The following is a 144,179-nucleotide window of genomic DNA, read 5'->3' as shown; positions in this document are numbered from 1 at the left end:
GAAACGTACGTGTTTATCCCTGTGCTATAGTGGCTTCTTCCTCTCTCTGGCCAGGAGTTTGTTTTAGCATTAAGATTACCTTTATGTCGTAGGTGCTAAGCAGTACAGAGAGCATAGCATGCTACTGTTGAGCCTGTGAGTTCAGTTAGCTTCATCCAAATTTCCCTTCTTGGCCCAAACACAATGGAATTTGAACAACCAAAGATGCATACCTAGGCTCACAATAAAAATTTCCCGTAATTTCCCTGTGCTCTTTAGCGTAGAAAATTCAGCTGTTTTGAAGTTTAAAGGCAACAATGACGTTCTGCCCACCCATACCTAAAATGACCTGCGTCAGGCTCTACTTCATCTACAACATTAAGCCAGTTTTTTCCCATGTAGTTCAGGGTCAGCAGCCTGAGAGCTGGAGAGTCTATGTCTGCTCAAAATTGATGCTTGTTAAAAATACTTGTCTTTGCTGAGGTCAGTGCCATTGACTTTTGCATCTTAAGCTTTTGCAACCCAAACTTCTGTGGTTTGCTTGCCGGACCCTGACCGTTCTGCATTTCTGAGGCTTCCATATGGCCAACTTTTGACTAGTTCCACGGTCTTTGCCTTGGCTGTCTTCCTCAGTTCTTTCACTGTTGCCCAGAAGCAAACACTGTGTGGGGGGTTGGTGCCCTTAATCTGCCCTGCATGTTGTTCAAGGGTCAATTGTGTGTGTGTGTGTGTGCATATATATATATATATATATATATATATATATATATTCTTATTTTATATAAGAATTATATATAAGAATATCTATTCTTATTTTACTGATGAAAATGTAAAACTCTAGATGTTCAGTCGTGTCCTCAATATCCACAGTGGTAACTGGAGAAACTTGCAGCTTAAATCTATGTCTCTTTTATTCCAAAGGTCACGATCTTTCCACTCTCCAACTTTTGATCAGAAAATCCGGAAATAGGGGTGTCAATACTCATAATCTAGAAAATGTTAGACCAGGTATATTTAAAGTGAGAAATAAGGATTAGTATAACAAACTCACATTTAACCATCATCGCCTTTCTAAAATTAGGAACATACTGTCAGTCTTATTTGCTATCTAACTCAATCCTTCAATCTAGATTTTAAAGAAAATCAAAGATGTCATATTATTTTTACCCAGTGACCTTTCTTAGATATCCCTAAAAGAACTAATGCTTTAATATAACCATGATAGTATTATAAAACAGAGAAGTAATTAACAACAATCTCCTAATATTTAGCCAGGGATAAAATTTCCTTGATTATTATATAACCATTTCTTAGTATGTTATTTGTCAACAATTCCTTTGTTAATTAGGTTTGGGATGTCAGAGTTCCTCTATACTCTGTTGTACTTTCTCTCTTTGAGTTTCCTTTCATTCTTGTAGCTTGAATAGTCACATAAACTAAATTTATTTTATTACTTCCATATTGATGAAGAAAAATATAGAGGTGTTATAAAGAATTACCACTTCTACTTTTCTTTTATCCAGTATTCCATTTTATATGATCTATTATTCATGAAAGATTATTTTTATCATAAGATAGATAAAAATGCATCTTTATGCAGTCATTGATTCCCAATATATTCTTATGGTTATACCTATTTTTACATTTAATTGTTGAAATAGTAGTATATCAAGAGATTCAACATCTTACAGATTATGATATAAGAACAACAAAAAGAGTTACTAAAATGGTAGTCTCAGAGACTTTTTTATCTTGGTACTGTTTAGTATTGCAACTAAAATGTCGATAGATGTTCACAGTCACATTTGAAATTGTCCTACTAGTGTAAAAATGTATATTTTAAATGGCCATAGTGTTGCTAGAAATGTTAGAGTAAAAAAAACATTAGTCAGCTTCCATGTAATATTTTAGGAATAAGAAAGAATGAAATAAAATAGAAATATGGATTAAAATCATAAGTGTTAAAGATAACTGAATTTATCTGTGTGACTAGATGAAAATACCAACTTGAGACATAGAACTAGATAAGAAAGATGAAAAAAATAATCCCAGCTGCACTGTAACCATCAAGATTGAGCAGTATTCTACCTTATAATTGAGTCTCAGTGGCACAATTCTTACATAGTTCACTATGACTGTTCCAATAAGCCCCTGTTAAAGTTAACAGACTTGAACTGCACTGAAAATTCATCACCTAAAGGTGAGCATTGGCTTAGTAGAATGGAACAAAAGAAATTTTTCTGTAGAAAGGGGATACTCAATTCTAAAAATTACACTTAATCAGGATTTTAATGTCAGTATATAGCCTAGAATGTGTTCTAAAGAAAATTAGTGTGTCAGTAAAACTAAAATATAGTCCCAAGTATCCAGATATTCAGAAGTCATTTGGAGCTCTATATTTATAATACAAAAATCATACAACGTAAGCCTATATAAAGGAGTATTTAAATGTAAGTATGTGTACATACATACATTTAATTCATTATCCAGTAGATCATGCACTTTGAGGCATTTGTCATAGTGTTGATAAATTTGTGTTTCTTTGATAACATTTTTTTAACCCAATATTCTCTCAACTAAAGTTAGTACTTGAAATTGAGCAGAACTAAACATTAGAATAAAATCTCCTGGAACCTGAAAGTTTTAACTATACTCAAAACATTGCAAACAAAACAAAACAAAACAAAACAAAAATAATCTATTGACTGTATTTGATTAAAGATAAAACTTATTAAAAAGATTTGGAAAATAGAGTTTAAATGAAGGTAACCTGAGAAGGTGCGGTGGTCACCAGACACATGAGAAGATGCTCACCATCACTCATCTTCAAGGAAATGCAAATCAGAACCACAATGAGGTATCACTTCACACTTGTCAGGGTGGCTAAAATCAGAAAGACAAGAAATAAGTGCTGGGGAGGGTGTGGAGAAAAGGAAGCCCTCATGCACTGTTGGTGGGAGTGTAAAATGGTGTAGCCACTCTGGAAAACAGTATGGAGTCTTTTCAAAAAATTAAAAATAGAAATGTCATATGATCCAGCAATTCCACTGCTGGGTATTTACCTGAAGAAAATGAAAACACTAATTGGAAGGGATATATGCACTCTTATGTTCATTACAGCATTATTTACAATAGCAAAGATATGGAAGCAACCTAGATGTCCATCAATAGGAGGATGCATGTATATACATGCATGTACTTGGCCATAAAAAAGAATGAAATATTGCCATTTGTAACAATATGGATGGACCTAAAGTGTATAACTAAGTGAAAAAATTTAGTCGTAGAAAGACAAATGCTGTGTGACTTAACTTATATGCAGACACTAAACTAAACAAACAAAACTAAGAAAAATAGATTCACACTTATAAGTACAGAGAACCGGTGGTGGTTAGAGGAGAGGAACTGGGGGGGTTGGGTGAAAGAGGTGAAGGTGATTAAGCGGTACAAACTTTTAGTTATAAAATAAGTTAAGTCACAATATGTAAAGTATAGCATAGGGAATATAGTCAATAATATTGTAATAACTTTGTATGGTGGCAGATGGCAAACATTTATCATGGGGAGCATTTCATAATGTATATAAATGTCAGATCACTATGTCGTACACCTGAAATGAATATAATATTATATGTCAACTATATACTTCAATTTAGAAAAATAAAAATGAAAAATAAAAGCAAAAAAATCAAAGGAAAATGTGACTAGAAAAAGGAATAGATGAAACATGACCCAGAGTGTTTCTCTCTTCATGAGAATGACTGAAAATAATTTTAAAATCCTTAAGTACAACTAAAGTTCTTTCTCTTCCCACATTACAGCAGTATCCGTGCCCTGCATGTGTTAATAGCTGTGCAGTCAAGGAGTGCAGCAGGTAGTTATGGAGCTAAGAAAAGGTAACCCTAGGGTTGGAGGGTTGAATCTTCAGCTTAGACCCCAAAGAAAGGAAAGTTACTAATACCATCTAGAAAATGCATCTGGCTACTGAACGCCCCTTATTCTCATTGTAATTGCAAATAGGATTATGAGTTTCGAGGGCCAAAATCTCAGTTTTAATTGTCTCTCTAGAAATATTCAGTCTCTCAGAGGCCAAACAAACAAGGAATAATGTATATGAAAGAAAACCAATATATTGATATGCAGTAATAGAATGATGGTAAAATATTATATCCATTTTTCAAAAATCTCCTACACCTCATAGAATGTTTATAACAGGCTCTCAATCTTTTATTGGGGAATTAAAATAAACTATAATTGTCAAGCATACCACTTTTATATCTATGCCTATTGTCCCATAAATGTCCCATCTATTGTAACATTTGAATGGAGCTGAAATTATTGTTAGAATTGACAGGTGAGAATGAGCTCATAACTCAGAGAATCAGATGAAGTTCAAAATGATTGATATAATAAGACTAAAAGGAATCAAGTATATATGTAGATAAATGTAGCCTAGTGTTTTTTTTTAACTGAAGTATAATTAACATACAATGTTATCTTAATTTCAGGTATATAATGATTCAACAATTCTACACCTTACTCAGTGCTCATCAAGATTAGTGTGCTCTCAATCCCCTCTATTTTGCCCACCCTCCTGCTGTCCCTCTGATAACTACCAGTTTGTTCTCCGTAAGAGCCTATTTTTTTGTTTGTTCCTTTTTTTCTCTGTTCATTTGTCTTATTAAATTCCACAAATGAGTGAAATCATGTGGCATTTCTCTTTCTCTGACCAGCTTATTTCACTTAGCGTTATATCCTCTTGGTCCATCCATGATATGTTTTATTTGTTTTAATTTGAGTACAGATGACACATGATGTTACTTTAGTTTCAGGCGTACAACAGTGATTCAACTCCTCTGTATGTTATGCTATGTTCACAATATCATTGACTATATTCCCTATGCTGTTTTCTATGTTCCAAAATACTAAATTGCATGCAAAACCTACTTGTTCATTTTGTTTACAGATTATTTCTTTAAATATACTTTTAATATTTATTGGGCCAGAATCTTCCTCAACAACATTTCTCAAGTTGTTTTTTTTTTTAATCTATGAGTTGGGTCCTAATGAAAGAGAGATGGAAAGAGAGACTGAAAGGTAATATAGGCATCTAATAAAAAGTTTATTATTACTTTTTTAAACATTGTATTTATTATTTGAGAGAGAGAAAGAGTGAGAACAAGCAAGGGGAGGGACAGAGGGATAAGCAGACTCCCCGAGGAGCAGGAAGCCCGATGTGTGGCTCTATCCCAGGACTCTGAGAGCATGACCTGAGCCTAAGTTAGACACTTAACCAACTGAGCCACCCAGGCACCCAAAACTTTAATATTAATCTTAGGCTGGTAGGGCCTATGGGTAGATTAAAAAGCTTTCCATTTGGGGCCAAGTATTTCACCAGAAACAAAACCATGCCTTCTTTATTTGCCATAGAAGAGCTTGGCAGAAAGGCCAGAGGGAAAACAAAAAACAGATATGTCTGCGGGGTGGAAAAAAACATAGCCGACTTTCTTAGATGATTCAATTTATCCACTAGTGGGCAGAGAGCTTTTATAGGATGAAGAATAAAGGGTAAGGAAGTAACTAGACAGTATAGAGTTGGCTTGGCACTGGGACGTTCCTGGTCAAGTGGAGCACTTCCGGGGACAGGAATGTTAATCTGTTTGCTGATACGGCACCGGGGGCAGGAGCAGCTCCGTATTTGGCCTGCACATTATTTCAGCACGTGTCCGGTGTACTTTTCCTTTGGCAACAGCAGCAACAACTTTCTGATATTCCGAACCACAGCTGCAATGATGGCTTTTCTTAAAATTTAATCCTCCAGCCCATAAGACAATTTGATAAGTATCTAATTCCCTATGTTAAACCTATTTATTTTTGAAATAGGGTTCCTGTTTTCTGTCTGAACCCCAGTAAAATCAAGAACCAAAACAGTGCGAGGTCTTTCTGGAAAATACTATCCAACTTTATGGGAAGATAATAAATAATAGCTGAATGGAAATAAATACTCAATATTTCATCAGCAATCAGTAAGATACATAAAAACATCTATTCAGCTGGCAAAGAGTAAAAATCTGAAAATACTAAGTAAAGCAACAGAAAATCTATATTCTGGATGAGAGTAAAACAGTACTGTTTCAGAAAATAAGTTAACATAACCTGGGGCACTTGGGTGGCTCAGTCGGCTATGTGACCGACTCTTGGTTTTGGCTCAGGTTATGATCTCAGGGTCATGAGATCTAGCCCCCAGTGGGGCTGTGTGCTCAGCTCGGAGTCTGCTTGAGATTTTTTCCACCTCTGCTCCTCCCCCTGCTCACGCTCTCTCCCTCTCTCCAAAATAAATAAATAAAATCTAAAAAAAAAAAAAAGAAGTTAACATAACCTATTAAAATTGCAGTCTTTTTATCAATGCCTCAGCAGTTCTGCTGTTGCATATTTACTATAGAGAAAGATTGTACATGTGTGCCCCAGTAGACAAGTGATAAATGTCCAAAATGACTTGCCTATAATAGCCAAATATGGAAATAATATAAAATACCATCAACACTAAATGGAGTGAATAAATTGCAGCAGATTCACATCTTTTGTTCAACTGGTGGTTGTTTTTCTTTTCCTATAATAATAATCATTCAATCAAAACTCAATTATGTGGGCTGAGATAGTGAAAAAAAAGTTCACTAGTACAATGCAACTTGTAATTTGAAAGATATGATGGGTGGGAGTGGAGCAGATGGATAAGATAGGAGGAGCAAGGAGGAGACTTACCCTTTCAAGGAAGTTAGGGGAGAATATTATTTTACAGTTACTGCATCAAGATATTTACAAAACAATAACAATTATGTTAAATTATGTTTATGTAATATATTTTATTAAACTTATGTGTTTATTTTATATAAGCTATGTATTTGTCTTATCTCCAGCCAAACAGATTGTGTTTGAGGGCAGAAGCAGGCATGTATGTATACTTTGTACCATTGAAAACTGATTTATTCATGATTAACAAAGTAATATTTGTTAAATTTAAATAAGAAGGAGGAAGTCTAAATTTTCCAAAGTGGAGTCAACTTAAAATTTGTAAATGAAAACTACTTTAGTCTTAAAGTCATTTTTGAAAATTTCTCTTTTATCTAGACTTGGGATAATATCTGTAGTTTAGTATGGGCATTACTTAATTTAATAGGAAGTTCTTGAGCTGGTGAAGCATGGAGAGACAGAATGAGAGTTCTACCTTCATTTTCACATGTCCCAGTAAAAATCAGCATATTTAAACATAAAAAAAAAATCAGCTGGATAAAACCAATATTTCTCAGTCCAAGGCATGAAAAGCCTCAGTAATATCTTAGTGTATTTTCTTGATCAGAGAATACGAGAATAAAGATGTTCAGCTTAGGAAAGAGTACAATTCAGAGAAAATGCCTAGAAAGAATGGGCGAGAGTTATCTTTCTTATTTAAAACAGAAATTTCCTAATAAGTCTACTTTCCTCTTTATGTTAACATCTAAGAAACTTTCACAAATTTTTTTCCCCATTATACTAGGTGTTTTTGGAATAACTTCTTCTCGTGAAATGTTTACTTTATCCAATTTTTCTCAATAAAACACTGAGTATTTCATCATTAGGAAAGATGCAATAAACTCATAAAGTAAAACAAGACACATAGTACCAGTAGTCAATTGTAAGACTACTATTGTAAAAGATATATATATATGTATGTATTAACATATATGTATTATATATAAATACACACACATATAGAGTAAAAAGCTAAATACAATTTAATCTCCTTAATCCTGATTTAATATAGACTCAAATTTATTTGAGGCCCCAAATGATTAAATCATGGATTCTTCCTTACATAGAGTATTAATCTACACGATTGAAATGTCAGCTCTTATTTCATTTTTTTTTTTTGCTTTAAATGTCTTATTAAATGCAAATCTCCATAAGCAAACACAAAGCAATCTTTCATTCAGTAAGCAGGTGTTTACTATCACCCACGTGCCATCTTAGTAAGTCTTTTGCAGGATGTACAGAGATGTAAAACTAAATAGGGATAGTGGTTTTGTGTCCACTTCTTTTTGAGCCCGGCTTTGGAGACAGCAATTATAGAATGTTCAAAGGGCATCATATGGGATAAGCAGAAGGTAAAGCAAAAAACATTTAAAAAGAGGAGCAGTTTTATTTATTTTATTTTTTTATTTTAATATTTTTTATTATATTATGTTAGTCACCATAGGAACAGTTTTATTTTAGTACCACCAAATGATATTTACAATAGTAAAGGATGCATTAGAAATTAGTTTTCTTTTTTTTAAGATTTTATTTTATTTTATTTATTTGTCAGAGACAGAGAGAGAGCATAAGCAGGGGGAGCAGCAGGCAGAGGGAGAAGCAGGGTCCCCGGTGAGCAAGGAGCTGATGAGGGGCTCCAACCCAGGGCCCTGGGAACAGGGCCCTGAGCCAAAGGCAGATGCTTAACTGACTGAGCCATCCAGGTGCCCCAGAAATTAGTTTTCTGATGAAATAAGACTGAGTGAAAGCTTGTTGTCAATTAAGATCAAATTAAAGCAATTAATGAATATATATTATGTGTCAGACACTCTGCCAGATACTTTTGATTAGAGAATAGGAAAAACATTTCTTACCTCACAGAAAAGCATTCTAACCGCAGAGAAACAGTCATAAATAAATAACTATAATATAAAGTAATATAAATCATAACAGAGCTATTTATATATTGAGAATATTATTCAACCTTGGATTTCCAAAATGATATATTAAGAAGATAACATTGGGACGCCTGGGTGGCTCAGTCGGTTAAACGCATCTGCCTTCAGCTCAGGTCATGATCTCAGGGTCCTGGGGTCAAGCCCCAAGTTGGGAGGGAATCCTGGTCAGCAGGGAGTCTGCTTGTTTCCCTTCGCCTCTGCCTCTCGCCCCAACTCATGTTCTCTCTCTCAAATAAATAAATATCTTTTTTTTTTAAAGATAGCATTTAAACTGGGCTTTGGATATAAATAGAAAAACTAAAGAAAGTTGAAAGGTGATGTAAAGTGGAGGAAATGGAAAGTGGTAAATTTTTAAAATAAAGAAAATTACAATATTTGGTACAGCTTAAACTATAGTAGTTGAGACAGGTAAAACATAACTCACATAATTTTCTTACGTATTGGTAAAGCTGGTCTGATTTAATTCTGAAATTCATGTTATCCTTGGTGTATTTATAGATAGCACTTTCATAATCAAGGGATATTATTTCCATAATCAAGTTATATTAATCCTTTCCCTTTGTTTTGCTGAGAGCCCAGTATATACAGAACCCATTGGCTTCCTAGTCAATACATAGGGCCTCCATTCTTGTGTAAAAACTATAACTATTTAGGGGAAGAGATTAAATTTTCAGCAGAATTTGGAATGAGGAAAGACATTTAATTTGCGTTGAATAAGACCTTTTCATTTAGCAGAAATAACTTTGTAGGCTGGAGAAAGAAGGCATGTATGGAGACCTTTATGCAGACTATCCAACTAAACACAGAACTAGAGTCGGAGCCACATGAGGACTAGTTGAGAAATGTGCATCCTTGCAGCAATAAGGGTATGCTGGTCATATCCTTGACCTCTACTTTTACAGCCATGTCTCCAGTGCAATTATAAAACAGATTTGTCTTTGGAATTCTTATGTTTCATTTCTCTCATTCCCTGAGTAGCAAACTTTTCCATTTCCAAATATTCCAAACCCATTGTGAATCTTCCATTGAATAATTTGATGTTACTCTTCATTCTCCAGATTTGTCTCCCTTTTACACATTCCTTGGATCATTAAATAATTAAACAGCTACCCTCTTAATCAGAGCTAAGTCTGGACTGGTTTATCTTGCTAGACTATAGCTAAGTCCTCAGTCTGTCGTACAATGGGCTAGAATAATATTTTCAGTTTTACAGGTGAAACTCTGAGAAGTGAAGTGTGGTAAAAATTTTGACATCTGTGTAGAAAACGAGCTGCTTCTCTGTATCAGTAACTTTGATGAAATTGAATTAGTGCTCTATTGCATTAGTTCTCTTTCTCACTATTATAAGATGTGAGTTCTTAATAAGATAATTTTGTACTGTATTAGATAAATTTAATATTCATGTATTATGAAGAAACATTGCTAATATGATAGAAAACTGCTTGGAGGAGCAAACGATTTCATTAAGACTTAAATAAAGCTCACTTTGCATTTTTCCCCTCCTTGAATACCTGTCTATACTAATCAGATGGTAGGAAAGGCAGATTGGGCCCTAGAGACTAAATCGTACATAATCCATATTCTTGTCACAATCAGATGTCACCTTTCAGGCACAAAATCTTTCCACTGGATTGTAGTTGGAAATTTTTAGTACAGAAATATTTAGGATGTTTTAATTTAAAATGATCATGACTTGCTCTACTTTGTCCTGGCCTTGCTAATTTATGTCTGTCATAACTGCAGAAAGAAGACATTTGTGAGCAATACAATAACTCGCTGAATCTTCATAAGCTCTGAGTCAATAAAATGATGACACAAATTTCACATTCTTTTAATGTGACATCTGCTTCATCAGTTGAAAGAATTACACCCTTGCTTTGAAGGAGTCTTAATGACACAGACCAAATCTTAATGGAAAAGTAACTAAGATGAACACACTGCTTTCTTCCATGCATAAAGAGAACACTGTTTTAATTGGAACTGAATTAGAGTGTATGTTGGATTTTGTAGATCTTCAAATATTTTATTTAATTTAGGTTTAATAAGATCACACGTAATTCTAAAAGTGAAGAAAAATAAGGCAAGTTATTGGAAAATTAAAGTAAGTATATTAATTTGTTTCAGATTTTATTTTAGAAAAATCAAAGATTAAATCATTTTTCTATCCATAATATTTCAAAGGTTACTTAGCTTGTGTGATTCAGCTACCGCACAGTCAAAATGCAGAAAAATTTATCAAAAATAAGTTTTCGTTACTATGTTTCACACAGGCAGATATTAAGACAATAACACAATTGGGAGTACACCCAAATGACCAATTGGTCATTTGTCCTTTGGAATATAGAAAACTTTCGGTACGGAATAAATTAGGAAGTAGTAGACATGTGCTAATTCTGGGAACAGTGCCTAATAGACTTTGTGGAAAGTTGTTTTTTAATCTGTGTGTATATTTTATAAAACCATCAATGCATGGTGTTTTTCCAAAACTTAGAGCTATTCAACTTTATTTCTCAACTATAATTTTGTATAAACATGTAACCATGCTGCTGATGTTACCTATCAGTACACAACAGAGAAAATGATAGACTAACTATGTTGTGTTCACGATGGTTCTTACAATTCTTAGGTCTTTGGGAACTCATTCAAGATAGGTTTTACTACTCTTTAAGGCTTAGGCTCTCAAAACCATTGACCTAAAAAAAAAGAAAAGAAAAGAAAAGAAAAAAGGAAAAACAAGACAAGCACATAAGTATAACATTAGGCTTAGAAGTGCCAAATGCAAATATGTATATGTATTTCTTGCCTATTAAGTAGTGGTGCCAGATCTTTACCAATGACACATATACAATATATTCACAGTTGTTTGTATGTTGGTAGCCAAACACTCAAGTGAAAAAAAAAATCTGATAATGGAAATTAAAAACAACAACCACCACAACAAACATTTCTATTGCCATTTTACTGCTATTCAACTCAAGGATTTTTCTTCATGCATTCCAGCCACGGGAAAGTTAATCTCATTACGTTGAGAAACATAATTACATTTTTTAAAAGTTCTCAAATGGTATTTGAACTTTTTAGATTTCACATATTATTAGTCTAAGAGATTCTATTGGATTTAAACATATCAGGTATTATCTATATCCTAAATATTCTCAAACACTGTGTTTTTCTCACACACAAAAACTTAACTCATCATTGATGCGTGATATCCAAACTGCTTACTATCTTACTCCTAATGCCTTTGTGCTTCTAAACAAGCTGACAAGGTTATGTGAGCAAAGAAGACACAAAGTATTTATTTTAGGCTCTAGAAGAATTTACTAAACAAAATACAGGATCAATTTTATTTATCTGTTTCAATGTTGAGCTCAACAAAATAAAATTTGATTAATTTTTAGGAGTGCAAAATCAATACAAAAAAGAAATGTTTGTAGGAATAGAAGACAATACCATATACAAGAATAAGTTTAACATTTATTCAAAATAGGAACACAGAAAACCATTAAACTGTTGTGAAGTCAAATCATAAATTAGTCAGTTAGTCAGCTGACAATCATATAAAAGAGGTTGCTACACTTTCAGATCTGTCGTAATTTCATTGTTGGGATAAATTTGAAAAAAATAATGAGGTTCAGGAAAAAACCCCAGCCATCTCCCTATTTCTTAAAGAGTAAATGTGATAGGCATGGTATTTAGGTAATCATTTTGCATTTTTTTTTCAATCCAACCTTTAAAACTTGCATATTTTTATGCATATATTGTTATTTTGATTATTTATTTATTGTAAGCTGCTTCAATTAGAGCAAACTGTAGCATCTGTGGTTTCATTTATGGTGCCGAAGGAAAGTGATTACTGTATTATGAGGCAGCCATACTCCAGAGTATAACAAAACATGAAATACGACTAGGTTGAGCAAGTTCTTATTTTCCAGCGATGTGGTTTTCTCTGAGGAGCCACATCTTGTAGTTACCAGATGTTCCACAATAACAGTAACTCTGGAGTTTCTTCGTTGTTATAACAAGACGATTTTACTACATAGGAAAAGATTGGCATTTTCTCTGCTGGAAGAAAATGAAATTGGCAATTTGAAAGGCAGTTTTAACTGAGCTATGTGGTTTACATTGATTAATCTATCTCATTAGAATATTAGCCAGCCAATCAGAACCCATTTCTATCCGTTTTCTAATCTATACCATATGCTTAGGTCATAAAAAGGGATTGTCTTTAATTCCGGCTACTATGGAATCTGCAATAGAAAAGAAGCTGACCTTTTCTCTTAGCCACCAAAAGTTTGGAAAATGAGTTTTATTATTTTAGGAAAGGTTTTTGTTCTGATTTGAGGTGCTTAAGAAGACAGGAATAAAGACAATTGTGGAAAATCATGTGATTTCTCTATCTTGCTTCCACTATCATCTCTTCTCTTCCTTGGTGGCAGCTGAAGTGACAGAAGTTGTTTATCAACATCTGTGGTCTGTGAACATATACTCATCATACAAATCTAAGTGCCTGCCCCATGCAAAACTATGGGTAAAGGAGACTACGAATCAATTCATCTGGAGAAAAAATATGTCATGTGATTTACAGAATGGACAAATGTCATAGACACCAAAAGGAAGGGTTTCCACATTTCATTCTTGTAAATATAGTTTCTTTTAATGACGTTGAAGTATGACAGCATTAGGTGTCTTATTAGTCTGGGACTAAACAGACTAGAAAAGGCCAGTAAAGATTTTCCTTAAAGATGTTCAGGGATGGTTCTCCTACTGGTGAACACATGCCATGTCCCACCTCTTTTATAAAGGACATTGGCAATATCGATTTAAACCACAAAGACATATACACATGGATCCATCGAAAACCTCTGGGGAGGGGCACCTGGGTGGCTCAGTCAGTCAAGTGTCTGCCATGGCTCAGGTCAGGATCCAGGGTCCTGGGTCCAGCCTTGTGTTGGGCTCCCTGCTCAGTGGAGAGTCTGTTTTTCCTCTCCCTCTGCCGCTGTCCCTGCTCGTGTGCTCTCTTGCTCACTTTTTCTCAAATAAAAAAACAAAATCTTAAAAAAAAGAAACCCAAAGAACCAAAAACCTCTGCAGACAGATCTCAATAAAATAAAATTAAAACATTAATACATAAGCTTCATTATAAATATGTTTGATACACCAGTTTTTCTTATTCACAAAAACTGAAAGTTTGTGCCCATCAATAGAGAAATGATTGACATTTTTTTCATCCCATGGAATACTGCACGTTCATTAACTGCATGGGTTAGAATTGTGCCATTTAAGCTAGATACGTTTTTCCAAGTTATTTTTTAAACTAGATTTAGACTAGTGAAAATAATATGATAAATATTTTTTTAAAAGTAGTGATACAGGGGCTCCTGGGTGGCTCAGTTAAACATGTGACTTTTTTTTTTTTTTAAGATTTTACTTATTTGTCAGAGAGAGAGAACACAACCAGTGGGAGCAGCAGGCAGAGGGAGAAGCAGGCTCCCTACTGAGCAAGGAACCTGATGCAGGATTTGATCCCAGGACCCTGAGGTCATGACGTGAGCCAAAGGCAGATGCTTAACCAACAGCCACCAGGTATCCCACATGTGATTCTTGATTTCACCTTGGGTCATGATCTTAGGGTTGTGAGATTGAGCCCTGCAAAGGGCTCTGTGCTGGGCATGGAGTCTGCTTAAGATTTTGTCCTTCTCTCTCTGCCCCTCCGCCCATCTCTCTCTCCTTTGCAAAAAAAAAATAAATTCAATAAATAAAAGCAGTGATATATAAATGTAGATACTGTAAAAGCACAGACAAAAATGTGAAGGGATACACCGGGTCATAGATGAAGGGCGGATGATAACCAGAATGAAGGAAGTGGAAGAGAAAGGAAGAAACTAATAAAAACTAAACAACTTTAAAAGACTACATAAATATGGGAAGTCTGGGTGGTTGAGTCAATTAAGCATCAGACTCGACCTCCGCTCAGATCTTGATCTCAGAGTCACAAGTTCAAGCCCTGAGTTAGGCTCCAGGCTGGGCGTGGAGCCTACCTAAAATTCTCTTTCTTCCTCGCTCTCTGCCCTTCCGCCCCAACCCCCTGCCCCATATGCACACAATCTCTCTTTCAAATAAATAAATAAAATCTTAAAAAAAAAGACTACATAAATATTAAAAAACAAACCCAAAGGATATGATCAGTTAATGCATTGATTATGTCATAACTATAAATATCAGGGCATACGCATATAGAAATAAATAAATTAAGTAAAATATTGAATTAAATAATAACTTTAAAATTGAGTCCATCAATGACTCCTATGTAAAATTGTCCTTTTCAATTTATATCTTTCACAGCATCCAGATCTTCTCCTTTACAGCGGCCTTCACAATTTTTATCTATAAGTTTTATTGTTATTTGCCCTTCTCCCTCACTACACCCTCAGACTGAAAGGGGCAGTGACAATTTTGTTTAGTTCAGCACCTGGCGCAGCTTATAAATACTCGCTTCATGAATACTGTATGATGAATGAAAGGAAATGTAGCTGTTATATATTATGAATGGCAGATAAATAGTTAATAATTTTAATGTATGTCATGAGGAAACTCAAAGTTTGGAGATCAAGAAAAAGAGAAGCTATTGAAAAGTCTCAAAGGAAACTCAGAAGGGTGTGGTGTAATAGAGTTTGGAAGGCAGATACCTTCAAGACAGAGGGGACGGCCACTTGTGATACTATCATAAAGGAAAGTTAGATGGGGAAACAAAATGACCCATAAATTTGGTATCATGGACACAGCTGGTGACATGGATATAAGCCAAAATAACATTCAGCGTAATTAGCAACCAGACTAGCAATATTACCAGTCAATCAGCATAGATATTGTTCTAGTCCCAGAACAGGGTCAGCGAAACCCTCTCTTACGCCAAGTATTAACCATTTAAGTGCTAGATTTGGAAGAATCTGGTATCTTGAGAGAGGGGGTGGGACAACCAACCACACGGTGAGAGGGAACCCAGGGCAGCAAAAATGTACCCGTATGGAAGTGGCTTCATAGCCACTTAGCAAGTGGGAAGGACGCAGGTGTGCACAGCAACGGAGTAACAATCTGAAATGAAGCAAGCACAGCAGAGTGAAGGAGGCGGAGGACAGATGGACATCAGTTACAGAGTGAGTGTGGAACTCCCTGTTTGACATTGTAGCAGCCTAAATGGCATAAAGATTAATGGCAAAATGAATAACGTGTAACCGGTCTGCCAGATTAAGAAATAGAATATCACTAATAGTTTTAAAACTATCTGCTTGGCCATAAATATCTCACATTCCTTTCTCTTTCCAGTGCCCTTTATTAAATTTTGTGTTTCTTTGTTCTTTTTATTTTTTTTAAAGATTTCCTTAATTTGTTCAGATAGTTAAATAATAGGGCTTTTTTTTCTTTTTCCTAGGGGTGGAAGGAGTAGGGATTTTTTAACTTAATACAAATAGAATCATGGTATATAATTATTTTTTAATGTATTAATCAAATTAACTGATTCTTCGTTTCTCCAGAAGCTTTTGGAATTATCACTCTGTAACAGAATAGAGAGTGCATTTTCAGTGGGACAATATCATTTCCAAGGGGGTGAAAATTAGTTCTTGGCATAGGAAAAACATTACCATTATGATTAAGGCACGCTGTATCTGTAGTACTAAAATTCTGTATCAGAGGGAGATTAGGGGGAGAAACAGTGTAAAAAGATTTTTTAGGTGGGCAGTCATGAAACAGGTTAAAAAGTTCTTAAGTAGATGTGTAAGAATGGGTAAATCAATAATGAAAACCAAACAAAGCTTTCTTCGTGAAGGAAGGAATGAAGGAAGGAAGGGAGGGAGGGAGGACAGAAGGAGAAGGAGTAAGAAGAAAGAAAGACGAAGGAAGGGAGGAAGGAAGGAAGCAAAGAAAATAAGGAAAAACAGGGAATGAGAGCCACGCAGCAGGCCTAGAGGCCAGTCAGTTTGGATCGAGTGAGGTGAGCAGCCTCGGGACACCCATTGCTGAGAAAAATACCACCTGTTGCTGAGAAAAATTAAAAAAAAAAATGACTTCTTGATGGCAGAACATATTGCAAGAAGGGAGGTGGGAAAAATATGTGTGTTAACATGAAGTAAGACAGACTGAAGCACGTAAGAGTTGAGGAATTACAGCACCCAGAAAACTTTCTTGGAAGAAAACAAAACAAAACACAACACAATTCAGTGATGCTATCCAGACAAGAAAGTAATAATCAAAATGAAAAATTGCTTAATATACCAGCACTGGTAAAAAAAAAAAATCGATTGTGAACTCTGCATTTATTTAAATATACAACTGAGACTAAACAAAATTATGGACAAAAAACCCCAGAATGTGTATGTTGTTAAGCCAAAAAAGATATACAAATATATTTTTAACAAATATCCAATGTTGGAAAAAGCAAGATGGCAGGAAGTGTATTTTTACTATTTCCTAAATTTCTAATCAAGAAGGCAACTGATAAGATTCTGAAAGAAAAAAGAAACTAAAAGGTAAATCTTCCCTTATCTCTCTCTCCGTATTACAAGTTGTGGTGAGGGTTGGAAATCAAGATTCAGTATTCTCTCTTGCCTTGACATCTAAAAGCTGGAGAGCCTTGAATGGCAGAGCACGTTTCCCTCTCCCGTTGAACTCTTGTGGATAAGGACCCCTAGCCAAATAATCCCTCTCGTAAGGGGCATCGGGTGTGGGGCTTGCTTACTGCTGAACAGCAGGTTTCCGTTCCCAGCCAGCCTGCTCAATTATTCAGAGTCAACTGCAACTTCCCATGGGAACCAGGAATCACCTCACTTTTGGCTCCTGTAAAGGATGCTCCCTCAGCTCCTTCTTGTTCACTCTGTTCCGGAGTACGTGATAGGCGGTGTTCTGTACCCTGGGCTGTGAGAACATATGGCTAAATCAACTGCTGTCGGGGCACCTGCGTGGCTCAGTCGATTAAGCGGGTTAAGTGTCTGCCTTTGGCTCAGGTCATGATCCCAGGGTCCTGGGAAATCCTTGCTCACCGGGGGGCCTGCTTCTCCCTCTCCCTCTGCCCCTTCTCATGTTCTCTCTCTCTCTCTCTCTCTCTCTCTCTCTCCCTCTCTCAGATAAATAAATAAAGTCTTTAAAAAAATAAATCAACTGCTGTCAGTCTCCTCTCACCAGTGGTGGGTGTCATGTGTTTGGCCATCCCCTTATTCTAGGGCAGGAATCCATCCCTCATCAGCAGGGTGAAAAGGAGGTAATCAAAACACAAGTTCCAGCCAGTCAGATTGCCATGTTCATTTATGCTGTTGAGATATATATATTTTTTTAAAAAGGCCAAAAAAACCCCATCTGTTTTCTTTATTTGCAAGATTTAAGGTATATGTCATATAATTTTTCCATAAAAATTTGGGATATTGATTAATTTCTCTGAGAAAAAAAATTATTCTCTTTTAAGTATTGAATGTGAAAAGCTGAGTAACTAAAAATACGATCTCATAGTAACCATAGAGGACTTTTAAAATTTTTAGGTTTTTAGGGTATTAAGAAGTTGTTTCCATTTTGTATTTTCCATTTTGTTGAAAGAAGAATAGATATTTCATTTTACCCTTTAGAGAGAGCACGGAGGACAGGAGAGGGAGAGGGAAGGGAGAAGTGAGGAGAGGTAGGAGAAGGGGGAGGGGAGGGGGGGACAGGAGAGAAGATACTGAGACAGAAGGACAGAGCAAAGATTCCACCTATTGCAATTTTATTCATATTTTCAAAATAAAAAATAATGGGAAAGTCACAGTGATTTATTTCTAATAATAAGACTTTCTCTTTGTGAGAGTCACTAGAAAATACGCTTTCAATCCTAAGGGCATTTTACAAAGACTACGGAATTGATTTACTATTTCCCATTGATCTTGCTGTCAGTCGATCCTTGCACTAAACACAGAAGAAACAGGCCTTATGAGACAGGCCAGTGGCAACTAAATTGATAATTAAAGTGTGGTTGTACACGTATGACCTGAAAATGTAAGCAGAGTCACCAAGGGAACAATAGAGGGTGATTGATACGGTTTACATTAGCATGCAATTTGAAAGTAAGAGGTTTGAATTGGGGCATGCCCACAAGGATATGAGTAGACAGCTGTTAAAAAGGAGACACAAATCTCACAGAGCCCAAGCATGCAAGACTTCAGATGAAGGACAAATTCATGATATTGATGTAGAAACCACATTTTACAGGAAGAAATAAAATACTGTGGAAATCTAATCTGAACACAGCAGACAACTGGCATTATGCTTCATATCCAAAGCCACAGAATTCCCCTTACTACAATCAGCCAGTGAGTTGAGATTTGTCAGGGTACTTTTTTCTGGGATATTTCCATACATTTGCCATTGAATTTATGGGAAAGCAGGCACTCGTTCTGTCTATGTGGTCAGTGACATTCTAGTCCTAGAGTAAGTTGGGACATCCCAACATGCATGACACCACAGATAAAATTTGAGGACTGTCAAGAGAGAAGATATCTCGGACCATTAAAGTGTTCCATTAGTTTGTGTGTAGGTAGTCATACAGGAAAAAAAAATGTAATTTTTTTTACTCATTGATTACCACTGTTAAGGAAATGCGGATTTCTTTGATGCCTACTTTATAGTTGAAAGTTAACATTATTGCCTGAAAGATCCCAAAAAAGTTTGTAATTTAAGACTATATAGATTACTAAAAATCTCTTTCCCTGCTAAACGAGAAAGAAAGAAAGAAAAACCGTACTTGCCAATATTAGGAATGAAACAGAGGACATCGAATCACTACCACTTCCACAGACGTTAAAAGTCCTATGGGAATATGTTGCAAACAACTTTATATCCATAAATTCTACACGTCGAACAAATGGACCAGTTCCTTGAAAGTGACACACTAACAGAACTAACCCAAGAATGATTGAATGATCTGATTGTTCTACACTGATAAAAGAAATTACATTTGCAGTTAAAAAGCTTTCTGAAAAAGAAAATTTGTAGCCAAGATTCTTTTACTAGCAGATTTTACCAAACACTTAAGGAAGAAAAAATAGCACTTCCGTAGAAACACCTCCAGAAAACAGGAGAGGAAATACTTCCTAACTCATGCTATGAGGTCAACATTATCCTAATACCAAAACTACACACACACACACACACACACACACACACACACACACACACACGTTGATTCGTTCATAACCGTTGGAAGTGCTGATGCAATATTGGTGAATGGCCTAAGTGCCTGGGCTGCTTGTCCATACCGCTGGCAGGTGATACTTGCTGCTCAACGCCTGCTCTTGATAATGTCACTTCTACTTTCATATTGATTGCTGCTGGGTTAGTCCAACTTTATGACTCTAGAGTCTAAACAGCCCTGTTCATCACAGGCAGTGTGGGATGCATGAATATTGAATGTCCTCCTGTCAAGTTCACCCTCTCTACCAGAACCCAATATCAGGCCAACTAGTGTCTTTAAAAGGTGCTTAACTCTCTATTACTCAGATAGCATTGCCTAGTTTCACCATAGTTTCATCTTTTTGACAATGTCCTGTAAATGGAATCATACAGCATATAACCTTTTGAAATTGTCACCTTCAGTAATAAAACAAAGACACATTTATGGCCCTTATCATAGGAAATTCCAAGGGTTTTAGGAACTGTGAGACAGGAGCCATGGGCAAAGACCAAATACATATGAAAAATATATTTTGGTCCTCTGAATGACCAAATATATATTTCTTATAAGCTATAATATTGCATGTGGATATATCAGTTTGTTTATCCATTCACCAACTGAAGGACATTTGGGGAATTTCCAGTGGATTTTATGAAAGAGTTATTCAAAGTATTTGTGTATAGGTCTTTGTATAAATATGTATTTCCATTTCTCTAGAGTGAATACCCAGGAGTGAGAGTTCTGTGTCATTCAGGAAGCATACTTATCTTTATAAGAAACTTTAACCATTCTTCAGGGTGGTTGTACCAATTTGCATTCCCACCAACAATATATAATATTCCTAATTCTTTATCCTCACCAGCAGTGACTGCCTGGCATGACCTAAACTACTAACCTCTAAATACCTCACTGATAGGACATCATACTGAATCTTTTCATTTTTATTTCTTATCTATAGAGCACATGTGTTTTAACAAGGCTTCCAAGGCTACTTTTCACTTTTGCTTATTGCCAATTAACATGGTGCCATCAGAATATCCAGATGGTTTACATCCCTTTGGATGATAATTTGCAAAGGATGGGGCAGATAACATAGCCCTTGCGCAAGACTGTCAACGAATACTATTGTCTGTCTTTTGTTAATGAAAACTGCTCTTGTCCTTCCTTATGGAATATTAGAGAACATATTTGTTTGATTAATGACCTCTTACCTGCACCTGCAGCCATGTTATTCTGTTCTAGAAAAGACAATACATTTATCACTGTAACTGCAATTAGAATTACTACTTGGTTGACTTTCCTGAAATCCACTGTCATCTTCTAGTATCCATCTTGTTTTCTGGGGGAACAGACATTGACTAAATAAGGTCCTGATTGGGGAATATGAACCCTGGATCCAATAGGTATTCAAGGATGGCAATAATCACTGTCATTCCTCCTAGGATATATATTTTTTATTTTTTTGTTAAATATTCTGACCAGAGTGAAAGAAGTATCATAAACTTCCATGTTGCATTCCCTGTTGCAAAAATCCTTACACCATCGGCCAAGTAATCAATGTAGGAATTCTGCCAACTCCCAAATATTTCCATTATATTTATACATTTGGCAACCAGGGAAATGAATAACGGATGGGTCTGTGGACCCAGAGAATCAAGTTCTGCCTTTACTCTAACAAGTAGATTTATTAATCTTTATAAAATTAGAATAGTGAAGGCAACATAGTAAGTGCTTAATACATGTGTATTATTTCAGTGACATCGTTACAAGGTATCCTATGCATATCTTAGATTCTTACTGAAGATTTACAACGGCAGCTTGAAAACAAAGTTGACTCCAGATGTGTATAAAATCATTTATCATTGTGTATTTTAAATTAGAGGATAAATGCTTCCAATTGCAGTCTTCCATTCACTTTTATTTTCTTTTTAAGATTTATATATTTATATGAGAGAGAGAGGGAGAGAGAGAGCATGAGCGAGTGCAGGAAGGGGCAGAGGGAGAGAATCTTCAAACTGAGTGTGGAGTCCAGTGTGGGGCTCAAACTCACCACCCATAAGGTCATGACCTGAGCCAAAACTGAGAGTTGGGAGCTTAACCGACTAAGCCACCCAGGTGTCCCCCATTTACTTTTGTCACTGTTGCTATTTCATGCCTAAATGTTAAGTTTACCTCCAATTAGTTGTTTTTACTCTCTGTGTTTTCTGTCTAGTTTTGCTTTATACTCCTCACTTTCATTTTAAGCATATTTCAAGACCACGAATTATCAAAATTTAAAGGATGTCACTGCTAGTGGTGTAATTATGAGAATACACAGATGGCTTGTTAAGAGAGGAGGAAAAAAAAACAAAACCCTGAGCAAAGCTGCAAATGCTAACTTTCAACCTGAGAATCTTTCTCTCTGTAACATAAGTTCACTGCCAGTACGTTACATGTACAGAAACCACACTGACAGCTATAAACGAGAATCTGGATTTTAATAAGAGACCGATATCCAAAATGCATTGATTCGCAAGTACAGCTTTATGTCTCTTCTCTACTGAGATAATTTCAAAGTTTTCATTTTACTTTGAAGTAGAAATCAGTACATTAAACAGCAAAACCCAAACCAAATAGTCCTGACTTTAGCAGATGTTCTTAAGAAATTTTGGGGGAAAATATAGCACAAAAATATTTTATCCTTAATTCTGCAATAAAGGTGATGGTGACTGCGGACGCGTTGTCATCGTGATCATTTAATACATATAACGCTTCACAAGGCTTTAGACTTCAGTAATTGTTCACTGTCCACATAGGCGGGCATGAGACCAAACTCCATGTTTTGTTTCACTTTTTATCAAATTTGATTAAGTATATACAAAAGAAAGCCAGTTTGGCTCTCATTTGCCTGATTTTCCGCTAACACAATCACACAGCCAAACAGCGAATGATCGTCACAGGGTAAATGTTATTTCAAGGAATAAATATTTGCCCTTGACAATTTAAGCCACTATCTTTTTCTATTTCTCTTGGCATCTTTTAAAATTAAATAGAAAGGGGGCGCCTGGGTGGCACAGCGGTTAAGCGTCTGCCTTCGGCTCAGGGCGTGATCCCAGCGTTATGGGATCGAGCCCCACATCAGGCTCCTCCGCTATGAGCCTGCTTCTTCCTCTCCCACTCCCCCTGCTTGTGTTCCCTCCCTTGCTGGCTGTCTCTATCTCTGTCAAATAAATAAATAAAATCTTTCAAAAAAAATTAAATAGAAAGAAGGAAGGAGATGCATTGTCAAGTGATATGTAAGGCAAAAAGTTTTTATATATTTGAAAGTAAGGAAATGAACATAAAGGATAGGACTGTAGCGCATTATATTTCATACATTTGTAAATGACAAAACACTTTCATAAAATGCTTTAATTATTTTTACTTACGTATACTCTGAGTGGATATTCCATCTGTGTGCTCATTTTCATGAAATTCCGAATACATACATAAGCATCTATGGGATCCATCATCCATCAGATGAGTGCTTCATAGCTGGGGACTGTCATGAAATTCCACCACCGAACTTTACATTTCTCTTTATCGTGGCTTGGATTCATATATACTACATTAATTGTATCAGCGATTAGAAGGAAAATAAAATCATTCTAGACCAGTTCCCCACAAATAACATAATCGAACTTCATCTCTGCCTTTGCTTATGACATTTCAAGTGAGATGATCTGATCATGCAAATATTTATCAATTAAACAACTAGGGTGTCAAGGTAGATTCAAGAAAGAAAGTTTTTGTTTGTTTTGTTTTCCTTTCTGTTAACTTGGCCATAACTCCTGCTGGCTGCCGTTAGGTATTTGGGCCAACCAAATTTTCTTGGACAAGTCAAATGACTGTGATTGAATGACTTCAGCATAAAAGGCATTTTTTTAGAGGTGGGGATGGAGGCGTGTGGAGGGGCAAAGGAAAAGGGAGAGAATCTTAAGCAGTTTCCTTGCCTAGTGTAAGCCTGATGAAGGGCTTGATCTCACAACTCTGAGATCATGACCTGAGACAAAATCAGGAGTTGGATGCTTAACTGACTGACCCACCGAGATGCCCCAAAAAGCATTTTTTAAAATAAAAAAAAAATCCATTTTAAATCATATAAATCCTTTTAAAAGTATATTTTTCAATCTTGATTAGCTGTGATCACTTAGAAAAATAACCATCTAATGATAACAATATATAAGGAACTAAAATTTGCCAAGTTCATGAGTAAATTCAAATCCACATGTTTAAAGGGTTTTAATGATCTTCATAAGTGATACTTAGCAACCCTGTCCACATTCTTTAATCTAAAATATATTGGTTAACAATTTTAATAAGTTTAAATAATCTTTATTTTTATGTGTTATTTGCAACATAGTTCTCCCTTGTGTTTTAGTATCACTCATAATCTTATTCACATTGAATTTTAAAATCCTTCATTTTTTATTTCATTATCACCATTTTTCCCAGATTCCCTCTAGCATTTCTCACTTCTTTCCATGCTTTCTAACTTTGTTTAACCACGATGCTATGAATGTCTCACCATTTTCTCTAGCTTTGTTACTATTCCTCACCTTTCTTTAAGCTAAAATCACACATCCTTTCCAATTGTTCTATTTCATATGATGGCCTTTCCACTTTCTTCCATTGTCCCCCAGCATACTTTTCTTTGCAATTATTCATTTGCTTTGCCTGCGACTATCTCCATGAAAAGACTTAGGTTGTAGTGTCCTACATTTTTAGAAAGCTTTTTCCAATCATCAGTTCTTCTGATAATTAGTACAAAAAACTTACCAGCAACTTTCTTTGCTTTTTTAAGTCCTGATAATGAATTATTTATGCAGCATATGTAGGATGATTTTTGGTTTCCAACTAGTTCTTTTATGAACCAGAGCTGCTATTCAGATACGATATTAAATACCTCATTCAAAATTTACCACATAATTAAAAGGTGAAATGGAATCTAGAGGAGTAACATCATTTTTTCCCCAAGAACATAGCATGATCTGGTAGAATTTAAAAAGACAAAAATCACAGATAAAACAAAACTAGCTTCATACTTTCCAAAGCACATTACTACTCCTTATTTTTAAAGGGGATATCTGTCCTCTACCATTACAAGGAGTTGTTGCTTAAACCAGTTATGTCTCTGAATAAAAACTATTATATATTTATATCTGTTATATACATTATAGATTATGTTACGTGTGTGTGTGTGTGTGTATATATATATATATATATATATATATATATATCTGTTATATCTGATGTTACGCTTATGTTTGCTTCCTCTACAAAATGTTCCTTTCTTTTAGAAGTCAGGTTTTACATTCCATGGTAACATTCTTGAAAAGAACAAAATAATTAAGCAGGATTGTGTAATGACAACTAATGACTGGCGAATAGAAATACAGGACAAAAGGACACTGTAGCTATTCTACCCTCTACTGCCACCATCACCCTGTGCATACACTACTACTAACAAAAACTCATTAAATATACAAAATTTAAGAAATTGAATCGAGCCACAATTATCTTAGTACTTAGCAAGTAGGCACTAACATAATGATTAACACTTGAGTTTTAATAAAATATTTTGCAGGTATATATATGCTAGGACAGTCAGCACTAAATATCTAAAAGAACAAGAGATAAAAATAAAATATATAGAGAGAGAATGCAGAGAAATTTTTTACGAGGCTCATGTTTCACACCTAGAAGTTTTATTTGACTTTATATCACTTGGTTCCTAAAAATTGATTAAATGTAGTATTATCATATTTACACATACATTATTTAAATATAAGTATATCAAAGCAGCATACATTTAAAAAATATAGTCTTATATATACATTTAAATGAACCATTAATATTAAAACAATAAACTGATGGTGTCTAACAGATGAACACAAGCACATAGAAACAATTGCAAGCAGTTTTATAGAACAGTTAGAAGTATGACTTTTCTAATTAAAATGATGTTTTTGAGGGGCGCCTGGGTGTCTTGGTCGTTGAGCGTCTGCCTTGGGCTCAGGGCGTGATCCCGGCGTTCTGGAATCGAGCCCCGCATCAGGCTCCTCCGCTATGAGCCTGCTTCTTCCTCTCCCACTCCCCCTGCTTGTGTTCCCTCTCTCGCTGGCTGTCTCTATCTCTGTCAAATAAATAAATAAAATCTTTAAAAAAAAGATGTTTTTGAGCCCCCAGTTACTTAGTGACTTTACATTGAACATATGACATCATTATAAATTAATATTTACTAATTTCATCTTTATTTTGTTTATTTTATTATTTTTCTAACATCCACATATGTGGATGTTAGAAAGTCTTTAAAATGGTTATTAGAAAGTAGTGCCCAACTCATACTGCCATTATGGACAGGATGTTTCTGTCATAATAAAGTAAAAGTGTTTAGCCTTGGTGACGAGTACCTGATAAGAACTGAGTAAAGATGAAACTATTTTATTATTAATAATGTCTCTAGGACCTTCTCTAAACTGTCAGTCAAAAATCCAACCATGATACAAAATTGGAATAAAGCACTTTGAGTTCTTTCAAAGAAAGAGAGGGTTTAAAGATGAGGCACATTACACGATAAGGTCTTCCACCTCAGGGCAGTGCCTTTGTCTTTTCCGGCAGCTGGTTGGATCTAACACAATGCTTAACATGCAATAAGTACTAAGTCATTTCTTGGAGGATGAATGAGCTCTTTCGTATGAAAGGCAACCCAAGTTACAAAGAATTATGCTTAATAGGGTATGCTTTGAATAATAGCTTATCTGAAACAAAACCATACAATAAGACAATGCATATTTTAAAAGGCAGGACGTTTTATTGAAAACTGTGAATTAAGAGGGGAGTGAACTAATATTAATGGAAAAATATGCAGTTCAACTCAGATTTTGCCCTTTTGTTATAAAATACAGACTGAAAACCATGTTTTCTCTAAGTTTTTCAATTGTGGATAAGAAATCATGACAAACTGAGCAGCAACCTTGGTAAAAGGAACAAAGTATCTTTTTATTCAACTGTAGCTTAAAACTTGTTGCATATTGATATTCACAACCCTAAATATAGAGTAATTAGAAAAAAATGATAAGCATTTCATATAAGTGATTATGATCTGTGTTGCCTTTATACAACTAGAACAAAATTTCAGTTTTTCTTATCTCGTTTTATTGAATTTTTAGTATTCCAAACTTTATTATTGTTAATAGATTCTCAGATACTGCCAAGTGTATTAGTCAGGGTTCTCCAGAGACACAGAACCAAGAGGATATATAAAAAAAGATATGTATAAGGGGAGTGATATTATGGGAATTGGCTCACATGATACAGAGGTGGAGAGGTCCAGCTATTTGCTGGCTGTAAACTGGAGAACAAAGAAAGCCAGTGGTGTAAGTCATCTGGGGCCTGAAGACCTGAGAACCAGGACAGCAGATGGTTAAAGCTAGTCAGAGACCAAAGAAAGTTCTGAGAACAGAGGGTCTCTGGTGTGAGTCCTAGTGTCGAAAGGCCCAGGAACCGTAACTCTGGGGCAGAAGAAGATAGACCTTCCAGCTCAGGAGAGAGAAAAAGGAGACAACTTGTCCTTCCTCCCCTTCTGTTCTTTTGAGCCTTCAGTGTGCTGGAGGGTGCTCGCATTGGAAAAGGCAGACCTTCTTCCTCAGTCTACTAACACAAATGTTAATTTCCTCCAGAAACACTTTCACAGACACACCCAGAACTAATGTCTTACTGACTATTGGGCATCCCTTAACCTAGTCAAGTTGACACATAAAATTAAGTGTCGCGCAAGGTGATTATCATCGTGTTCCTGCCACTACTCCCTTGCAATCCAAACACCTACCCATTCACAGATGAACCTACTTTTGTGGACAGAATTATTGATTCTCATTTCCCATTTTCCCCTTCTCATCTCACTTTCCAAAATTTCAGGCTCTTGGTTCATATGTGATTTATTTTTTTTTCATATGCGATTTATTAATTCCTTTCCCCCTTAGAGTCTATTTCTGGCACTCCTTCACACTTTGGAGTCCGTGTCTAGAATGCTAGTGGAGTTGCCTTCTGTTAGAAGGGAGCAGAGGAGAAATAAAGCCATTGCTTAATCACTGTACTTTAGTGCAGGACAGCAGCTTAGCACTGGGCTGGGGCTGTGGTTTAGAATAGAAACTCCCAATATGAGATTATACAAAAACATCCAATCAATGCAAGGGAAGGGGAGACAAAGAGTATTGGGCTAAAGAAGGAGGCCCATTTTTGTTGAAATATCTGGATGTTGTATTATTGAGACAAATATTAGACACGATTTTATGTTAGCCAACACGGAGACCTCTCACCATCACCTATCTCTCCTTACAGATACATCCTTTTACTTGCTATTGGCTAAGACTTTTGAAAAGTTTTCCAATGTTTATTTTCTAAATAAGAAAAGAGGATTAAAGTGAAAATTTCTGTGATCATTAACATGTTGAAGTTACTTTTGTTTTTTAAAACAGAAATTACATCTGATTGAAATTTTTTACACAACAGCTTTATTGAGATATAATTCACAATCACACTACATACATTTAAAGTGAAGAGTCTGTTTATTATTTCATTCTTTCTGCTATCTTTAGGCTTAGTTTGCTCCTTTTTTTCTGGTTGGTTAAGGTAGAAGGTTAAGATACTGATTTAGTATTCAAGGGACAAAAACATCCCCTGCTTGGTTTGAGGGTCAGAGATTGTACAAAATTAGGAAAGACCTTTGGATCCCTGAATTCTACTAGCAAGAAGGACACTGAGAGATCTATTCAGCTGTGTCAGTGGCAAATCCTGTTCCCTGGCCGCACTTCTTGAGACCAGCCAAGGAAGGATTCAGAGCCAAACTCTTGGTAAGCAAGCATGTGGAGCTGTTAGGGCAAGACTGCAGTCGAGCGGGCAGGCCCAGAAGTGGCAACTGCATGGGGGCCGGGGTCGTCTTTTCTTTTTATGTTTGGATAGATTATGGGTCATAGCCAGGGCAGTCTCTGTCTAAGGTTGCCTCCAGTCATCTAAGTGACTCCTCCCACTGGATGGTACAGGGAATTTTTGGCCCTACACGGCACTTGTTGGAACTGTCATGGCAGCCACCCTCCACAACGGGGGTCAAAACGTCAAAGTAAATGTATGACAATGAAGCTATAGATTATTGTAGGGCAGTGGTCATAGGGGAGAGTTGCATGTGTGTTCCCTGCGGTCTCTCCCAGCTGAAACTTCTTAACAGTCGTAAAACACCTGTTCCCTGCTCATATCTGGCAAATGCCTACTCTATCATTGCAGATGCATGTTATGTTTCATGGAAAAAAAGGAAAGGAAAAAGGGAACGTGACTAAGAGGATGGTACTAAGAACCCTGAGGGAAGAATTGAAATTCATACAAAATTATTCCCTGGCTTGAGACCTACTCAAAGAACTGCCAATATTGGTCCGATTGGATGTTACAATTCCTATGAACTAGTTTCTTCCTCTGTGCTCCCAATTTTTCTTTCTTTTGAACTAGAATACCCGTAGTGGCCATCCTATGCCTATTCTATATTATATGTTAGGTGTTTTCGGGGAAGGCAGGTTGCTTATCTCTGTACTTTCTCAGATCCGCAGATTTGGAGAAGTGGCACTTGAAGTGCTGTACTTCAGCAACCACACTCAGGTTGCTTTATTGGTATCTGGACCTGATTTAGGTGTTGAACTTATGGACTTTGGACTGATGCTGTGAGGATGAAACTCAAGGCTATTTGGAGGGGATAGAGTACATTTTGCATAGGAGAAAGATAGGACTTATGGGTTATCTGAGGGAATACTGTGGTTGGCAGGCTCCAGGATGTCCCCCAATGAACTTTGCCTCCTGGTTCATTCTCTGATGTAATTTCCTTCACTAAATGTGGGCTGTATTTTTTTTTTTTTTTTTACTTGCTTCTGGTGAACAAAATACAGAAGTAATGGGATGTCATATCTGGTATTAGGTTTTAAAAAGAGTCTTCCATCCTGGGAATTCTCCCTTGTTTCTCTCTTGCTCTAGCTTTAGTTGTCTCTATCTCTTACTTTGCCTTGGAGAAAGAAGGGTTGTCACAGTGTCTGTATTCCTGTGGAACTGACCACATGATAAAGACCTGTTGTCTTAAGGCAACAGCCACGTGAGTGTTCTTAGAAGCTGTTCGTCCTCCACATGAGCCTGAAATGACTGCAGTCTCAGGTAACACCTTGATTGCAGCTTTGGGAAATGCCCTTAGTTAAATTCATCCAACTACATTGTTCCCAAATTCCTGTCCTACAGAAACTATAAGATAATAGGTGGTCTATGCTTTCAGCTGCTAAGGTTTGGGTTAATTTGTTACACAGCAATGAATAATGAATACATTGGGTTATGAAATGTCTTACTAAACTTCAGCTCTGGCTTCCGTAAATCCTTTTTAAATAACAAAAGATGAGTGGAAATGGTATGTTATGGGTCTCAGAAATTATGGTTCTCTTTAACTGTAATGCATTTCTTTTGCTAAAACATAGAAAGAAGGCATATTCATTACCCATGACACACATACTAAAGCGATATTTTTATTTGTAAATACTACAACAAATTTCAAACATGTCATCTGAGAGTCTGTTCAGTGTTGATAAATCTGTTCTTCAGTTGTCCCAGAGGGTTTTTAGAAAAGGGTAAGATTCAAGCACAAATAAATTGCTTAGTAATAACATATATTACTTGATCATATATATATATATATATTATATACACACACACAATATATCAATATATATACTTTATGAGACCGAAATAATAAGATAATCAAACTCTCAGCCTGAATTCATTGGTCACCTGAGAGATTGAATTTCATTGCTCTGTCCTGAAACTCAGAATACTATCTATTTCATTGTGAAGTTACACATAAAGAATGGATCAATTATACCAATAATATTTTAAAATCATTGTAGCCTTGGCTACAAAATAAAAGCTAAAATAAAATATGTCACCCCAAATCTGATTAAATTAATATAAAAGTTAAATTGACATTTCATAAGTTATTTTTTTTTTTAATACAAAACACTTCAGGAATCTGTGTGTCATCCTTGTGCAGGGGCCTTGGAAACCTTCTCTAGTTCCAATTTTAGTGTATGTGCTGTTGCAGCAAGCATGTTAATTTTTGTTCCAATAGAATCTTTCTCTCTATAGCAATTTGATAAAGAATATAATAAAAATATACCCTCACTAATTTGAAATTGAATTATTTGCTGCTTAGGTTTTTATAGCTACAGTGCTAAATGGGACTATTAGCAACATACGTATTATTTGTCTACTTACTAGTTTATAATTTGTTTCTCCACTTTGTCTATTTTTTGTATGCCTGGAAATTAGGAGATAGATATGTGTATAACCTTTTTTTTTTTTTTTGCCCTGGAAAGTGTTCTTAAATCATTGTTTCTTATTATAATACACTGCTTCTTATTGATTAGATATTTTTTACTGGGCAAGTTGGCTATACCAATAAATCAATGGACTCTGTTATAACATTAGTAGAAAGATGTAAGTATAAATATAGATAGTGCCTTCTTAGTGCCAAATAAAGAACTGCTGAGTAAGTAAGCAATATCCTTGAGGTCAAGAATAATAGTCAAGGAAATTAAGCAATTAAGCAAACAATTGTGATTAAAGTGTGTTAGGGGAATAAGTTAAGTAGAAAGGATTTAACACTACTGATGATGGATTATAAAATTTAAGTGAGTTATGGTAAGAGGTGAAGACAGTTGTCTTCATAAATAGTGATCCAATGGTGAGGTAAATGGATTAGAGAGACTGACAAATCAAAGAATTATGAATAAAGTTCTTGATTTTAGCACAAATTTGCTCTGGAAACTATGTGGCGGGAAGAGCTACCATAATAAGGAAAGGCTTCTTATTTATGAAAGAGGGCTTCTTTGTCATGCTAATACTTACAGGGAGATTTGGAATTGTGCTGTGAGTCAGAAAAGGGGAGTGTGTGTTTGTTTCACCATTCCACGAAAAACCAGAGAGGATATCACTATGTCATATCCCCACCAACTTGTAGTAGTGGAGATGGAATGTGTGGCCATGACACCATATGATTTATGTATTTGATACCATGATTCTAGAACTAAATTTTAAATTTAGTTTTTAATTTAATTAAAAAAAGATATTCCATTATGCCCAACATCTCTCTATGCTTTTGCCTCTACCCAAAATCTTGAACACCTTTTTTTTTTCTTTTTGTCAAATGGACTCCTATTTTCATTTCAGTGCTCTAAATTGCATATTCTTGTGCTCCATCTTCCTTCTCAAAACTTACATTATACTTTCCAGAGCCCTTGATCTGCAACCACCTAGCTTCCATTATTTTAGAATAAAGTGGACAATGGGGCCAATTCTTGTCTGGCCTGCTTCTGCTTCTCTAAAGTTACTTTACTCTCCCTAACTCACTATATTCTAACATAATTGGTTTTCTGACTGACTACATCATGCTATCTTCATTCCTATTTCAGGTATTTTGCATTTGATTTCCCTTATGTCTAAAAACTCATCTCCTGGCTCTTTGGTGATCACTCCTTCCATTCCTTTTGGTCATAATTTATGTTATCTCTGCAGGAGGTCATTCCTTACCTCCCATCACCTTGATTTGCAGCCTCACACACTCATTATTAATTATCTATTGAATCCCCTTTCTAATTCCTGTTTGACAAGCTTGGTTTGTAGTGTTGTGTGTGTGTTGTTTATTGTTTGGAAGTCTCACTTCATTATATATTGTCATTATGACAATATGATACTTAAGAAACATTTAATGCAATATTGCTTTCAATATACTATTAGCAAATATTTCTGTATTGTCCATGCTGTGTGAAGTAGTAGACATTGAATAGTATAAGATATTCAGTTTCTTTTCTAACAGTTACTCACCAAAAAAGAAAAACAAAAACAATTTAATATGTGAAAAGCAGTATTGCATTAAACATTTCTTAAGGGTTCTGAGACAGCTAATATATTCCTGAAACTTAGATTATTATAAATGAGTCATTTTCAGCAGGGGAACATTCTTATTTTTATGAAAATTAAAGTCTTTTATTCATGATGCCATTATTTTTAAGATTCTTAACTACGTATTTTTTTCCTCCTTTTTCTACAAAGGCAAAGAAATGGGCACTATAAAAGGAACAATCATATGCTCTGATCTCTTATAATCATTCAAACAAGCTAATCATTAACATGTGCCTTTTCAAGCTTTGAATCTCCAAACTCAGAAACTTTGAGGGAGAAAAATGAAGTAAGTTCTGCTTTCTGTAAATATTGCCATTTATGGAATATATATTATGGGCTACACTGCTAGGTGTTTCGTCTTATTGTCATTCTATGCCATTTAATTCTTGGCTTGAACTAACAATGTTGGGATTACTAATGATGATAAGAAAATAAAGAAAACAAGTATAAGATAAGGAAAACAAGACAAAAATTATAAGAGGAAACTCAGTTTGAGAGATTAGTAAGTTTGTTAAAGGTAGTTATATATGTGTGTGTGATGGTTAATATTTTTGTCAATTTGACCGAGCCGTGATGCCCAGACATTTGGTGAAATACTATGCTCGACATTTCTGGATGTTTTTGTGAGGATGGTTTGGGGCGATATTAGTATTTAAATCCATGGGCTGTCCATAAAGCAGATTGCCCTCTGTAATTTGGATGGGACTCGTCATTTGAGGGTCTCACTAGAACAAATACTGAGCTCCTCTGAGCAAGTGGGAATTCTACGCACAGATGACCCTAGACCAGGACTGTAACATCAGCTCTTCCCTGGGTTTCCAGTCTTTCAGGCTACCCTGTATATTTTGAAGGTGCTAATAACTGTGTGGGTGAGTTCCTTAAAATAAAGCTCTGTATATACAGACATGCTGTGATTCTGTTTCTCTGGAGAACGCTGAACAATACAGAGTGGATCAAGGATTATAACCCATAACTATCTGATCCCAGAGCCCCTACTCTTACCAAAATACACATTGTACCTTGCAAAATATAAACCTTAAAGAAAGATTTGGTCAGACTTTAGAGTGTAGCTTATTTTAGCTGATAGTTTAGTCAATTGGGAGAAACCAGACTGAAAGATTAAAGTTCTAAATTAATATAAAGGAGGAATAACAGCATAGTACGGTAGTTAAGAACACAGAATTTTGAGAACAGGAAGCTCAGTGTTCCAATTCCTTCTCTCCTGTCTGAGAGAACTTGGGCAGGTTATTTAACCTCCTTATATTGAAGTCTGTAGGAACCCACCCAGGACTCCTTGGATCTAGATCCCTTTAGCTGTTACGTTCATTCCAGCTTCACCTATGTATTACTTGCTTCAAACTCCTACGGTAGGGACTCTATTCAGAGGACTCCCATTTACATCTAAAGATGTTTTGACTGCAGGTAGTGAGGGTGTGCCTGGAAGTTTATAACTGCCTGGGGTATTGTTAGCCAAGGACTAACTGGTGCAGTAGGGTGAAAATTCAGCTCATTTGCCTTCAGGACAATATATAAGGCCTAATTTATATTCTAGAACTTCCCTCTGGGATAAGGCCACACTTAGCAAGAAATTACACCTTACTTAGTTTCTTTACCTTCCCAACCTGCTTCCTCCATTTCCCTCTGGTTTCTCCTGGGAACACTTTCTAGATAAATCATTTGCTTAATAATCCTCATCCCAGTCTCCTTTGGAGGAAATTGAATAAAGATATCAAGTTTCTCATCTCTACAGCTGGAATGCAGTCTTTAAGTCAAAGGCTGTTGTGAGGATTAAGTGAATTAGTACATACAAAATACTTATAACAATAACACATATAATGTGATAAATATGTATTGGTATGTAAAGTATAGAATAGTGAAACAATATATGTCCAATTAATACAACAAATAACTTGTCAAATGCTTATTATATGGTATATGCATTCTATGCTTTAGAAAACAAGTAACCAATTATCCCGTATTTACTCTCACATATGTTCAATTGATATAGACAACTAAGCCAATATTAATAAATGCAATGTAGTCCATATGATGGCAGTAGTACACACTGAGTGCTAATGGTTTTCTAAAAAGTAATATAATAGAAACATCTTGCACACAGAACTCAGCCCAAGTAATCAAGGAAGAGATTTGTCAGAAAGGCTAAGTAGGGATTACACAATTCTAAAAGTGTGAAGGATGATGGAGAGTAAAATAGAGAAAACAAAATATACAACTTTTGAAAGATTTGCAAGAGTTTTACAAATTATTATTATTTGAGTTGAGTGCAGATGTGTGTCTCTTTATGTGTGTCTGTAAGTGTATGTTGAAGTATGTGGTGGTATAGGTGTGTATGTGTGTGTGTCTATTTGGCTGTGTGTTGTGTGTGAGAGAGAGTGAGAGAGAGGGTATATACATGTGTCTGTGTTGAGGTGTATTTGGGGGAGTAGGATTGGCATCGAGACTGAAGAGATAGGCAGGAGCTGTGTAGCATTCTATGCTATACTCAAGAGTGTGTGCTTCATTTTAAAGGCAATGTCAAGTCAACGACGGATTTTAGTAGGGGAATGGAATGTTAGAAAGACAAGTTTGGCAACTATGTTAAGAATGGAATTGAGGGCACAGATGGTAAATAGGTTTCAACTCACATGCCAACTCTGATCAATTGGCAGTGGCTGCCCAGAGTACTTGTTGAGAAGGATTTTGAGGTCTCATCCAGGCTAGATAGGAAAGAACTCCTAGATTGATTATCAATGTCTTCCATTTATTTCTCATGTCCTAACCCTTTCTTTATTGAATCTGGTCCCTACAGGGCATATCTGTTATAGATATCAGATGTAGATCAACTGATATCATCATAAAAACTACAGATGGAAAACTTTTCTCTGACAGCTTCTAACCTTGAAAATGCAGTAACATTTTTACTTGTCTTAAGAAGTGTATAGGTTATGGGGTGCCTGGTTGGCCCAGTAGTTAAGCGTTTGCCTTCAGCTCAGGTCATGATCTCAGGGTCCTGGGATGGAGCCCCGCATCAGGCTCCCTGCTCAGCAGGAAGCCTGCTTTTCCCTCTCCCACTCCCCCTGCTTGTGTTCCCTCTCTCGCTGCCTCTCTCTCTCTGTCAAATAAATAAATAAAATCTTAAAAAAAAAGAAGTATATAGGTTAGCACAGACATTAGCACATAGGTATATTAAAATTATTAATTTAATGATTTTAACTGATTTGTAAACACTATTTGGAAACAGAGCTCTGATAATCTATATCTGTAGTATCGGAATAAAAAGAAAACCAAACATGTAATAAGAGGAAAGTTTTAAGACTAAAGATTATGAGAGATTATTGTGTTTGTAAATATATAGACTTTGCCAAACTTTTCCCCCTTGTACTTCAGTTAGACTAAATACCCTCCTGTTATGTATTTTACATATTACGCTACTGATTTAGATTTAATTAACTAAATGTTAGAAAAGATTTCAGAGCCAGCTTTAAATAATAAATACTCCCTCATAGTGCAAAGAATAAAGCATTTAGAGCCAGACTAGCCTGCTTTGGAATCCTGACTTTGTCATTACCAATATTAGGGTCTCAGGCAAGTTTTCTGTGGTGTGTCTCCTGTCTAAGCATATAGCACTAACTTAATAAAGTTTTAAAAAGGCTCAAATTCAATAATGCACATGCATAAAAAATGCAGTTGATAGAATAATGTAATAACACCTGACGAGCTTTGAAAGCATAGTTCCTATGCCACATTTTATTAATTGTTAAAAAAAGCATAAATTAATTTTGAAATCAATCACATGTTAGGAAATGTTTAAAAACAGAAAATCCGTAAAATGCTCATTTATTTTTAGTCCATTATATACTAAAATGTTAGATATTGGGGTCCCTAATTTAAAAATTCACGGTTCACCCAATAATAAGCTAATAGTACAAGCAGATAGATGTGTGCCTCACTCTCCATGAAACAAAGTGCAACTTGAGTAAGATTTCCTAAGAACTCCATAAGAGAAAATCACATGTGAACATTAAATATAAATTTAACTGTAAATTGATTTTTATGAAACTATTCTGAATTGCTATTGTAGCACATGGTTATTAATACATGAATTCCGAGTTGAAACATGGCTTCAAATACTATTGCACTTTCCAAAATGCCCACACAGGATATCAGATATGAGAGTAAATAGATCTTTTCACTTTTTAATGGCTAATGATCACCCTTCCAAATGACACCTTCATTGATAGTACCGTTTTAATCACAAATTGTGTGTGATTCTTTTAAATAGGATAATATTGGGAGTGGAACTAATGATTTCACGTACATTAACGATTTTCATCGTGCTTCTTGTAACTTAAGAGAACACCAAGCTGAAGTGTGGTTGATTTGAAGTATGTTCAGTTTCTTTCTACTCCATCAGGTACCGCATTAGCATGACCCCAGGGTCTCGAGTTTTAAAACCGGGGAAATAGAGCAAAACTTGTCAAGAAAATGGCCCCTATAGCAGCCAAAGACTTGGAAAAATATTGCTGTAAAAACTAGTGTTCTTGGTCCAGCAATAAATATACAGTAATTTTAATAGAAACAAGCAAAATATGAAATGACTCTTTTCACATTGACACTCATGTTGTAAAAAACTCAATTATTCAGAGGGTGGTTCTTTTAATTTTAAAGAATTTCACATTCAATGGATCACCATTTAATACACCATTAGTGCATCATTGTTCAATTATATGAATACCAAACTACTAGAGAAACGATCCATTTTATAAATTCTTACTATATTTAGAATTAAAATCTGTTGTTTTGTGATCTCTTGCAACTTTATGTCACACATTATCATCTTCTTTTCATTTAGTAGAAGCATGGGGAAAGAAAATGTTCTATCCAGTCATGGTTGAGTTTCTTTATGTTTCACTTCAGTTTTCTGGGCATTACTAGTAGCTTTTATTTCACAGTTGTTTCTTGTTTAAGTCTCACACAAGATGACAACAGCATGGGGCAAATCATTTTTGGCTTAATTTGAAATGCTGTTTTCAGGGTATTTTAACAGCAGCAATTCTCATATGAGCAAGTAAAGATCATAAATGTTATCTGTATCTCCCCAGATAAACTACGAATAGAAAAACAAACACACACCAGAATTCATAAAGTGATAAAGGAATTTAGTGTGTCTTAGCCATGCCAGTAGAGTTTCAACACAGACAAAATCTATACATATGAAATTTGACACAATCTTAAAAGGAACAAGGTAAAAACAAGGAAATAAAAATGCTTTCAAATCAGACAAACTCTACAATGGAAATTCAATCTAAATTTATGCTATCCAGGTGAAGTATATGTTAAGTGTCAAAAAAGTTAACAGTTACAAACTCATTGCTCTGTGTGTGTGTGTGTGTGTGTGTGTGTGTGTGTGTGTGTGTTGGGGAAGGAGTAGTCTTAAGAAGAAACAAGAACTAAGAATCTATGAAAATCATTTGGTTAACTTACTGAAAAAGGTACTAAATTTATTTTAACAAAAAAGCATTGATGTAAACTGGGGAGCAGGAATTGTGCCTTGTAGATACTTATATCCTCTACCTCAAGCAAATGACCATCCATCTCTTGGCTAACAGCAGGAATGAGCAAACGGAATGGTCAATCCACTCTCATTTACACACAGTCTACCACCAAGATTGTCAATCTTAATTCTAATTTGTTTTAAATATTTGAAAAAGTTACACTGAGCAAATATCATTTTTTCTAATGTCATTTAGAATGATAATAAACCTCCCATTTGTCATGTTTTAAGTGCAAATCCTTACTAATTCATTCATTTCATCACTGTTTGTAAATTTTTAGAACTTCTTACATCTGGTATAATCTCTGAGACCTGTCTATATTTGCAGCTATCTGATTTAGAGTGAGTACTTGAAGGTCACAAGCAAAAGCATTTTTATGTCTTCACCATCTCAAATTAACATCGGTAGTGAACTCCTTGCATGTAGAATTATAATGAGTCTGCATGTGGGTTTTTTAAATATAATCTTGATAAATTCTGACCATCAAACTATATAATGAGGCTATCTCCTCCCTAGATCTCTATTCTATTCTTGTATAACTTAAGCCTAAGATTACATCTGCTTTTTTAAAAAGCCATCAAATTACATTGACAATTCATGCTGTTTGTTTTATTTTTATTTTTTTAAGATTTTATTTATTTATTTGTCAGAGAGAGAGAAGACAGAGAGACAGAGCACAAGCAGGGGGAGTGGCAGGCAGAGGGAGAAGCAGACTCCCCGCTGAGCAAGGAGCCCAATAGGGGACTAGAGCCCCAGATCCTGGGATCATGACCTGAGCTGAAGTCAGACACTTAACCAACTGAGCTACCCAGCCGTCCCCATATTGTTTGTTTTAAATAAAAACCCCAACCTCTTTCACATGAAGAAATTAGGTTACATTTTCTTTTCTGTATATATGAAGTTGATGTTTCTGAAACTCATTGTAAAAAAATTGTGTTTAAGTCAAATGCAAATTAAAATTTTGGTTGACCCAAGTAACGGAAGTATTTAAAATTCATTTATTTACCACTACGAGGGACACTATTTTCATACTTTGTGTATTAATTAATTATTCTGCTTAGACTGAATGAATTTGGAAAAGAGACAATACTTTCAGAGATAGTGTCTGAGAATCAAACCCACATAAAAAGTGATGGCGAAAAAACACTTGAAGTATGTCAGCTGCTATTAAATCTTATTAAATTTAATTTTGTTTTTTGTTGATAGAATTTATAAACACTTCTCTTACCCATCACCTGCCCTAATGTGCACTACTTCACTCATATATATTCTATACATTTTCTCCAAACAGAAGTGGGACTGGCTATTGCCTGGGTCAGTTTGGTAATTAAGTGAACAAATATAAGCTTACATAAATTAGATTTGATTTCCACGCGTTTGCCGTCATAATGATACAGTGGATATTTGTAGTCAAAGCCAGTTATTTCTAAAAACTAAATGGAGTATAAATACCCTAGTAAAAGGAAGTTTTAAGAACAGTAGTCTTTCGTGAGGAAATAGAGAAGAAGAAAGAGTGCTAAATTACTCATGCAAAAAAAAAATGTAGTCTGAAAAGTTTGGTTGTGATAGGGTGGTATTAAGATTGAAATGCTTAGAATGGAGATTTGTTTTGTTGTGTTTTGATTTTTTTTTCCTTATGAAAATAGTTCTTAACTTGTATTTGAAATATAAATGTAATTGTTGAAACATATTGTAAAGAGATGATTTTTGAAGAAGGATTTGTATCCTGTCCTTTCCTACTTTTTCCAGGACCAGTAATGCCTCTTAGCTTAAGACAGATCTAATCAGCAATATTATTGTACCTCCTCTGACTTCTCATTTGAACTTAACATTTTTCTCTCTCCGGGATTCACAGATATTAGTTTTTGTTTTTCTGTGTATCTCATGTGGCTTTTCTAGTATTTATCTTCCTATTTTTGTAAAGAGTTCTCAGCTTATTTTGCCAACCCCCTTAAATCTATTAATAAATTGTTTCCATATTAATTCTTTATCTAATAACCATGTTTCCAGAAACAATGCATATTTCGGAAATATATCTTACTCATTAATAAATGCCTTGTTGTGCTTGAATCGATATTAAAATAAAGATACATATGTCTAGGAGACTAAAAGAAGCCTGCTTAGGGCAGCATTCCAAATTCAAATTCTAAGTTCACTTCTTTTACTTATTAAGAGTAAAAACAATAAACTCTTTAAAAGAGAGAATTAAATGATATAACGAAATACAAATGCAAATTACAGCTTTGCTTATACACCATATCTTATCTATACGATTGGCAAACATTCAAAAGTTTGCAAAAATACTTTGTTGCCAAGCTACAGAGAAGCAAGCAAGAACTCATACATTTTTGTTGGGAAAGCAAAATGGTACAACCTTATGGAAGGGAATTTGGCAAATTACATATGCATTTCCACTTTTACACTGAGATCTCATTTCAAGAAATCTATTCTAAAATACTCTGGCAAAAATCCAGAAATACACATACACAAGTATATCTTGTTGCAGTAGTGTTTGCAATTTTAAACAGTGCATTGTGGATACAATTTATTATCCATCAATAGGCTGAAAAAATCATGGTACCATGCAACAGTGGGGTCCCACATGGGGACTTTGTCGCCGTAGAGTAGTAATTTGTATGTCTGTATGCTTTTATGATGTAATATCTGGGATTAATTATTTTAGAATTAAAAAGTAGCATATGTAAAGTATGTATAGAATGTGGGTAAGGTTATCAATTTATTGTCTCTGAGCTCCTATCAACACTTCTTTGTCTAGAGCAATATCCTTTTCCTAAAAATCTCTTCTTTATAGCTAGCAAAAATATTCAGCTTTGTCAAGAGAAAGCACTAGGGTGACATTGTAAGGAGACAGAGATAGGATGCCACTTCCTTTCCCAGTTCTGGTCCTGCTTCCAGTTTTCCTTTTATTGAGCATGGTTGTGAGGTCCGTTGATGCTCATACTGTAAGAACAAACACATATTAAAAATGGAGGCTTAATTCTTCTTGTTAAAAATAAAGGAAGAGACTCCCCCCTTCCTCCCCTTTTTAAAAAGCGTTTTACTTTAGAAAACTTGGACGTTCTTTCTTTGCCTCTTTGAATTATGTGTGAATCTATTCAGTGGGTGAAAGAGTATCCCAGGAACCTGGGAACCTGTCAAGGCCTGGGAGCCATCTGTTGAAATGCAAGATGTCAGACCTATCTCCCAGTTTCCTGGCTCCAAGTTCCAAACCTAACCTTTCTCCTGTCATAAAGATACAAGAAATATTTTTTTTCTTCTAAAAGCATTTAGCAAAACAAGTGGCTACTCCAATTACCAGGTGATTTAGGATGAGCTATATGTAACAAATGGTGCTGTAGAGTCTTCTTAATCAAGGATTAGTTATTGTTTATCTGGAAAAAAATGTATAAAATGTATCACTTGGCTAGGTACAAGGGTAAGATTTCATAGTGGTTCTTGTTTTTGTTTTTTTGCAGTCTGTTTAGGAAATGCCTGTGATGCACATCACATCATGGTTTAATACTCTTTCAATAATAAAACTGGTTTTACTTCTCTTCTTTTGTAGAGAGGTTTTCTCAGGTAGCAGGAGATTCAGTTTTCAGTTATGTGTCCCCAACAATATTAGTGGAGCTCACAGGCTCTCCCAACACGAGGATGCTTTTATGGCAGGTTTTATTTAGTCAAGCTCATGGGACATTTGTCTACCTACCCCTAGGACCCAAAGTAAAGAGCCTCCCTGCTACCACCTCAGGCCACACTCTCCCAGTCAGGGGGCTATTTCTATGAGCAAGTTTCCGGGGTAATTATGGACCACTGTCTGACTGGTGTTAGATGCAATCCTTTGAATGCACTACTTGTAGAAAGAAAAGCTCAAGTCTTTAACTCTCAGTCTGAATTCAGTCTGAAAACTAAAGAACTTCCATGACAGCCATAAATGATGTGTTATTTCTTGAATCATCAGACCCAATATTGCTAAAAAGAAACACAAAATTTAATTGTGGGGGCACCTGGCTGGCTCAGTCAGTTATCGGCTCCGGTCATGATCCCAGGATCCTGGGACTGAGTCCCATATTGGGCTCCTTGCTCAGCAGGAAATCTGCTTCTCCCACTCCCTCTGCCTCTTCCCCCTGCTCATGCTCTCTCTCTCTCTGTCTTGCTCTCTCTCTCAAATAAATTAATAAAATCTTTTAAAAAAATTGTGTGCAGCAGAAATACAACATCAGCTGGATTCACAGTCTCAACAAGCTTCTCAGGTGACAAACAGGGTATAGATTAGGGAAACTAAGGGACCCCGAAACTTGGAATGGAGACTTTGGACCCAGATGAAACTGAGGATTTGGGGCCCTGGGTTACACAGCCTTCCTTGCTAGTGGGAGTGTCATGCCCTGGTGTTTCTTCTCAGCAATTTGCCTTTCCATACTGGAAAACCTGTAATACTTTTTTTTTTTTTTTCTGGGGCACATGCCTTGCAAGGGCATGTTCATTCTCCTCAAGTCTGTCACAGTCATCTTCTAGTATAATGAGACTCCTCCTAATGTCCCCTCCCCAAGATAACTACACAGAAGCACTGTCATGTCCTTAGCGAAACTGCAGGTGTTAATGCCACGATAAATGTATTAAAAAAATCATTGGTAGTAGCATTTAGTAAATTCAATGTATGTCACCTGTTTAGTCTGCACACCAGTCAGAGGGTACTTGAATAATAACTGTATTATTTCCAGCTTAATCTGGTTTTAACTCGAGTTGCAACTGCTGTTTTGATATAATATCTTATTGGGCAAATCCTCACCCCTGGCACTTGGTATCCAGCTATTGGTTTGGCTAATACTGGCTTCCCTGTATCAATATATAAAAATGATGAGAAGCAATTTTCCCTTACCTAGTAGGACCAACAGTGTGGCTTGCCAATTGTGTCAGGGAGATGTCAGTTCTGTTCTGTCATACTATTGTCTGTAACTATTTTTATTTTTTTCCTTTTATTTTTTTTTTTCACATTGCACTGCTCATTACTGATTGCATCATTTGGATGGGATCTAATGAATAGGAAGTACTGCAATATGACATATTCCAACTGGAGAACAGATTGACAAACTCAGTCTTATAAATAAAGTTTTATTAGAACAAAGCTATGATCATTTGTTTACATATTGTCTGGTTATTTCTATACTAGAGCCGTAGAGTAGACATCATATCCACCACAGATTTTAAAATATTTATTATATTGTCCTTTACAGAAAAAGTTTTCCAACCCTTGAAATAGAGGGTAAGAGATAAACACAATAAAACCTAAGGGGTTTGCTACCTAAATGAAGTTTCTGGGGGTTCAGTGGTCTGCAGCATGCCAAGACAATCCCTCTAAGGTGAAGAAAAGTTGCTGTACCTTGCAGCATAATGCAGAGTAAGCTTTTTTGGATTGAAGGCAATCTATACCACATTTAATGTGAGCAAAGATGAGGGTAAAAAAAAAAAAAGATATGGGGATGAATCTCTCAGAATAGGCACAGACTTTAAAGATATTTGAATGACCACCAAAGGGCATCCACTGAATCAGGGGATTTTAGTAATCATATAGGCAAATCATATGCTCTGTGGATGTGAGTCATCCTCTTTCCCCATATATCTTAAGTGTTTGTTCAACTGGCTCATAAATAAAGTGGTCATGTTGGCAGAAAGGAGTGTGGTAATGGGTTTAACAACATAGACTTACCTCTTACTGCTACTGTTCAGCTACCGATTTACCAAGAGCAGAGTCCGACACTGAGCCCATAGTATAGAGCCATTACCCAGAGAACCAGCCAGCAACCTAGTGGAGGCCGGTTACATTGGATCTCTTCCATTATTAAGAGGCATAGATTTATCTTCACTAGAATAGACACATATTCTGGATTCAGTTTTGCCTTCTTTGCCTGTAATGGTTCTGCTGGCACCACCATCCATGCACATCCAGAACACTTATCTATCATTATATACTATACAGAACATAGCTTCTGGTTAAGAAATTACTTTTATAGAAAAGGAAGAAAAGCAATGAAGTCACACCCATGAAATTAGCTGATCTTAATACAAATCTCATTACTCAGAAACTTCTGGATGAATGTCTTAATTCAGATTCAGTTATGGCACCTATCAGGACACAACACTCTGAATAGATGGGGCTTTGACTCACAAATGAGGATATGCTTTCAATGAAGGACCATAATGTGGTGTGGTCTCCCTTATAGTCTGAATACATGGGTCTGGGAATCAAAGAAAGGAAATACATGTAGGTCTTCCATTATTCCTAATAACTCACCCAGGAAGGTTTTGCTTCCTATACCAATGACTTTTACCTGTCACAGTTTGGAGATCTTACCTCTCACTTGGGCAGTGCTTCCACTAAAGGACATAACAATGGTTCCATTGAATTGGAAGATGAGATCTGTACCTCGTTATTTTGGGGTACTTATGCCATTCAAAAAAACATGTTAAAAAAGGGGTGGATCTACTGGGCAAAATGATTAATTTTGATTACCCAGGAGAAATTGGATTATTGTTGTATGATGAATACAAGAAATAATATGTCTGGAGACCAGGGGATTCTCTTAGGGCACCTCTTAGTACTTCCATTCCCACAGGAAAAATCAACAGGAAGCTATGAAATCCAAAATAAGGCAGAAATTTTGAAAGCCAGACCATTCAAAAATGAAGATTTATGTAACTCTACAAAGTAAGGAACTCAGACCATTTGAAGATTTTACCAAAGTCAAGGTAAATATGGAATGGGTGGTAAAAGAATGAAGTCATAGCTATCAACTAATGCCTCACAATGATGACCTTAGTAGCTTTGCGTATTTTCTCCTTGTTTGTTACGTTTTTATGTATGTGTGTGCACATATAAAATTTTAGTCTTTGTGCTTCTTCCTATTTTTTATTTTTTAAAGATTTTATTTGTTTATTTGAGAACAAGAAAGAGAGAGCATGAGCGGGGTGGGGGGCAGAGGGAGAAGCAGGCTCTCTACTGAACAGGGAGCCTGACGTGGGGCTCGATCCCAAGACTCCAGGATCATGACCTGAGCTGAAGGCAGATGTTTAACTGACTGAGCCACCCAAGTGCCTCCAATTTTTATTTTATATATAATTTTTGTTAACTTCCACAATTAAGTCTTCTCAATTTCTCCTAAATTTCTGTCAAAGTACTACTGAACACCGTGTTCAGAAATTGGTTCAGTAGTACTTTGACAGAAATTGAGTAATTGATGTAGCTGGAGATGAATACAATTACTACTGTGACTTTCTGCGTCCATATTTGGGGAAGACAGTAAAACTGTCTATACTTGAAAGAGAAGTAGCTGCATCTTATTAGGTTTCAAGAACAGTATATATGGGAAGTGAGTAGCCAAAAGAGTGAACCATGCCAGTTATTGATTTAGTTTCTATTTGTTTCAAATCCATCATTTTCCCATGCTTTATGATACTGACACTGGACTTATAAACAAATTTTCTTTGTTAGTCTTTGCTATTAGAGTGTTGGAATGCCACTGTAACTCAAAAGCCTTGATAACCAGAGAAGAGTATGGAACCACTTTCCCTACCACTTTCTCTGGCCTCTTCCTCTCTCTACCCCGATCTAATATCTAACATGCTTTAGGATGATTATAGGTAGGCCAAAGACACATTGTCCACAATGAGAACTGAAAACCATATACATTGCTCTGGTACTCTGAGTAACTTTGGGGAGAAGAAGAAATAAAACTTTCATGTCTCTCTTAGATGCAGGCACCAAAGTTACAATCCTGCTTAGTACTATGGGGCAGTAGGGATGCCAAATTCAGTGGATGGGGTTTGGCAAATTTCACAGTGGAGAAGGGACACTAATGTGACCTTGTATGGGAGATCCTTTAGGCCAAATTAATATACTGTTGTTGCTTCTATTTCTGAGGGCATAATAGAAATTAATGAGTTACATGTTTGAACTTCACTCTACCATCATGATAATGAAGAGTTTCATGTAGAGAAATGTTAGCGAGACAAATTCTTTATGGAATTTTTCCCTCAATGGGTCTGTCAGAATTTAGCACGAGTGCCTCTATGTCTGAGTTCCTAGGAGCTCACTCTACAGATGATGTCCTATTGGCTGGCAAGTCAGAAGCCTCAGCTGCCTCAGTCCTGACTGCATTGTTATCAAACCTCTACCAGCAGAGGTTGATGATAATTCTTGACACAATTCAGAGGACTGTACACTAAATAAAGTTCCTTGGGATTATCTGGGCATATTTATAATGCGCAATTTTTCTGGCAGTCAAAAAAACCCCTGTCATAATCTGATCACTCTTTTCCTTAAATTTTGAAGTGTCTATCAGAAACAAAAGGGATGGTCTTGGATCCTCTATGTCCCCCAAAATGCCTGTCAATACCTCAGGATGTTTTTCTCACTCCCCATCTCTTGGCTGTTTCTCTGTCTTTCCATGGGCTGAGTGAATACTATTTGGTTATTGATTTGGACAAGTCAGGCAGGTTGGAATAACTATCCCTCCAAAAACAAGAACTAGATTCAATCATTCAATTGAACTGGAAACCCCAAGACCTACCAGTCATTTGTGAGCTTATGTTGGAGGTTCTAGCAACTCGTGCCTCTTAGCAGATATAAGTACAACTTTCAAGGCCCCAATAGTTGTAACCAACACTTTCTTTCTATGGACCTCTAGAATTACACTTCTTCTCTGGATTCAACTGTAGGAATTAATTTATTTCCCTCCTAAAATTGTGACATACGCCTTGCAAGTGGTCATGAAGGACTTGAAAATATTTAAAGAACCATTACTAGTAGATCATGTAGCCCTCACAAGACTAGGATGATTTCTCTGAAATGAGCCTAAACATGGTTCCTTGGTGAACTTTTCTCTGAGAAATACTGCTGCTTGGAGTGCAGCCTTAATTAAGTTCTCCGGGAGACATACAGAACAGATTTGATCTCAGCCACTGTTGGTCACATTATTCAGAATGCCCAACAGCAGTTTACACAGGAGGAAATTCAACTGAAGCCAAAATGTTGTAAAAGCAATAGGTGACTATTATGGGGAGACACTCATGTCTCTTCCATTTCTGCATGTTATTGTGAACAAACACACAAAATGTTTTGTTTTGACTATCTTTTTGGTATGTTTGTATGATGAACAATCTTGGAAAATATAGTGTCTCCTTCAGAACAAATGACGGGTACTCTTTTTCTTTATTATAAAAGATTCATGTTCTTTATGCTCTGGGTTCCTCTTCTGTAATGTAACAAACTGTGGATACAGGTATCTTTCTTGGCTGATCAGTGTTGCCCCTGTGGAACTCAGGATCAAGCAGAATTGAGGCAAATAGGCTAATGTCCATGATTTTTGCTATGCCATCAGTGATAATGTCATTTACCTCTGACCCAGGAGTCTCATCTCCTTAATCAACATCCATAAGATTGTGGTGAGCTAATGTGCTGGTTTGCAAGCAGGGTAAACATTTGGACCCATTACAGTTCTTAATATTCCTATTCCTTTTCTCTATTCTGCTGGGGTTTTTTTTTCTCTTAGATTTTATCATACAATGTATTTTCCTTCTTTATCTTGCTTTCCCCTCCCAAATTTCTTCCTAGAATATGCAATCCATTAAATTAGGGGTTTGTATCTGTTTGATTCACTGATGTAGTCTTGTTCTTAGAAAAGTATCTTGTACATAGTGTGTGATATGTAAATATTTATTGAATGAGTGAATAAACTCTGTAACCACAAATGTAATAATAAATATTCATCTCAATAATGAATAAAAAAATTAAAACTAACTACCAGGACATACTAACCTGATCTACACACAAATAAAGTAAAAAAAAGAAATAGTCTTTTTTGAACAGAAAAATAGAAAAAATATGTAGTATACAATAGAAATCAGAGTACTTTTGAAACAGAATTCGTATAATAAAATCTACTAGATAAAGCAAATGTATATTACAAATAAACTAGAGATTTCCATTCTCATAAAGATACAGTTATATATTTAAATATGTAAATACATAAATAAATGTGACAATAGTAGACATATAAAGGCAAATTAGAAATCTAATTAAAGAAAAAAAGAAAACAGGGAGAATCAAAAAATTACCTACCACAGCAGAATCTTAATGGAAAGACTTGGGATTCTCCAGCAGTGTGTATGATCCCAAGAGGAAATCTACCTAATTTTGAACAGAAGAATTAGCAAGTCTAAATGGGTAAGAAAAATAAGCCACAGTATCCTATTATAGTCTTTTTTGGTAATATAAATAATAATTTGATCTCCTTCGAACTTCCTTCTTAATCGATCAACCAAAATTATTTTTTCCAATTGTTTAGACAAAGGAAAAAGGTGTTATTATCAGCTTTCTAAGAATCTACCCATACCACATTCGGCAATATTTTTCCTAAGAAGGTAAGGATTGATAAACATGAGATCATTTATTAATAAATACCACATTAATTGAATAAATATAAACACATAAAGGTAAAAATCAAGGTAAAAAATAACTAAAGCTTAAGTGTATAAATGATTTTAAATACATACATTTTATTATTATTATTTTTTAGAGATTTTATTTATTTATTTGCGAATGAGAGAGAGAGCACACAGGAGCTGAAGGGAGAGGAAAAGGAAGAGAGAATCTGAAGCTGACTCAGCATTGAGCACAGAGCCCCACTAGGAGCTCAGCCTCATGACTGCAAGACCATGACCTGAACCAAAACCAAGAGGGAATGCTTAACTGAGCCCCCCAACACGACAAAACACATACATCCTTAAAAACCACGAGTAGAAGTCATCTTCTTTAGCATAGTAAAGGAGATCCTAAAAATGTAGAGCTAAGGTCATCCACAGTGATCAAACTTTAGAAACATCTCAATTCAGCTTAGTGGGAACAAAACCTGCTGTACTGCAGTCATTTCACATTACACTGGAAGTTAGCTAACTCTGTAAGTCAAGAAGAGGGAAATGAGAATCATGATTATTGGCAAGAAAGAAATGAAAATATCATTTGCAGAAAATATAACTGCCTTAATAGTGTATCAAAAAGGATTTTAAAATCATTTTGTGGTTAGAGAATAAGCATATGCAAATGATTATCGGGTTTATAAAATTGCAATAACTAATTAAAAAATACAATAGAATCCCTTTCTGAACTACCATCTGTGGTGGAACCACCACCAAGATGCGGATTTTTGTGAAAACCCTTATGGGGAAGACCATCACTCTGGAGGTTGAACCCCCAGATCCAATAGAAAACACACAGGCCAAGATCCAGGATAAGGAAGGAATTCCTCTTGATCAGCAGAGACTGATTTTTGCAAGCAACAAGAAGATGCGTGTACTTTGTCTGACTGCAGTGTTCCAAAGGAGTCCACTCTTCATCCGTGTTGAGACTCTGGTTGTGCTAAGAAAAGGAAGAGTAAGTCTTACACCACGAGAAGAGAAGAGAAGAAAGAAGAGAAGAAAGAAGAGAAGAGAAGAGAAGAGAAGAGAAGAGAAGAGAAGAGAAGAGAAGAGAAGAAGGTTAAAATAAAAATATTTTAAGTGTATGAGAATAGCACCATCAATCACCTTTGTGGGGAGTGCCCTACAGATGAATGTGGTGCTGGAGTTTTCATGGCTAGCCACTTTGACAGACATTATTGTGGTTAATATCCGACCTATTGCTTCAACAAACCAGGAGAGAAGGAATTGTATAGGGGTTAGTAAAAGACATTCACTAAGAAAAAAAGTAAGCAATAGAATAAATTTTCCATCAACAATAACACAAGCTTTTTAGAAAATATCAGATTTTAGGAGACATTGATGGAGAAATTACAAATATCACTTTAAAAAGAATCTGATTAAAGGGAGATATTGTCCATGCTAATGGATGACAATATTTAAAATTATGAACAGATCAATATACCCAAACTTTTAAAAACAATGCAATAAAAACTTCAACTCTACTTTTTCACAATACTTAGAGAAAAATGTATCTTGAAATGAGTAAAGGGAATGCAAGCATAAGAGAAACAGGATAATTTTTTTTAATTTTTAAATTTATTTATTTATTTTTTTAAAGTTCCATGATTTATTACTAGCATATAACACCCAGCGCACCATGCAATACGTGCCCTCCTTAATACCCATTACCAGCCTATCTCATTTCCCCCCACTCCCGAAACAGGATAATTTTTAAATTAAAAAGAATGATGTGGAAAGTTTCCACATCTAATAACAAGACATCATAATGCTATGATACTTTGACTTCAAAAATATAATAAGCTACATGTTTGGAAACCCTCCTATGATAAAAAAAAAAAAAACCTACTAATACTGGCATAAGTCAAATACTGGACAAGACAAATATCCTTTAAAGTGCATATCTAAACAAATTAGAAGAGCCATCTACAGAAACTAAAGCTTTACTGAACCCAGAGAGTTAAGGAACACTGGGGACATGATTTGTATTGTTGAAAGTGATGGGGGAGAAAGTGGAGCCTCTGGCCCCCATCAGGTAAAAAGTGAAGACTTAGAATTCTAGGATGTTTGGAAGGTTACATTTTGAAAGAAAAGATAAACTTGGAGGGAAAAAAGAAATCACAGTTTCAAAGGAAATTTTTGAAACAAACTAGTACATACCACTCTGTATGTGTATATATATATATATATATATATATATATACACACACACACATATATATACACATATATATATGTGTGTGTATGTTTGTGTGTGTATTTAATATATAGTGTATAGATTTATTTAATTTATTATATATTTAATTATATACTTAATTATTATATATTTAGTACACAGTATATTAGATATACTGTCTATTTTCCATACACTCCAAGAATTCAGAGTCATAGTACTGCCTTCAGGAAGCTTTTGTTTTTCCACTTGCATTTCTGTTGGGATCCAAGAAAAAACCTGAAGTTGTTGTCAAGGTTGGTAGAACACTAGGTACTTAGCAGAAGGAATACGTATTTTTTTCTCAATAGAATTGTCAATTGAGTCTATCTTATACTGTGACATAAGACTTCATGAGATGCTGAGAAATTATTGTAAGGACAAGAGATAGTAGAATTTGTCAGTTATGGCTGAATGTTTACTATACTGAGGACAATATAAATTTTGTTTTGCAAATAATTAAATGAAAATTACATACACATAAAATATTTGTATTCAGAGTGGTGTTCAGACTAATTTTTAATTCCTCAGTACTAACTAGCCAAGTATGTGTAAGATAAGATGTTCAATTCTTTGTTTTTGTAATTGATCTGTTTTGTTCAGTTTATGAATGGATATTGTCATACTCTGTGAGTACCCAAGCTGAAAAGAACTTCTCCCTTTGGATAGAAACACAGGCATCCTGAGAGGTAATTCTCTTCAGTGTCATGCCTTTACCCATCGTCTCTCTTTGCTAAAATGCTTATGGATGTGCTTACTAAAAACATAAAAAACTCACCATAAAATGCATTATTTAAGGCAGTAGCATTTTAATTTGTAAAATATTATGGAAAATAAAAAATAAAAGCAAAAAAAGTAAAAAATATTATGGAAAATAAAAACAAAGCCCATTTTTCATTTCTCAAAATTTTTCTAATCAAACTAAAGCATCATGTACTCATAATTATTTTTCACTATTTATGTAACTAATTTACTCTCTGAGGCAGAAGGCAAGACACAGGCAACGTCTTCACTATTTCCTATCCCAAAAGACAATACTAATAGTACAGAGGATTATCACTAAATACAAGCAGCTGCTTTTGTAAGACTGGAGCTTTTCTAGGGAATCCTGCAATAATGGAGTGGGTAGGAAACAGAATCCTATGTATGCCTATCTTTGAATTCTGTGAAAACTGCATAGGTGTTTTTTTAACTACAGATGAAACAAGGATTAATTTTGCTTTGATTCAAATAATTGCTATTAAACATCAATGCATTTGAAGTAAAACATGGAATGGTAATGGAGAAAAGAATATTTCCCTTTGTTCTGAATATCATTCAAGATTTTATTCTTAATAAATATAAGTCTAATTCTTACACATTTAAGAATTTCAGTTTACCTCATATAAACCATTTAGTGCAAGTATTAACTCTCATACTTGCTGTCTCTAAATATTATTATCAAAAGCTAACAGCATTTTTACACCATATTTGGTAGAATTGATAACAACCCCCTGTATTATTTTCTTTTCATAAGTTCATACAATTTTGTAACATTCTGTAAAGACTGATTAAATATAAGCAATTCCTAAATTTAATTAATGCTATAGATCAATTTCATTTTGCAAGAAAATACATACACGATTTTATTCTTCTCTAAGGGTTTTATCTAAAAATCTATTGATGCAGTGTTACTCATTAATATTTCAAATCCCCCTTAGTTTTAATTCTAGGCATGATACATGGAGGCAAATTGTATAAGTCTTTGTCTCGAATATAAACAAAGTAATCAGTAATCTTAATATTGAAATTATTTCTTTGCATATTTAGCAAATTAGTTTGACATCTTAGCAACATTCAGCACAACTGAATGAACATTTCTTTTGAAATATTCTCTTTCCTTAATCTCCATCAGATTACATGTTGTTTTTTTTTCTTCTCAGTTTTCTTTCATAGCTATCGCTTTTCAATCTGATGTGTCAATACTGGAATTCCTCAACACTTAAACTCTCTGGTTTTATCATGTCCACTCTATTTCTAGGTGAATTGATTTATTTATGCATTTTTCAAACCATCTGGTATCATCTCTTAATTTATATTTTTCATCTATGAAATTCCAGACCCATATATTCAACTGTATTCTTGGTCATTCCAGTGGTACATGTATTTCTTAGCCACTTTAAAATTAATGTCTTCAGAACTGAATGCCTGATTTACTTCTCACCCTACCACTTTCCCATCCCCACTCTGCACTTGGCCCTCCACTGATTTAGTAAAGTAATTTAGTCTACCTGTGGTCTCCATTTCAATAAGATTCATTTTATCTAACAGGTTGATTCTTTCTAAAAGCTAGGGATTATCTTTGATATAATGTTACATATTCATTTCCTTCCTACTTTGGTCTTTAAAATATCACCAATCTGTAGACATCTAACATCTAAAATACATATCCATACCTTCACTGTTCTCCATGGCACCTGCCATCATTCTAGTATAACCAGCATCATCCTGCATCACTTCAAGGCCCTAACATGTTTCTGTCATTCTACTCTTAGATCCAAGGCCATCTCCAATTCATTCTCCATAAAGCCGAGAGATTTTTCAATAAGCATAATACTCCAACCTGTCTGTGATTCAAACAATTCAATTATTTCCCATGGTAATGAGGCTATTCACAAAGCCTACATGTTTACTCCCTACTTCTGTGCCATTTTCTATTTATGCTTAATTTACCAATCTTGTCTCTCTTGCAGTTGCTTTCCCCTTCATGTGCCAGTTCCACTTACTGTGGACTTTCTTTTTTTTTTTCCTTCCGATTCCTTGAACACAATGAAGTATGCATCACACCAAAGCAAACATTCTTCTCTTTCCATAAACTGCCTTTCCCTGTTCATCATTTGGCTACCTCTTATGAGTGTTTCATTTTCAAATACACCTTATTTGACTCTCAAGTTCTAAGGAGGTATTCCTGTTATACTCACTTAAATTTATCTTCAGTGTTTATTCACATTGATTAATCTATCTAACTACGCATCTATGCCTGCCTATCCATCTATCTATCCATCTTTCTGTCTGTTCATCCATCCATGTAGGTAGCTATGATCTATCTGTAGTCATTAGTTTAGGTTCTTGATTAATTTTAAGCATCATGACAGGGTGTTTGTATTTGTTTTGTTTATCATTGTTTTTCCAGAGTCTTCCAATGCTGTTGAATTGTCAATATATAATAAGTATTTGTTGAACGAGTGAAAAATTGACAAATAAACTAATGGGCAAATTCATTATATATACATATATATAAATCGCCAAATTTTCTAATTTCAGCACATTTACACTTACTAATATTATTCTTAAGTCTTCAAAAATTGATTCAATGCACACATTTATTTTTTAAAACATTTTAAAAGATTTTATTTATTTATTTGAAAGAGAGAGTGAGCTAGAGAGAGAGAGAGATAAAGAGAGAGTGAGAGTGTGCACAAGTGGGGAAAGAAGCAGAGGGAGGGAGAAGCAGACTCCTCACTGAGCAGGGAACCCGATGTGGGGCTTGATCCCAGCCTGAGCGGCAGGCAGACCCTTAACCGACTGAGCCACCAGGAGCCCCAGTGCAAAAATTTAATATACTCAACATCAAATCCATTTTTGATGTCAAAATATGACCACAAAGAACATTATTCAAGCTCAAAATACAATAAAAATTACACGTAAAAGAATAATATAATCTTAAATCACAAGCTTTTGTTTTACCTTAGATTTGTGAACATCATGGTCTCAGGTATTGCTAGTAAAAACTATAATATCCAGCCAATTTTGCATTGTTCCTTGACAAACTATTATTATCTAGTGGAAATAACTGGGAATGTTTTGAACTGTTTTTGGTGCTGAAATTGTCAGCATTCATCTTCACATAACTATTGGGTGAACAGTTTGGAATATAAGAGAACTAGAGAAAATATACACAAATTAACATTTTTGTACAGTCATCTCAATTTTAAAAGTATTTTTAACACTCATCATGCTTTTGTAATTAGCAAAATCTATTGTAGAGCTAAACGATTACACCTACTTTAGTCACCAAAAGTAGTAACCATCCTACATACTTACAGTAAAATGCTTTTATCCTATTAAAGTATTGGTTTATTCAATATTTTAATAAATGTTTACTTATTTAATCATCATTGGTAACGAATAAGTCCTAAGTACCCACTAACCTATTTGAAAGTATTTTCAGTGTTCACTAAGTCAGCAGGAGACTTTGAAGATGTTTTGCCTCTCCGCTTGGAGCAGCCACTTCTGTAAAAGTCGATAGCAGAGAAGCATCAAATATGCCTCACAAAACATCAGGAAGACAAATAGGACAAGTTAAGCATTCTTTATGACATTGATCCCTCAAAAAAAAAGATGAAAAACAAATTGTAACATTCAATAATAAAGTATGGCTGATTTATTATCATTATGATTTTATCATAATACTCTTCCTAATATAAAACTTTATACAAAATTCAAATTCAATAAAAAACTGATGAAAACCTATTTAGCTTGGTACCGTGGTTCACAAAATTATGTAATATAATCTCTGGCTTCAAGGAGCTTAAAATCAGAAATGAGCCACAGAGTCACACAGGGTTATAGTCAATGTATATTAACTGCTCTCAGATATTTCAACAGACAAGCACAAGGCACAGAGGGGAAAATATATAAATATAGTGCCCTCAGGTCCTAGCAAATTTAGAAGAGCTAGTTTTTTTTGATTCTTAGACGTAGGTAGTTGGCACTTTCCTTATGCTTAGACACATACATGTCAAAACCCTTCTATCTTCATTAAACAAGATGTTAGTTGAAGAAAAAAAGAAGAGCTAGTTTTTTGAGCTGAATTTTAATAACAAATGTTGGATACTAGAAATGGTGAATTAGGATATTTTTAGAAATGCAGAATGGTAGAGAAAAGTCTGAAGGTATAAAAAAGTGAATAGCAAGTGGCTTAATCTAGTTTTAATTTGAGAATCCAGAAACTGTTAGTAGGTAATAAAACCAAAGGACAAATTAAAACTTGGTCTTAAGCTTATATTTTATAATAAAATTTTGGAGTTTTATTTTAGGGGAAATGAGAAGTTATTGAATGCTCTCAAAACGAAATCATTTAATCACTTCTGTGTTTTACAGGAGTAACTTTATCCAAACATGACCATCCTGCAAAAGAAAAGAGGCTCATTCCCACACAATTTATTTATTTATTTATTTATTTTTAAAGATTTTATTTATTTATGTGACAGAGAGACAGCCAGCGAGAGAGGGAACACAAGCAGGGGGAGTGGAAGAGGAAGAAGCAGGCTCCCAGCAGAGGAGCCCGATGTGGGACTCGATCCCGGAACGCCGGGATCACGCCCTGAGCCGAAGGCAGACGCTTAACGACTGAGCCACCCAGGCGCCCCACATTCCCACGCCATTTAAGTGGCCTTACTATGCTCCATCATTCAGAGGCAGATGGCACTGGTGAAATGGCCAAACAATATTAATTTAAGAAACTATGTAACTGAGATGCTGTCCCACATGACAGAGTGTATTTTTTATATATTTTATTTTTTTTAAGTTTTTATTGAAATTCCAGTTAGTTAACATACAGTGTAATATTAGTTTCAGGTGTAGAGTTTAGTGATTCAACACTTACATACAACACCAGGTTCTCATCGCAAGTGCCCTACTTAATACTCATCACCTATTTTACCCATCCCCCGCACCCCCTTTTACTCCCTCTCACCGCCCCCTCCCCGCCCAGGCAAGGTAACCATTAGTTTGTTCTCTATACTTAAGAGTCTGTTTCTTAGTTTTTCTCCCTTTTTTTACCACTGGGTTCATTTGCTTTATTTCTTAAATTGCACATATGATTGAAATCATACAGTATTTTTCCCTCTGACTGACTTATTTGCTGAGCATGATACTCTCTAGCTCCATCCATGTCATTGCAAATGGCAAGATTTCATTCATTTTTTTGTGGCTGAGTATTATTCTATTGTATATATGTGTGTGTGTGTGTGTGTGTGTGTATATATATATATATATATATATGCCACCTCTTTATGCGTTCATCAATCCGTGGACATTTGGGCTCTTTCTATAATTTGGCTATTGTGATAATGCTGCTATACACATCAGGGTGCATGTGTCCCTTTGAGTATTTTTGTATCTTTTGGGTAAATACCTAGTAGAACAATTGCTGTGAATGGTAGAGTGGTTCTATTTTTAACTTTTTAAGGAACCTCCATACTGTTTTCCAGAGTGGCTGCTCCAGTTTGTATTCCCACCAACAGTATGTTTTTTAAACCAAAGGTCTCTTAATGGTGCTATCTATCCCACAGGCAGAATGTATAGAGACCAAGGAGGAAAAATGGATTGGCTCATTACACTATCAAAACTATCATCTGACTAAAGGAAATATTTTTTTTCTCCCTACAGTCTTGATGGGGATAGGCTCTAGTGCCAGAAGGATGAATTAAGTCACATTTCTGACAAAATAGAAGCTAAGGCTGTCATTGGGCATTTGGTGGTCCTTGTCCACTGAGCCTACAGCATAGGGGAAGGTTGTATACCAACTGTACTTGGAAAACAATTGCTTCATAATAGGGACAATGACAAAATTTTTTTTTCTAACCAATATAACTCACTGTGGTGCTTTTTAGTTCTTTTCACCCAACAGTCCTAATAGAATGCAACTCAATAAAGATAAAGTCCCCAAGGACTCAGATGATGTGGGAGTGGAGATCTGGTAGGCGGAAGACCCTGTCCAGTTGAAGTTAAAGGGAACATAGAGGAGGGAGATGGTGAATATGATCACAATATTAAGCCTTATGACCAAATATAAAAGAGACGACTATGGCAATATGCTTTATAAAATAATAAATGATTTCATTTTATCAACCCCCTCCCACTACCTCATATGAAGAACCCTGGAAAGCTAATATTTTAGGTTTCTGGAAGGAGTATATTCAAATTAATGTCATCACTTATGATTGTACAATAGAGGATGAAAGACTATACTGGGAACACAGTATTTCACCTGAGCAAAAAAAAAGGGGGGGGGGTATCTTTTTACCCACAGGTAAAAAGGGTAAAAAGAATGGAAAGAATGGAAGATATGGGATAGCATTCATTTGCCAATTTGGATTCATTCTCCAACCTGTTATATCTTGCTTGGTGCCCCAGGATGTTGGCCGTTTAGTGTATTTAATTTGGCTCCAACACCTGTTTACTTCCAATTGATTTAAGCCAATAAGTAAGAGCAGAAGTCAAGCAGGTGATTAGAGTGTGGGAGGAGTGGGAGATTGTGTTATTATCTTCTCCAATTTCCTGTCTTTGGATTCATCTTATACAAGCAGAGCCCCCTCTCCCCCCACCAAAGGCCATAGTCACTGCCTGAAGACCTTTCCAGCTTTCTCTTCCTAGATTTCATCAGCCACACCTTCTCCTTGCCCTTTTTGACCTCATAATGGTAAGGGCTCTTCCTCCATTCAACATTTCCCCTCACTGCTACTGTCCCTGTGGCTTCCCTATACTTGTCTGTCCCTGTGTGTTCTGCTTCTCCAAGGCACTAATCTTGCTGGATTTTGGTTTGTCTCTTTGTAAAATGATAAAGTCAATTATTGTGATCTCTAAATTGACAAAGTTAGGGTCTTTAGGTATTATTTTTTGTCTTGGCAGCAGTTAGTTAGAAGACTGATAATCTGTAAGACCTCAATATATATCAAATGGATTTTTTAAAACTCACACAGTCTATTGCATCCTTCTTTAAAAATTCCAAGTATGACAAACGTATCTGTGAGTTTTATCTTATAATACACTAATCAGTATTGGAAAACACGTATTTAGGTGAATATTTTTGTATTTATTATGCTGTGGAATCAAAGCTGATAGTTTATCATAAGGTGTATGGAGGAACTTTATGTGATTTGTCAGTATTTCTTCTTTTAAAGATTTATTTATTGATTATTTGAGAGACAGAAAATGAGAGAGAGAGAGTGCATGTGCGAGAATGCAGGGCCAGGAGGGGCAAGGGGGGAAGGAGAGACAGAATCTCAAGCAGACTCCCTGTGTAGCATGAGCCCAACAAGATGACACGGGGCTCGATTGCATCACCGTGAGATCATGATCTGAGCTGAGATTAAGAGTTGGATGGTTAACCCACTGAGCCACCCAGGCGCCCTGATTTGTCAGTATTTCAAATGTGGAAACCCCTGTTACTGCCTTGCTAAAGATCCTCAAAGAATTATTCAATGAATTTGAGCTTTCATTTTTTGCTTTCAACCTGACGTTATGCTAGTATACCAGAACTTATTTCATGTGTTATTTTATCAAAGACTATTAAAAGGAATCCTCAAAAGAAATAAAAATAAAATAGAAGTAGATGTAATAATTTGTAGGATCAACAAACATTATTTTAAAATAAAGCCCATCCCTTCTGAAACCAATATTACACTATATGTTAACTAACTAGAATTTAAACAAAAACTTGAAACGAAACAAAAAACTAAACTAAAATAAAATAAAGCTATCCAATACCAGATTTTTAAAGTTATAGGTATTATCTATATTTGGGCTCTCTTTATCTCAATTTAATAATTACTTAATTATTGTATTGATTTAATTGAATATATTTATGAAGAGAAACAAAGAGACAAAAAAATGCGGATATATGCCAAAAGAATATTTTAAAGTATAGATTTGTTTTTGACTTTAGTCGAAGCACACCTCTTTTTGTTGAAAAGTTAACCCTCATCATAAATTATCTCTTTTAATTTTAAATTTATTTCAATGTTATCCCTTACAAGTTCAATGTTTAAGTAAAACAATTATTAGTGTGTACTCATTATAGTAATTTGTATATATTTGTAAATATTTTGAATTTATATACATATATTCACTTTTAACATGCTATCTATAATTTCTCATAAGTGAGTGTTACTACTTATATTTATGTATACATATTCTCACAAGTTTTTTTATCTGTGCCAAATTTCATGGCATTCTTCAATATCTATGATATATTCAATCATATATTTGTTAAACTAGGAATAAATACATAGTCCAAAAATCTACCTGTTCCCTCTGAGAGGTACATGAGAGAAACAATCTAGTAGGGTCCTATTAGTTGGAACAATCACAAGCTTGTAAATTCTTAGTTTTCACTTTTCTCTATTATTTCCCCAATGTGTAGTATATAAAATGTGCTGATCTCACATGAGAAATAGAAAAATCTGGACTGATAAAATAAAGACATCTGGTGAAAATATAAATTATTTTATTATTAAGTAAGGATATAAAATATACATGGAAAAACATTTTATTATTTGATTTGAAAATAACTTTTTGATGGTGTATATTGTGTATTTCTTTATAGTCTCTAAGGCATTTACTTAAAAACAGATTCCAGGAGTGCCATTCTGGCATATGCAACTCAGAAAACTAATTTCCAGAGCAACAGTCTAGCAAAATCCCCCTCAGAAATATCTCTGAATAAAAGCAAATTGATGGATGTATAGTTTCCATGCAATTCAAAATCAAATGAATCTGTCACCGAGAATTGGAGGAACTTGGCTGTAGTCGTTTTTTCTGTTTATATTATTCTACATTGATAAGTTCTTTCCTCTTTCCAGAATGTCAGTTTCTTAGCAAATTAAAGAATCAGTTCTCTTGTAACCCTATTATCTACATTCTGTGAAAGTGAGATTAGGTGGCTTTTGATTCTTCAAATTTTTAGGTATTTCACGCAACTTTTACTTTGTGCCAAATGGGCCATATTTTTTAAATTTCTCACTTGTATGCTTGTTGGCTTAACAATGTACCCTTGCAATTTCAACAGTATCTGGCACCTAGTAGACCACCAATACATTTAATGGGTGAATAAATGACATAATTATGTATAAAGCTAGTTGTCAAATCACTTACATTATGAACTGACTTTACAATCGGCCCAAAATCTTAACGTCCCAATCTCAACACTCTGATATTCCAGAAACAAAAAATCTGTTATACACCGGAAGATCAATTCTAACAATTTAGTTTCCCCAAGGTAGTTATTTTGAATTCTTTAAAAATTTACGATCTGTTGGTTTTAATCTATTCTCTTCTGGATGAGGGAGATACTTTAAAAAATCAAAATGATTATATCATGCTTTAACATAAAGTATCAATCTGCAACTTACTCTGTGATTCAGCTTAATTTTTTAAAAATTTTTTAAATATTGCATTTATTTAATTTTCAGAGAGAACACAAGCAGGGGGAGTGGTAGGCAGAGGGAGAAGCAGGCTCCCCACTGAGCAAGGAGCCCCACGTGAGACTTGATCCCAGGACCCTGGGATCGTGACCTGAGCCAAAGGCAGATGCTTAACTGACTGAGCCACCCAGGTGTCCCAAGGGACTCAACTTTATTTTAAAAGAACACTAGCAAGATATTACCAAATCAAGAAAAAATGTCTTAAGTGTGATTGTTATTAATATATTTTTTTGCAGTTATGGAATGAAACATTAAGTTATTCATTTCAACCCCCCCTTTCTTCGTCCCATATGACTCATCCAGGTCTGGATTTAATTTTGACATCAATAGAAAATATATAGATGGAGTTTTAGAGGCATGAGCAAAAACATTGTAGATGCACAGTACACGTGACCTTTGATCTTTAAGGCTAAAAAGATGAGAAGACAGACAATAGACAACGTGATAATGGCTTTCTATGAGAATTCAACTTCAAAGTGACCTAAATTCATAGGCTTAGAAAGAGAAATCTCCTCAAAACAAAAGACTGCATTATGAACAAAATATGCAAAGTTTTGTAGCGTTTCTTTCTTTAAAAGCATGTTGCACATTTATAGAAAAACAACGAAGACCTAAAATAGATCTCTAACAGAAGTACAAATGAGCAGAATAGCATCTCAGTTGTTAGGCTAACTGCAAAGCGCGACAGCATTACCACTGAGTCTGGAGAGCAGAGTGGCAAAGTCTCCATCTCCTAAATGCCTTGTGCAGTTGCTTGTTCGGAAAGTATCCCTTACCCTCTCACATTCACAGTACATCTTCACAACCACAGCTCTGCCTCGGGCACTTCGTGGGGTCAGAGGCTACCATCTGGAAGCTGCTTGTGTATAGTAAATGAGTCTTAACAGAACCAATTGTGTTGGTTTCCTCCAGAGAGAAGAACCCCTAACTGCAAAAATTCTTAGCACAGCATTGAATTTTGCAGAAGGAGAGTCTGCCCTACCTATTTGCTGTATACATACTCGCCACCAGCTGTTTTATGCACTCTTGGCTCCCCAGCTGAGACAATTAAGGGAACAGGAGTTGGCATTCTGTATAAATATGAGATAAGACTGGAGCTGTTTCCAGGTTGGCAGAGCATGGGGTAAAAAACAAGGCTTTGCTCCAGAATAAAGACTTTTTAATCTTATAGGCAGTGATCGAGGAATGAAAAAGGCAGATGCTAAGAGGATAATGTGGGAAAATATGGAAGCCTGGCCATCAGCAAAATATTGTAAATTAAATTAAGTACAGAAGAGTAACTGCATCCTATGAAACAGAAGAGAAAGGAGAGAAAATGCTAAATGTTTGGGTAGGGGGAACAGATTGGGATATTTTACTCTGTGTGATGCTTTTCCTGAACACTGCATCTGGCTAAACATTATCCATAGTAGCTACATTTCACTTCTGCTTCTATCATGTATTGGGCTATTGAGTCTGAAGTCCTATAAAGAAAATAGTATGGGGGACGGGATTTTGGAAATGATGAGTGAGGTAAGTATGTTCTTGAATAAAACTAGTGTTGGAGTTATAGAAAAAATTACTTCCTAATTAAATTAAAGTCGTTTGGTGATATTTTAGTTGCAACGATGTTACCAAGTGAACATTCTCGCTTTTATAATTTGTTATAGAAAATCTATAAATAAATACAACAAATTACTAATTGTTATGTTCATTTGTGTTGAGACTGTTATTTTCCTTACTTTGCTTTAAAATTTCCTATAATCAATACTCTATATTTAAGTGGGAAAAAAAAAAACAAAGTAAAAAATAGGATTTTTCTTTCTCATCTCGTATAAAACCAGTGATTGAACCTATTTTAAGTAGGCTTGTAGGTTTGTTTCTTGGGAGAAAAAAGTACATGCATGTGAAGATGATTCCAAAAGGTATATTTCCTGCCCGGACTTCTAGTCCAAATTCTAGATACATATCGATAATTACTCAATACCTCAACAAGACAAACATCTCAAAACTGAAAAAGCCAAAACAGAAATCTGGATTCTGCTGTCACTTAAATCACACGCTTACCAGTCTCTCAATTTTGTAAAAGGCAACATTAGCATCCACTTGTTAGGGAAACACTAGCACCCAATTGTCAAGCCTAAAGTAATTGTATTCCCCTTGATACTTTTCTTTTCCCAACTACACACTCTGAAATTTTTTTCATCAAAAATATCCCATTTGTACTATCTGCAAACATATATAGACTCTGCCCCGTCTTTACATATGTTTTACAAAGATGCCAATAAAAGCCACTGTCGACTCCCACTGGGATTACTGTAGTAAGGTAAGAAGGAGGGAAGAAAGGAAAGGAGGGAAGGAGGGAGGGAAGGAGGAAGGAAGATTGAAACTCTTTCCCCTAGTTTAGAAAGCCTTATGAGGTCTGGCCCCAGTCGTGTACATCATCACTTTTCATCTTACCTACTAAGTTAAACTCACACTGTAGTTGTAGTTTTTTAAATATGATAAACTTTGAGCCACTTAAGAGTCTTTTAAATAGGTGTTCTGATTTCCTGGAATAGTCTTTCTTCTCTTTCTCTGGTTGATTCCTTGACCTTCAAATTTCTTCTTAAATGTCACTCCCTTGCCCATCCAATCCAAGAAAATAAAGAAGTCACTATCACATCACTCAAATTTCCTGTACATCACTTAACACTATTTCACATATCACACACACACATGTGCACACACGCGCACGCACCAGTTTGTACCCTCCTGTTAGCATAAGCTCTTTAAGATCAGAGACTTTAATTGCATTGAGTACCACCCAATTCTGCTCATTTAGAACAGTAACTGGCAAATAATGTTTATTCGATAAATATTTATTGGGTAAGCCAATAAGACTGGAGATTAATTATTCTAATACCTTTAAATTTTATATAATTTTGATAACCAAACTAACACCATTATATGTAATTCTAAGTTTAAATTCAAGCCAGGCATATCAGGAATAATTTTTTTAACGAGGAAATTGTAAAAATGCAACTATTATGCAACTTCTATATTGATGGAATATTTTAGGCCTATTTTATTTCATTCACCTAACATAAGGTAACCAAATTATATGGGTATAAATATAGTACATTAAAACATTTTGATACTTGCTTGAGTATCCATTTTACTAACTTTTTAAAACCTTAGTTTCAAAATGCCAGTTGCTTTAATGTTTTTCCTAACATGGATCAAATGTTTTTATACAATAAATTACACTACTGTATATCTTGCATTTCTCAGAGTTCTGTGCTTTCTCCTAAATAGATTTGCTGGGCTGGAAACAGGCATAAATTAGATGGTAACTTGCAGCTATTGTAAAAGAAATTGAAGATTGGCAACCTCAAGCAGAATAGATAAATTTAAATAGTGGCACAGAAATGCAAACTACGAGGAAATATCAAAATAGCCTAGTGTATCAGAATCAGAAGATGATTAAAATATTTTCTTCTAGAAGGTATTTAGTAAACAATAGATGTTAATTTCCCATGATTAACTGTGTTTATCAGCTACATATAGGTCAACATATTAAATTTTGTTTCTCTACTCTGTATATGACTTAGCTCTTTCTCTCAAGGCAATGTCAATAACTTGTATTTCATGACATAAAGTAAGAATTAACAAATTATTTTTATAAAGTGCTCTCAATCTCCATTGATAAAAAAAAATACATTAGTTCTAAAGATTATCAACAACTGAAGAGCAATTAAGTCAAATGTTCCCACTTAAATGAAGCACTTCTGGCAATTAGCACGAAGAAAATGATTTCTTAAGACATAGTGACAGTACAAAAAGACAAATCCCTTAATGCTATGAGAAAGCAAGAGTGTGCATAAGGTAATTTTTTTTAAATGACATTGATGTTTGTAGTCACTTTGACCTATCTCCATAGACCTCCACAGCTATACTTCCTAAAATTGTCATTACCGGTGTTATAAAAGATAAATTTCATTGTGTGAATTGCTCAAAAAGTAAGCTAGATGGTGCTAAAGAACACGTTCTATTTATTATGTGATCATATTTACAACATAATTTTTGGTAAGAATGAGTAAAAAGGGTGAGACCCATTGCATTGACCTGCAATTTGGTATTGCACGGTGAACTCAACACAAAAGTTTACAAAGAAGACAGATTCAAAAATGGGGTGAGATTAAGAGGTAGTCCACATCCATAAGCTTGTATTAAACACACCACAACCCACGATCACAAAATATTAATCGTCACTGTATAACAAGTCTATGCCAAATTCCCACTGCAGAAAGGTTAACTATTCTTCTGATAAATCTGTGGTACATGAATATTATCATTCTTTTGGAATAACTTTTTCTTGCATATAATTTAAAAATAGAGCAGTGGGGTTTACAGTGATAAACTACAACCAGGATATGCCAAATGTTTAGGTATTATCCATAGCTTACCTTGGTATGGCTTTTGACCCCATTTATATTTATGTCTGAAGGAAAACTGATGTTCCATTCAAAGTAACTCATCATTTTCTCAAATTAAAGAGTCCCTTTTGGAGTAAATCAGCTTCTCTGATGCTTGCTAGGTTGAATGAATGCTATCATCTGAGAAGGGTTCCAAAGAGTAGTTGGCTGCTTGGGCTTTGCCTATAGCTTTCTGGGGTTCAGAGTCTTTAAGGCCAGAAGAAAATTTTGTGATAGCACATTTTTTTTTCATTTTAGCCATTTTTATAGGTATATAGCGATATCTCGTCGTGGCTTTAATTTTCATTTCCATCAACAGCTATTGAACCCGAACATAGTTTTACTGAATGTTGTGTTTTAAGAGCAGACACTGACATCGTGCTATATACACTGTGCCTGTGGCAAACGTATCTGTTGACGTGAATAATAAATCTTCCAATCCATGGACAAAGTGTATGATCTTATGCTCATGAGACCATCCATGGGTGTTATACCTATGTCCGAAAATGGCCTTGGTTCAGAAGAAACTGAAAACCTTTATAATGGTTGCTGAAAAACTAACTGCTCATCATCAGCATCAGGAATTATAAGCTTGTGCTGTTTTTCAAGTTAGTAGGAAGTTATTATGTACTTTTTGTAAGGATCTTGGCTGCTGGCATATGCCATATTCTCAAACAGACTAGCAACTGGCTTTGGGAGAAGGGGACAGGAAATTGAGGAAATAAAAGGCTTCCCTAAGACTAGCCTATGTTCTACTGTTGGAAACATGGACTCTATCCTCTTGTGAGTTTTGCGGTGAAGAATATTACAATTTAAATTAAAACTCTGGTTACTTAGGATTATTCTGGCTGAAAAATTGCATAGAATATTTTGGCAACAGGTACACAGCTCCTGCGCAGTACTCGAAAAGGAAGAGATAAGGAATAAATGTGAGGACAAGCAGATTTTTGAGTTGTGTTGAAATTTTCACCTAATGAAACATACTCTTATGTAGTATGGTCATTAAATCCGCCTCCCCACCCACCCACTGTAAACACCACACTGGAGGCTATTTTGTTCCTTATTTTGATTTTGTTTCATTCAATGCAGTTGTAGGAAGTTTTCAGAAATAGAAATTTGTAATTACTTTCTCCAGTCTCTTTCTTGGTCCTCTACATGGAGGAACAGATGAATAAACTGACGGCATCCCCTACTGAGTTTGAAAGGTAACCAAAGCGTTTTGCAGAAGCCAGAATGTGAATGAACCACACACATACACATGTACAAGTGAATTGTGAAGTGCAAGAAATTGAGAGCAGATGGATCAGTTATGCTAGTAAGACCATAACAGAATCATCTTCTCAGAGTCGAGGCTGTTGTTTTTTCATTCAAAGCATGCATCACAGACCATCCCAGAAGTTTAAAATCAAATATACAGATTAAGCTGGGTGAAACGGTAATCATGTAAAGCAAAACCGAAGGATTTAGGTTTCACACAGCAGTATGCACCATATGCATGTTAAATATCGGAAGACAAAATTCCATCCAGCTAATTGAAAAATAGATATTGAATAAACTTAACGTTAAGGAACATATAATTATAGTGATGCCCCCAAAGGCTTGATTTACTTAATGAGAAGCTGTTTAGCAAGATGAACTCTTACAATGGAGTGAATATTATTACAGATCATTTCTGTATCATAATTTTCCTTTTATGACTTGCACCTACCAAGACATCTTTAAAAAATAAAATGATGGCAGAATCGAGCTGTATTAATCCTTCTAAAATTTTAAAAACGTTTAAAGTTAATGTATCTTCAGTCCTCATATAAATAGTTTAAATAATATAAGCCCTTCTAAGACACTGAAATATGTAAAAAAAAAAAAAAAAAAAAAAAAAAAGAAGCCTAACCAAGTTCTAAAGTGCCAAACAGATCCAAGTACACTGTTAAGCAATGAAACTTAATTTGGTAATGGCCGTGAGAAATCAGAAAACTATAGACTATATTAGTTACTTGATATTTAGTCTTGGACTGAGTATTGAAAAACAAATGATAGAGCTCCCTATATATTGTTTAAATTGGGTGAGTCTAGTAAGTGTACTTCAGGTAACGGAAGAGTTAATTCAGGATTCTTCTTCCACCTTCAGGGCATTTCCTTACTAGACAATGGAAGAGAATTTGGTAACATTATAAAGCACAGCTTATCTTAATGCATTTAATTCCAACTGCATTCAATAAATACCTTCCTTCTCATGTAGAAGCTTTAAAAATGCTTAGCAAATTGTTAGATTGAAGCATATATGAGGAAGCAGTGTTTTGACTTATTTTTGTTCCCCCCTACCTACACCAGCAATTTATGTTATCTATTGAAGGAACTGCATGTCATTTCACATGAAAAATATTAAATGTTTAATTGACCACCATATTCTAAAAACAACAGTGTATCATTTATATGGCAAACACTTTGTTTGATTTGCACACTTTCCTGAAACAATAATCTTAATTGTATCATTTAAAAAAATTTTTTTAGACTTACATGGTAGGCAGAATTCTAAAATGACAGCAGGATTCCTGCCCCCTGGCGTACATGCCCTGTATAATTCCCTTCTGTTGAGTACAGGCTGGACCTGTGAATATAATGTCATAGCCCTCCTTTGCTTAAATTACATTACATGGCAGAGGCAGATGGAGTTTGCAAATGTAATTAAGATCTCTTATCAGTTGACTCTGAGTCAATCAACAGAGAGATTATCTCTGGTTGTGGTTGTAACACAATCAGGTGAGACCTGTAAAAGTGACTCTAGAGGTAAAAGATAGGAAACAGCAGTCACTCACCTTGACCTTGAAAGAACAAACTGTCATGTCGTGGAGAAGGCCATGTGGCAGGAAATTATAGGTGATATCCAGAAGCCTGAGAGCCTCAGTCCTACAACTTCAAGAAACTTGTAATAACCAGTAAACTTGGGAGAGGACCCTGAGCCTCAGACAAGATTGCAGCCCTGGCTACCACCTTTGACTGAAGATTGGTGAAGACACTGGATAGAGGATCTAGCCAAGTAATGTCCAAGCTTCTGTCCCACAGAATTTAAATTTTGTTTTAAGCCACAAAATTGGTGGTATCTTATTACATAGCAAAGATAACTAATACCACTTTTCATTAAAAACAAAATATTAATAGACTAATATCATTCATATGTCAGGGACTTCGAAAGGCCATTCCAGCAATAGATCAGTATTGATGAAAATATAAACACTCTGGGAAATTTTGAGAACTCTGAATGAAATAGAAATTTACAACTATTTTTTTCCTGGAATTTAAACTGTATTTTCATTGATACTCATATGAAATAAGGGTCAGAAATCCAGAACATAAGTAAATATGATTTTTCAGTTTGGTGGTCTGTCTAGCTTTACTCTAAATTTCTTCTGGTGTGTATGAAAATCCCCAAATATAAACCAAAAACTTATCTTCTGAGTGTATACGCAAAGCATGAAATAAACAGAAGTAAATTCTACTCTCAGAATGAGGAGAAGGGGAAGCACTCAGCTATTCATGCATTTGTTAATCACCTTTAACTAAATACTTACATATTTGACTGAATAAGAGTAATAAGGAATTTCAAAAACTAGTAGAAAGAAGCTTACAATAGAAAAACAGTGAATGGCTGCTTGGCAAAGAAGTACTTTACTAATCAGTTGAAGAGTTATTCGTATTTTAGTTTTTACCTTCCATTTCCTATTCTTTCTGCTTACTTCAGAAATTAATGTATTCATTCTCATTGAAGAAATATTACCAGATTTTTTTTTTTTTTTTTTGGTGAGAGAAAGAAAGAGTTGGGGGAGGGGCGCAAGGAGAGGGAGAGAGAAGATCTTAAGCAGGCTCTGTGCCCAGCGCGAACCCTGACTCAGGGCTCGGTTTCACAATCCTGAAATTATGACCTGAGCCGAAATTAAGAATCAGACACTTAGCTGACTGAGCCACCCAGGCACCCCTAATATTTATCTTTTAAAAAAAGTTTTTATTTAAATAATCTCTACACCCAATGTGGGGCTCAAACTCACAACCCCAAGACCAAGAGTCACATGCTCTTCCTACTGAGCCAGCCCAAATATTACTAGATACTTTATTTCAGATGATTCGAATATAATGAGGACATTCTAATTTATATTTAAAAAACAAAACAAAATTTTGTATATTGGTGGTTACTATGTATCCTCATATCTGAATTTGAGCTTTGTTAATTATAGGGTCTAGAAGAGAAATCCTAAAAAAAAGAGCAAAGAGGGAAAATTTTATGATGGATTGAGAGATAGACAGATAGATCTGTTCTTTTATTGCACTTACTTTCCTGCCAGTAAAAAATGATAAAATCTGAGGGGAACAATTTTAAAAACAAACTGAAAGCAGAGGAGTGTCAGCAAAAGCAGGTAGAAGTTGGAGGAATTTCCACCTTTGAATGAAGAGAAGCATCATGGATGATATCCAAATGTAGCCGGCTTCGCCCAAGCTGGCACTGCAACTAGAGTGTCGGCACAAGAGGGCAGCCTTGTTGGGCTGAAGAGGCAGAGGTCAACACAATTGCATCAGAACACAATATGAAGCATACCCTTCCCCATTTTGAACAGGTGAAAAGTTCCTTCTTTTATTAGGTGTCCAAGAACAATTTGGTGAAACAAAGCCATCTCATCCTGGACTAACACTACCAGGCTCATGAAACTTGATGAAACTTCTTCTTTTCTAGTTACCATCCCGCTGGCCTCCTTACACTGTTTGCTTATGGACCCTTCTCCTTACATTCCAGAGCTCGCTTGCATGCTGACCCCTTCACTTAGTTATTCTTTATTTTCAGATCTCAGCTAGCCATTCATTTCTTTGGGGGAATTTCCCTTGACAACTCCAACAAGGACAGACTGCTTTCATAGTATCAAGTACCTCTTATTGAAAAACTTTTCATAGTGTGTCATTTCAATTCATTGAAGTGATAGTTTTGATGAATGCCTGTGTTCCCTACTGTCCTATAATTCCTATGACATGATCTTGCATTTCGTATAAGTGCTAAATTATAAGGGCTATCACTATTTCTTATATGTTTCCATGCCGTTTTAATCCTTTCCAACAAACATGTACTATATCTGCACTTGTAAGAAAAATTAAGAACATTTAAAATCATCATTAGAGGTAAAAACATATATGCATTTTTTCTGGATGATAATAAGGAAGACTCTGAAGTAGGGGATTATAAATTTAGAATAGGGCCCATTTGCTCTGTTATGGAGTTTTCTCTATTAGAGCTTAGCTGCTTTGGGATAACAATGGGAAAGGGCAGACAGGTAATTTTATGGGAAATAAAGTTTCTCCAACAGGTGCACCTAAAGATAGAAAGCCCTAGAGTTTATATTGTTTTCTCTCTCTTAAGGTTTTCTTAAAATAATCAGACTGCAACATGATCTCAATTTTTACACTTTTCCACTTATATAAAATCATACTCATAAACAATATATACAGTTTTATAAGTAACTACTCTGTAAAGCAACATACACATAAAATGTTTGCCATCTTTGTCCTATAGGCATCATTAAAGAGATGTGATTTGCCATGCATATGTACTTCTTGGTGCTCAGAGGTGCAAATTTTGAGTCATAGGTTTTCCAAAAATATAATTTGAGAACACTATCCAATGCAAGTTTTATGTAGTTCTACACAATTGGCATTGAAGAATAGAAGAATAGCTCACATAAGCAAAAAGCATGGTTCATCATAAATACTAACTCTCCATAAAACCAGAAGACCTCTTCAACCATCACAATCCCTGTTCATTTACACCGAACCCCCTCCTAATTGTCCTAAGAACCCTCCACAGATGTCGGGGTATGGTTTTCAAACTAGCACTCATTGGAACATTTAAGTGTTTCAGGACGCTTCCAACGGTCCTGAAATTTTTTCATCAGCTGTAGGGAACTCAAGAGCATCCACTTTATTCATTAATTCCACAATTCAGTGGAGAATCCTTGGGGTCTGCTTCATGGTAAATGTAAACTTACAACCACCAGAGAAGTGAACATATCACACCGTCAGAAAGAGCACACTCTAATGCCTGGCAGTTTGAATGACCTGTGTGAAATCTCAAATTACTGTAATGCTAAATCTCGGTGATAGATGTTGTCTGACATGATCTTTTATTCTGATTGCTGAATGTTCATAATGAAAGTCTGTATTTTAAACCGAGGCGTTTTTTAGCATCCCTTCGCATAGGTTAGAAAATGTTAAGGAATCCAAAGTTTATGAGCATTCTTCATTTTCTTTAATATGGGCTATAAATTACAGATTTCAGGTATCCCTAACCAAGATCTTCAAAGCAAAACAACAACACGTTCCATTTAGTATTAGTTTATTGCATGGCCTCCACCTACTTAAAAAAGCAGCAATTCAAAATATTTTCACTTATTGAAAAAATACTTAACCTGATCACCATAACTAGCAGATGCTGAAGATGAGAACATATGGTTCATTCATAGTACCTAAAATTAAACCTTAAAACTCGACTGTTTGTCTCAATTTTTTTCTATGGAGAATCCCTTTCTAGCTTTTATATCTCAACATTACATTGTTATGTTTCATTGTCTACTTAAAGAAAGGATCTTTTCAATGACTTCATCAGTCATACTTTGAACAATCACAGAGAAAAATGATATACTTGAAGTTAATAGGAAACAGTTAGAAATTATCCTTTTTAATCCTGGCTGCTTATTTAACTTTAATGCCATTACATTGAATTAATGAAATAAAAATCAATCATTCGATATTATGGCTGTGTTGCAGAAGATAATAGAAACTTAAGAAAATCAATTTAGCTTTTGTGCCATTTGATATGATACATGTGGTTTGTGATAGCTAAGGAAGTAAAGAAAGGTCTTCGGTAACTACTAAGAGTGATAATTCAAATCCACATTATGCTAAACAAACTGTGTTATAATCTGATCTTTTGTCAGTTGAAAAGAAAAATCCCTTTGTATTGTGTAAATGACTTAATTTCACATACTGCAGATGCCTTTTTAAAAACTATCATTTAATAATCATATTCAGGCATATTGTTTTAATTTGTATTTAAAACAATCAAAGATATTGGCTTTACTGGCAGTTACGGTGCCTAGGGACGGATAAACTAACTGAAGTTTCTGATAATGGCCTTACTTTTAATTTAGTTTATTGAGTGATATTTAAATAGAATCATAGATTAGGAAGTGATTTAAAGAATCCATTTTGCCTATTATCTTTTCTTCAGATAGGAAAATACTTAAGTATACTTCCAGCATAACTATGATTCTGAATTATAGGCAATAAATAATGTTTAACAAATTACTTTATATGTAATATTGTCCATTTTAAATATGTAAGTAACATAAGTTTTATGGTTACATGTATTTACAAATATTTTATATTTACAGATAATGCTGTTGGTAAAGTGTGTTATTCTCAATTTTCTCCACTTGGAGTATACAGATAATAATTAGTGGTAGAGAATCCCAGGTACTTTCTTTGAGAGATCATGGTGTAGGAATTCAAAAAAGAGGAAGGAAGGATGGAAGGGAGGGAGGAAGAGGAGAGGGAGAGAGAAAATGTTTTTAATTAAAAAATATTTTATATCAATGTTGCTAAGCAAGAATTTATTGTCATATTTGCTTAACTTAATATTTTTACATTAATTTGTAATACTTACTATAAGCCACTGCTCCTCTCCTAATGATAGGCTTGTATATGTTTTCTATCCATTAACAAATTTATTTTAATTACTTTCTTTATTATTGAAAGAATGCCTTCTAATTTCCTAATCCAAATCTTCATTTGTGAACATTTCCTATTAAATTCTATGTCTCAATCTATAATAAACATCATTTAAAATTAGCAATAACATTTATTTAACACATTTTCTGGTGGTACTATTCTTACTGCTATTGATCTTTAGCTCTATCTGTCATGAATTGACTACTGAAATGTCTAGATGTAACTGAGGCAATGATTCCACAGGAGACTTAAGACATTAATTTTTATGGCACAGTGTACCATCCATATGTATCATTTTTCTCATCAAAAAACACCCATAAAACACCAAATCAGGAAATGAAATATTTATTGACTATATTGTACACAAATTGGTAGGTAAATATCATAGACATAGAGAGTTAAAAAACACAGATAATAAAAGAAAAATATGATGAAATATTTTGGATAATAGTTCTTTATCAGATATATATTATGCAAATATTTTCTTCCAGTGTGGCTTGCTTTTTATTCTCTTAACAGTATTTTTCATGGAGCTCAACATTTTAATTTTAGTGAAGTCAGGCTTATCCATTCTTTCTTTTATGGATCATGCTTTGAGTGTTATAGCCAAAAAAATCATCATCAAACTCCAGATCATCTAGATTTTCTCTTATGTTTTCTTAAGGAGTTTTAGGTTTTGAGATTTTGCATTTAATTCTGTGATACATTTTGAGTTAATTTTTATGAAAGATACAAGAACTCTGTATAGATTTACTTTTTTTCCCCTGTGGATATCAGTTGTTCTAGCACCATTTGTTGGAAAGATTATCCTTCCTCCATTGTATTGCCGTTTCTCCTTTGCTAAAGATCAGTTGACTATATTTATGTGGACTCATTTCTTGGCTCTCTGTTGCATTAGGCATTTGTTTATTCTTTTAGCAATACCACATTTTCTTCATTATTGTAGCTTTATAATTAGTCCTGAAGTTGTATTGTATCACTGTTCCACCTTTATTCTTCTTTTCATAGTGTGGCCTATTCTGAGTCTTGCCTTTCCATATAAATGTTACAATCAGTTTGTCAATATTCACAAAATAACATGCTAGGATTTTGAATGGAGTTGCATTGAATCTATAGGTCGAGTAGGGAAAACTTTCATCTTGACCATGTTGAGTCTTCCTATCCATATCACGAAATATCTCTCCTTTTATTAAGTTCTTTGACTCTCATCAAAGTTCATAGTTTTCCTCATACAGATCCTGTGATTTTTTTAGCGATATACTTAAGTAGTTCATTTTTTTGGAGTGCCACTGTAAATAACATTGTGTTTTCAATTTCAAATTCCACTTGTTCATTGCTAGTATATAGGAAAGTGATTTGACTTTTGTATATGAATCTTTTATCCTGCAGCTGTACTGTAATCATTTGTTAGTATGAGGAGTTTTTGAATTGATTCACTTGGGTTTTCTATATAGAGAATCATTTTATCTATAAACAAAGACAGTTATATTTCTTCTTTCCATTTTATTTCTTTTTCTTGCCTTATTGCATTAGCCAAGACTTCCAGTATGATGTTGAAAAAAAAATGGTGAGATGCAATGTCTTGCCTTATTCCAGATGTTAGTGGGAAAACTTTGATGTTCTTACCACTAATTATGATATTATCTGTAGATTTTTGTAGGTATTCTTTGTCACGTTAAGGAAGTTCCTCTGGTTTACCAACAATTTTATCATTAATGATTGTTAGATTTTGCCAAATATTTTTTCTGTATCTACTGATATGACATGATTTTTATTTTATTACCTGTTGATGTGATAGATTACATTAATTGATTTTCAAATGTTGAACCAGAATTGCATACCTGGGATAAGTTCAAATTGATGGGGGTGAATAATTATTTTTCTTCAATGTTTGATTCAGTTGCTAATATTTTATTGAGGATATTGGTCTGTAGTTTCCTCTACTTGTGAGATATTTGCCTGGTTTTGATACTTAAGTAATAATGGCCTTATAGGCAGTATTACCTCTGCTTCTATCTTCTGAAAAAAATTGTAGAAAATTGGTATAATTAATTTCTTTAATGTTTGGTAGAATTCAACAGTGAACACATTTAGACCTAGTGCTTTCTGTTTTGAAAAGTTGTTATCGATTCAATTTCTTTAACAGATATAGGTATATTTGGATTGTCTAATTTTTCTTGTGTGATTTTAGGAAGATTGTCTTTTTTGGAATTGGTCCATTTCAGCTGTGTTATCAAATTTGTGGGCATAAAGTTGTTCACTGTATTCTTTTATTATTCTTTTAATGGCCATCCATGAGATCTGTAGTTATATCCCCTCTTTCATCTCTGATATGAGTAATTTGTGTCTTTTTTTTTTTTCTTACCTAGTCTGGCTAGAGACATTGATTTTATTGATCTTTTCATTGATTTTATTGATCTTCTCATTGATTTTCTGTAATAATTTCCTTTTTTCATATTTATTGATTTCCAGTCTAATTTTAATTCTTTTCTGAATACATTGAACACAATTTGTTCTTCTACTTACATAGGTGGAGGCTTAGCTTATTGATTTTAAATCCTTCTTTTCTAGTATATGTATTTAATGCTATAAATTTCCCTCTAAGTGCTGCTTTCCTGAATCCCACAAATTTTGATAAGTTGTGTTTTTATTTTCATTTAGTTCAAAACATTTGTAATTTGTCTTGAGATTTATTCCTTTATGCCTCTGTTATTTAGAGGTGTGTGGTTTAATCTTCAAAAATTTGAGAGTGTTCCAGTTATCTTTGGATTCTCAATTTCTAGTTTAATTGTATCGTGGTCTGAGAGAAGATTGTATTATTTCTATTCCTTTAAACTTATTAAGATGTGTTTTATGGCCAGAATGCGGTGTATCTTGATGAATACTCCTTATGAGCTTGAGATGAATGTGTAATCTGCTGTTGTTGGATGAATAGTTTATGTATGTCATTTCTATCCAGTTGATTGATTAATTAAAACATCAACTGTATTTTTTCCCACTAATGAGCCTAGATTTTAATCAATTAATCTTTTCCAAAAAATATAACAAATATAAATTACATTTCAGAACTGATCATTAATTTCAGCTTTAATTGTATGTTATACAAGTCAGTATTCTATTCTAGAATAACATGTTAACAACCTATTTCTACAGTTTTTCCCCCAAAATTGAAATTGCTCCAAATTCCAAGAGAAACATCTATAATTTCTAATTACAATTTCCCATTTTACTTCTAGTTTTATCAAAGTTGAGGTAGAAATATGGTTTGAGGAGTTGGCAGATATCTCAAATATTTACACATTACATTCTGTCATGTATTATACACTATCAAAAATCACATTTATTAATATCACTATTGATCATATCAGAAAGCATAAATATTGAGAAGCTTGAATACTCCCACTTTATCATTGGCAACAAATACTGTGGTTGTTTTTCATGAAGTGACAGTTTCACCTATTTCATTTTTAGGAAAATGTTTGCCAAACACCCACGAGTGAATAATCATAGTTTTTTTGTCAAGTAGTTTTTTGAATAAAAACAGCCGGCCATGGGTTGGGGGGAGGGAGATGTGTTTGGGCTTGCAACTCAAACACTTTCTTAGGTATTTTCCCTGGAGAGAACTACTATAATTTGGTATGCAACAGAAGCATATTTCCTCACAGAATATTTTAAAGGAAAAAGATATTAAAAGTTGGATATTTAAAACAACAAAACAAAGCAAAAAAGTTTGATATTTAAAGAAATTAATAAAAAATATGTATTCAATAGAGATTTTAAAATATTTGTTTCTGCTTCAAAAGAATATTACTAAGTGAATGTATATTATATATGCTATATATATAAAAATATAGACTATACATTGTATACGTACATATATATATATGAAGGTACCCACTACTATTTTTGCATCTCCAACAAAAATATCAACAGAATGAAAAAGGCAAGTAATTCTTTGCATTATTGTTTTAAAAGTTGTGACTTTGTGACCACCTAGTAGAGACTCAGGATCCCACAGTTACAAATTTTGAGATCCATAGTAAGAGTACAGTTTTGTGATTTTTTTTAAAGCTTTACAGAAGTTATTTGTATCTCTTCTGGACAAAAATAATTTATAACATATTTATGTTTTAAACATTAATATAAAGTATGGATTTGTAGTCCTAAGAAATAGTAAATTTTAAGGTTAGCAAGCACATCTCTATGCAAAAGATAATCAGAGACTATTATGAACAACATATGATTACATTTACAAATATAGTTAAACAAATTCCTAAGAAAATATAAATAGTCAAGTTCGAAGTAAAAAATGGAAAACTAGAATGTTGCTATAAACCTTAAAAAATTGAATCAATAATTTAAAATGCATTTTCAAAGATAATGCCGCCACACTGTTTTAATGACATGTTCTTTTAAATATATAGTGAAGAATTAATTCCAATTTTACAAACTCAGAAAGAAAACAATTGGAAAGTATATATAAAAAAGACAAGTAAAAAACAGACTTTAAATGTGAACATTTAATAAACAGAAAATCATTACTAAAACTTACCTGTCGTCTTCCCAAGATGATTATATCTAAAATGACTTACTGAAGAGTACTTTTGTAGAAAAATCTTTGACACACTCACCACACACATTCTCACACATATATACCTATCGACCATACAGTAGGAGCATCCAAATGCCAATGCCAGCTTTTCTGTTAGGCGCTTTGCAACACTCTGTGTAGAGAAGATGTGTGACCTTGGTCCCCATTCAAGGGAAGACTTATCCTAATTGCTGAGAGTACTGTCAGCAGACATTTTATAGCTATCAGCTCCTCAGGAATTGTCTCCACTGCAGAGGCCACCATGCCCTACATCACATCACATCCTTTTAAGGACTTCCCCTGTCCAATAACTGAGGGGCCATTTTACCTCCTCAAGTTTATGTCAGGTCAGCAGAAATTGTTGCACGTGCCCTGCACTCATTTTCTCTCTGCCCAATCCTGTTTCCTCAAGTCCCTTCCACGAGTGTTGATCTTAATGAATATTTGCACATTTAACTAGACCCAGAAGTGTTTCCCAAGGATCCAGATATCAGCATTTATGCCTGACTAAATGGGCAAAAGACATACATAAATATATACCTATATAAAAATCACAGTGAGGGGCACCTGGGTGGCTCAGTCAGTTGAGTGTCTGCCTTTGGCTCAGGTCATGATCCCATGGTCCTGGGATCGAGCCCCATGTTGTTAGGCACCCTGCTCAGCTGGGAGCCTGCTTCTTCTCCCTTTGCCTCTCCACCCATGCTTGTGCTCTCTCTCTCGCTCTGCTCTCTCTTTCTTCTCAAATAAATAAATAAATAAAATCTTTTTAAAAAAATCACAGTGAAATTGTGAATAGATTTTTTGCACTTCCCCTCCCCTCAGAATTAAAAAAAAGCCATCCAAGAAAAAAATATATATTTGAGACAGATATCAAATATGTAGTACTTTCTCTTATGAATAAAGGCTTTGATAGGGGAATGTTCTTGTTAGAAGCTGTGGTACAGAGTTGATGATAGCATGGGAAAGAGACTTCTCAATTTCAAGATACATGATTTATAAGATTCCATCTGGAAAAAGAAAACTCATTTTCTTATAGAAGGAGTAAAAAATTAAGTAGTAAGCATGCTTTCAAAGACCGTCCTATTCATTATATACAAGAAACCCCCAACTAGTACTAGGTAAATGTAAACACTAAAAATAGATTCTAATTTTTTTAAGCTGTTGGGACTACAGGTACAGCTGTCACACACTTTTATTCCACACTATTATTTTCAATGCATGCCTCAATCTTAAAGTAAATATACATTGAACATACTACCTATATTTTACTAATATACATATAACTTATATAATTTACATTTTAGTTTAAAATATATTTTGAAATGTGTAACATTGCCTCTTACAAAAAGAAATACAGGTTTGTAAGAGCGCTTGATTAAAAATTAAACTAGCGGGTACCTTCTAAATTTGATGTCTTAGAATAAATACACTGAGAAAAAATGAGCAGCTCTCAGGAGAGGAAAGCAACTTTTTAGCAAATACACTGAGTTTGTATAGTGTAATATGCTGCCTGTGCTTCTATACTACCTAAATTCCTAAGCCAAAATATTAAACTAGTTTTACACAAAATTGTGGAGGCCAGGTGATTTATGGAAAACTTACAACTTAGGCAAAAATAAGTTCCTATTCCAATATTTGAAATTAGATTTTCTTATTCCAAATATAGTACCTTTAACTTCATCCAGTGATTGAATGAATAAAAAGCTTCTGGGAGTATGGTGAAAAGTTGAGAAAGCTGGGGGTCTTCATCATATATTAACATATATATAATTAAAAATAAAATAAAGATATTGCCCATGAAGACTGGCCTTTTAAATAAAAATATTTCCCTTATTTTTCTTGTACATAAAATCAGTATCTATTGTATTCTCAATAGATATTTTTGCCTATTTACTATAATTAAAAATATCCATTAGGCTATCTAAATTAATTATGTGATCAACTTAAACATGTTCTTAGATATTACAGAAGCCAATAATATGCAAACGTAAGAAATGTCAGTTGCATAAATATTACCCACTTAATCCTTTAGGTTACGGTGCCCTTTTTAAATATGTGCACCATTGTTTAGGGTTTGCTCCTTCTGGTTTACTTAACTGATTTTTTATAGGTTGCCACAACTGGCAATAAATCATGAGTCTTTTTTATTCTTTGTGGTGTCAAGAAAATAATGCAGCTATTTATATCAATATAAAATATGCAGATATGTAATTAGAAAGTGATTCTAATTAGTATCTTTCTTGCTAATAACAATAAACGTAGTCAGTTGATGACATAATGTATCCCAACACAATTCTTCTAATAATTACTAATAGTATACAGCTACAATTAATCATTATAAATATGACTTTACAGGTAAATCCCACTTCCCATACGCAAAACTATTTTTGTTATGTATGTCTTTTATAAGACAAAAATATTGAATAAATGCAACATTTAGGGTACAAAAGTAGAAAATTCACTTCTTGGTAATCATTATTTTAATTGGTAAAATACCATTTTTAGTTGTAATATTTACCATCAAGGGAAAAATAAGGGGCAGATGAAATTTAGCATACATAAAATTTCTTTACTTGCCAACAGATGTACTTTAACTCAAACATCTGTTTGCTCTATTTTTTTTTTTTTGGTGTCTATTCATGTGTGTGAGTATATAATTTATATTAATTTATAAAATTATCTTAAGAAAACACTAAATGTTTTAAAGGAATTGCAGCTTTGGAGAAATTGTGTGATACTCTGAATGAATGCTATACAGTGGGGAAGCAGATCTCAGAAAAATTTTCAAGATGTTTGTACATCTTTGAGATGCTAAGAATGTATTAAATATGTGTACAGTTCATTCATGGGTAGAAAGTATTAGTAGTATTTGTGCAGAGTTATGATTTCAGTTTAATAAGAAATTTTAAAGTTTTTAGTATTTTCTTTTTTTTTTTAAGATTTTATTTATTTATTCTAGAGAGAGAGAGTGCCATGAGAATGCTCACGCATTGAAGGAGGGAGGGGGCAGAGAGAGAGGGAGAGGAACAAAAAGACTCCACACAGAGCACGAAGCCCAACTAGGGGCTCAATCCCAGGACACTGAGATCACAACCTGAGTCAAAACCAAGAGCTGAACGCTCAACTGACTGAGCCACTCAGATGCACCTTTAGTATTGTCTATAAAATCTTCCTGAAGAGGGTGAATCATAATAAATTTATGCTTCATTTGAAGCCTAAGTGATAAGAAGAGTTTTTTTTATCATTATGTTAAAATGGAGACAATTTATTTTTAAAATTTAGCTATTTTTAAAAAGAAAATACTCCTATTATATCCTGTAGTTAATGAACTTTTTCAAAATTTTCTGTAAATTCAACATTAACAAGGCAGCGGTCAATGAAAGAGAATACTTCAAATGATATGTCTTTAAAATTTCATGACTGAGAAGCATCCAAAAATAATTCTCAAACTCACAAAAAACATTATTGCGATTTGACATTATTGGAGATTCCTCATTTATTGTCTGCAACCTGTCTTCTCCATCTACAACAGACATATTCAAAATATGATCTCCTAGATAGTTGCCAGGTATGGGTGACAAATGAGAAAATTTTGATTCATCTGGAAATTATTTCAGGACCAACATTGCCTTGTTCATTATTTTGAAACTTGTAACCATTTGCCCTGGCTTTTTAGTGAATAATTAATTTTCTTCTTAAGTAGTAAGTGCCTTTAACCAGTTCTCCACTCCTTCCCTAGCACACAGGAAAATTACTCTTGCATTTATGTGGAACACGTGATTTAGCTTTGTATTTTCCTCCAACTTAAGGTCTCCTTAAGATACACTTCAAGAGTGGCAATTTGTCTTACAATATTCTTCGTCCCTTGTCTCCCCACCACCACTCCTAACTCACTCACTAACATTCTCAGCCATTCCATTCCATTTCCAGATCTTGGAAGGATTTTGGAAGGAGACAGCTGGCATGACAGTGTGTGGGGGCCATGGCACTGCTAGTGTCCAGCTGGAGAGAAAACTTCACCGGAGTCCCTGGAGTATTTCATTTCCCCAGCCTTCATATTCCTTCAGAGTACTTTGCCTTATATATTTTCTCATTTAACTTCCTTTCTGCTAAATTCCTGTTTACTGAAGGAGATAATTAACTCTGGGTGATGATGATAATATTGCTTCACTCTCTAGTTATCTGCCCAATGGGATACATACACACACATAAGTTTTTCATGCCTTGTGGAGAAAAGGAAACTTATGAGTAGCTTCTGTCATTAGGATGTTTGGGATTTGTGTATCTGCCCCCCGAATTTCTGCCTAACTTAACCATCTACTTCACTCCAAATTAGAAGTAAAAAAAATTTCAGGATTTCTGTCTGATTCACTTCCTTTTTCTTTCTTGTCATTCTCACAAAACTTTTTGTGAGGTCTGTGGGAGGGGAGAATGGGCTGGATCAAAAGGTCAGAAATTAATCTTTGCCTTTCCTTGCTTACCAGATCAACTTGGGAAAGGAGGCAATAGATGCATTTTCCTTTGTTTGCTGTTTGGATTCCTGTGATCTATTAATATAGATGTAGATGTAGATATATAGATAAAGAGATACAGATATACAGATTTAAAATTTCACTTTTCACCTTTCCTCCCAATTTTTAACAGTGTCAAGTAGGGTTTATTTTATATGGCTTACTTTGCCTACATAAACCGTAATTTAGCAATAACTTTGGGTTTACAGAACTTTTATTTAATTGGACTCAAATCTCTTAATTTTGTACTATGTGAATTTATTTTTTATTTACATGTATCAGTACAGTTTATACATGCCTTTAGGCGTATATACCACCCAAACATGTCTGTGAAACAATACTGTTCTTATTGTTACTTTGACAGAGTCCTCACACCACCCCAAAGCAGGGGGGGCAAAGTCATGATAATTTTGAAGTTTTGAGTCAAAACTTGTTTAAATTCAGTCTTCGAACACAGGGACTTGATTAAATTTGGGTAAGAATCATGATAAAATAGTTGAGTATTACAATAAAACAAAGATTTTGACCTGAGTGTTTCAAAAAGTCTTGGGGAATAAACAGTCACTTGATAGGCTATCTTTAAAAATGGAAAACTTTAAAGGGGCACCTGGGTGGCATAGTTGGTTAAGCATCAGACTCTTGGTTTTGGCTCAGGTCATGATCTCAGAGTCCTGAGATCGAGTCCTACATCAGGCTCCATGCTCAGTGCAAGAGTCTGCTTAAGACTTTTTCTCCCTCTGCCCCTCCCTCACTCCCTCAAATAAATAAACAGATCTTTAAAAAAAAGGAAAGCTTTAATGTTTATATACATGGGTTTTTCAGAACAATGAAGTTATCTACAATTTGTATCTCCCTTATCAAGAGTTCCCTGAAGTAGAAGTATAATTTCCTATTGATGAAGATAGTATATAATAATCAATTCATGTTGGAAGAAACTGAGAGCTCAGTGGTTGTAGATAGCTTTGATTATCATAATGCATCGATTTAAAAAATATTATGTTCAATCCTCTCATTTTTAGTAACTGAGTTAATGTATTACCCTAGTATATCTGTTTTAATTTAGTCCTTAATGAAAACAATTGAATCATAAAATAAAATGTACAACTAAAAGGGAATTTAGTAATCTTCTTCCCAGAGCAGAAATCTGCTCCACCAAATTCTTCATATGCAACTGTCCGGTGCTGGCAAAATAAAGCAATCCTGCCAAAAAAGTTCCCTTCACATCGTTACAGAAGAAAGTTGGAAAACAATTTAACATTAAATAAACCTTCTCAGATGTGCATATGCATGTTAAATTAGCATAAAAGTAACTAAAGTCTGGATGGAATTGTACACGAATTTAAACAATAAAATGGAAGAAAGAAAAATTAAAAATTCTCTATCTCCTTGAGAAACAAATAGATGTACCTAGTGATTGTCTCCTGTATACATTATGAGAAGGTTAATATCAGAGTTAGGTATAAGCGGTCCCAAGAGTCAGAGAGCCTGCAATCTTGCATTGTAAAATCAGACCTTTGGATTTCTTATCCAGCCTATTTTGCTTTCAAGGAGACACCCTACAGAGGAATGAGCAGGGATGCAGCTACTGTCTCATCCCTCAAAGAAAATGTTGCCCCTTTACCCCCATATGATCCTTGTTTGGATACTTCCCTTCCTTCATGTATTCAGATTTGACATTCTCTCACTTATTTGCTAAAAGATTCTGTATACATATTTATTCATAATTTTTAATCTTGCATTGTGATTTATTCACTTTTGTCTGCCTCCTTTAACTACACTTTGTGTTCATAAAAGAGGAACTATGTTTTATTCTTGATTTCCTACCCAACCTCTAGGATGCCACATACTAGGTACTTGAAAGAAAACTGAGTTATTTGTTTGATATAATTATAATTTTATCAATATTTCTATTAAAAATCAATGTCTAGAACAGAAAGTGGGGGCCCAGTGTAAAGCATGGACTATACTTTTTGAACTTCACACACTTTGCTAAAATTCCCAAGCCTTTGGAAACATTGATTTTTCTACTGCTCGGAGCATCATGAATGATTACGCTCTCGCAGCTGATCGTGCTTACCCCGATCTTTTTAACTTCTATTTGCTTGCATTAGCATGGACTAATACATTTTTCATTAGAAACTGCATCTAATGCTCATTTCATACTTATTTTTGCTCTATTAATGGTTTTTATGTTTCGAGACCCAAGCAATCTAAGAACTGGGTAATTGTATAAATGGAGGATTATCAGTGTGATGCACAAATCATTTTTGATCCAATGTTATAAATGTTTAATTTCTATGATTTCTGATGTGACCTCTCCACTAACACAGCTTAATTGCTCTTCTCAGGGCAGCAACATATATCAGCTGGAATAGAGGTACTGCCTTCTAAATTAGAAGCTGCCTCCACATAATAAGAACGATTTAGAAGCTGCAAATGTCTTCAAACTGTCTTTAGTTCAAAACTATAGAGACTTTTTACTTAAGCTTTGATTGAAATGAGTATTTATAGCATGGTGTGGACAGCTATTCTGCTGGGTTTTTCTAACAGAAAAAGACGAAAATGTACGGAGACACGGCTCCATTGGAACAACTGAACAGTGTGAGAACAAATGGAGAGAAAATGGGAGATAGAGCCAGGATTTAAAATGTCTTAATGCCGTAGAGAAGATACAGGTTTGGGAAAATTTTCACTTAAAAACTAAGCATAGGGGCATCTGGGTGGCTCAGTCAGTTAAGCAGCTGACTCTTGGTTTTGGCTCAAGTCATGATCTCGCGGGTCATGAGAGCCCCATGTTGGGCTCAGCACTCAGCTCTCAAGGGAGAGTCTGATTGAAGATTCTCTTCCTCTGCCCCTCCCCCCACTTGTGTGTGCTCTCTCTCACTCCCTCTAAAATAAATAAATCTTAAAAAAAAAATCAAAAACCTATAATGGCATTCTACTGTCTTCACATGTAAATATTGAAATGTCGCAGTATGAACTATTAATGAAAGCTAATATATTTTCTAGCATTCCCAACTAAAATTTCAATAAATATATAGAAGGAACCTGCAAAAAGTAGAATGTCATTATTGAAAACAACGTTATACACAATACCAAATTAGGGAAGTTCAGACTCTATGTAAATAGATTTAATGCATGAAACAATATATAAGGATTAAAATTTTTATCCTGTTTTTTCTAGGAACTATCCAAAATTATTTCAATGTAAAATATGAAGGCAGGTTAATTTTTATTAAAACATGTTATAAAATGGAGTAGATGTTTAATAGATGTTTTTAGAATGATATTTTAGAGGGAGTGGTTGATCTCTTTGTGTTATTAAAGTTTTAGCAGTACCTTTTACAGAAAGTGTACCATTAATCTATCTGACTGTAATTTTCGATTTTGAAATTTTTATCTTTAGCTGTTTTAAGAATATAAGATTAGAAGTGGCATTTAAGGAAAGATTTGGTGAGTAAAATGTGAAGAGCTAGAAAGGCTTATAAGGAGTAGTTTTAGCAAAGTCAAAACGTCCCCCAGATTTGGCTGTTATGAGTTTAGAGTAAATTAAGACAGCCACATTGACATGTATGTAAGTAGCTAGAAAAATGGAATTAGACCTTTAGTGAATTATACGGTGAAAATATCCCAAACAATGAAATCGAGTTCTCCTTATTCAATTTGTTGACTAACCCTGAGTCAAACAAAGTTGACAGGGTGTGAGAACTGGATGTTTCTGTGACTAGGTTAAAATATAATTATGGTAGCCTGGCAATGTCAGTTTATATTAGGGACTCATCTAATCATCTCCAGGTACACGTCTCAACAGAAAAAGATGGATTTCAAAGGAACTTTTGAGGAGATATTAGATTTTATTTTATTTCTTTGCTAATACTACCATCTCTTTTAGTCTCTTGCACTTCTTTGCTAAATAAACCAGGCACCTATACACAAGCATAATTTTCTTCTACCCTTTACAAAGCACCGGCTTACCATGGGTAAAGATTTATGCTTGAAAAAGGATCAAACAACAATGCCCAATGCTGTAGAACTTGACTAAAAGCGTACCGATTGGTTTAGAAAATTCAAAAAAGTAAAATCAAATAAAGATTACATTATCATTCATGTGACTTAATGTAATTTCACAGATAAACAAAAGAATTTTTGATTCAGACTTTGTTTCAATACTTGTTATGTCATTTGTTAGTGTCCACTTAGGAGATATGTCTCGAGACAATTATTAAAACTTTCATCCAGTTTTCACATTTATTAAATAATAATAACTAATGTTATTGGATGGATAGCAATACAGTCATTATGATTTTAATGAAATACCAATACTTGACATTTTAAGTATCATTTAAATATTAATTATTCCCAATAAAATTTTAAAATGAGTTATATAAAGAATGAAACCAAACTGTAACATGAACACATGAAATAAGTTAGATGTTCATACAGTAAACCCTTGTTCTGTTTCTCCAAAAGACATCAAGAGGCATAATGTCATCTGTCATTAAACATTAGTCAGAAATGAGAGAAAAAGAAGCATTTAGATATATTAAAAGCTTTTTATAAAAACTGATGGACAGGTAGGGTCAAAACAAAATGGAAAAACTACTCAAGAAGGACATCCAAGGTGAAAAAAATTTTCATCTCTCAGTGGACTGAGTAGAACACAGAGAAAATTGTAGAAGAATTGGCTTTATAAATAACACAAATAATTGAAATCATAGGATGGATTGAAATTAATGCAAATAGAAGAGACAATAATTTAACTAATAAATTTCAGAGAATACTTTCCCACAAAGGAAACGCCAGACCCGAATGGCTTCATAAGTGAACTCATTCAAGCATTTAAGAAAAAAATGTAATACTCATATTACTTAAAACACTTCAAAGAATAGAAGAAGGAGCATTTCCCCAGCAATTCTATGAGACCTGTATAACCCTCCTCTTGATACCCTCATATAAAAGCATCAATTACGAGAAAACAAAATAATAGGTAAATATTTTTTGACTATAAATACAAAAATCTGAAGAAATGCATATTATTTCAGAAAAGCAAGACTGGATTAATTTTTGAAAAATTAATCTCATCATTTACCACAGATAATGTAAGGTTTTTTGTTTTATTTTGTTTGTTTTGAAATGTTGTCTCAACTCAGTTTTGAAGCCTTGTACTGTGTAGTCATTTCCCTTTCTTATAGCAGCTGATTAAGTTCACACCATTTCCCTTGTCAGGATCTCACAAGTCTGTCATACACCCTCCCAGTAACCTGTGGGGCCAAGGATCAGACATCTAGGGACAGTCCTCTGTTCTGGAACATGCAAATTAGCCAACTAACAGTGAGCCTGCAAAACTTGGCTAACCCACCTCCCCTGCCATATGTAAGCTGTCCCCACAGTTCCAGCGTGCTGTTACCCTGTTCCCAGGTACAGCTCCCTGTGTGGTCCTACCTGATGGCCTCCTCTCATTTGGAGCTGTAAATAACAAATAGTGCTGCCTTTTATCCATACAAATGTTAATGTAGTCCTTCATGCTATCTAAAGAGTCTTTAAATTTTATAAAACACCACATTAGCAATATTTGGAATTTTTAAGTGTGGACATATGGCATATTGTTAAAAATTCCCAGATAGTTTATTATTTTATATTTTTATATTTCACACCAAATTAGTATTACTTTTACTTTCAAATTTTGATGGTTTATTGCTAATATGTAGGAATAATACTGGTTTATATATATATTTAACTTTAACTAGCAATATACCCAGTTTATTTATTAACTCGATTCATCTCGTCATAAGTTCATAGTTTCTATTCTATTTTTCTCTGTATATATATATAAATACAATCATGAAATTTGCAAATCATGATAGCTTTACTTCTTTTTCTTCAAGTACCATATTTTTTTTTCTTTCTTTTCTTATAATACTTCCTAGGATTGTCAGTTCTATGTTTAGTAGAAAGTCTCATAAATACACATCCTTGGTTTGATTCTAAACTTAGGACAGAGACAGTTAATTTAACATTTAAATAATATATTCATTGATGGTTTATATAGATATCCTGTCTGTGTTTAAGTGCCATATCTGCTATTTACCAATGCTGAAAGTTTTTATCATAAGTGGATGTTGGATTTTTTCCAAAGTCTTCCACGCTGAATGCAATGGTCATGTTTTTATCCCTTTTATTTTGTTATATGGTTAATTTACATGGAAATGTAAAGGAATTAGAATACTAAAATAGTGTATTAGTAAAGAAGGAAGAAATAGTTAAAAGAAAAAGGACCAAAAAACATACAGAAAACACCCACTGTCCATAAGAAAATGTGTGAAAAGAATGCTATTCAAATCCTGAAATTCTGGTCATCAGAAAACACCAAAATTGTGAGTCAGTAATTCACAAATTGGTAAAATATAGTTATAGTACTCCATTGGAAAAATGACTCTTATCCGAATATATTAAAAAATTCCCAATAAGAGAAGGCAAGTATCCCAATAGAAATGTCAGCAAAAGGCTTGAATTGATAGATATTGAATTGATAGAAGATATTTACATAGCCATTAGATACATAAGACAAGGTGATCAACTTTTTTTAATTAGGAAAATGAATATTATGGCGAGTGTGAAATATCACTACTGTACTGATTGGCCCCGGTGGGACACAGATGTCGGGAGGAGGGTTGATATAATACTGGGGATAACACCTATAAAAGATCAAGGTTAGAGGAAGCAAGTAAAATACTTAAGGTTGCAATGTAGATCTGTAAAAGAAGAGGGAGGAGGATGGAGGATTGGGAAGGAAGAACCTCAGTCTTCAGGGAAGTCCTGAGAATGTTTTAGCCAGCCCAAAAAGGAGAGCCAGCACAAATGTTGGCCAGAAAGAAATTCTGCACTTTGGAGAAATTGCAAGACCTTACAGCAAGGCTCTACTCACTCAGTGTCTTGACAGTACCAGAAAGGCACATGGTCCCAGCTCAAAATCCAAGGCAGATAATATGATTAACTGCTGGTAGCTATTAGCCAACTATATTCTTTATGTCAGGTTTTCTTTTGAAGGATATCTGAGAGATGTAATTCCAAGTCTGCTATAGCCATAAACCCATCACAATGGCTAAAACTAAAATCACTTACAAAGCAATTATTGAACTCTCACATCTTTCTTGGTGGCAGTATAAACTGGCATAACTATTTTGAAAAACTGTTTGACAGGATGTACTAAAACTAATCACATGCCTATCCTTTATCCCGGAATATATATCCCTGGGCATAAAGTCCCAAAATAATTGAGAGCATTTGCCACCAAAGAGATTCGTACAAAATTTTTATAGCAGCTTCATTCACAAAATGCCAGATGTGGTAAACAGTCCAAATTTCTATTAGTGATACATAAATTTTGGTATATTCGTTCATATAATGGAATATTGCACAGCAAGAATAAATAAAATACTTAACGTTTTACACAGTAAAGGAATCTTAACAATCAATAGGTTGAGTCAAAACGCCAGGTGCCAAGTGTTACATAATATATAAGATACATAATTCTAGTTAAATGAAATACAGGAACAGGCAAGCAGTCCAGCTTTTAGATCTAGTCCCTCAGTTACCATGCTACTGTGCTATACGTATGTCCTTCCCTCAAATAATACAGGTTCTTCAGCCATGCACCCTTTCTCTATGAACATTTCCTGAACACATCAATCCTATATTTCAGGCGTGTTGAGCTCTTGTCCAGAAAAAATTCCCAGCTTCATCATGCCTGCATGCTTTGATGGGTTAAATTATTTTAATTCTGAAAAGCTTGATTTTAAAGTTACTTCATTTGGCAAAATTCATAAACCCTGAGAATAACAATATGCTCCCCCTACATGCCCTCCTGGAAAAGATTGTGAGATTCTGTTCTAAGCACTTTACATATGTTTTCTCAGTCAGTCGTCATACAAACACACAACTATCAGATAGCTTATATTGTCATTGCCATTTTGAATTAGGAAAATTAAAACATAGAAAAATTAATAACTCACAAAACGCATACATTTACTTATTTTTGAAGTAGGCTACATGCCCTATATGGGGCTTGAACTCACGATCCTGAGATTAAGGGTCACATGCTCTATTGATTGAGCCATCCAGGTGCCTCACATACATTTTTTTAAAATGGTGAATCCTTTGTGTTATTATTTCCTTTAACATTTACCGGTAATTCTCTAATTCTCGCTCACTCACATTCCTCTCTCACTCTCCCTTTACAAACTGTTCCCTAAGATGTTAGGTACTAGAGACTTTTCTAATGTTTCATTATACTGACACTGGCTATCCTTAAGTGCCTCCTATGTATTAAGTCTGTATTAGCTATTTAAATTTCACTGAGTGTATTCAGTGAATAAAAGTCATTTCTTTATCTTAATAGATAGTAATATGTGAAATTGTTTACCTGCCTACAAGAATTCACACTAAATGCATGAATACTTGGTTTTATATGTCTTTGTTACGACCTTACTTGATGTTAATCAATTTAGTTTCTATAGCATTTTCTTTAGTCATAGATTACCAATATATTTCTGTCAGAAAGACTTGGTAAAAGGGGAGAGCACTTATGAAACGATACCCAGGGACCAAAGATACAATGGTTAATGTGAAAGATCATTATAATTACATTCTATTATAGCATTGATTAGAGTGCTTCTGTGAATTAAATGTATCATCATTCATTGGGACTTACCATTATGGAAATAGATGACTCTCTAACATGATGTCTTACTGTACTGATTTTTAAACAAAAGGTCAAATTTACTGGTAGCTAAAATTACATGTATCTAAAGGGAATTATTAAGATTTTATATACACATCCACATATGTATTTAACCAATTATTTGCTTTGCATATCCATTTAAATATGGTCTTCAAAGTATTAGTTAAGACCTAATTAATCATATGTTAACTAACTTATATTTTTAAAACGCTCTACAAAATTCCCTTGATATGGTATTGACGAAATTACTCAGGAACTTTCCTTTAGAGACTTGATGTTATAATTCCAAATCAAAGTAAGCTCAAGGTCATCCTGCTTATAGGTAACTCAACATTTACTTGTATTTTGTTTACAAGTACTAGCATCATTTTCTTTCCAAGCTATTGCTATTTTCCATGAAAGGCTCACCTGCAATCCAAATAGGAAGAGAGAATTCTGATTTTTTATTCTGATGTTTGGTGAAAATTTTTAAGATAAATTTCATTTTGTAATTCTATAAAATTTCAACAATATGAAAATGCTGAAAATAGATGCAAAAACCTCCTATTATTAAATTGACATCTCTGAGTGTGCATGTATATATGTTTAATTAATAAATGACATGTTAAGCACTAGAGAAAACAACAACATCCTTAATTAAATGACTTTGCAGATGGATGCTGATAGCCTAAGCCATTGAAACAAAAAAAGTTACTTCACATCTTCTAAGCATTCCACAAACTGACATGCGTTGCTGAAGCAATGTTCATTTTGTCAAATTTATCCTATATATTTGCAATTTTATCATGCTGTTGTGAATAACAAAGCCTATCTTAGTGAAGAGTGTGAGTTTGACACTTGAATAATCTATGCTTTCCTCTGGTTATTACCTTTAAGTACTATGTCAGCTTGTTGGGGAAATTATTTCTCCCATATATGTTAATTCCAAGTTTATTTGTTTCGATGAATATAGGTTATTTTTTGTTGGGAGAATTGAATGCACTTATTTTTTTAAAAGATTTTATTTATGTATTTATTTATTTGACAGAGAGAGAAAGCACAAGCAGGGGGAGTGGCAGAGGGAGAGGGAGAAGCAGGCTCCCTGCTGGGCAGGGAACCTGGTGCTGGGCTCAGTGCAGGGCTCATCAATCTGGGAACTCCAGAATCATGACCTGGGCTGAAGGCAGATGCTTAACCAACTGAGCCATCCAGGTGCCCCAGATTGAATGCACTTAATTATTGGTACATCTGATTCTAATTTTATGTGGCAAGTGATAATAGGAATGAACTAAGAAAAAAGAATGTTGTACACTGCAATTAATAATATTAATTTTTACCAGTATAAAGAGGAACAACCATGAGAGCTAAGTATAAATTGTAAGATTTCCATTACTATACTTCAGGGACTGATATTTAAGTTAATCTTACTTCCTTTTTGAAAAGTAGCTAATAGGTTCCTGACACCAAATTGTATGTATAGAGTTGGCTCATTTTGTATATATCAGAAAACGAATTAAGATTGTTATGCTGCTGCTTTATTCTTTTCATTACAACAGGTGTATCACCACATTTAATCAAGTCAAATTATCAAATCAACATTACTGCCTTGCAACTTATGCATCAGCTCAATTCAATATAATTGAACTGCATTGATACTCATTAAGAACTTATGTGTAATTATTTATAAAGCATATAAAGATACACAAAAATAACTCATGTTTTGTGTTTATTATTCAAATCCTGTGTTGGTATCATTTTAGTAATGAAAATTAATTAGGTGTCTTTGATGTAAGTATGTACTAGGCTGAGTTATTAAATTTTAGTTAATCACTATGAACACAAGCTCCCAGAAAGTCTTTTGAACAAAGAACGGTATATGAAATGGTCTTATTCTCAATTACAAAATAAAGATATAGGCATCTTATAGCAGGTAAATTTCAAAGAAGAATAAAGACATCTCAAAGAGTCTGTGCTCTCTACCTGGGGCTTACGCATTCACAGGCAAACATAAGGAAGGGCTGGAAGATCTTGGGTTCTCTTGAATAAGAAAGATATTTCAAAAATAAATTATTTCAGGGTTTCTAATAAAGATTGACAAAGAAATTGACTAATAGCTTTTATTCTCTAACAAAATAGTTTGAACAAGGCAAATGTTTCTACATCTTTGATATCAAAATTCAAGTTCAGCAGCAAAAATTCTCCAGGTAGCATATGTTGAATGTACTAAACTAATAATCTCTCAAGTATCTGAGAAATAGGAGGGAGGCTGCCTTGATTGGTTCTTGATAATGGATCTGCTCAGAACCTAGCATTCACAATCACATTTACTTTTTGTTTATTTGTTATCTTTGGGAGATGCCAAATGGATAATCCTTGATTGAACAAATTGGGGAGTGGGAAACTCAGCTAAAAATAGGGATGGCCAGGAGAACCAGAGATGTGGGGGGACATTTATGAAGAAGAAAAATAATCTAACAATACATTGTTATAGGGTTCATAATAAAGAACAGCAATGAGGCTGGCCAGTGGCTACAGTTAAAAGTTTCTGGAGCCAAAAACTAATGAAATAGAAGGTAATTTTATTAACCTCAAAAAAGTTATTTACCAAAAAGTACCACAATGCCATACAAAATGAAACAATTTTAAAAGTACTGCTCAATGTTTGCAACAAAATAAGGATATTCATTATCACTAGTATATTCAGAAATGTAAAATGTATACTGAGAAATATAATAAACATACTTATCTTGTCACAAAAATAACAAAACAATGTAAGTAGTGTAATGTTTGGAAGTGAAAAGTCAAAAGGTTTGTTATTTGGAGACATTATAATGCTTTAAATGGAAAACTTAAGAGAATTAATTGGCCCGAATAGTAGACCAATAAGAGTTCAGCAACTTGGACCGATAAAGCATCAATACTAAAAGGCCAAAAGTGCTTATACCAAAAATACCCAATAAGAAAATAAAGAGGAAAGAAACACAATGTTTGCAACAGTAACATTAAAATGTATATAAATATTAAAATTGGGCCTTTATAAAATACATTAAGGTCCATTGTAGCATACAAAGAATATTTTAATACTAGAAGAGACATATTGTTCTCAGATGACTACATACTATAAATGTGTCAAATTTTCCTAATCCAGTCAATAAAAGGAATTTAATATCAGAATTCCAGCAAAATTTTTGATAAGCTAAACAAGCTGATTCTAAGATTTATATCAAGTTAAAAAGGCCAATAAAAAGTTGATACAATTTTGAAAAAAAAAATAGCAAATGACAAAAGACACCACTTATACATGGAGACATATTAGCCATCATTTAGTATGGCTCAGGGTTAGTTGAATAAATAAAATACAAAGTCAGAGTTATAATTTATAATCAATGTATGGGCTTCATTTGTAATCAATGTCACATTACAAAATCATAAATGTTCATAGAAATTTGAATTTTAATAGCATCAAGGTACTGCTTTACAACAATTAGATTAGCAAAAAATTAGAATGTGGGAAAATTAAAAGTTAGTAAGAGTATATAGAAATTATTTCAGTAGTATGGATAGGTAACATAATTTTTGAGGAGTAATACAACCCCAGTTAGTAAAATCGTGGATCAAAATGCCCAGGAATCCCATTCTCAGGGACTTACTAGAGAGAAACTACCAGAGAGTTTTAAGATGACTCATCACAGGATTGTTTATGAAAGCAAAGAGTTGGATATAGTGTAACTTTTCATCCATAAATGATAAGTACACTATGTATCTGTGTTTAATGGGCATTATGCAGCAGATAGAAGGACTGAGTTAGGTTTATATAGAGTATAATTACCTGATTTCAAAATGAAATATTGAGAGTACAACGTAACACAATTTAACTTTGGTAAGTTAAAAAACACATACAAAACAAACAAACAAACAAACATAATTTTTAAGAATATACCTCCAGGTAGCTACATATATTTTAGTTATATGCATACATGTATATCTTAACTTCTGTGAGTGTATATATATATATACAGATTTTGTATACATAAATAAATACTTTATATATGCATATACATAGATTTTATTAGAATACAATTATTCATATACTCTCTGTGTATAGAGTAAAAAATGAAATTGATTGTAGTCTTTTTTACAGTGACATATATCACTCCAACTCAGGATGGAATAAGCACACTCCCAAATTAAGCATCGCTTCTGCCCTTCAAATATAGTGACTGGTTTAGTATTTATTCATGAACTCCCACATGTAGAAAGAACAAATGTTCCCAAACATTTGCATTCCATTTGAATCAGAAAAATTACGATATTTAAATTTTATTACTTATTCCAGGCTCCTAGTTCAGACCTATTGAATTTGAATCTCTAAATGGGGCCCAGAAACCAGTATAATCTTAATACATCCTTATAATCATTAATACACCTTAATACATTGGTGACTCTGGCAAGTAACCAATCATGGACAACAGGTATTACAAATGCTTTCATTAAAGACTTCAAACTATAACGATAGAGTAATATTCTTTCCCTTATGAAACTATTATGGTAATTTTTCAGTGTTGTTTTCTTAATTTGTATTATAATTTAAAATATCTTGAATTTAAATTATTAGAAAAATTAAACATCAATCTATTAACATGCTTTTAATTTCACTCATATCTAGGATATCTATTATATTCCAATCTGAATTATATAGCCAATTTTTATTATCTAAACATGAAATATCCTTTTTTGAGGAGGCATATGTTTAAGGGAAAGATACATTGGTAATTTTACTAAGTGAAGTTGAAATAGCCTCAGGAGAAAAAAAAAAGATTTCTCTTGAAGCCAGGTACTTTTGCTTTTTGTGTCAAATTTTTAGGAATAAATAATTGCCGATTATTTATCTTCTAGTCTTCACACCAACTTCATGTTTAAAACACACAGATATGCACACACACAAACACACACACAAATATTTTCTGTTTTAAAAAGAAGAAAAGCTCAAGGTTGAGTGATAATTTTGTCCATAAAAAATGTGTACCTGTGTATGAAAAACTAATCAAAAGTGGTTGTTAATGGGGAAAAATATTGGCCAGAAATAGAACATTATACAACAAAGAGAAGGCCCTTATAAAATCTTCCTTGGAAGAAAGCTAGAAAAACTGGAATATAATTTGATCATTCATTCATTCTACTAATATTTACTGAGTATTTATTAGGTTCAACCACCATATGATACTTAAGAACTACAATCTAGAAGAAAAGATAAAGGAATCCTGCCATCTACAACCTTGCAGACCAAGATGGAAGCCTTACTAATAAAAAAACATATAGGGGCGCCTGGGTGGCTCAGTTGGTTAAGCAGCTGACTCTTGATTTCTCTCAGGTCATGTTCTGAGGGCCCTCCAATCGAGCCCCGAGTCAGGCTCTGCAGGCAGTGGGAGTCTGCTGGAGGATTCTCTGTCCCCTCTCCCTCCGCCCTTCCCCCCAACTCACACACTCTCTCTCTCTCTTAAATAAGTAAATAAATAAATAAATAAATAAACCTTTAAAAAATATATGATCATGACAATTAATTAATACTTGTAATGAAAACAAGTACTTTCACATTATGCGATGTGTGATTACAGAAATATAAACGCAATGGGAAATATATATTTATTTCTAATATAAACATCCTGGAGATACATATCCAACGTCACTTGACTCTGAGGGTGTGAAGGTTGTGGATAATGTTAGGGAAGGGTTTTAGACAAGGTAATACTTGATACATGTCATGAAAACTAAAGAGAATTTTGTCACAAGATCAGAAATGTGAGCCTATTTCAGATAAGGAAGAGCATATACAGATGAAAAGAGGTGAGAAACATCATGGGAAATGTGAGGAATTACATTAACTCCATTACAGATATAAGCAAATTATTCACGTCCATGAAACATGTCTCATTCTTCTATCTGCGACACTTAGTAGGTGCTGCCGAAACGTATCATTGGTAATAGGAAAATAAGTGAAAGCGTACCCAGGAGGAAGAGTATACAGATGCCTGAAGCAGTAGAAGCTATGAAGAAGACTAACAGTTTGCAAAACTAGGAAGCAGTCCTGTAAAAAGAATGGAAAATCAGTCATCGCTGCCCCCCACCCCTGAAAGAAATAAAAAGCCAGTAAGCCCCATGGACTGAAAGCGTGGGATGTGGCCCTGAATAAGTTCGAGTTCTAAAACCACAGCCTGTCTTCCCTTGAGTCCTGTATGTGCTGCTCTGCTTTGCAGTCACTCCTTTGTGTTTATGTGCTTTTTAACACTGACGCCTGTTTCTGAGAAAACCTGAGTACACCTATTTCTTACTGTCATGAACACCTAGGTTGGAGAATAAGAGTGAGGCCTTCAAACCAGACAGACAGGAACTCATATCTCACTGCTTGCAAATACTAGGTATTTGGCTTCGGTCATATAATCTTCCAGAGCCTTAATTTTCTGCTCTGTAGAATGGGGATAATAATTGGCATTTCATAAAATTTCATCATCAATGATTATATTTTAAGCTGATGTCTGGCATACAAAAAGCTGGTAATAAATGTTATTCATAAATTAACAGACTTAACAGAACTTATTAAAAGGAAAAGTAAACTGGGGTAGAGAGGATATTTATATTCAGGCCCCAGAGCAAAATCATTAACCCTCTCTTTTTTATTTCACGTATTTGTCATGGTCTTACTTGAGATTTAAATGGCATGCATATCAAATTTGTCCATCACACAAAGCTAGTCACATCAGTTGATGCTGGGTAGTAATTAAGTTTTCAGAGAGATCTTGAAGCAGCCTAACAATGAAAAATTAAAGTCATGTCTTGAGAATTTTTTTTAAAGTAAAGGAAAGTTTTTAGTGCTGAAAAAATTTTAGATGTGACTACTCTTTAAACCAACTGTTTACCAGAAAACTTTCTTACGAAAATAATCACAGGGGCATGAAGAATATATGTTCATAAATGCTTATTGCATCTTACAATAGTGAAACACTGAAGACAACCTAAAGCTCCATCCACTAGGAGAGTCTTAACTTCGTTGTGATGTGTCTCTATTGTGTAAGGACAAACAGCTCTTAAAAGGATGAGGGCGACCTCTTTGTAGAAAGGAAGTATGGTGCAATATTTAAGAGCCAGTTCTTTGGAGCCAGATGACCTGGGATAGACTCAGCTAGTGACCATGGGCTAGTTATTTAATCTCTCTGTGCTTCTGTTTCCTCATCTATACGATTCTTATCTTATAATAGGCCTTCCTAGTAAGGTTGCTGTGACATTTATATGGGTTAATATATAGAAACCTTCAGCACAGTACCTGAAATACACAGTAAGTGATATATGCCTGTCCTCATTTATGAATGGTGTTAGTGTGGAAAATGATCACAATACAGGGAGTGAAAAAAGAAGTGTTGAACAACCTATAGTTTGACTCCTTTTCTGTTTAAAAATAGAAAAAGTGCGGGGCACCTGGGTAGCACAGTCGTTAGGCGTCTGCCTTCGGCTCAGGGCGTAATCCCGGCGTTCTGGGATCGAGTCCCACATCGGGCTCCTCCGCTGGGAGCCTGCTTCTTCCTCTCCCACTCCCCCTGCTTGTGTTCCCTCTCTCGCTGGCTGTCTACCTCTGTGAAATATATAAATTAAAAAATATATATATAGAAGAAGTGTGATTGTGCCTGTGTATAGAAATAAGTATAAATATAGAATCAGGTAAGATTAGAGGTGGAGAATTAAATGTAAATAAAATACAAGTACAGGTATGAAATTAAAATGAGAGAGTAAGATTAATGACATTAAAGAAGATATTGTAACTTCCATAATGGATATTATTTTTTAACTCTTTCTGCGTCCCAGAGTGCCCTGGAGGGACTATTTACATTGTTTGGTGGGAGGATAAAAGGGAAAAGATTTGGTGAGAAGCAAAAGAAGTAAATACAAGGAAAGAAGAAGCATTTCATAAGTGGTATAGTTTTCATAAGGAAATTAATACAAGCAGGCAGAGATTATCACTTTTTTTTACAAAAAGTATCTTTTATAAAATTTTTGCCAAGAGCAGGGTAGCTGGGAACATGCAATGACATTATTCATAAATATAACTTTACTTTAAAGGAATCTTTACAGGGAATCTAGTTTTTCCTTTTTCTTTCCTTCCTATTAGCAGCAATTTCTAGCATTAAAACAAGCTTGGCAAGACATGAGTTTTCACACAGAACCACTGAAGTTGTCTATTGTACAAGAAAGTGACACACGTTTAGTGTGTTCTGGTCCTTTCCACAAATATGTTCATTTGTGCAGTGGATCCTCAGCCTTCATAGGAAAGGTGACTATGTCAAAATGCTGAAGAAAAACAGCTAAATGATTATTACAGGTCACTTAGGGTATAATTAGCGTGAATGCCATTCACAAATCAGAGACCTCTGGCAGCTACCTGTGCCCGATCAAAATCTATTTCGTCTCCTTGACACTGGAGCAATAAAAAATCTGCTGAAAGTTTGGCCCACAGAGAGGAAACACATTTATCCTTGGTCAATACATATTACTGGACTCAGTGGGGCTTGAGTAATCGCAGCGACACCCTCTGTAATCAGCTATTTGTGTACTTACCCAGACGCCTAGTGTGCAACTGATGGCATGCCTTTTGGCTTTTCTGTGAGAAGAACTATTTATTCTGCTGTGTAAATCAGGTAAGTCAAATATGACATGACATAAGGGCAAATTGTGGCTCATGTTCTCCCTCCACAGGAATTATTGAAAAGGAAAAGGCTTTTTTTTTTTTTTTTTTGTAAAAAGTAAATGTGATTGCGTTATAACCTCAAAAGCATGGAGTGTATTAAATGATTATGTTGCAATACAAACGAAGCAAGAGGGGGCCAGTGAAAGACGTTCATGTTGTCGAGGGGGTTACACACTAAAACTCACAGATGACAACATTAAATTGGTAAACATTTGTTAAAGCAGTCACAATTTCTAATTGTAATTATGTCATCACCTAGGTGGAATGTGCTGAATTAATAAAAATATAAGTTCTATGGTCAGTCTTCCATTACATGATAAGAAATTAGCAACATAAAGTAGTAAATATAAAAAATTAACAACATAAAGGGGTAAAATATTGGAAACTAAAAAATATAAAAATATTCTACAGCATATTTTATTTAAAAAATTAATTGCAGGTCACTGGTTAAATCATTTAATATTCTGAGACTTTAAGGGCCTTTAACTGATTCATGTGAAGTATTGCCCATACTCAATGTTAAAGTCACTCTTCCATAAAATAGTGCACCAAATGCAGAAATGACTGTATATTGTATTGTCACCTCTTTTTAAAGTCATACTGGGTAGTAGTTTTCATCTATCTTTCCAGTCTTTGCTATAGATGTTTTTCCATATATAAGTCATCTTTAAAATTTCTAATATACATGCTTAATAAAAATGAAGCCAATTCTTTGGTGTAAATATTTCCACCATATCACTACAGGTAAGGTAAACTTTTCTCTTAATTTTCTATTCCTTTGCTTGAAATATAGGTAAATGCTCGATACCTTATAAGGAATAGCTAATCTTACGGGGGTTAAAACCTCATTAACACAATCAAGAACATTTGCTGATACTTTTTTTCTGAGTAGAAGACAGAATTTAAATCATAAAAACCTCATTACTAGAATTTCAGAGGGGGCAAATCCATATATTGACCTGGAAACTAGATAATTTTTTATGCTTGTATTTTTCATTCCATTTGTAAGTTTCACATAATCCATGTGGTTTCAGATAGAGCAAAGGAAAATGTCACTTCGAGTGCTGTAATGAAATAGACTCAACGTCGTGCAGAGCTTCCAATTTATTTAGTTATCATATTTTTTAAAAAGATTTTATTTATTTATTTGAGAGAGAGAGATACAGCCAGGGAGAGAGGGAACACAAGCAGGGGGAGTGGGAGAGGAGGAAGCAGGCTCTCAGCGGAGGAGCCTGACGCGGGGCTTTATCCCAAAGCGCTGGGATCATGCCCTGAGCCAAAGGCAGACGCTTAACAACTGCGCCACCCAGGTGCCCCTAGTTATCATACTTTTGTAATTTAAAAAATTTCATTTAATGTTTCTTTTAGCAAACACTTTGAAGTCCTTACTATAAGCCAAAAGATAGGTTTGGTTCTGGGCACATCAAGATGACCAGCAAGGACTCTGTCTTATAGCAATTTGCAGTCTTAGCCCACAGTCCCTAAGCATAAGAAATGGACATTTGACCTACACATTTTCATTCATTCATTCATTCATTCATTCATTCATTCATGTGTTATAACTTCATATAAGTCCATGTGTTAGTCTTTATTAACTTATGTGTAGCTCACTATGTATCAGGTCCTGTGCTAACTAAACATTTGGCAAATATGAAATATTTTAATTTTCCAACTGAATGAAGTAGAAACAATTTTTGCCCTAATTATACGAAAAAAATGAGACTTAGAAATTTAAATTATTTACGCAGATTATGTAGTTAGTGGATAGCAAGGAACGCTGTACATCTTTTACTTAACACATTTTATAAAGAGAACAGTACAATAGAATTTGCCAAGTCTAGTCACAAGAAATCTAGATCCTGGTTCCTAGACATGTTCCATAGAGGAAAAAAATGCACGCATGGTCAAATACCTTCTGGAAATAAACATTTTTCCCTCTCCATATACAATTTATGTTAGTATTCATAACGCTATGGGAATATTGCACTGAAAATACCCGCTTGACTTTTTTTTCAAATCCTCCATAAACCCATTTTTTTAAAAAAAGATTTTTATTTATTTATTTGACAGAGAGAGAGACAGCCAGCGAGAGAGGGAACACCAGCAGGGGGAGTGGAAGAGGAAGAAGCCGGTTTCCAGCGGAGGAGCCTGATGTGGGGCTTGATCCCAGGACTCTGGGATCATGCCCTGAGCCAAAGGCAGACGCTTAATGACTGAGCCACCCAGGTGCCCCCATAAACCCATTTTTTACATCAAGTACACATTAATATTCCCTGCCACTTGTAATACTCACACACTCACTGATCTATAGGAACAGTTAAGATTGCCAACTCTCCTTATGAAAAACGAAAACAGAAGAATAAAGAAAACCAGCTGGATTCTCCAGCCTAAGTCCAAAAATCAGTAACCCATAAATTCATTGGGCAAACAATAAATATGTATCCTGATCTTTCCAGTCTTGGGAAATTTTAAAAACAAGCAAACAAACTTTGGTCATCACTGTTTGCTGTGGTCCATTTAACTGTGCTCTGTTACATAACCTTGGACTCTCCTCTGATATCAAGGATGTTTCCTTGTGAAGGTGAGCTTTTCATTACTAGAAGTAATAGGGGAAAGTGTGCAGCTGGCTAATTAGCAAGCTAGCACCATCACCAAAAACAAAGTTAAATTACTCGTACCTCTGATAGAGACCAATAGATCTATATCTTTGCATAAACAAGACTGAACCTTTTTGTTAGTTTACTTTTATGATTGTACCCGAGATTAGTAGACCGCGCTCAGTGCTTTCTGTATGGCCATCTGTTACTTTAACATTGCACTACGTGGTAAGCAAGGATCGAGTGTGGGGTGACGCTGAACAGTCTTCTGAAATAATGGCAAAGAAAGTGAACTTATTATCCCCATTTGAAAAGATAAGATTTAATCATTTATCAAGTCCAAAATGATAATGCCTCACTAAAAAAAATCCATCCTAAGTAACTCACCATCTTTATGCTCAGTCATTCCCAGAGTTTAGTAGGATTGGTGTCATTCTTTACTCCTTGAAGGGCGAGTTTACCAAGTTTATTTCCCATTACTCCTTTTCTGAAAGGACCTAATAGCAGCACTTTTCTTTCTAAATTTTTGTAGATTGCCCTGTGTTTCTCTCTCTCCCTCACTCTCTCTTTCTCTCATAGGCTAAAATGTATGGTTTTTCAGTTTCCTGCTCCTGGGCCGTCATTTGCCTTTCTTTAATCTACACTAAAACAAATGGGAGGCAACGCCTAAGAAATTATTCTGCGGTGTCCTAAGCATCCTTGCTTTAAAATTTAAGAGAGGGTTATAATGAGGTTCCTACTGTCATGCAAGATAGGTAAATCTGTAATTTCATGACACATTCAAGAATTATTTTCCATTTCGGTGGACTAAAAGAAGTGTTTCTCATTCCTGGAAACCAAGGGACTATTTGCTGGCTTCTTACAAAATGTGTTATGAGTAAATTTAGCTCAATGAGCTGAAGGAAAAATGTGGAAGTCATGCTGATAGACAAAATGCAATAGAGCCCTTTGTAGTGCATTAGGAAGTCCTCTCCTTTTTACTCATCACCTCTATTTTCTCTCACTGCATTCAGAAAAGCCTAAGTAATGAATGTGTTGGAGGCTTTTAGTCAAGAAATCATTTCCGAAAGGTGAAAAGAATTCAAAAGGAAAAGCGGCGGAGTTTTGTATTAGTTCAGGGAGTGGAGGAAGTTGTACTAACCAGTGAATTAACCAGATTCATTAATACTCCCACATGCTTGGGAACTTTATCTAATATCTTGTGAAAGTAGTTTTGCATGTCTGCCTGAGTCCGTCTGGGCTGCTATAATGAACTACCACAGACTCAGTGGTTCATAAACGACAAGAATATATTTTTCCCAAATCGGGAGGCCGAAAGTTCAAGCTCAGTGTGTCAGTTTGGTAGGTTTGTGATGACTGCCCACTTCCAGCCCAGTCCTCACGTGGTGGAAGGGCAAAAGCGGATGTCTGGGGTCTCTTTATAAGGGCACTGATCCCACTCATGAGTGTCCCACCCTCACGACCTAATTACCTGTCAAAGGCACCTCCAAATACTATCACATTGGAGATTAGGTTTCAACCTATGAATTTTGCAGTGTGTGGGGGGTAGGACACAAATAGTCAGTGGATAGCAATGCTTTCCACAGATAAACTCCTCACAGAAAGAAAAACAAATGCATCTAAAAGATGACTTCCTGCACTGATAATTAACATTGCTTTTTATTTATATTAAGGAAAACGTTTTCACATCTAATGTCATTCATGAGATATATCAGTATATCATCAAAATTTCATATTCTAAGTGATAAAAACATCTAGGTAGAGTTTCCTCAAGCTATTAACATGCAATACTTTCAAACAATAGAATATTTTTAGTTTCAAATACATGAAACTGAGAGTTGGGAGTAAAAGGTAAAATAAAGTCATTAAATAGAAGTATTTTAATGTCTAGGTAATTCATAAGATGAAAAAGTTCCTATATTTTAGACTTTGTTAATCTCTCTAATAGGTCTGAATGAAAGCAAAGAGTTTCCATGAAATATACAGAATAAAATATAAAAGTATATTTTCTATATTTCAAGGCAGTCTTTCCCCCTCTGGTTGTGATAATTAATATTTATGAAAAGCACCAAAATGTGTTCAACTTTTCTAAATTTTACAGCCTACATCTCTCTTTTGCCAGGTTATCCATAGCAAAGATTTCCTCTATACACTAAGAGAGAATTTGGATAGGAAATTCATTGTGTATCACAAAAAAACCCTATTTGATTTCTCATAGCATTCAATGACAACTTTATTCTATTATTCTATTGCATTCTACAATTGTCTTTTCACTTCCCTTTCCTCTCTGAATTCTGAAAATGGCAAAACAACATTCTATGTATCCACAGAATGGTTCTGGACTTGAAAATGGTGCCTTAAATTTCCAGCATTAAAAAGAATTAAAATGAGGTAAAATCCCCAAGGACTTAAAGCCAACACATATTTTGATCTAAGACTTATTTTTTTCAGCTTCATAGGGAGAAGTGTCTAAGAGATTAATGCTTTACTGGTTTAAAAGGCCATTTTTCTCCACTTCCATTGCCAACAAAGATTGAATAGCAAAAGAATTGTTTGTATTGTCTTTAAGATTGGAAGCTCCTATGGGAAAATATTTCCTTCACACATTATTTTGGGCATGAAGGAAATAATATTTGCACCAATGGCTTAGAAAGGGCTCTGGACTAACATCTTGATTACAGAAGGGAAACGACTTTGATGTTGAAGAGAGTTTAATGTGTTTTTTTCTTTACAAAGTACCTGATGATGTCGTAACCTTCTACTTTATTTCATTAAGTAGTATTCCAAAATGTATAAACCAGAATAGTACCTTATACTAATTCTACTCACATTCCCTGTGTGACCTTGAAAAAATAAATAGATCATTCTGGTGTTTGAGTTTCATTTGTAAAATGACTGGTTTTAACTTAATGATTTCCCCCCATTTCATATACATAATGATTCTAGGGGGCTATGCGCATATGAGTTTATGTAAATAAAAGTTAGGGTAGACGGTGAACTGAAAGACAGATGTGTTAAGATAGAATCAAACTTTTGGGTATTTATGTTCCCCCAGAAGTGCAAATTACGGTAATACATACTGTTTTTTCTCATGCCAGTTGGGAAGAGGATCAGGAGTTAGAAACCCATGATTCAGGTATTCAAAATATAGACACTTTCATTCCTGCCCACTTTTAGGAAACCCTTCGTGGATAGCTTTGAGGATTGTTGTTAAAGATATTTAAAAAATGGTCAAGGGGGGAGGTTGGTAGGGGGATGGGCAAAACGGATGAAGGGGAGTGACGCTTCCAGTCATGAAATGAATAGGTTATGAAGATATAAGGTACAACATAGGGAATACAGTCAATGATATTGTAATAGTATTGTACGTGAGAGATGATGGCTACACTTGTGGTAAGGATAGTATAATGTATCGAGATAACAAGTCACTATGTTGTACACCTGAAACTGTTGTAACATTGTGTGTCAACTATACTTCAATATAAACATAAAAATAATAAAAATTAAAATGGTCAACATGGGATGCTTGGGTGGCTCAGTAAGTGAAGTATTTGCCTTTGGCTTGTCATGATCCTAGGGTCCTGGGATCGAGTCCTGCATCAGGCTCATTGCTCAGAGGGAGCCTGCTTCTTCCTTTACCCGCCACTCCCCATGCTTGTGATCTCTCCCTCTCTCTCTGACAAATAAGTAAATAAAATCTTAAAAAAAAAATGGTCAACACTCTAAAGCCTCCAAGGTGAGTCCAATCAAATAAATCTAGGAATTGCTAAACTGTGGGCTTTGCAGTTTGAATTAATTTCAAGGAAAGCATTCCTTATCATCTTTGAGGTCCTTGGAATAGGGTTACTTTATCTCTTTCTTTTCCTTGGCTCTCTTCTTAAAATTGTACATGAACAAATATGGAACACATGGATCTCATTAACCAAATAAAGTTATTTAGCAGAGAACTTGTGGAGGAAAATGTTTACACATTCATATTCTGTAAACCAAATCCAAGTAAGAGAATTAGTTGAGAGTGACTTTAGTATTACTAGGTACATAATTAGTTACTGAAGATATCACTAGGTACATAATCAGTTCCAGAAGGTGTCCCTGTAATCTTAATATGATTTAAAAAAAAATAGGGATATCTTTGGACAGAAATAAAAATAATTCTGTTTCTGTCCAGGTGATCCTGATGCTGTAAGCCATTTAATGATTTTAAAAAGTAAACTGAATACAAAAATGAGGAGTGCATAGGTGGCAGCATTGTAATTTGTACATAAAGCAATGACCTAAAAATTATGAGATGGTTTAAGATTTTTGACTTTAGCAAGGCAGAGCAAGAATACAAAGACTTCAAGGAGAAAGTTGCATTTATAGTTTTTATGTAGCAGTTATCTTTCTCATGAAGTATTACTCTTTTGTCTCTTTTATTTTGGTTTTTTGTTTTACTGGAAAACAGAGCCAACTTTTCAGGTTGTTTACCTTTTCAATTTCAGGTAAAAACAACAGGAAATGAAGGACAAAAGAATGAAGCAAGGGGAAAAGAATCCCTTCAGGCAAATCTTGAACTCACCTTGTTATGTTATTAATGCATTAACCTCAAAGGAATCAATACTCCTTTGAGGCTAACACATTAGCAAATCTAATCCTTTTTTTATTTGAAGCTGTTATAGAAATACTAGTTATGTGAACTATGGTTTTGGAATTTTAATTCTCCTGTATTTGCATAGGCAATTTAAAGTTGATAAAATACTTTTAATATGCATGATTTAATTTTTATTTTTATCTGTATAAGCACTGTGAGAGGAAGGCAGCGTAGGCATTATTATCAGATTTTTTATAGAACAGAAGGGTGAAACGGATAGACTGGATATTTCTTGCTCAAGTTAGTGAAGCAAGGAAGTGAACCCAGATTCCATGGATCTGAGCCCATCACCTCTCATGGCTTCCTCTCATAGTGCACTGATCAAAGGCACTTTTTAAACACACCCCCTGCTCAAAGTCCATTTCCCATACATGCATTCAGTTTTTTTCTATGAAAACATTCCATAGAAGAAAAGATGTATTTCATAGCTTGAAAGATAAGAAACAGAAGTTAATTGGATGTCTTGCTAAAAAATGTTTTCTTCCAATACTTCATAATAAGTTTTTAAAATTTTCCACAGTTGTTTATATGCTATCCCACTTTAGCGGGAAATCCTCTATCCTCCTAAAATCTACAAATGTCTGTTGCAGTTTAATGACAAAAACAACATGTAAACTTGGGAAAGTAAAGCACTTTCAGTAATTGTACTTGGTTAATTTCAAGCTGCTTTTCCCTTGGCTTCATTAATATATTAATACACAGACTAAACAAGAGATAATTAAAATTCAGAAAGGTAATGTGCGTGTTTTTAATATTAAATAAAATTAAATAGTAATCCACAATACTGTTGCCTTTCTTTAATGATAGCTTAGAAGTAGAAAAAATGAAAGAAGAATTATCTTTTATTCAATCTCATTCCCAGTATGTGAAGCTCGTGAATGTTGGTAAACTGACCTTTGTAATTGTATTTCAATAGGTTAATAAATCTAATTCCCATCTTCTAAATTGAACTACACCTAAAAAAGTATCATATTTAATACCATTAATTGATATCAAGTCTGAAAATGATTTATATTGAACAATATTTGTATAACAGATTGAATAAAATTATAAAATTTATAAATTTAATGTTAATATTGTGCCTGAAAATGTTCAATTTTTGTAAATTTGATGTAAATTTGTTATTTTACGTTTACAATTTGGATGGAGTATTGTCCTAGTTACAACACATAAATACAGTAATGGTTTCTTGAAGTTATCAAAACTTGGGACAGAGACTGAGTGTGCCAAAAGTATTGAAATAATGCACACTGAAGATTTATGTGACAAAGAAGAATCCAAAAGCCACACGTCCATATGGTACAGACATTCTACACAGAGAGTCTCCGGGTTTGGAAGATGTGAAGCCCTAAGCTGATATATGTCTTATCAAGCAGCCGAACAGCAGTGGTCTCTGAAGTGGTTCTTTCTAGTACGTCTGAAACCCTATACTCTTCTTAAACAGTTTGCCAATGTGCAAGGTAGAAAATGAAACTTTGCATAAAACACATTTATAAAACTTCAGTGGGACTAAGAATTCTGAATGGATAGAAGATAATTTCTCTCTCTGATCATACACATGTATGTGTGTGTGTCCTTCTGTATAAATCTATCAAAATAAAGACTGGCCAATGTCAGCAAAATCAATCCAAATTTAACATTGTCTCAGTGAAAAACATTGCCCTCGACCTGGACTAAACAGAATCTCATTGTTTATTGTAGCATAATTTGTTAATATGAGATACTTAATGAAAAGTCACCTACATTAATATGTATTTACATATTTACTTCATGCTAATATATACACTCATCTACGCATTTTAATTGGTGACTAATATCTGTATAAAATACAATTATAATATATCACTAAATTATTGGGTAAAATTACTGAAAGTAAATATCATTTAGAAATTTGAGCATTTATGTCACCAGGCTTTACAGGCTATTAAATTTTGGTAGAATTAATAGCTAGAATTCTAATAATGTGGCTTTTCATTAATCTTTTTTATTCCTCTGATTTTTATACAAATTAATTTTTAAATAGTATACTTTTACCATCACTGAACTTATCAGTCTCTTCGTGGTAACTGCACACTTGTATAGATGTATATTTGTAAGTTTATAAAATATTGTGACAAAACAGCTCATAAAATCAAAATACAAATGTTCCTTTCTATTTTTTTTCCCAGCAACGAAAACTTACCAAAGCAAAGAGTTGGAACAAAGAGTAATTGGGTAGGTAGCTAACGCTTAGAAAATTAATACACAAAAATCCCTTATTTATGTTATGGCTTCAAATTCACATTTTGCTTAATAAACAAGCATAACCAAGCATTAGCATGATCAATCAACCAAGAAATAATTATTAAACACCTGCCACATGTCAGACAATATTTTAGAAGTTTCGTTTTGGGAATGAATAAAATAGACAAAAATCTCTGCTATCATAGAGTTTATATTCTAGTAGGAGAAGTCAGACAAAACTCAAAATATGCACTTTTGAATGGTGATGAGTACCGGGGAGGAATGAAGTGAAGGGCCTAGGATATTCCAGATGTTTGTTTGCTTGTGGCGGTCTGGGGCTCGTCTGCTGTATTCAAAAATAAGTAGAGGTGTAGGTAGGAGGTGAATAGTTGAAATCACATCACACAGAGCCTCCGGGACATTGTAAGTCCTTGGCATTTTACTCAGAGCGACATCAATGTGGTGGAGCAGAGGGGTGCCTTGATCTAACTTAATTTCATAAACAGACCAGGGTAGAGCTGTGGAAATGGCAGAATTCTGAACACATTTTGATTTTGGATTTGAACTCATTTGATTAAGCATAATGCCAACAATCAATTTTGAACCCGTGTAGCTCCTTGCCAAAGCCATCGTATAGAGTGAAAACATGTAGTAGGAATGTGTTCTCTTAAGCTTGTTTCATTGTAATGTATGCAAGAGACTATTAATTCTGTAAGTTTTGAATTGATTTGTGTAGTATTACATCACAGATATTTGTGTCCAACTACATTGTCAATAAATCAAACAAACCTATTTCAGTTTAGGACTTCTTACATTTAAACTTTGCTATTTGCATTTTTCTTGTGTGCTAATCGTTGATTAAAGTTAATAGAACTTGTGAAAATACTGGCACTAGTCCTATTCAACATGAATACACAATATTTCCTACTGGGCTTACACCTATCAAAATGGAGAATGTTCAATGAGTTATTTATACAATATGTGAATACTATATATTTTTCTAAAGATGTTAAAAGGTATCATATCATGAAAAGTGGGAAGAAAATGATTCAGAATACCCTTTCATATCACCAGAGCTCTACACTGAATTGTCCTCAGGTATTCTGAAGTCTGTCCATTGTGCCCAACAGCAAGCCTCATGAGAGTGCTTGTGAGCTTTGATTAGGAGCCAGGATATGGCTGTTTTCATCTAATGCCTCCCTATAGCGGAGAACCTAAAATGAGCGCACACTGTTATCTGCTCTGAAAACAACATCCTATAATAACCAGAGGTCATCTTCCAGACAAGTCTATCAGCAGGAACGTTGGGGTCCAATGAGAATCCAACAGAGAAGCAGTCACGGCATGTAAGTTGCAAGCTGAGCACTTCTTCCATTACGTGTACTACAGTCGAGCTGACCTTGCCTCTGGGTACCAACAAAATCATACTTTACGTCAGCTATTTTATGTTAACCACAGACTCCGCGATTCTCACTGTTTGGTTTTTTAAGTCTTAATGCTTTTTGCAGCATTATTTCCTTGACAAGACATGCTTATACAGTAGTAGGAAGCATTTAAAATATACACAAGAATGGATAGCTGAGATGCAGTTTTCTTTTTACAGTGATAGTTGCCCTTAACTTTCAAGTTTCATGTGAATTTAAGCTTCCTTCTTGCCCTACTACTGTGCAATTGAAAAGAAATGATGAATTCTTCATCAGTTACTTTTTTTTTGTAGCACAGGTGATGGGTCACTGGAGTAGAAATCAAAATAAATAATTACTTATGTTGGTCTTGTGAATTATGACCCATGTGACCTTGGGAAATCTCTTTGACCTACAATTTCTCATGTTATAGAAAGGGGACAATATCTGTCCTATTTATCTCACAGAGATATGGTAAAATATTTTTCAGTTGTAAAATGTTAACATGTGTAAGGTGTTTTAAGTACAGATATTTTTGGTTTGTTTTTCACCATGTGTGTCATGTGTAAAGCTAATCCTTAACTGAGTGATAAAATGTGACATTTTTAAAACATACAATGTATTTCACTTGTTTCAGATATTACCCAGTGTAACTTTGTTGAACGTCTTCCACAGACACTAGTCTTTGGATTTCTGCCTCAACTTCAACATTAAATATCTGATATTATTACTAGTTACCCTATTACTATGTGTTTTAAAAATTAATTCTTGAATAAATTCATAAATGTGTAAGAAATTAATCAACCATTCATTTATTTCTTCAGTACTAATATATTTACCTATCCATACAAAACTGTGGAGAAACGCTATTGAATTCATATATTGATAAAGCAATTTTCTAAAAAGATTTTATTTATTTATTTGAGTGAGAGAGAGCGAGAACAAAGCAGGGGGGTAGGGGGAGGGAGAAGCAGGCTTCCCACTGAGTAGGGAGCCTAACATGAGGCTTGACCCCAGGACCCTGGGATCATGACCTGAGTTGAAGGCAGAAGATTAACTGACTGGAACACCCAGGCATCCCTTGATAAAGCAATTTAAAAATGCCTAATTCTACATAAAAGTTTGAGGTCTATATATCTATTTTTTTTTTTAGACTAGGATCTAAATCTTGATTCTATTTATTTCCTGCAAACTGCTAGGCAGGTTTTTATTTTATTGGACACGTATCTTACTCTCTGATTTCCTGTCCCAAAAGAGTTTAGATGTTCACTTCTTAAATCTGTACTTTCTCAAATTTACTTGTGACAGTATTAGTCCAAATAACTTATAGTCACTAAAAGAACCACTTAAACCATTTTTAAAAAGTGATAAGTTTTCTGAGATAAATAAATTAAGAAATATAGAATGAGGGTTGTGATTTCCATAGAAAGTTGAGTGATTCCTTAAGATGATAAATGATTTTATTTGGTATCTTTATGGTTAGTTGATATAATGGTGCATGACTACAAAACTATCCACCAATTGATGACTAATCGAAATTTGCTGATCAAGAAACATCATTGTGAATAAATACATCTCAACAAGAAATATGGGGAAAGTGTACCAATACCTATCCTGCAGGATTATGTGAATATGTGTTAAAATAGAGCACAGACAATATTTGTCAGAGATGACATTCTCTGCTTGACACAGAACAAAACCTGCTAAGCACAAAAAGGGGTCAATTTTAGCCCAGGACCCCCTGTCCAGATTGAATGCATAATTTCATTTTAATATACATAAAATGTAATATTTAAGTATAATAGTAAAATTGTTTTATATTTTATAATGCCTTTCAGTATTTCCAAGCTTTCCCAACTCAGATGAGTAAATTCACCTCTAGTTTTAACTAAATATAAGTCATAACCACTAGCAAAGTCCAAAGAAAATATGATTAAATATCTAATTGAGACCAATAGATTTCTGGTAAAATGTGTGCCATTTCCATATTTACATAGGTCTTAATGTGACCATTTAGAAACCCTCAAATTGAGAATTGTGTGAGTATATATATGTGTGTGTGTGTGTATACGTGTGTGTGTACATATATATTTATGTATGTATGTACACATATATATACATACACACATGCATACACACATACATATGACTTTTCTAGAAACAACTGTTTGTTCCTATAATTATAACACATGCCCCATGTTACCTTCAGAGATTGTGTCCCAGCAGTATTGAAAATCAGGAGAACTGGAAGATACCCATACATTAACAGAAAGAAAGGAAGAGAGATTCGAGCAGTAATAAATAATTTGTCTAATCCTATTCAGTTATGAGGACAGCTGGTTCAGAAACTAAGCTGATCTCTGAATTAGTTTTGGTGTGCTTAGATAAATTAGCTTGAAAAGAGCAGAAAGAGCTGCCAAATTGAAATCATTTAAGTCCCTTTATAACGTATTTGATCCTCCTTACTATTTGCTCCTCTCTGCAGTTATTGATACCAATACCTGAAAAGAAATCTTCCCAATTTCATGTCTTTTACCATTGATGATATATATTTTTAGAAATTTATACCACAATATAAACCTATCATAAAAATAATGAGAGTGGCTAGTTATTTGATAAATAAAACTATTTTTTCAAACTTTAAAATTAAAAAAAATTCATCCAGGCTTCTAAAGAATTTGATTCTGTGTATAATTGTTGACCTCTGCTACTAGAATATATAAGTTCCAACAGTCTTTCCCTAGTTATGTTGATAAAAAAAGTTTGGTGGAAGAATAGGCACTTTCTTTTCATCTGATGTAGTTCCAAAAGCTTCTAATATATGATCTGAAACTGCAACTTCCTCTTTAGAAATTGTCTTAATGTTTAATTTACCTATTACATTTATCAGGGAGATTAGATTTTTATGGCTTTTGGAAAGAAACTTTTAAAGAGTGATCAATGAGAACAACCTCAAAATAGTCATACTCCATATTATTTTTTAAGATTTTATTTATCTATTTGACAGAGAGAGAGAGAGAGCAGCAGAGGGAGAGGGAGGAGGAGAAGAGGACTCACTGCCAAGCAGGGATCCCTATGCGAGACTCAATCCCAGGATCCCAGGATCATGACCTGAGCCGAAGGCAGACGCTTCACTGACTGAGCCACCCAGGTGCCGTCCCTATTATTTTCAAAACTAAATGCCATTGTTAATATTCATTGTAAAATGTAATTCTTATATGTAGAAAAATTGTCTCTCAGTGAGTACATTTCTAAGTTCAGGACACAATTCTTTTAGGTTTTCAGAGATTCATTTCTTAATTTTTATGTGTTTAGAAGAGTTAGAAGTTTTGCTTATCTCGATAAGATGATATAATTGATTTGATAATTATTGGGACTATTGTGCTAAACGTGAATGGAAGTCATTATGTAGAAAGTTTTTTTTTTGATAAGTAAAACTAACACCTCTATAACACCATATGGATGATTTTAATTAAATTTAACTAAACATAAACTAACCTGTTTTCCTTAATACACACGTATTTTTCTTCTAAATTATTTTGCAATATTCTAAATTATTTTTGAAATTTGCCCATAAATTTGATTAAAAATATTAAATTTACAAAATAATTTGTAGAAAGGAAATACGCCTCGAGGCAAAGATGTAACTCTAATAGATTTGGAGGGTTGGGGGTTTTTTTTGCATAATTTTTCCTAAAATACTTATGGCATTGGCTGTCATTTTTCATTCTGAGTTTGTAGTGTGAGAACTCAATACTTATTTTCCCTCATAGATCCTCTCCAGCAATGTGGTTAGTTGTTAGCAATTTAAATAGGTTTTTTGTCATTGCCCCCAAATTTTGCAAGAGTCATCGAAGAATGAATACTTTTCAAATAAAGATGAAAGCTTGGTTAAAAATGACTAAATGTGACCATAATGAAAACTTTCCATACTCTTCAGACACATTTTTTGTCATTTTATTTATTTTTGTTGTTGTAGTTTGATTTAATCCTTATTCCTTACTGATTTATTTCTTGCAAGGTTAGAGTAAAACCTCTTTTAATGTTAAAAAATTATGAGGATTGGTACACATCTCTGGGATTTCAGCTCCTTTTGGCTACTACATGTGGGCAATCTATCTTCGGAGACATTTCTGGGGTTGTCATTATTCATGTTACTCCACAGAAATAATTGCCACAGATTTTTGACTCAAAACACAGGCCCTAGAGAAAATGGTTTCAAATGAGACTAACTCTGACTCTAATTACACATAATTTAATTTTTCTTAATTTCATAAATCTTAAATGTAAAACGAAAGTGATAATTCTTACCTTACATTAAGAATAATGTTTCTAAAGCGCATGACATACAATTGCACATAGTTTTCCTTCACTTTCTTCCTCGGGTAAAACCAAATCTTGTTAATTTATTTTTTTAAGTACATATAGATTTTTTCCTTAATACATAAATTATATTTATTAAATTATAAAATAGGATAAGCACCACATTAGCCCATAAGAAGACCATGCAGTGTTTCTGGTTTGTAAAATTCAGGGGACATTAGCCTGATACCACCAGTAAAGATAAAAGAAATGCATACCTGTAGATGGATAAAGCTGAGTTTACTAGGGGGATGCGTACCTCAAGAATTTTTTTTAGGTTAAAAAAGTGACGATCGCAAACAAACTACAGATATGAAACAATTGATTATAGGCTGTAAAAATTGTGCTAATAAAAGAAGTGGTTAAGCCATTAAAAGTCTAAGGATTCATTAAAATGAGTCAAATGTATTAGATTAAGTGCCTTCACTAGGTAGACATTTTATATTGTTCAGTACTTGCCTCTATGTGGTATTTCTTGTTGATTTAGTAATATTGTGGGGATTCTTGTACAGTTGGCTATAAATTGCTTATTGGTGGAGGTAGGGGTGTTAAGTATGAGAGCACAGCCAGCAGTCATAAATCCTGGAGAGAATATAAGGAATGGAGCATTGCTATAACAAGACGACAGGGAGAGCAACTTCCAGAATGGTGATGTGAGAAGTTCTGCAGACACTTTCCCAGCAAAACAAACTTAACTGGTGAAAATTACCAAAAACAAAACACAACAAACAACCATTTAAAGCCTTTGGGAATTGTCCTAAGGGCATAGGGCACGTTAAGAAGTATTCATCAGGAAAATCCACTAAATCTCACTAAGAATAGCAAGAGTCTGTGGCATTTGACCTACGGCCCACTTACTCCTCCTATCAGTTCATTGTAATGGAAGCTGTAATATGGGTGGGAACATTCAAGAGCCACAGGGCTGTCTTTTCCCCTATATACCAGGCAAGAGATAATTAATCTCTACAGCAGCGGAAGGCCACCACCTTTTCCCACTCGCATGGCTCCATGTTTTGGAAGTCTATTGCAAACAAGATAATCAGAACAACCTGAGATTCCTTTCTCCACCCAGCCCCACTCCTAGGGCAGAAACTCCAAACTGAGAATACCTCAGTCCCAGTACCTTCACTAATAGTTCATAGGTTCCACACAAGGAGAGTAAACCTGAGAGGAGTAGAGGCTAATGCCCTGGACCAGCAAAGATATAGGCAAATATCCACACACCCTTCTCCAGAGTAGTAGCACTGAAGTTATGACCGGAGGATGAGGCAGGTTATAAGAACAGAGAGTTCGGAAGTTCTTAATAAATATACCCTTATTTGAAGAAGAATGTGGAGATGTCAAAACCAATAGAGACTTTGGTAGTAGCTAATTAGGAGTAAGCACATCAGTCTATGAGAACAAGAACTTTAGACCATCTAGAAATTTAATAAAGAGAACCAAAGAAAGAGCCAGCTAAGAAAGATTGTTCTATAAGGATTGGTATGTCTTCTACAAGAACTGATTTATTTATTTATTTATTTATTTATTTATTTATTTATTTATTTATTAAAGATTTTATTTATTTATTTGACAGAGAGAGACACAGCCAGCGAGAGAGGGAACACAGGCAGGGGGAGTGGGAGAGGAAGAAGCAGGCTCCCAGCAGAGGAGCCTGATGTGGGGCTTGATCCCTGGTCCCTGGGATCAGGCCCTGAGCCGAAGGCAGACGCTTAACGACTGAGCCACCCAGGCGCTCTGAGAACTGATCCCTTTATTACTCTATAAGGCCCCTCTTATCCCTGATAACTTGTTGCTTTTCAGTCTATCTGAAATTACCTACTCTCTCTTTCTTTTGATTAGTGTTAACATTGTGTATATTTTTCCCTTTATTTTCAATTGATATGTGTCTTTATATTTACAGTGGCTTCTTATTAGCAAACTATAGTTGAATCTTTTTTTTTAATCCACTCTGTAAGATTTCTGTCTTTTATTTGGTGCATGTCAATCATTGATGTTTAAAATGATTATTAATATAATTAGGTTAAAATCTACCATATTTGTTACTCTTTTCCTGTTTTTATTTTTGTCTTCTGTTTTTCTGCCTTTTGTTGTTTTAATTAAGAATTTTATATAATTCCACTTTCTCTCCTTTAGCCTATTAATTATACTTCCATTTTTAAAAACTTTTTTTAGTGGCTATACTGGAGTTTGCAATATACTTTTACAGTGAATACAAATCTACTTTTAAATAACACTATAATGCTCTATGGGTAGTACAAGTACCTTAAAAGAAAGTATTTCTAATTCTTCCCACTTGTCCCTTGAATGATTGCTGTCATTCATTTCACTATGCAAAAACAAACCAAAGCATATATATTCATTTTGAACATTTTGAACATTTGAACTGTTTGATGAGTTAAGAGTAAGAAAAGTAAGTTTTTATTTTATATTCACATATTCATTTTAGATGCTTTTCCTTTATGTGGGTATTAGTTTCTGTTTTCTTTTTTACTATAGAACGGTTTTTTTACTTGTTTTTTTTTTCTTTTTCAAATTTCTTTTTAAATTCTAGTTTGTTAACATATAGTGTAATATTAGTTTCAGGAGTCGAACTTAGTGATTCACCACTAATGTATAACACGCAGTGCTCATCACAACAAGTACCTTCCTTAATGTCCATCACCCATTTAGGCCATCCTCCACTCACCTCCTCTCCAACAACCCTCGGTTTGCTTTCTGTAGTTAAGAGTCTCTTATGACTTGCTTTGCTCCTTTTTTTCCCCTTATGTTATCTGTTTTGTTTCTTAAATTCCACGTATGAGTGAAATCATATAGTATTTGTCTTTCTCTGACTTTTGAAACATTTATTACAAGGCAATTCTACTGACAAGAAAGTCTTTCAATTTTTGTTTGTCTGAGAGTATTTCATTTTACTTTACTTTTGAAGGATAATTTCACAGGGTATAGAATTCTAGGTTGGTGGTTTTTTTTCTCACAACACTATAAGATTACTCCACTCTCATCTTGCTTACATGGTGAGGAGGAATTGAATGTAATTATTGTTATGCCTTCATAGGTAAGGTGTTTTATTCTCTCTGGTTTCTTTCAAGACTTTCCCTTAGTCTTTGATTTTCCATAGTTTGAATATGATATGCTTAGTTGTAGTTTGGGGGGCTTTTTGTTTTGTTTTGTTTTTGCTTTTTTCGTATTTATTGAGTTTGGTGTTCTCTGAGTTTCCAGGATCTGTAGTTTCATGTGTGTCTGACATTAATTTGGGGGAAATTCTCAGTTATTATTGCTTCAAAAACTTCTTTCTTTCTCTCTCCCTCTCCCCCTCCCTCCCTTCCTTTCTTTTCTTTCTTTCTTTCTTTCTTTCTTTCTTTCTTTCTTTCTTTCTTTCTTTCCCTTCTTTTTCCTCCTTTTAGTAGTCCCACCATGACTATGTTACTCCTTTCGTAGTTGTCCTACAGTTCTTGGAAATTCTTCAGTCTTCTTTCACTTCGCTTTTCAGGTTAGGAAGTTTCTATCATATACTTACTTTTAGAAATTCTTTTCTCAGTCATTTCCAGTCTACTAATAATACCATCAAAGACATTTTTGTTACAATGTATGCTACAAAGCTACAGTAATAAAGACAGTATGTTATTGGGTATAAGAACAGACAAATAAATCAATGGAACAGAATAGGGGACTCAGATATGGTTCTATATAAATATAGTCAATTGATCTTGACAAAAGATTAAAGGCAATACAATGGAGCAAAAATAGTCCTTCAACATACGGTGCTGGAAAGACCGGACATTCACCTGTTAAAAAAAAAAAAAAGTAGACACAGACATTATATCCTTCATGAATATTAACTCAAAATGGACATAAACCTAAATCTATATAACTCTTGGAAGATAACGTAAGATAAAATCTAACTGACTTTGTGTATGATGATGACTTTTTAGATACAACACACAAGGCACAATCTGTGAAAGAAAAAATTGACAAGCTGGACTTCATTAAAATTAAAAACATTTGCTCTATGAAAGGCAATGTTAAAAATATTAAAAGACATACCAAAAACTGGGAGAAAATATTTGCAAAGACACATCTGATAAAGGATTGTTATCAAAATATGCAAAGAATTCTTAAACTCAACTATGAGAAAAGAAACAACCCTGGTAATAAATGAATAAAACACCATAATAGAAACTTCACCAAAAACATATACAGAAGGCAAGTAAGCCAATGAAAAGATGTTCAATATCACGTTATTAGTATATTGCAAATTAAAATAACAATGAGATATCACTATACACCTACTGGAATGTCCAAAATCCAAAACAGTGAAAGCGCCAAATGCTGGGGAAGATGTGGAGTAACAGAAACTCCCTATTCTTGGGGTGCCTGGGTGGCGCAGTTGTTAAGCGTCTGCCTTCGGCTTAGGGCGTGATCCCAGAGTCCTGGGATCAAGCCCCACATCAGGCTCCTCCGCTAGGAGCTTGCTTCTTCCTCTCCCACTCCCCCTGCTTGTGTTCCCTCTCCCGCTGGCTGTCTCTGTCAAATAAATAAATAAAATCTTAAAAAAAAAAAAAAAGAAAAGAAACTCCCTATTCTTGCTGATGTGAATGCAAAAAATAGTATAGCAGCTTTGGAAAACAGTTTAGTGATTTCTTACAAAACTAAATATACTCTTAACATATGACACAGCAATCATGCTCCTTGGTATTTACGCAAATTGAAACTCATGTCCATATAAAATCTGCATGCTGATATGTACAGAAGCTTTACTCATAATTGCTAAAACTAGGAAGCAACCAAAATGTCCATCAGTAGGTGAATGAATAAATAAAATGGTACATTCAGGCCATGGAATATCATCCAGTACTGAAAGAAATGAGCTCTAGTCATGAAAAGACATGGAGGGACCTCAAGTGCATATTACTAAATGAAAGAAGCCAACAATCTACATACTGTATGACTCCCAACTATACAACATTCTGGAAAAGGCAAAGCTATAGAGGCGAAACAAGCACCAGTGGTTGCCAGGGGTTGTTTGGTGAAGGAGAAAGGGAGGAATGAGTAGGCAGAGCAAGAAGGATTTTTAAGGAAATAAAATTACCCTGTATGATACTATAATGGAAGGCATATGTCCTTATACATTTATCCAGATCAATAGAATGCACAATAACAAGAGTAAACTCTATTATAAATTTTGGACTTTGGATAATATGATGTGTCAATGCAGGCTCATCTATTTTAACAAATGTGCCACTGTGTGGGGAGATGTCAATAATAGGAGAGCTTGTACATTTGTGAGGACATAGAAACTCTCTACCTTCTGCTCAGTTTTGTTGAGTATACCTAAAACTGTTCTTTAAAATGTTTATTAATTTAAAAAACTTCAACATTACTTCATCTAGTTCAATTGACTAAATCACTCTTAACTTCGAGGGCTCCTGATATACAATAGGAAGCAGATCTGAGATATGCATTTAGCCTTTAAGTGTGTTCTCATTGCATTATACCATTGCTTCTCAAAAGCGGGGGACCCAAGTAGCACCATAAAAGTCATCTGGCAACTTGTTAGAAATGCACATTTTGGACCTTTTCCCAGACATACTGAGTCAGCAACTCTGGGAGTGAGGCCCAGCAATCTGTTTATTAAAGAAGACTTCCAGGACTCCTACGTAGGCTGAAGTTTGAGAACTGATTCACTACACTATGTTATAGAATGAGTTCAACTGTTGCATCTCCTTAAAAGGCTGCCGTACCGCATACTGGTGAGTGCTTCTTCTCTACCCTCCATTTATATAACCACACTGGAAGCGAGCTTGACTCAGCCCCAGGCCCGAGCTGTATGGTGAGTTAATATGACAGTATTAGTCCATTAGAAGGGCACCTTACTGGAGATTGACCAATAAAAGCCCCTTACTTGGAAATTTGGCTTTAGGATTCACTTGAATAAAGAGCTTAAGTTAGCATTCCTGGATGATGTCCATGTTCAAATATAGTCTGGAAGGGATAAGATAGTCTGCCAAGGAGGAAGGAAAATGAAGCAGAAATGCAGAGATATTTCGGTGACCAATTGAGACACATGCTTTCTTGCTTTTCCTACTATGCTGTGTCAGTGGTTCTGGTCTCTTCCTGAGGTAAAGCCAAACTCCCAACTTTGAGTTCTTTGTGGAACTTATGCACTATTTTACTTAATAGTTTTACTTAAGCTAGCTTGATTGGTTTTCTGATTTTAAAAAGTTAACAACCATCACAGTAGGTAGAAGATTGCCTCCTCATTATTTGGAAACATCGATTTCACCTACAATACTTCCTAAGATTTACTTAACAAAAGACAGAATATTTTATTTCTAACTTAGAAATAAAAATCCAAAAACTTAAGAGGAAGAGATTATACATGGCTATATGTATGTGTTCCAGCGAAAGGGCATGTTGTAAAAAAGGCTGCATCCTCGTATGTGGTTGACCAAGGAGTATTGACTGCTCTTAGTGCAGTCAGTGTGGCAGCACGTGTACGTGTAAGGGTAAGCGTCTCTGCCTGCAGGAGCATCCACAGACACACACACACACACACACACTCTCTCTCCTATCTTTCTGCTACTGTCTTAAATGCCTGTGTACATTATACATCAGACCTGTAAGTGCTGAAATATCTGCCTTTGTCCCAGATATCTACCTCTGTTTCAATCCAGACACAACAGCAGAGCTATGGAAAACCTATATGACACGTGTGTATATAATACAAACAGCTCACATGCATATTTCCTTACATGCATAATTTATAATATATATGTAATTTAGTACGTATAATTTAGTACAATGTGGGAAGGTTTCATGGCTTATTGCAATATATTTTCTCAAGTAATATCTAAAGTCCTGGAAATAAAGACGCCAAACTAAAGTAAAACTAAAGTGTAATACATCAGGGAGTTTCAAGAGCTATTTTGCCGAGTACAAGCAAGCCACGCAGAGCCATTTGTTTATTTGGTCTCTCATCAGATCTTTTTTCAGTAAGGCATTCCCAACAAATCCCAAAAGAAGGAAAGCATTATGATCTGATATTTACTGCTGCTTATTGAAATACACAAAATTCCTTCAACTCTTTTATAGGACAGCTGTTATGAATGCTTGTTGCCCATCAGCATGGAGCAGAATAAATATCTGAATGCTGAACTACAAGCAAAGAGTGATGTTGTAGCTGTATTTTTCTTAATTCATAGCCTAGCTACTTGTTTAAAAAAAAAAAAAAGAAGAAGAAGCTTTTAAAATTTAAATTTTTTTATTGTGGTAAAAAGCCTGTAACATTTTATTTATAACATTAAATGTATCATTTTAGATATTTTTAGGTGCAGTTTAGTAGTGTTAAGTCTATTCACGTTTTTGTACAACAGATCTCAAAATATTTTCATCGTAAGAAACTGAAAGTCTACACCCATTAAACACTAACTCCTCCTCTCTCATTCTTCCAACCTGTTGCAACCAGATTTCTACTTTTTGTTTCTATGATTTTTGACTACTTTAGATACTTTATACTAGTGGACTCCTACAGGATTTGTCCTGTAGTGACTAACTTATTTCACTTAGCGTATTACGTCTTAGAGTTCAACCACGCTATAGCATGTGACAGGATTTCCATTTTTTTAAAGGCTGAATGATACATCATTGTACTTATATGTCACATTTTTTTTTTTTATCCATTCATATCGTTGGATGTTTAGGTCATTTCTTCCTCTTGGCTATTGTAAATAACGCTGCGAGGAACATGATTCTGCAAATAACTCTTCACAATACTGCTTGCAATTTTTTCGAGTATACACTCAGAAGGATTGCTGGGTCATATGATAATGCTGTTTTTAATATTTTGATGAAACTCCTTACTATTTTCCATAACAGCTGCACCATCTTGCATTCCCACCAACAGTATATAAAAGTTCTAATGCCTTTGCATCCTCACTGACACTTGTTATTTTCTGTTCTTTGGTAGTGGCCATCCTAATGGGTGTACGATAATATCTGAATGTGGTTTTGATTTATATTTCTCTTATTATTAGTGATAATGAGCATCTTTTCATATCATAGTTGACCATTTGTCTATCTTCTTTGAACAATTGTCTATTCCAGTCATTTTCACAATTTTTAATTGGATTATTTGAGATTTTTAATTGTTGCTTTAGGAGTTCCTTATATATTCTGAGTATTAATGCCCTGTCAGATATATTATTTGCAAATATTGTCCCGTATTTTGTAGGTTATCTTTTTCATCTTGGTGATATCTTTTGATGCACGAAGTTTGAAAGTTTGCCGCAGTCCTATTTGTCTATTTTTGGCTTTGTTGTTTGTGCATTTGGTGTCATATTCAAGAAATCATTGCCAAATCCAATGTCTTGCAGATTTTCTGCTATGTTTTCTTCTAAGATTTTTATAATTGAAGCTCTTATATTTAGGTTGCTAATACATTTTGAGTTAATTTTTATATATGGAGTAAGGTGAGGGTCCAGCTTCATTCTTTTGTATGTGGATATCCAGTTCTCCCAACACTATTTTTTGAAAAGACTGCCCATTCCCCATTAGGTAGTACTGGCACCCTTGTTGAAGATAATTTGACCGTGTATGGAAGGATCTACTTCTGAACTCCCTTTTCTGTTCCATGGGTCTATGTTTGCCTTTATGCCAGTGCTACACCTTCATGATCACAGTTTCTTTGTAGGATATTCTGGAATCAGGAAGTGTGAGGCTTCCAACTTTGTTCTTATTGCTGCTATTACTGCCACTATTCATGAAAAGCACCAAATTGGATTTGATTACAAAATTACATGACAAGCCACTAGAAAAAGCCTATGTTGAAGGAAGCAATTGAGAATTCTAATTTTGGAGGACAAATACTACCAATTATAACTACAAAAAAGTCGGTTTATTGTGTACTTGGGCATCAAAATTGGTTTTAAGTTAAATTTGAAATGTACAAAATTTTACTTTGTTGTCTGTTTCTGTCCCTCCAATTTTTTTAGCAGGTACTTCCTTTCTATTTTTGACATTCTTATTTCCCCATTCTGAACCTTCTTCTGACAATCCCAAGTCCCTCGTCTTAGAATGTTTCCATGAATCCCTTCCTATTTCTTCATCCATACGTAATCAAAACTTGTCACCACTTATTATACTAGATTTCTCATCTCTGCCAGGTGCCCATGGAAATAAATAGACCTGTACAACTATGTATTACCCATTCTCATTAAGAACCCCTTAATAGGGGCGCCTGGGTGGCACAGCGGTTAGCGTCTGCCTTCGGCTCAGGGCGTGATCCTGGCATTCTGGGATCGAGCCCCACATCAGGCTCCTCCGCTATGAGCCTGCTTCTTCCTCTCCCACTCCCCCTGCTTGTGTTCCCTCTCTCACTGGCTGTCTCTGTCCTGTCGAATAAATAAATAAAATCTTTAAAAAAAAAAAAAAAGAACCCCTTAATAGGGTTCACATATACACTCATGCACACGTACGTATGATTGTACGTATATATGTGCATGTGTATAAATGTGTATATCTATCTATCTAGTAGATTAACATTTTTACCTACTAAGTGAATGCTTTATAAAAAAATATTAAACCGTACACTTTCGGTGCCTGGGCTCTGGTAAACAGATGAAAATATGTTTTGGTTTAGTTGGGTTTTTAGTGTCCAAATTATGACCACAAGTTAATTTTCAAATTCTCCACACATTTATTATATATTGCTCACATCATAGTTGAGACCATCTCCATTCAAGGAAATTGGAGGGTCCAGCTTATTAGCAAATATGCTCCACGTTTTCCATGTTGTGAAGTGTGAATTGACTCCAGCCATCCTTACAGCTTTTTGAAAATACTATATCTGAATTTTTTCTAATATTTTCTTTAACCATTCAGTCTAGGGTGGGAACTGTACATCCTTTTTATAGAAAAAGAAAAGTGACAAGTTAATTTTGTTGGACAAATAGGGTTAAGTGACTGATCTAGGAATTAAATATAGAGGATAATTCTTGTTCACATTCAGAGTTCCCCACCTTAACACTGGAATTCAGATAAATGGAGTGTCTTTCTTTTTTTTCTTTTTTGTTTTTTTTTTTTAAAGATTTTATTTCTTTATTTAAGAGAGAACATGACTGGGGAAGGGAGGCAGAGGAAGAGGGAGAAGCAGACTCCTTGCCGAGCAGGAAATCGGAGGTGGGGCTCGATCTCAGGACTCTGAGATCAGGACTTGAGCCTAAGGCAGACTTTAACTGACTGAGCCACCCAGGCGCCCCAAATGCAGTGTCTCTGAGGCACTAAAGGATAAGCAACCAGAGTGCCAAAACTATGTCAGGGAGAAAATATGGATTATAATCAGTCTTTTTCTCTTAGATTTCTTTACAGCAGTGCTTTGCAGATATTAATATGCCTAGGAATCACCGGGAAACTTATAAAAATGCAGATTCTGATTCACCAGGTTTGGGGTGAAATGTGATTCTGCACTTCTTACCAGCTTTCATGGGAGCTGCTGCCGGACACCAGGCCACATCCTGAGCTTTTCAAGGAGAAATAATCTAAACTCAAGTAAATTTTATAATGTCATTGTAAAGGTATTCAGCAAAAAAAAGGGAAGAAAGCTCAAATCTCTGTTTTAAATAATAAGACAACTGAATATTCATTAATATAGTATGTGGCTTTAAGATGTCAAAAACATATCCTTACTGGACATATGTGTGAAATCTGTTAGATAAACATATTAACAAAGAAACGTCTTCTATTTTTTGAGTTTAGGTGTCTTTTGCATGATATATCATGATATAGTGTGCTTTACTTTATGTTAGAATGTTAACAATGTGAGTTGATCATTTGCCAGAAATATCTCCAAATATTTTCAGTGACTGTGTTATCAAAAGAGATCTTCATTAGGAAAATCAGATTGCCTTATTTCATGAAATTTATTTTGAACTGTTTCAAGCTAATGTGAGCACCATAATTTGCATTACATAACCAAACACTTTTTCATTTATTTATATTAAAATTAAGTTAAATTAAATAAAATCTTTGGATTTACAAGGTGGTGATCTGTGTAAAAGTAAGGTATGGCAAATGCTTGAAATAAATTATTTTTTAAAAGTCATTCATTTCTTTAAAAGATGCACGAGGAAAAAAAATGTAATGTCTTAGATACATGGGAAACTTTACGCCTAATATTTTTTATACTTCTCTATTATCTACATTTTAAACCACTGACAAGCACAGTACGATGATCTTTTAAATCACTCATTATACATGATATTCTATTATCTTACATCCATTATAACTTGTTAGAAACTTTTAATAATGCATGACTCCAGAAGGCAATTCCCCATAATAGATACAGATATTTAAATATTACTCCATCCATATTTTATTATTTTATGAAGCATACTGGCAACTGAGTTAGTAATTTTGTCAGATATGAAGGGTTACTAAGCAGTTTCAAAATTATCCAAAATATTAAATATGACTCCATAAAGTAGCAAATCAATTTCGTTTTCTTTTTTTAAATTTTATTTTCCCAGTAAAGAAAGAGTTACTGAAGCACTCTTATGAAATTGAAAACTCAATACAAAGGTAAGATAATAACTTAGATGTGATAAATATCCAATATATATCATATTATCTCAACTAGGATGCTAAAATTTAAGGATTTTTTTTTTATTTGAAACATTCGTTTTTGGCAGAATTTCTTTTTTTATCTTCTCTGATCAGCATAAAGACCATGCCGAATTAGAGCATATACTACCTAAATAAAACTTCGACTATTTAAATTTGTTTTCAGGTGGAGAAGAGAAAGAACTTCGACTTTATTTTAGTCCGCTGATATAAAATCATTCCATTTTGGAAGTATTTGTAGAACCATTTCCCAAAAGGAAGTAATATAAACAGTATAGAGAGGGCACCTGGGTGGCTCAGTTGTTAAATGTCTGCCATCTGCTTAGGTCATAGTCCCAGGGTCTTGGGATCCAGCCCCACATGGGTGGGCGGTCCCTGCTGAGCCGGGAGCTTGCTTCTCCCTCCCCCTGTCCCCCTCCACCCCACTCGTGCTCTCTCTCTCTCTCTCTCACATAAGTAAAATCTTTAAAAAGATTAACTGTATAGAGAAAAATATGTTCCAGGGTATGACTAAACACCCTTTGTAAGAAATATTAAAATTCACATTGCTAGTTCTGAATAATGTAAAATTATTTTTAGTATAGCTAAGTGAAAAGTTTACTTGCTACTTATAAAATAGTGATTTTACATTATATATTTAATAAAAAAGGGTTACATGGAGTGCAAAAAGTTGCCTGTAATAATTGGTAATGTTTATGAAACTGACAAAAGAGTAAATAGAGAAATCAATATTACCGAGCTATTGTTAATACCTTTTCCAGAAACACTAACAAAGTGAGTCGACTCTAGATTAAGAATTTCTGTGGTTGTATAGAAGATGCTGCATCTTCCTTGATAACCCATTCTTACATTTAATTTTCTAGTCAATAAATTTACTGTGTATTTTAAATATGCTTTGGTACCTTTTTAGTCCTGGATATAATTCATAAACTAACTCCACCCCCCATAGAGTTACCATTTACATCTTCAGATCAAATAAACACCAAGGCAGTTTCTAACAACCACATACCATACAGCTGCAATTTATGGAAATCAGTATTTTTACATTTCAGGCTCAAACTTGAAATTATTTTTATCAGTTAGAATTTTTGTCTTAATGGCAAGTTAATGGTTTATGCATGCATCTTGAAAAACCTGCCTTCTAAAAAAACATTGTATATACATATATGGACAAAGTACCTTTGTGTTCATTATGGTGGCAGCAGCATTCTCTAATGCTAGAGTCATGAAGGGGATTTCTAAAAGGGTATAATAGGTATTATATGATGTTATTCTAACAAATTATTTTAAAGTATAATTTTGCTAGGGAAGCCATTTTTGTAGCTCTTTTGTAGACTTTCTCCAAATGATTTTAATCCATTTTAAAGTATTGCTACTCCCTCCAGCACACTGTCTTGCCTGAATCTTTCAAACATTTTTTTTCTTTTAAATATTAAGTTTTCATAGGTTATGTTATACAGACTTCTGATTACCTTGACCACATGGCATTCCGGATGAAAAAACTGAAGTTTTGTTCAATGGAAACATAAAGAAGTTTCTCACAAATCAAAATACATTCTTAACTGAAAGTATAGATAGTAAAATCCATTTTGATACACTGTCTGGTTACAATGATACTTGAGTTATACAAATTGTATATTTAGTGTAAAACAGATGCATGATGTTGATCCAGGGATTGTAATTTAATATGTAACATAACTAAATATGATACCTGGTGAGGCAATTTATCATAAGGTTTTACTCTATGTTTACATGAAATTCAAATTATTGTAATCTAATGTCCATCTCTGGTACAGAATGTAATCATTGATCTTAGGTGGTGATTAGTTTAGTCCAGAGACTTTAATTTGATTCTATACATGCAACTGAATATTTCTGTCATGTTCACTTTTCCGAGAATTAGATTAAAATATTTTAAGAATTTCTCCCGTGAAAAATGAGGTACACAGCTTCACAGAACAATGAAACAGTCAATATAACATTCTTCATATGTTTATATGGCTTTCTTTGTATTTTAACTTAATTAAATAATTAAATTGTCAAGAAAACTATTAGGAGAAAAAGTATGCAATCCATTTAAATATTTACATCTCAAGCCAGTACAAAGTTTGCCTAGTCTTAGAAAGATATATTGTGGAAGACTTGGTTCAATGTAGGTTTTCAGAGCTGTCTCACTTTTTTATTAGAAAAAGAGAACTAATCCAACTTATAAATATTAATAAAGCCATACACTAAAAGTGGAGCTAAAAAAAGTCAGTTGGTGTTTTCTGCAATTCTTTAAAGCACATAGTCTAAATATATGAGAATAGAATTCTTGGCTCTCTTTCCTCTCTTTGCCCTACCCTGAGATTAAATTTGCAGATTTTCCACATCTAAGCATTACTAGAAAAATGTGTGTAATGTTCAATAAAATTGTACTACATTAGTGACTGTGAACAGCATTCAATAAATGGTTTTAATATTAAGCATGTTTAGCAAATATGCATAAAATTATATTAAAACTGAATTATTCACAGAGGACTAGTTTTCTAAATTTGAATAAGATACATTAAGACACCAATTTTGGCACATACCTTCATTTTCCCTTTCCCTTGCCCCACAATTGACTAATTCAGCAGCAAGTAGTGAGACTGTATGCATTGCTTTATGAATTCAGGGAGAGTAAACAATAAAAAAAACCCATTAAGAATATAAATTGGAAAACATAAATATGTATGCACACATCTAACATATATTTGCATATGTTGGACAGATGTATGCAAATATATCATTACATGTATTAGTGGTAGCCTTGTGTAGTGTCATGATATAAATACCCTCTTAATTAGCAATGGGATATTATCTACTGAAAATTGTTAAAAGAGAAACTCAAGCTATTTTTCAATATTATTAAACTTATTTACCCTATAGATTATTGAAATAATAAAAAATCAGTAAGAACTGAAAGTACTTGTTACATATCCAGTATGATGTTAAGCTATGCTTGGAACATATGGTTTCTTATTTATTTACTTTGAATTTATCCACCAAATTTAATAAAAGTGTTTGCAAGAGTATCTGTATGCAAAAAATATGTTTGCATAATCTTCACTGGGTTATGAGTAAATAATATAAATAAAATGCTGTGCTGTAGCATGGACAGATATATGTGGGCTTCAAAGGAATTATTAACTCAGTGTGTTCCAGTTCTCTCTATTCACATTGCACCTCATGCCAAAAGGTTGATTTTTATTTAATTATGCTTAGCTGATAGTCTACCAATCAATATTTAAAAAAGTAGTTTAAAAGTCCTTTCAAAGATATACTATATGAGGAGAATTTTTTATATTACAATTTTCTTATTAAAAGGTTTCCAGTAGAATTTTTTCTTTTTTTCTTTTTTTTTTCATAAATAGTTACATTTTTGAAAAGTGCATTTACTTTTGTCTTAAGGTCATGGTGAACTCAAAACTAAGCACGTTTAGTCTTTTCTATTGACTTCTAGGAAAGAATGTTAAATTTTTATCAAAAGTGTTCTCTGATTTCCTCAAATGATTAAATAATCTAATTTTCTTTTATTTCTTTGTCTTAGAAGTTTTTAAGGTGTCATATTAGGATTTAAAAATTAGACCAGGTAATATATATCACAACAGGAAGGAAAAAAAGAAATAAAGGTAGTTAGTGCTATTAAAATGAAGTTAAATATGTAGTTATGATGGCAAACAATTCTCCAGAGATGGTATTAGCTTTCTAGAGCAGCCAGTCCTCAAAGTTACACAACTCACTATAGGCACAATTTAAATCCAGATGATTTCTTAGTCATAGTGTTGCCATTCTTGGTCCATAATCAACTAAATATATGTTCTAAAATATTTAAAAAGAAAATAGTCTATACTGCAATCATCATTGTCTTTATTGAAAATACAACAATGGGAGTGCCTGGGTGGCTCAGTCAGTTAAGCGTCTGACTTTAGCTCAGGTCATGATCTCAGGGTCCTGGGATTGAGCCCCACACTGGGCTCCCTGCCCATCCCTCACTCTTTGCCCCTTCCACCGCTCATCCCCCCCCCACCAAGAAATAAGTAAAATCTTTTTTTAAAAAAAGAAACTATAGCAACAGAATTCTTAGGACTAATTTTTTAGAGAGTTTCTCAACATGGGTTGATGATACCTAATGAAAGCATGATTCAATCAAAGGACATTTACTATAAGAACAATATGATACACCAACCTGAAGGGCTGGTAAAACCTAGAGGTAAATTTCATGGAAACCAGAAGAACACATGAATTTTTACATCCTTCAGGCAATCCTCCACAGATATTGTTTCTTTGAACTAAGCTTTTGATAAACATTGAATGGTTTTAAGCTTGAAATTATCCCCCCTGGCTAATGCCTGGAGTGCAGCTCTTCTCTACTGTTTGTGGGTTGAAATCTGTTTCATGTGCCTGACCAGATATCCTTATTCTGAAAAGGTAAGCACCTTTTATGAAAGCTGAGGAGGCTAGCAAGGGATTAGGATAAAAGAACGTGTATACTATCGCAACACAATCTCCATTCTGAATTGAGTTAGGGAGTGTCTGATAAATGTAGGACTTTATTTTTATAATATTCAAGATTTATTTACTCATTTGAGAGAGAGAAAGAGAGCATGAGCTGGGGCATGAGGAGAGAGAATCTCCAGCAGACTCCCCCCCTGAGCAAGGAGCCCGATGTGGTGTTTGATCTCATGACCCTGAGACCATGACCTGAGCCAAAATCAGGATCCCATGCTTTTAGTCAACTGAGCCACCCTGTGCCCCTATAGGATTTTATTTTATTTTTTTAATGTTAATCCTTACCCATGGACACACTGATTAAGTTATTAAGGTTCCATATTGCTTTACCATATGCATTATGAACTTAATTATTTTTATATAACTTTATTTTAGGCAGTAGTAATAAGAAGTCCCAATTCTCTAGAAAGTCAAATCTCAATAAAATATTAACATAACTAGCTTGGAAGGGAAATATGATAATGGATAAGTAGGTGTAGAAATATCAGTCATGAAAAGGAGATTCAGGAAAGAACTGCAGTGGGAAATGGATGATGTTATGTCTTAGTGGTAAAAAGTATGGTTTTGGGGTCCACACTGCCTATGCTCAAATACAAATTTATGTGATAGTCATGGGAAATTTACTAAATCTTATTAAGCCTCAGTTCCTTCATCCAAATATCAAAATGATAATTAACTTCAGGCTTAGATAAGATAGTATCTGAAAAGTATCTAACATGGTCTCTGAAAGGGATATGTATGAAGTTTTTGAGTTTAGGAGTCAGTTTAGGTACTAAAAATGGGCTTAAAAAAACATACAATTATATGGGGCGCCTGGGTGGCTCAGTTGTTAAACATCTGCCTTCAGCCTGGGGCGTGATCCCGGTGTTCTGGGATGGAGCCCCACATCAGGCTCCTCCGCTGGAAGCCTGCTTCTTCCTCTCCCACTCCCCCTGCTTGTGTTCCCTCTCTTGCTGGCTGTCTCTCTCTGTGTCAAATTAATAAATAAAATCTTTAAACAAAACAAACCAAAACAAAAATCATACAATTATAAAACATCGAAGGTTAACATTCATTCTCCATCAAGTTAAAATAATGATCACTAAATAAATCAAATGGATATCCTGGAACAGGTAGGTGTGGACAAATACTGGTGGAAAGGTAGCTCCCTCGGGGCACCTGAGTGACTCAGTTGGTTAAGCATCAGACTCTTGATTTTGGCTCAGGTTTTGATCTCAGGGTAGTGAGATCCAGCCCTGTATCAGTCTCCCCACTCAGTGGGGAGTTGGCTGGAGACTCTCTCTTTCTCTCCCTTTGCCCCTCCCCCTGCTCTCTCTCTCTCTCTCTCTCAAATAAATAAATCTTAAAAGAAAAAGAAAGAAAGAAAAAAAGAAGGTTGCCCCCCTAAACAAAAACCTTCCTGATTCTAACATTTTGAAGGCCTTTCAACTCACCTTATAGGAAAAGCCTCTTTAATCACTCTAAATTAGAAGAAGCCCATCAGGTAATCGATATGCTCTAGGCATATACAGGTCTCAGTCATCTTTCTCATTCTGTTAAATGATTACTGAAGAAAGATCATTCACTTACACAACAAAGAAATCAAAGCAAACTTCATCAAATATAAGAATGTGCCACCGAAGATTGATATGTGCATGAAGAAAACTCTGGGATAAAAAATAAACTTAAAAAGTTGAAATAAATAACAAAATGAATCCCAGGGGACAAAAATATAGGATAATTTAGAAAATCAAGAGCAGATTGCTAGCTATCAAATTGACAGGAACTAACAGAATAAGAAAAAGCTCTTGAGATTTAAAAGAAATGTTTAGAAATAACAAAAATTCAGTTGTGTTAAAGATTAAATTTGACAATATTTCACAGAGCACAGAACAAAAACACAGAGTTGGAAAGTATGAGATAAGATGAAAAATATAGAAACTATTCAGGATGTATAACGGCCAATTGATATGAGTGCAGTACATAAATGCAGGAGGAAAATTATTAAGGCAGGAATAAAAAATCCAAAGATGAATTTCCCGCATCTTATGGATAAAAGAATTCACTGAAAATAAAGAAGGATAAATAAAAAGGAGCTAGAATTACTGTTGAAAAATGTGGGTGGGAGTGAGTGATTAACAATACAAAAATGAAAAGACAAATAAGTGATAAACAGGCCTCCAATCTCTAGATAATTGATATAAAAAAAAAAGCCTCGCATTCAAAGTTCTGAGGGAAAATATTTTTATATCTCTACAGGTCAAATCATTCAACTAAATGTAAGGCAAAATAAATACATGTAAACACATGTTAAAACACAAGTTAACATATATATGGATCTTTCTGCATTACAAAATTAAAACACAAGTTTATATTTAACATATGTAACATATATAGTTAACATTATAACATCTATAACATTCCGGCCTGAATCTAGATAGATCATCACCGTACGCACTGGCCCCGGTGGTACAGGGTCTTTACCATGGAAGATCCAACCTTTCTCCAGTCGTTGCGTTCTTCGAAGGCGAACTGGCTCAGGTCCACAAGTCCGCTCGAGCAGCTCTTCCCCACCGATCACTCGTTCACGGGTTCACTTACCGGTTTGCCATAGCGACGTTGGGTGGCCATCCATACCGCCCATGATGTCGTGGGAAGCACTTACACAGCACGCTGCTGGTTAAGCCTCTCTGCCTCCAATTTTAACACCGTCCTTCACCCCTGTAATTCCTCCCACCTTGCTTCTGACGGTTAAACTTTGATGCTTGGGCCTCTGTTATCTCACGATTCTCTGTCTCTTGTTAGCAGCGAGCCTCTGTAGTAGCATTATCCGCCATCCCCGGAATCGTCCGCGTAGAGAGCAGTCACCCCTGCGTGTCCTGGCGGTGCTCCTCCCTCTCGAGTCCATGTCTCATCCCTCCAGTCTGTAGTGAAGGCGTTGACTCGAAGGTCCTCCAGCAGACGCAGACATCTGGTCAGTTTCCCGCTCTACTAACCCGGCAGGCCCGAGTCCCTGAGCATTTCAATCTGTTCTACGTCCCCCTGCCCTGACAATTATGGCATTTCTACTTCCTCTAGCGTGCGGCACTGCTTTCTTCAAGCTTCCAAGAGCTATTTTTACAGTGTGTTAGCATTGACTCCACAGGTGTTTGCCAAGGAATCAATCCTATGTCCTAGGAAACCTCTGTCATACTGGTAAAATTTCACTTAGCACCCTTATGCTTGGCCCAGTTGACTCAGTGGCTTCAGAGCCAGTGCCACCTATTTTCCCAGCTTCCTGCTGTTACGTGTTGAGTAGGTTCTGAACCTCCTCCAGGCCGTGGGTACTTTTCTCTTTCACTAGATGTAGACTTAGATTATGTCATGTGACCTGGCCTGAGTAGCTAGGTGAGTTTACAATAATTATTGGTTTGGTGACCAGGAAGAGAAGCGTCTCTTACCTTGTCTTTTGCACGTCGTGTGCAGAGCAGAAAGCTTGGCGTCATGTGCAAGCTACGGTGGAGTGCAAGTCTTCGGAGAGGGGGCAGGCCCCCTCCAGAGACACCACATGAATTCTGAGGATTCCGTATTTTTATGTTCACAAACCCAATTGCCCACAATACCCAAGCTCAGAGTCTCAGTCTTTCCTAATTAGACCTCAGGGTTGGGTGTAGGGAACTTGCCAAGATAGAGAACTCAAACTTGTTTGGATCTCTATAAATTATATACACCCTGGGCTTGAACATCAGCTTTATTTACATTCCCAAGCTCCAGGAAATGATAATCTCTTTTTGCTACCAAGAAAACCTTCTCAGTTTTACTCTTAGCCTTTAACTGATAATCAATCAACCCTCATCTTTTATGGTCTTTCTTTAGTGGAACCATTTTTTTCCTGGTAAATACCATCAAATCCCATAATTTTTACAATTAGAGTTTTTTGCTCTAAGTCCTTTTCTCATATGAGATTCCTTATACCAACAAGTGTATTCCTTCCCACTAGTATTCCATTCTGTAGATGAAATGAATGTCCATTCCATTCACTGTAGATGAAAATTTCAAGAATTGGATAACTGCCACAAGCCAAGGGTTATCATTTCTCCACTTACTGCCGGGACTTTGTCCTTACTGCTAACCAATAGATGATCTAGCTCCAATTCCCATTGTATCATTGCTTCGACAGTCCATTTTGGGTTTGGATTCTCTTTTGATTTTGCTCCTTAGGAAACAAACACAGATACATTCTTCTATAAGTTTTAGGGAGGCATGTTGTCAGGGTCAAGATATATGAGTGAATGAATGCAACAGGATCAGGCAGAGGAAGAAATCGAACAGTGTGACAGAGTTCAAATGAAGGCCTCAGCCAATTCCAAGGCATTTCAGGAAGGCCTTTCAAAGATACTCGGAATGAGACAAGAGGATGGATCTTTATACCTTTCCATCAAATAGGCATTATCTGTGAGCTGCCTTCAGGCAGGGCACATAACTTTGGATGAGGTGACTTTTCAACAGAAGGTAATTACGGGAGAGAGATTCCATTGAGAGCTCTTAGCCAACCCAGCATATGAAGGCTTTCGTCTTACAAGGAGGGTCTGGGTGGCACAACATCACATGGACTAGGCTGGTATGTGTATACATATACATTAGGAATGTACATAAATACCTAGCAACATAAAGGCCTTAATGATGCAAGTGTTTACTTCTAGGGAGAAAATCAGAAATTGTGGCAATCAGAGATTACAGATAGGTTTGCCATATCTGTGTAGGCAAATTTTTTCATAGTGAGAATGTATTGGTATACCCATCTATTATTTTAAAAATATCATTTTATTTGCAACTGGTACAGATTTCAAAGGAAATGTTCTCTGAATGAAGTGAGATATGGCTATGACTCAATAAAATAATGAATAAAAACCTAAAAGATCTTACAGATATTGTTAAAATAATCTTCCCCCCAATCAAATAAATCATGCAATAACAAAGAAAAAACAAAACCATAACAACACCAGTTTTTGTAAAAAAAAAAAAAAAAAGTTGTCATGCAGTAAGGTACAAATGCTTTTTAACAACTGATAATATTTAGAAAAAAATACCTTCCTTTAAGAGATTTCCTCTTTAATTAACACAGGAAATTTTTCATTGGATTTATAGAGAAATATATGTATGATCTTTGCATCTTCATTTTCTTTGCCCTAAATTGTATTCAACTAGCATACCTGTTAGACGTTGGCTTTTAATTGGACATTCACAGTGCTGTAAAGGCAAGTCAGAAGACTTACATGAGGTTAATAAGCAGTGTTATATTATTATAATACTACTTCATTATTGTTGTTGCTATTCATTTTTATAACACCTAGTCCATTGTTAATATTATTATTGCTATTTTATTATAATTTGTTACATTAGTTATATATATATATATATATATTTTTTTTTTTTTTCCATGGGAAAGTAAGCATAATGCTAATAAATTGATTTGATTTCAACTTTTATTGTGTGGAGACAAAATGTATTCTAGAAAATCAGCCGGAGTAAGAAACAGTTTTAAGTATGTTATTTAAATTCAAACCAGGGAGAAATTTAAAATTATTTTTAAAAGACAGTAAAAGTTGAGGGAAATTAGAGCAGCGTGATTGGGTTAAATACTCATCTTACATGGTATGTACGTAACAAAGATTACACAGGTTGATGGATCAAAACATACTTAATCATGTTATTTAAAATGATAAGAAATCACAAGAAGATCCCCTCCCCACCAAAAAAAAAAAAAAAATTTAGCATTGAGTATGGATAATTTGGTTGAAGGTAGAAAAAGTTAGGTGAACGACCCTCGATTCTTAGAGAAAGTCCTTTTATCTGATATTATCTATGCTGTTTATATATTACTTCTAGTAAAACAAAACATTGGCAAAGTGGAGAGTTATCTTACAAATAACTCATTTTATCCCTGTGGTGGGGGTGAAATTCAGCTGCTCTCATCCCGTATCTCTAAGTCTTTTGCAAGCATTGCAACATTTTAGGGCATTCACCGAATAGGGTCATTTCATTCCTGGCTTCATTAAAAATCTCCATTCATCCTTGGTTTCCTGTGCCTTTATGGTTTTAGTTCTTTTTTAAGTTATCTCTCCATGTTTTATGAATATCTGCAACTACTAACTACATTCTGGATCTGGGCAGTATAAACCAAATATTTTAAATTTGTTTACCTGAATTACTCCTTTGATATCACAGTGTGGTTTGCAGCATTGCCACTCTGTCCGTGCAATATGATGGGTAATCCTCTCTCTCTACGTTAAAAATCCTTCAAGCAGGTAGGAAGGTCACAATTTCTTGAATAAATTGGAAAACATACTCATTCCTAATATTCTACATGCAGTAGAAATGCCTATTATTATTTATCATTCCACATTTACATACTATATTAAGAGTATTTTTTAATTGACAATTTTCTTTGAGAAAGGATTTAAGTTTTGCTTATAATTGAAAGCATGCCTTAAAACAGCATTTTATGAATGAAGAGTGTCACTAATTAGTACTTTTCCTTTAAACCACCACAATCATCTCTGAGACTCAATTCTTTGTCGAAGGAAGAAAAGTAATCAAGCTTTCGTACGCCTGTTCTGGAACACTCGGTACTTCTGATTTTTGCAACATTCAAGCCATCCTGGGAGGCAGAGTGAGGGGTGTCACAGAAGAGCATCTGGTAGTAAGGAATTACTGGAAAGAGTATAATGATGTAGTTTCAATAGGTTGCCTGAGATTATATTTGTTCTGAAAATATTTTGATTATAAATTTATGGATTTTTAAGCCTTTTCCTTTCTACGGAAACATACATAGTCTTTGCATCTCTTAGGTGAGTTGTTTCACTAGCATTTTTACACAAAGGCTTGGATTAATGCGCTAATCCACTAAGGTAAATAGCCAATCTAAATCCTCTTCAGGGCACAGACGTCTTATAAAGCCAGTATTGTTTCTTTAATATTGTTTTGCTAATCACATAAATCTGCCTGTCTGAAGAAATGCTGTTGGAACATTTCAGACACTGGTTTCACTACACTTGATTCTCCTCTAATTGTGCTTTAATGATAGTTTTCCATTTTGTGGATAACTGTGTTTAAATATTCAGAGAACAGATTATTAAAATTTTTGCTGAATGACTCATACAGGAACACTAATTAGAACAAGAAAAACAGAGTTGCAATTTTCCAAAATAGTAACTGTGCCAGGTGAACTCAAGAAATGCTTCTGTTAACTAAAACTTTTATATAGAAACTGGCAAATAATACATGTAATAATGATTAATGGTTTCTTCTGGATATTTAAAGTGGATTGCTTACTACAAGTCAGAACTGCTGGTTCTTATTCTAAGTGCTGTCACTCACGATTTTACTGATTGACCTTTAGTTGGTATTCTGACTTATTTTTGCCCTACTTCTTTTCTCAAAGTATAATCTGGGGATTATAATTAAAAATAAACAAATAAATACACTCGGTAAAGTGACAAAGTGAAAAATATTTTCTGGCTAAGAGGTTCTGACTTAAATTTTGTTTGTTTTTCACATGTAATATTAATTAGACCCAACAGCACCAACCCTATAAATACAATGTCACACCATCAAGGTACTTACACGAAACAGGAAATAACCTTCGGTTATTCTTTCTTTAGACATTTCCCTCTTCTAAGAGAATAACTAATTAAATTACATCACGAGTTCTAAAATTCCAAATTAAAGTCTGAATTTTTAATCATATAAGCATAAAGACCTTTGTAAAGGGGAAAATATATTTTTCACAACACCTGGAACAGGAAATAAGGTCACTAATACACTTCTCTGGTTATTTCAAATTAAATATCTTAAAATTAATATCTGAAATAGCTACAGCCTCTTATAAAGGGTTTATTTTCATGTTCTCTTTCCCACCACCAAGTGCCAATATTTTTTTCTGTTACGACATCATGTGTCATAACAGACAACATTTTGGTTCAAATTACTGAATATTCCTAATGTGAGCCCATCAGGTTTCTGTTACCAATTAAGCGGCCCTCTTGCCACCTTGTCTTCTCCATTCGCTCAGTTGCTTTTTTTTTTTTTTTTTTGGTGTCTTTTCCAACGGGCAGTGCCGTCAGGCTCAGTAACTGTGCTCATGACATTTCCAGGCAAACACTTCAAAGATCATTTCTCCCAACACAAACATCTTTAGAGAGATGGGAGGTTTACTTAAGATCACACTGCCCCTTGTTCAATCTTTGCTAATGCTGCAGCATTTGGAAGTCTTCCGGAAAATAAATTGTCTGATGTTTTTCTATAGTATGCAGAAAGTACCGTACCTGAAAGATTGTACTAGTCAACTCAGCACATAAAATTCCTTTTCTGGCACCAAACTAAGCTCCAAGGAAATAAAATGATCTGCCCTCTTTACAGTGCCTTGCACATAGAGGTGCTCATTAACTATTTGGAGCTGGAGAAACTTTTATTCCCTATCCATATCGCAGTAGCAATGCCCCTGCCATTGACTATTTGGTTCATCTAATTTTTCACTAGAACTCTCGGGGCCATTAAAAATACCACCAGCCAAGTTATAATTTATCTGTAGATTTACAATAAATTCAGCATCCTGACTTCATTTGTTAGCAGATGCTGAACTAGACTGGAATGAACGGATTCTGTTGTAGTATCTTGTAGCAATTAAATCTGTGGTAGTTTTTTTGAAGTGTTGAAAGATCTAATTTTTCATTTACATAATTATTTGCTCTAGTTAGAGAGTTGTTCAAAATCCGATATTACACAAATAAATGTAAGGAAACAAAAAAACATTAAGTAAATCAGCAGCTCTGTGGTCGAAGGTTACCTACTACATTTATAGTCGATCCTAAACTTTTATTACATTTGCGCAGAATCGAACAAGAATTTTCAGAGTTTGAACTTACTAACAGCTTAGATTGTCACATATCATTTATTATAAGTGAGGAAAAACAAGGACCGGTGGAAAGAAAGCTGCGTCTGACTCACAGAAATGATTCAGAGATAGAAAAAAATCACAGAAACAAAATGCCTTTTTTTATGTCAAAACAGATTGCTCTCTTCTGGCTTCTGGCTTTGTTCTCTTTCCTGTTTGTTAGTTCCCCACTCCCTGCCCCTTTCTTTTTCACTTAGGATTACACTGTAACACTCCAGGTCTGGGGTTTTGCATGTTAATAGGCAGGAACACAACTTACCCAAACCAGTAGCCAGAGGATTTCCTCATCCTCATGAGAGAGTGAAGTATAAAAAACTCACCCTAACCTTTATCAAATGTAGTTCCTTAACATGGATATATCCATTCATTGCCTTAGCGTGGACATACCCACTTAGTGCCTTCCCGTGGGCATAACCGCTTGATGCTGTAGCAGAGACGTACACACTCAACCTCTTAGTAAAGATTCGTAAACTTCATTCCTTAGGGTGGGCATACCACTCAATGCCTTAGTGTGGACCTGACCACTAAATGCTGTGACCTAGACATACACACTCAGTGTCTTTGTACGGATGTGCAAACCCCATTCCTTAGTGTGGTCATACACACTCAGTTCTTTGGCATGGACGTAATCCAATCAGTCCTTCAGCATGGATGTGCAAACTCCGCTCCTACTGCGGGTATACCCACTCGGTGCCTTAGAACACACACACTATTTCAAGGAGAATATGTACACATTTCTAGGAATGTTAGTTGAAAAGTGTCAGAACATCTTCAATCTCACCAAATACCTCCCCTTCTTCTATGAATACCGATGTTGCCTGAAATTTCCAAAATTCATTTATTCAAGGTAATTTTTTCTTCTGGGTTTAAATAAAAATACAGAGCAGTTGTATCACAGTCTTCTTGGTTAAGATTATCATCTTCAATTGGGATTAGTTCACAATTTTTTCAAACTGCCACTTGACTAAAATCAGAGTAATTTAACAAAAAAATCTGGAGAGTTTGGTCTGTAGGACAACAAAATTGTTCAGGTGAGGTTGCCTGGATGGGAAGAAGAAGGGGAAAAAAATGAACAACTTGTAGGAGTTGAATAGGTGGGGGATAGGGGAGAGAAGAGAAAAATACAGCACCAGAAAAACTGTCAACTTTGTTATTTCGCCAAGTCAACCCCAACATATTCCTACAAAATTCTAGTCAAAAGCGATTCTTGATATATTCATGTAACTAACTTAGTGGCACCCTTTTTATGTGTTGCCATATGCATCTCTAAATTAATTTTTTAAAATTTTATTAGGGAAAAATTGAAATATATACGAAGTAGAATAGTACAATACGACGACACACATGTGTCTGTCGCCTAGCTCCAACAGTTGTCAGTTCTTGGCCCATCTTGTTTCATCTGTACCAAGAACTACCTCTCACACTCATTTCCCCTATCCCAGATTATTTTGAATAAAATAACAGACATCACGTTATTTAATCTAAAATTATTTTAATCTATATCATCAAAATACTATAAATCATATAAATGTTTATCTTAGCTAGAATACCATTATGACACTTAAAAATAATTACCAGAATTTTTGTTTGCTTTATGTTTTTAGTTTCTTTATTCAGACTTAGAGTCAAATATAAGTCCCTACATTTAGATTAGTCCGTAAGTCTTGTTACTGTCTTTTAATATATACATTATTTCTTCTCCTCTTTATTTTTTTCTTTCTTGCAGTATGTTTCGGGAAAAAAAATGTTTGTCCTGTAGTATCTACTGGAGTCTGGATTTTGCTGATTTTCTCCTTACTGTGTTTTAAACATGTTTTTCTGTCCCTTGCATTTTCTGAAGTTGCTAGTTAAATAAAAAGTAGAAGGTGGCAAACTATAGCCTGTGACCAAATTCAGCCTGCAGCTTATTTTTTGGCAAATAAAGATTTATTGGAGCACAGCCACAACCATTCACTTACGTATTGCCTACGTTGTGTTCACCTGAAAAGGCAAGAGTTGAGTAGTCGTGGTAGAAACCGCATGGCCCACAAAACCCAAAATTTACTTGCGAGCTCTTTACGGAAAACGTTTGCTATTTCCTAATTTTGAGGATTGAGGGTTTTTGTTGTTGTTGTTGTTTTGTTTGTTTTTGAATACTTTATATTTGGAGCTGTGTACTTCCTAGGAAGTAAATAATGTCCACTTCTCTCCCTTTTTGTGATGTTAAAAAACTCTGATGATCATTACCTGGCTCTAAGTTATCCAGGGCTGGAAACGTTTAAGGATATACAAGCTAATTCTTTTCTTTCTTTTTTAGATTTATCTATTTATTTTAGAGAGAGGGAGAGAAAGAGAGCACAAGCAGGAAAGGCAGAAGAGGGAGTGAGAATCTCAAGGAGACTGCACGCCGAGCACAGAGCCCAGTGCAGGGCTGGGTCCTGAGATCAGGACCTGAGCTGAAACCAAGAGTCGAATGCTTAACCAACTGCACCCCCCAGACGCCCCCAAGCTGATTCTTTTAATACTATGACCTAAAACTGTTCCCTTGAGATCTGATTTTTATAAAGAGCCCTGCAAATATTGTACTAAAATAACTCATTGCTTTATTTTATAAGGAGAGGATTCACAAAACTTTTTGAAAAAATGTTTATCAAAGACTATCACATTGAATTGATAGTAAATCCTAGCTTCAGAAATGCAAGTTCTCAATGTTACTTGGCATCTATTTCCTAATATGTGAAATAGAAATATCAGAACCTAGAGGATAGAAGCATGGTGACTATTAAAAATTATATTCATAATTATTCTGTTATGTTAATATTGTTATATTAAAATTATATTTAAATTACATATAATTATATGATACATAATAGACATTCATTAAATGTTAGCTCATTTGTAGTACCATAATCCATGAAAATTCACTTTTTTTCATATTTCAACGTCTCTGAAATTGGACTTCATTGTATAATTGACGGATCTTAGATTTGAGGAAATAAGACAGTAGCAGTGTTACTATGATAACTATTTCTTGTCTAAGTGTATTAACTCTGGGTCATTGATGTTGCTACTGGGAAATCAAATAATTACCATTTGGGATAGAATTTTCTCAAATGACCAAATTCTGTTAAGAATTTCTATTGGTCAGTGAACTTTCTAAAATTTGATGGAAGCTCTGTATTGTGGTATTTCACCTGAAATACAATTTCATGTATCTGGTTCATATTAGCAAAGGAGAATTTTCAGAAATATTTGAAATTCTAATATCATCAGGCATCTAAGAGACAAAAGAAAATTAGAGTTTAAAGAGTGAATTTCTACTTTCCCATTTTATATTTTGATTTTTTATTATTTTACATATTGTAAATTTTTATGAAATGTTATGTGGAGGAAAAACTGGAATTCTAGTACTTCATCTAAATCATTATTAGCATAAAACGTTTTATCACCATCTATGCATACTCTAAAATGAGCATCAGAAACTCTTGAGTTTTCCTGAGGATTCTCTGTTAGCCTAATTCAATTATATTATTTTTTATTTCCTGCTTCTCTGTAGTCTAATATAAAAAATTATAGCATTTAGCATCTCACACATTTTTATTATAAATGTTATTTACATTTAAAATTTTAAAAAAGAACAAAATTCTTCATAGTGCTGTTAGCGAAACTAAATTCTATTACCTTGTTACATTTTGTTCCAACTTACTTTTCTTATGTAGAAATAATCTTAATAAATATATCATTCTATCCAGCATTTAACATGTTCCACACCATAATATCTT

At 34.6% G+C, this 144,179-nt stretch overlaps 1 non-coding gene and 1 pseudogene across 1 annotated transcript; one reads left to right on the top strand and one right to left on the bottom strand.

The window, feature by feature from the left end:
• Positions 1-30,940: 30,940 nt before the first annotated feature.
• On the bottom strand, positions 30,941-31,043 carry LOC123801192 (U6 spliceosomal RNA). Its single transcript, XR_006782149.1, has one exon. It is a non-coding gene; the product is annotated as a U6 spliceosomal RNA (small nuclear RNA).
• Positions 31,044-49,641: 18,598 nt separating this feature from the next.
• On the top strand, positions 49,642-134,129 carry LOC123801002 (ubiquitin-ribosomal protein eS31 fusion protein pseudogene; annotated as a pseudogene).
• The last annotated feature ends 10,050 nt before the right edge of the window (positions 134,130-144,179 follow it).

This window comes from Ursus americanus, chromosome 10 (assembly GCF_024610735.1).
Source record: "Ursus americanus isolate L20-20 chromosome 10, mUrsAme1.1.p, whole genome shotgun sequence".
Lineage (NCBI taxonomy): Eukaryota > Metazoa > Chordata > Mammalia > Carnivora > Ursidae > Ursus > Ursus americanus.
This window is presented reverse-complemented; position numbering and strand designations above follow the sequence as displayed.